Source organism: Atractosteus spatula, chromosome 17 (assembly GCF_055471065.1).
Source record: "Atractosteus spatula isolate fAtrSpa1 chromosome 17, fAtrSpa1.hap1, whole genome shotgun sequence".
In the NCBI taxonomy this organism is placed as follows: Eukaryota; Metazoa; Chordata; class Actinopteri; order Semionotiformes; family Lepisosteidae; genus Atractosteus; species Atractosteus spatula.
This window is the reverse complement of record NC_142722.1, coordinates 10,131,297-10,272,981: the sequence shown is the minus strand read 5'-3', so window position 1 is coordinate 10,272,981 and position 141,685 is coordinate 10,131,297. Positions and strand designations below refer to the sequence as shown.

Genomic DNA, 141,685 nt, shown 5'->3' with positions numbered 1-141,685 from the left:
GCAGATTCATCCCAAGAATATGTCACTCGAAGGTTGGGAAGCAGTGGTTTCAATGGCTTGATGAATCAATGATAAGTTAAACTGGAAAAATATAAGGAGATAGAAAGACATTAAAAATTATTTAAAAAGAACAGGATGCAGCTACAGGAAGAGGGCTTAATGAGCTGCAAGCACATGTCAACAAACATATCAAATGGCTGAGAGACAAAAAAGAATATTGCAAGTCTTTTTGCAAAAACTGAGCCTGATGACACAAAGTCTAAAGAGAAGTGGATTTAAAATCAAGAATGAAGAACAGGAGGCACTACTTCACAAAAAGATTTATGGGAGACTAGAACAAGCTGTCTAGCCCTGTTCCCAAAGGTGACATCATTGCTTCCTTCAAGCAATAAGGATGAGACCCTCAGATCAATTAATTAAAAATCAGACAGGTTAGACTGAGTGGCTTCCTCTTGTCGGCAAACATTATGCTCTTAATGAGGCTATGTATGATTACTTTATGAATACATTTTTGAATTGTACCTCCACAATACAGTACAGCAGTTGTCCCTTCTTTTTCAAAGTAATGGACATCAGGTAATTTTTCCTCTGCTATGCTCAGCTTTCCCTACACTTTGGCACAGTGAAGTGTTTTCTGTCTCTATTTATAGCTGCTGTCCAGCGCCTGCCTGCCACCACCCCACTTTGCAGCTCCTTTCACTCTGTGCCTCTAGCCACTGAATCATCTGGAGGTCAGATCCAGCTCTTATTTCTGCTGTGCAGGCCAGCAGGCGCTCGGCCAATGACAGCTGAGCTGCACCACACTCTTCTGCGCTCTTCATTGTTCTGTGACCAAGGCTGACGTTTTTGTTTTGGTTTTCAGTCAGTTTATTAGTTCTTTCTTGTTTTAGATGTTTTTCTGAGCTATTAGACTATAAAAAAAACGAATGCCCCTCCGTGCCTGAAGCTGTCACATGTGAAAGGTCAGGACGGAGTCAAAACAGACGAGGACAAGAATCACGTGGGTCGTTGGACAGGAGGAATCTTCCAAGAATGGAAGCCAGCAGGAGCCCCCCAGAATGACGAGACCGCTTGGCCCTTTCAGTCCACTACGCTGACTTCTGGAGACTGTGGGGGAGAGCTGTGAATGACTGCAGTGAGTGACCTGCTCAGCTGTCACAGGGGTCACAGCAAGGCGAGTATGAGCTCATCCCACTCTCCTGTGCTCCCATTCTCCCAGGGCTGGGAAGAGATGTCACCCCTTCCAGCCCAGCTGTTCCAGAGCTCAGATCTTTTCTTGAAGAAAGGACACAGAGAGTCTTCTATCTTTCTTGTGACACTCTCTTGGACGCACATCAGACTTTATACTACAATAAAGACTTCTGCTCTGTTCACTCCATGGGGATACCTAGATGTTAATATTAAAAACTGATGCCTTGGCACAGAGCATTTCCACAGTTTTTGGAAGCCTTTTTGAAAATGAGAACAATCATTTTTTGTTGTACCCGCCCATTTTGGGCATCACCAGTCACAGATGCAAACCCTATCAGTGCACACGCTGAGAGTGAGGAAGTTCAGGCGATCGTCACTGACCTTCGTTCCCTTGTTGTTTAACTTGTCGCAGGCACACAGCCCAGAGCCAGAGGCACCGGGGGTTGCAGGGGTCAGTGAATCATGGAAACGCAGGGGACCCTGGACCACTATCTCGGATGTGCTCCTCCGTTAGGGCTTTCCCACTTGTAGACAGCTAGTGACACGACCCAGGCTCAGACCTGTGACTCCTGGATCAGAGACCTCCCCCTGTGTTCGAACCACACGCCTTTAACCATTAAGCTGATCAGGAGCTTTTTCAGACGGTGTTTTCTTAGAGCTGGGGTCTGGCAGCTGAAAGGATGATTTTGGATTGCCACAAGACTCATGCACCCATGAGTTATGGTCCTGATTTCTAGTCCCCTTATGGGCCCGATTGAGCTACAAGAGAAAAAACGAAGAGCCCCCTTAAGAAATTCAAACAATTTAACTAAACAATTTAAAAAACTAAATACCATCACTACAACCCCTTTCAGACTAAGGTCAGGCAAAAGCGAACAAACAACCAGGCTTTTTGAAAAAACTAGTTTGCCTTTAGCCACTTCGTCACACCAAACCTAAAGTCACTTGACAAGAGATAAAGACAAGGCTGAATACATCACATGCGGAGGCCTGTGGGAATTTTGTCAGGTCTATGTGTCTTGGCTAGGCCCTCTGCATCTTGTGCCTGCTGTCAGCAAAGGTAACTGATTGCTATTCCGATCAGATTGTCTTGTGCTGTCACTCCAGCCGTCAAGAGACTGTGACCTGTCAGCCTGGCCCGCATGGAAAGTTACAAAGCAGCCCTTGGCCAGAGTCCTCCCAGCTTCTGCAATGAATAGGCTTTGTGTTCAGGCAACAAAACACGATACCATAGAAATGAAGTGGCAGCACAAAATATGAAATATCACATCATCTGCAATGGAGTTGTTACACTGTTTCCTACTGGCTGTGCTGCAGAGACACAGAGCAGCTGAGATGGAATTGTCAGGGAGGGTCATTCAGAGGTGGACTTTAAGAGCTGAAGATGTAAGGCAGCCTTATAATGTTGCTATGCTTGTGCAGTATAATCACAATTATAGGACAAGCAGTTAGCACACGTACACTCTAACACAGTGTTGCACAACATCTTTCCTTTTTGATGAAATTCACATCAGAGCCTTTACTCCATTTTCATTTTAAAAAATCAGTTTCGGACACATAACTGGTAGATGGAGACGAATCTTGTGAAAACCCACGTTAAGCAATGTTATTATTGTTAAAATCCTAGTCTTAGTGCCATTAAATACTTAATCATTTTGCCATGTTCGTTTTTTTATTATCCCTCTTGTCATCAATTTCTGAAGTGCTCACTGAGGAATAAGGCATATGAACAGATGATAGACAATCTAATACAGGAGTTGATGTGGAATCTCAACTAAACACTAAGACCCCAAACTGGTTAATGTCTCAAATATACTTCTGGGCTGTAGATATATTCTATAACAGGTCGGTCCTAAAGCTACTGGAAGCCGTAGTGAAACACAAGGGTTTTTAGCATTTTTAGGTATATATGATTAGAGCCTTAAATTAATATTATGGAGAGTTTATCCCTGAACAATAAACATGCAGTTTTTGGTCACATACTGTATGATAACACATATTTTAAGTGTAATTATGTGGGTACATTTAAAACTATACCTCAAAATGAAAATGAAATACAACAAACCAACAACACTCCAAGTTGTTTTCTCATATTTACATGATTGTGTACGCTGTGCCAAGAAAAGAGGTTATAAAGTTTGGCAAGGGACATCATCCCTTACAGAAATGTGTCCCAAACATCTTGTCATGCTAAAAACCTAAACACAAACTAAGGCCTGTGGAAATGTATACGTTCATTTACAATGTTCCTTGAGAAAACGCTCCCTTTAGAATCAATTCTGAGGGGGGTTGTTTTCTGTAACCACTGCCTGGAGATTTCTTGTTATGTGTGAGGTATCAGGAGAAGCAATTAAGACATGTAATGATGGCATTAGCTTAAGAAAAAACTGTCCGCTTTAAGGATAATTAGCTGCATTTTTTGAAAATTCAACATAGCATAAATTAAAGTACAGTTATTTGGCTGGATATGAAAAAATCACTTCAAATGTTTTGCAGATCTTTTGTTTTTCATTTATGAATCACCTTGGGATTTTAAAAAACAAATCAATCTTTTTCAAACAGTGCAACTGTGAATTTTGGACTTCACACATTTTTCATTGAACTTGGACTGACCCTACATCCTGTTTCCTTGAGCCACAAGTAGAGGAACGCAGGAGTGCAGAAAACAACATTTAATCTTTTCCATGTTAAAATGTCAGCCTTCATCCATGGATTTCAGTTACAAAACTGATCTGATGTGTTTGTGAAGCTCCCCAAAACTGGTGTGTCCTAAACTACTAAACTACATTTAATAATTTGCTCAAATGTCTTTTAGCTTATTTAAGGTTCATCATACCAGTTAGGGGATATATTCCTGCTAAAATATTCTTTGAAAATAAATAAGTTATTTAATGCCAGAAAACTACTAATGCCTTGACAAATTACCACTGAACTAATTAAACATTCCTAATACGTAGGGTGTAGTCTGAGCATAGGGACAGTCTTAAGGTTGTAGCACAAAGAAAAGACTTATCTGTTTGTGGAGAGTAATATAAATATTACTTCACCTCAGTAAAGTAAATACCAGATCCTCTTGCCTTTGCAAGCCGGGAGTTCTCATTAGTAAAGGTGATTGTGCAAAAATATGCCCCAGGCAGTGTAAAGCCAGCCTCTTCAAACCACAGGTGTGTTTGTTAAGCACACCAGAGGTAGAGTCACTGTGGCCCAGAGCTTATCTGTATTGGATGACACAGGGAAGCCCTTCTGGGACTGGAGATGCACCTGAAGTCTTTACAGGCAGATCACTGACTAGCTTTTCAGAAGGAAACAAGTTCAGGGTTGTTAGAAACACTGTATTGAAAGCATGGCCTCAGACAATAATGAAAAAGAGCTTCAGACAAACGCAGAAAAGCAACTGAAAGAGGAAACGGAGGAGCAGGCTGGAGCAGAAACTGGAGGAGACCAGCTCAGCGGCCCTGAGGAGCCAGAGCAACTTTCCTCCTCCAAGGCAGAGTCTGGTTACGAGGCAGACAAACCAGCAACACCTTGCGCCGAAGAGGAGAGCAACGAGGACTGCGATCCCGCTCAGGGGATGAAGCAGGTGAGAATGCAATCGCTTTTAGCTCAGGTACGGAAGCAGATACGAGCTCAGGTTGGTGTGGACTTCCACAGGAGAGGGATTTTAGATGTCATTCAGAGGGTCGCCCGGGGAGAGCTGGACAAAGGCGGGGACGGGGGGCCAGAGGAGACAAACCAGGCTGTGAGCGGAGCAATGGAGGAAGACGACTGCAGCACCAGTCAACAGGACTGTGAGGAGGGAGCAGAAGTAGCTGCTTTGAGAGAGGAACTGCAGGCCAGCGCAGAGTTGCTGAGGAAGGAATTTAAATTGGAAATAGCTCAGTTGCGCACAGAGATGCAGGCCTACTGCGACAATGCCATGAAAACCCTGGAGTCCAAACTCCTAGTCACACCCAGAAGTACAGACCCCTGGAAGACCATGCTGCAGAAGATTAACCATCCAGGAGAGCACCTCCAGCCCAGCGGGAGAAGTCTGGAGAACAAGCACAAGTCCCTTTCTGTGCCGTCACTGGTTCCTGGCCGGAACCGAGTTCTCAACCGCACCATGACTACCATCACCCCTCAAACAGCCCTCATGGCTACCCTGGGTCCCCGGTCCAAATCAGACACTTTGGGGTCAACCAAAGAGAAGTACAGCAGCCTTCTCCTGCTTGAATCCCCGGACTTTCACGTTCTGGCTTCTCATAGCACAAAATTCTCCAAGGCCACGGGCCTGCCCCCTGCATGTCCACCTAATATTGGAAACACAGTGAAGCTGATTAGAAGTAAGGCCCGGCTGGGGAGCTCCGTCACTAAATACCCTTGATTGCAATCTGACTTTGAAAGCTGACAGAGGGGATGCTGGATCAGATAGGAGGTACAGCATCAGGAGTTAAGTGACTCAATCTGCTGTCAGTCTCTGTGACCATCAGCAAACCTGGTTTACATTTTGTTCGTTGTTTCCTTTGTCCCAAGCTGAGCCAAGAGTTTAGAAATATGAGCATATTGTACATTGTAGTTTTCTTCTCTTTTAAATTGTGTTACAAATGTAATTATTTCCCAAAACAATAAATTGCTGACACTTGAAATTTCTGTCAGGTATTTATTATTTTTCCACATAATATATGTTCTATAGAGCCTTCAAAATTACTGCCTTGAAAACATACGAATTTTTGGCGTACTCTGTTGTAAACTGGTAATGACTGATTGTTGATAAGTGCGAGATGTTTTTTTTCCTGTAATTATTGTGCTTTCAGTGGTTGATTTAAAAGCCCCATAAAACATTTAACTTGAGCCTTAAATTCTTTCCTCTCCCTGATTGCTTGGGGTTCAGTAAGGTTCAGTTATTTAGAGTTAGTAAAGGGAAACAGTGCTAAGGGACTGTGAGTTCCATTGCTGCTGATTGACTTGCTGGGAAAATGGACAGAGCTTACTTTTTTATCTCTTTAATAGAACATTAGAGTCTGAAAAGATAAAGTTGAGCACTGATCTCTCATGAGATTGGTTACAAAGCCCAGGGGGTGACCTCAGATTCTTTCAGCAGAACAGCTGAGTGCATACTGGTATACTGTAGTGGATAGGATTGGCCTTGAATTCACAAAATACAAGTGTTTGCTCTACTCATGTAAAACATAAATCTCTCTCCTAAAAGTCATTCTAAGAAACTGCCTATGGATATGTTGGCAGCACTCCATGTTAATAATGCAACCAACCCTGCCAAAAGGAAATTTGGATTTGATCTTACAAGTAAGACCGGAGAAGAAAGTTATTAAGTTTGATCCAGGCAGTGAACTCAACAAGTTCGAATTTGCTAGAATCAAACACCTCATGGAAGCTGCTTTTGGTAGAACAGCGCACATTACACAGTACATTACGCATTACACAGTAGTTTTAGACATTCATAGGAATGCAAAGATGTGCAAAGGAGAAAAAAAAAAAAACCTGTTGAACTGACCTGTTTTCTCGAGAACAGGATTGTGGTGGTAGCCACAATAAATGAGGGGAAGGGGGAATAATTTGTTGATCTGAAACTTCTAAGAGACAGATGCAGACAGTGGACACACAATGTGGAAGTGCGGCCAATTTAGCCAGACAGACACTTCCACTTCCTTTCCAAGGTAAACATAATGCCCAGAAAAGGCAAAGCCCAGAATTCATTTCTTGCAAAGAAGCTGAAAACAAGAAACAAACTGTACTGTATATTTTTGCTTTTAGGTACAGCTCAACACATCCACAAAGAAAGTGGCATTTAAAAGCACAAGACGTTTGCTTCTGGAGTCAGTTTCAAAACGCAGCCTTTTAGCCAGAGTATTTCCTGAGGGGATTAAGATGAGCCAAACAGAAAACAGTTGTGACTACTGCTCGTCATGCTGATTCAGTGCAATCCAGAGTCTCTACTTTTCTGGGTTTTTTTCTAAAAGGCCTTGTAGCATTTTCCCACAAAGGGGCTTTGAACTCCAGATGGAAAAGGCAAAAGATGGGGCGCACACAGAAATTGTGCAGGTCAGAGGTCAGACAGAAGGCCAGCCAGAACAAACTGCATCACCAGACAATGAGCTAAATACAGTGCATTTTGGTCAAAGGGAAAGAAAGGGGACTTGCATAATACATTTTTTTTTACCATGTCCTTTTATTTGTATTGCATTATCTGCGTCAGAAAGGATGTTTAACACAGAAAACAACATTCCTCAGAATTCTTGTCAGCTGTGCTTTATTGCAAGAGTATTGATGGTAGTTGAACGATATGTGGTTTCAATATTTAAATGGTAAATATAAATAGTTGATGATATTACAGTTTTCTCTTAATAAGACTGTTTACGATCTTGAGGATTAACACCAGTAGCAAATGATGATGATTAGTTTACTATTATCATGTTTCATACAACAGTTCAAGAAAATCAGAATGTCTGATATACGTAAAGCATACAATTGAGTGTGGGTAATTCCTAAAAACTAAAAAACAAAAAGCTTTCATTAAAAAAGAAAGACAAAAAAGAATACCATACTTACTTCAGGAAAGATATGCAGGTGCCACTTTATATTAATGTCACTCAGTAGTACCCCCAAACTTTATATATTCCACAATACATCAAATACAGAATAAAAACATCTTGAAAAGGTTCTCTCAATTTACTAGAGATGGTTTTCCCTGCATGATTGTGCAGTGGTTAGCACTTCTACCTTGTATCACTGGAACCCTGGGTTCAGTTCCTGGAGTTCTATTTGAATGGTCTCCTTCCTTATTTCAAAGACAAACTGGCAGGTTAATTGACTTCTAGGAAAACTGGTGTGTGTGCGTGTCTGAGTCTGTGTGTGCCCAAGCAATGGACTGCTGATGGACTGCTGCTTGCTGGGATATTCTCCGGTTTACCCATGAAATGGAAAAATGTTTTCTACCAAAGAAAACAAAATTTTATTAGCTTAAAAGACTAACATTAACTACCAGCAAACGTTTAAGCAGTATATGAGAACAGCTTCCTTTTTTATCCCAGTTTGTAATAAAAATGCTGTTTATTACTCAGGCCTAACAGTACAACACATTCTGTATGTAATTACAGCCTTCTGAGTTGTATCTCTCCTCTCACACAATGACAATCTCACGTTGGTTACACAAATTAATTTTGTAATCTAAATCTAAACCATTGGAAATCTTGCTAATCTCTAAATGAAAAGAAAAAACGATCACAATAATTCCTTTCACTGGCTTGCTCCATTTCACTGATGTTCATTAAAAAGGTAATTTGAACTTGAGTGGCAAAGATTTCATTTTTTGCTGCTTACCAGGATGTTGCATTCATTTCTAGAGAATCACAGTACTCCAGCAGACAAAAAACATCCTCCCAAAATAGTATCAAGTATGCATTTCTTAGAACTTTCCAATTAATGGACAAAAAATAAAATCATAGATCACAGATCATCTCAAATATTCATTTTTCATTTTGAAGGTTTTCCCTTTTTAGTCATATTTCAAGCAAAAATAACATTTTATATGGACTTGGGGGAGACATATGACATATGAAAGGGGATAGGTTTTTGATCAGACCAAGATCAAGCATGAGTTTGGTGAATGTTTTAAAGTGAAAAGGAGGAGAAAAAACAAGTAAAAGAAATTAAATACAGAGATCTATTTCACACAGACGAACAGATCTCTCCTGTGGCTGAATGAGGCACTACTGCAGCACAAGACTAACACCAGCAGAAATGCCACAAACGTCAGGATATTCAAATACAATTCCCAGCTAGGATCCAATGTAATTATCCATTTTCTACATGTAAGTACATCCTCGCGAAAGAAGACAACAATTAAAAGCACTGTTTTAAACAAAACATTTTTGTTTGCTCACTTTAAGGGATTTCAATTAAAAAAACAAAGAATTACGGTATTTTACTATCCACACTTGTAAGAGCGGGCAGTACTAGGAACTAGGAACACAAAGACAATCTTACGACCGAGGAACATGATTAAATGTTCCTCGGTCATAATATTACTTAACTTTAGTAATATGATAAAAGTTAAGACTGCTGAGCAAAGATAATCAAACAATGGAAGTGAAATCAAACTTTTAATTTCAGATTTGCACATATTGGAAACATCGCATCCATTAAAAATAGTTTAAAAAAACTAAATTCAATACAACATTACATTTAATCATTACATATTAATTCATTGAGAATTAGACTTGGCAAACATATTGAAATATTTTTTTTTTTAATAAAAACCCCCAAATGGTCTGTATGTAGTGTTTCTACACAACTTTTTTTAAGATTCAAAAACAGATTCTCTATTTGTAGATGTGTAAACTTTGCACACTTTCTTTGTCCTCCCCAACTGTAGAACTCATCTATTGTCAACAGGAACTCATTTTTAAAAAACGTTTTAAAAGAACGTTACACATTTAAGTCAGCCTCATAGCCAGGAATGGAAGGACTGATAAGACAAAGCTCAACAGTGGAATGTTGCCACAACTGAGAACAGTAGCATCCCTGGAAGCATAAACAGTGCGACTGTTTAATTCTTGAACAGAACGAAAATTGTTTATCAGCTTCTCAGTGGATGAATCCCCATCTGCCGTAGAAAGAATGGTGTCGGCGAACAATTTGTACTAAAAGAGCGCAAAAAACAAAAGTGAGGTGAGAACATATCCAAACACATCTGGCTTGAAGTGAAAGTCCGATTTGCAAGTATCTGAAACATACACATTCATCCACACCATCAAAGTCGTTCAATGTAGCAAAATAATAAAGTTATTATTACCCGTATTTATTATTATAGTTATTGGAAAGAGGAGGAATTCAGGGCATTCTGACAAGAAACCTTCATGGCACAGATGCTTATGAATGCCGCAATATATTAAAGGTGTAGTTTATATACTTTCACTTCTATTTACATGGAAACTACTCACAGAATGCATCTCTATATACATTTTTATCACTAATGATGACTAATAGTAAGGATTAAGTCATCTGCTTATTGCTAATTATTTTTAATTGTGCTCCATATGAATTAGAAATTCACTGTGCTGTTAAAAATCAAGTATAAAGTATGAATGTTTGTAGAATTAAACTTGCCTGTTCCAGGCCAATCTTGATGGGTGATTCAAACACTGTCCAGATGACAGCCTCATTACAGCCAGGAGTTGTCAGGGAACCATCATATCTATAGTATCTGGTCAGATTTTGTTTTGGAGGGAGAAGGTTACCCAGCGGAAATGTAGCAGGCAAATCCTTTGAAGAACCTACCAAAAAAATTAGAATAAAAGTTGGGATAAACCAATACACTGAATGTGGACCATGCTATATGCTATAAACCATACATTTTATAAGTAATAATAATAATTGCTTACACTTATATAGCGCTTTTCTGGACACTCCACTCAAAGCGCTCTACAGGTAATGGGGACTCCCCTCAGCCTCACCTGGATGATGCGACGGCAGCCATAGTGCGCCAGAACGCTCCCCACACATCAGCTCTCAGTGGGGAGGAACTCATTAAGTCTAAGTCTCAGTATGTAGACATCATTTATTTTCTCCAGTACACCCTTACCTCTTTTTACAAATCTTATTTTTATGAAAATTCTATACTACTGTATTTTATGAGGCATGTGAATTGTTACGCACACTTCGAATAATGAAAGCTAACTTCGAAACTAGGAAGAAGCAATACTAAGAAAAATGTCAAAACCTCCACCAAATATAAAGAGTGAAGAGGAGGGTGTCATACGACCCATTTCATATTGAGTATGCGCATCACATTCCCCTAACTAGCATGGGTAAGAGCCAGCACAGCGCCTGTGGAGAAGCAGGAGAGACATGTGTGATACAGTTCACCGCGTCGTGCTTCCTGCGTTGTTCGCTGTGCATTCTTACTTTTCGTGGAACAAAAACTGTGATTTAGACTTGATCATGGACCCTAAAGGTGTTAAGAAGCTGGAAAAATTGTGAGTGTGTGTGTAATTACACGAAAAGCAAATGAACGGGTTACTATACAGTACTGTACTAAAGTATGATTAATGATGTCTAACTAGGTAAGCAGTGTTTTTATTACTAAAAACACAAACCACAGAATGAATGTTAAGAATTAGTTTCTTTGGTCATTTCTGTGTGAAAAAAGTAAAAGTAGTGGTGGAGTTTCTGGGGTCCGTATTGGATTGTAATTGTTCCCCATGAGATATACTGTAATGGAAAATGATTTTCTTTTTACAAATGTTCACTATACGAAAGGGTTTCTGGGAATAAATTACCTGAATTTGGTGAATTATATTCCAGACAATTTTCAAATCGACATTAATGAAAATGTTGTCACAAAGGCTGTATACTGAAACAGGGTAAAGACAGGCACTAACCTTTGTAGATAACATCTGGTAGTGCATCGGTGATAGTACTGAGGTTACCGTTATCAGTGTCAGTCACCTGCAAATAAAAAAAATTCAGAAATAAATGTATTGTTTAAGGTTTAACACGTTTTCTATCTAATCCATTTTCTTCTTCAGGACATCAATTCTAGAAGATAGGATTTATCATTGAAATTTGTTAATAACAGGTACTGCAGGTCATTTTTCCAACCATCAAATCTGTATAACCTTATAACAAAGTAAAGACAAGTTATCTAAAATATAGGTTTATTCCATGCTGAAAAAAAGAAGAAAGAGAACACAACGTTTCGGCCGTGGAGCCTTCTTCAGCTGTCTTCAGGTGCCTTCTTCACGGCCGAAACGTTATGTTCTCTTTCTTCTTTTTTTCAGCATGGAATAAACCTATTACTTGTTCCTTTTCAGCCTATGCATGCTGACGCAGCTACCCACCTTATCTAAAATATGTTTAGTACATGAAAAAAGTTGATATTCTGCCAAAACCAATAGTTTTAATGCCTTTTGCTTCAGAACACAATTTGCTTATGGTTTTCTGAAAGTGACTAACCTTCTGTAACCAAAGTTATTGTGTACATTGTGTATCTTTAACCCATAATACTAACCGGAAATTCAGTACGAAAGTTTTGCCACAGAATGAGATGAAATGCAACTGAAACATAGAATATCTATTAATTTAAAAAGTGGCAGAAATATATTAAAAGGCTGTGAACTTACATCCAAAAAGACTCCCAAAACAGCTACACCTTTTCGATCACTTAAGGCACTAGCTATGTCCTCGTACTCTGACTTAATGTGCACGACGTGCAACTGCAAAAGAAAACAAAAACATATTTAAGGTTCTTCTTTTCCTACGCTGCACATTATATTTTTGTAGTAGGAAAGCAAAAATGACCAAGTGGCATTACATTAGCATTACAAAAGATTATAAAATTGTCTGACCTCTAAATAACCTTGCCTTATCATTCCCCTAAATAGATACAGAGGATTCAATGCCCAGTAGCTGAAGTGCTGGAGTTATAAGGAAGTGACTGATACAGTAGCAAGATTATAGGTACTTAATTGTACATTGTATATTTAAAAGTACCTAGAACAGTAACTTAAAGTTGGTATTCTTAATGTTCAAAGACAAAGTAATCAAGTCAGATAATTTAATAAATGAAAAAAACAGAAGTGTTAGGAAGTGTTTTGAAAGGAAAAATCAATAATGGTTCACCTTAAACATCATAAAACAGCTTAACAAATCCAATGACAAATTGAGTCTAATGAATACTACTGTATGTGCTGATGCTGGCTTGATGCAGCGGTCGCCCCAGAATTACATAAAATGAGGTTGTCAAGAGCAAGCCTGAATTAAACAGTTTACAAATTTCTTATGACATTGCTTTTTAAATATTACGCTCCAGGCAATGAACTTCTGTGATTTTGATTACCACAAAATCAGAAAAAGTATACGGTACCTCCATATAATATTGCTTCTTATCGAGAGTGTGTTCTGACCCCTTTGAAGCAGGACTGCCCCAGTGGAAATGGAACTGTAACGGTTTGTATGTCGTAGGCAAACCTCCTCCGCTCATCTGCATCTCACCTCCTACGGTTACTACAACTTCAAAATTGTAAATGGCAAGTTTAACAGCACGCAGTGGCAACAATACAGAGAGCAGAAGACATCACAGTTAAACGAAACATTTTTTTTTAAAAGCATTGAAACTGCAAATTACTTTTCACTACTCACCCTGCAACATAGAGCTGCCAATTGTTTTAGGGAGTCAGCTCATAAAAATGACTCCTGTAGCGCAGGAGACTTTTGTACACTGTTGTGTATGCCTCCGTCATGCCCACGAGTCAGGGCCACTCATCTTTGGACAAGCTGTAAGCTCCATAGTGCCTTACAGGAGGGTTACTGCCAACTGGAGGAGCAGTGTGTCTTTCACTGATGTCACTGCAAGCTGGCAGGCACCCAGCAATTCAGAGAGCCAAGAGTCAAGACGACCCTTGATAACTAACCATCATCCTACCTCACCGGCGCTGTGCCACTTGGGCACTACAGCCTGGGGAATCCTAGTCATAATCGAACAGTGATGTAATGCAAGACTGATTGGCATGTCTGTTTTTTAATCTGGAAAGGCTCCTAATATACACTAAATAGCATAAAATTCTAATCTCCTAAAATTTGGGATCATTAATACATAAAAGGAACCTAAGGGAGAGGGTCCTGAGGGGCTCAACAAATATCAACTAATAAAGGCTCTTTAACTGAGCAGGCAAAACGAAGTTGAATAGGGCCCATGTCATTAGAATTGTTGGCACCACAGTGCATATCTTGGTGGTTAAATGCACATCTTCTGTGCTAGCTCAAAATTAAAACTATTCCAAATTAAGAGAAAACAGTAGCTGAAAACCTTAATATTTCCACATGAGCTGTTCCTTCCTATTTATCCATCTACATCGTTTACAAAATGAACCATCTTCGATATTTCAAATGACTTACTCGCATGGCCATTGTTTGAGATTGTCCATGTTGCTTCTGGAGCTGTGTCATAGCCCTGGAAATCAATCTGATTCAAAGAGCTGTTTCTCATTAATCCCTTACGGTTCACATTGATTGGGGACTGCTCTTTCCCCCCACATGTAGAATCCAAATCTGGCCAATGACTCGGACCTGAATTCAAAAGAAGAGGACATGTTGGCTCAGATGAATGACTGCACTTCTAGTTACTGCAAGCGTATCACTGAAAGAGCTCTGCTAATTACACCACTCTAATTAGAACATTTATGCCTTTTCTATATCCTGTTTTCTGACCATTAACCAGTTCTTAATCTAAACCCAAGCATGACCTTAAATCCCTGCTGCCAGCAGTATTTGGCTTTTGAGACTCAATCTTTTATGAGGAGCTTTATCCAGAGTCTTCTGAAAGTATGCTATGAGTGTCCATTACTCTTTTGCTTGTCCAAAGAACTCTAACATGCTAGTTAAGCAAAACTTTTACTATTTCTACATCCATGTTAACTATCCCCTCAATAAATTTACACCTACTGAAAGCAAGCCGTACTGGTCTAGCGCTTTACTGGAATACCAAGAGACTTGTTTATACATATATTTCTAATACCTGCAGAACTTCTGCCTTTTTAATGCTTAAACTGTGTAATACATAATGCTGACCTTCCTATAATTGTAACTAAATCATTTATTTAAGAAAATAATACATGGGGAACAGGAAGGAGCAGGGGAGAGGGATGTGGTGTGAAAATACTGAAAATTAAGACTGAGAATAATCTGAATTGAACTAACTTACCACAGGCAGAACTAACATCATAGCAGAATTCCCCTGAACAGAAGCAAGAAAGGAAACACTGTCAATAGAAGAATAAATTTAATTTCTTTTTTCTTTTTTACAATACCAAAAATCATTTGAGGAGTAAACACGATTCTACATTTGTGGTTTTGCTAGAATTTAACAAATTGCCTGTAGGTGTATTTGTATACAGCTGTATTGTATGTTGCAGAATGATAATAAAGCAATGCAGACAAACCTTTCAGACTTTCATTTGGCTTGCTTCTCAATGTTTTTTTTTGTCAAACAAAACTTAACAGGAGCTGTACAAATTTATCTTCACAAGTCTAAAGAGAGATAGCAGAATCCTGACTAAAATGGGACTCCTTTTCCCTGACACCTTAAAAATGGTAAGGTGTTCGTCAGAAATCATAAAGCAGGCAGTTCATTTACATGTAGACACAGTAGACTGATAAACCAGCTCTTGTGTAGGTGTTCAAGCGGCAGACTAAATTTAGACCATGAATTACACTTTAAGCTCGCATTTAGACACTTCTCTTGCCTAGGTGTTTAACAAAATAACACAATGAAATCAATTTACTAAGAAAAGAAGGGGGAAAGGGGGCTAGTTCACAAGTTCTAGAATTCCATTCCCTAAAAATAGATTAAAAATGAACTGAAAAGCAAGATACCGGGTTTGAGTTTTATTCAAATGCATGCAAATTTGAACAGGTTGCTAAACTAAGCTTTGCCCGTGCACTAACACGGAGGCAGGTGAAAAGAGTTTCACCACCTGTCTCTTACCTTCACTTGCAATTCCCGTCGCCAGACACACCACCAGGAGAACCAGAGAGCTCCGCAATGCCATTGCGCCCTGTGGAGATGGGCAGCGTGTCCTTCTCTAGAACAAACAGTCCAGGCAGGACCCTCTCCCAGAATCTTTCCGAAACTGACCCCTCCTCTGCAAAACGCGCAGCACCGACCGGATGAGATTTATACACTTTTGAGCTCCCTTTCAGACATCGGAGGTCTCCCCTGTCCCCGTCTTTTTTTCCCTCCCAAACAACCAGTAAGTCAACGCAAAAGCTGACGATGCTTCCCACTAAATATTCATTACAATCGGTTTATTTAGCCCGGCTACTCAAATTAAGCCGCCCCCCAGATGTATTAAATAATCCCACGCAATAGATCTCACATGTTGGACCGGTTGGTAAACTACAGTTAAATTTTAGTTTGAGTATATGCGGCAAGTATTCAGCCACTTCAGTGTGAAGTGCCAGCCTGCCTGACTGGGAGAAATACTTACAGTACAGTACTCTTTTCTTTTTTTTATGTCCTCCAATTTCGCATTCGGGATTGACAGGCTACTTAATGGTGCGATCCAGTCTGAGGCAAATATAATCGCAATAACGACAATACAAAAAGTTGAATGCAGATGACTTGTGACAAACTGACCGTGTGTTCCATCTTTTGTAAAGTATTTATATTTGGGTAGGTGAAATTAAAATATAGGACCAGAGATCTAAATCATGCAATTTCACCATCAACCGTGGCTGATTAATTTCCTTGTAAAGCACATTTTTTTATTATACCAGCCCGCCCCATAGTTTCCCACGAACCAAGGTCAGCTTTATTGATCTGATCAGCATAATCCACAAAAGAATAAAACGCATCCAATGTGTATGAATAATATAAAAGGCACATATCTCTGGTGAAAAAAAAAACCGCGATTCAGAGAACTCATTCAGCCTCATCCTGACCCAGTTCCTGAATAAATACAAATGTCAACGCCAAAGGGCAAAACTTGATGTCCGCGTTACACTTGAGAAATTTGCGAGTGGAAGATTTACGTATTTCTGTAGTGTGGGCAGAGAAATTTATTTAATCCGGTCCCCAGTCTTGATATTTCTCCTTGGAGCTAATTGTTCGTATTTTTCTTAGTCCCCCCTAATGATGTACTGTATTCTCAATCAACTATACCGATTTACAGATAATAATTTAAAATAATGGTAAGCAAATAAAGCACTAATAATAATAATTTTAAACTGCACCAAAAAAGCCGCGAAACATGAAATCCATGGATCGTATATGGACATTTTAAAACTTTGAAAAAAATAACATCATAGCTTCGACACATTTTTAAATAAGTGTTTATAGTTTGCTAAAGGTTTTTACATGCGAGCAATGTTAAATTAGCGGTTACCCACCTTCGTTTCGCCGGGCTGGAGCGACAGATCGTTAAGACTTCAACTGCGACGGTTTTTTAAATTTGTCTGCGCCGTGATTGGTCAGAGTGTAGAACAGACGCTTGTGATTGGTTGGTATCCTTTCACATCCGCCGTTACCAAACGGCCGTTAATTTCTGGTGAGCGTGGAAGGCGAGAGATCGATGCTGTTCCGTTTAAAAAGGAAGAAACGCGAGACCGTTTACTTTTAAACGTTACGTTTCGACAGGCGAAACTATAACGAATGCCTTGTACTGCATTTTATAAAATTTTCATAGGCCATCATACTTGGCCCATACCAGAATCAAGTGGGACCATTATGAATACCAAATCGCTCAAGGCCTTTACTTGCTTTTAACGGGAGAGACATTTTGGTAATGCAGCCACAAAAAAAACATGTATATAAATACTATGTAACCAATAGTTCCCAAAATGTACATATTAATATGCTAGCTTTCAAAATAAATATACATCTGACAAAATTCAAGTACACACTGGAGGTCTCGGTAATTGATTCTATTTCTATAACCAGTATACTCGCACTTAAGCTGAAAGAAGACCTTTTAAATAAAAACACTTTCTTTTGAATACAAGTGAAGAAAATCATGTTTCCCCAAGACAGAAGTATGTGTTAATACAGTGTATGTGTTTCCTTAATTCTAACTCTAAAGTGTGTAATCAAACCCTAAAACATTACAAGTAATTTTTTTGCAGTTGGATTCAACTCTGATTCTTTGAATATTTAACAGTCCAGCAAGAAAAAAATAACCCTGGGTATGATTTACATAATCAAGATAGCTGAGCTCTGCCTTTTACTGTGTTATTTACTTATATATAGTAGTTATGATATACTGATATTACCTTTTCCCCAGTTTTCCCAAACTGGTAGAAGTTTAGCTAGTGTTTCTATTCAATTCTGCATTAAATACAAATGTTAAAAGTACATTTGATTTGTACAAACGTGCAGTTTCTTCATGGATTATAAAAGGAAAGTAACAAAGTGTATTATACTGTGCTATCATAACCTGATCTGTATCATCTCTAGCTATTGTTGTGTGAACAAAAAATAGTGAAAGTAAAGAATTTGATAAACAATTTGTACAGTTATTGTTTCTGAAAATATGTTGTTACCTGTGCCAAGTAATCACTGAACACCTATTCAATTACAATGCACTTGCAGTGTCATGGGCATGCCAGTCTTTTCAAAGCTAGATAGAGACACACATGTACATTCAAGTTCAATTATTTAGTGAGGAGAACCCATCTAGTATTGTTCATTTAGCGGCCTTTTGATCTTGTCTTTGTTTTTCTTGGTGACGACTGTGCTTGATTGTATACAATGCATGCAACACACGCCTTAGCACTAGGCAGATTTGAAACAAACTCTTTAGCTTTGTTGAAGAAACAGAATTTCAAAGTAATGGTATGCCCTTGGTTTGTATACAGAAATAAACTACAACAGGTAAGCAGTTACTGAAATCACATTCCAGGCAGTTCATTATGCATTAGCTTGCTTTGAATTTAGAGAGCACAGTATGTCATAAAATCTACATGGAGACTTGTTTAATGATAATCAAACAATATTGTTGTTTTTCTTTTGAAGGTATACAACACATATAGTACCTTTGGTGTAGAATCAATCAGGTTTTAGGTTTAAGTCAATTAGGTTTTAAGTATTTTAAATGTCCCCCTGATTATTTTAACTAAGACACTATAAAGGGTATTTATTCTATCGAGCTTTCTTTCTAACCACAGTATTGGGAAAAGGAAACATTTTGCCTCTCACTGACGTCTTTTCACGTTTCGGTTTACAAAAAAAAGTCTTTATCTGCGTATCATCATTGCGGAAAGTGGAGAATTTTCAGGAAGTTAAAATGTCACGAAGATGTCAGTGTCAAATTGTACCTGGTGAAAATCTTTGCCAGTAATTTGCTTTCTCTCTCTGGGAAGTGTCTTTTATTTCAGAATGTCTCATCAATAACAAAGGTTCTGAGAAGGGCAGATACTAAAGGGACAATACTACATATTATTATTTTTTAACACTGCCAGGTATCAAATTAAAACCCAAAAAATCCATCCACTTTCAATGATTGTTGAGTCTAATACAGGATCACCCACAGTGAGCCATAGCCTAACCTGTCACACAATGAGACAATGATACACCCTGGGCTGGTTACCAGTTGTGGGACGCCAATTAACGCAGACAGCACATTTCTGGGCTCCTGGCGCACCCAGACAAACCCCATGTCACCACGAGGAGGACATGCAGCCTGTGGGCGTCTGCACCACCACAACACACGTCAGGCGCAACAGACTGTCCCGGTAAACTACGGATGTTGGTCACCAAAAGGAACATACAAGGGTATTAATGTTTTTCTGGATGGCAGACAGGGCAAAAAATTACCTTGAAAACAGAGGCTTAGATCAACACAACTCTAATCAAACAAAAATGTTAAACAAAATGCAATCTGATAGGAAGTAAGATTGCTAAGTGATCGATTCTGGGCTGCAAATCTCAAATCATAAATATTACATGTTCAAGGTAGAGAGCAACAGATTTACCGAGCATGACATTGGGCTCTCCTCTTATTCCTCGAGTTCAACAGGCTAAACTAAGCTAGAGACTGCAAAGGAACAAGTAATAGGTTTATTCCATGCTGAAAAAAAGAAGAAAGAAAACACAACGTTTCGGCCGTGGAGCCTTCTTCAGGTGTTGCCTGATACAGATCAGGTTATGATGACACAGTATAATACACTTTGTTACTTTCCTTTTATAATCCATGAAGAAATTGCACATTTGTACAAATCAAATGTACTTTTAACATTTGTATTTAATGCAGAATTGAATAGAAACACTAGCTAAACTCTACCAGTTTGGGAAAACTGGGGAAAAGGTAATATCAGTATATCATAACTACTATATATAAGTAAATAACACAGTATGTGGATACTGCAAATTTAAAAGGCAGACGCTCAGCTATCTTGATTATGTAAATGATATGCAACATTATTTTTTTCTTGCTGGACTGTTAAATATTCAAAGAATCAGAGTGAGACCAGAAGGAGGCTCCACGGCCGAAACGTTGTGTTTTCTTTCTTCTTTTTTTTTCAGCATGGAATAAACCTACGCATGCTGACGCAGCTCCCCACCTGAACTACTAAACTAGAGACTGTCAATCCTGACATCCCACTTTAAGTGTAGCTCAGGATTACAATTAATCACTCTGATCGAATGTTTTAACCACTATTTATTTTAGGTCTGTCTTAGCGAGGCATTATTTCAATTTTTGCACAACTGTATGTCAGGCAGACGTTGTTTTGCCAGTCCATCTGTTACATGGAAAAGGGCTGGATCATAAGGACTCAGTGAACTGACAACTGGTTACCAAGTCTGGTTGCCAGTTGTGCTATGATTCCTCAGTTTGAAAGAGTTAATACCACCCCCTGGAGGTGGATTTTGTCAATTACAAGAGCTTTCCATGGTGCTGATCTTTTGAATTGTGCCAAAAAAGTATTTTTGTTGTTATATTTTATTAATCGTTTTGTACAAGAGACAATTGGAGATATATATACTGTATACTACTTTTAGGTATCCGATCTGTTGATAAATGAAGTAATTTGTTTAATTGAGAAAACTCGAGTCCTTGAGGGCCAAAGGGTCTCTAAATTTTCTTATTTTAAAAAACAAATCACCCGATGATTGAACAGTGATCTATAAAACGTGCTGGAGGGGGGTGGCAACTCCCCAGAGCACTCAGTCAGATAGTGTCAATAACTGCAGTCACCAAATCTGTGTAAAACTGCATAATCTTAAATCGACTAGTTTAAATCAAGAGTTAAACAAGATTGCCTGTCTACACTAAATGTCTTATGAGCTCTGTAAAGACGGGCCAACAACAGAAGATCCAAAATGTTAAAAATAGAGCCCCGTTGACGCAGAATTAAAATGTATACGCAGGTATTGATTCATGGACTTTCTCCGACTTCCTAAGCCTCTGTGAGCCCACACAGGCCTTTGCAGTCGCGATTTCCGCTCGATATCCAATTACACTTCAGTCCCGAGACAGGGGACTTTCCTCCTTGCTCTGAAAGTGCTCGAGTTACTTGGAGCCCATGCAGGGACCAGCCAAGTGGACAAACCGTCGTGTTTGGGGCTCGCTGGAGCAGAGCGCTTTCTGGTGAGACACAGGGCTTCCCTCATGATGAAGGCGGGGGTGGGGGGGGACACACAAATCCTGCCCACTTAAGAGCTGCACACCCCCCTGACATTTGGGGTGTGACGCAAACAGAGTGGGAAAACCCTTTTTTTAATCTAGCAGCAGGAATAGGAGCTGGCAGCGCAGGAACAGTGAACAAGGAGCGCTCGGCACCAGGACGCCTGTTCTGTTCTCCGATTTAAGAATTCCTAAGCAAAAGTAAAGTCAGTCAACTTACTATGTATTTTTTAAAGTATGTAAGTAAACTATGTATTTATTTTCATTTAAAGGCTTAAGCGATGATAAAATTCATGACATCCCTCACCATATTTTAATCTCCAAGGTCAGCCCTACCCAAAGCTGTGAGCTGTGTTCAGCCTCTTACCTGTATTTCACTTGACATTTTCTCAGAAACACATCATGCAGGGATCTGTATCCCACTCCGTAAACCTGTCAGACACAGGACACTGCTTTCATTGTAATGCTTGATAAAGCACCTCACTCCCTAAGACGTTTTCGACACTGCTGTGTGTCCTCCGCACTGTTTACTTTTCTCATGTTTTTTTAAGATAAAAAAACGAGATATCTTATGATATAAGATATGACTTATATCAACATGCAATGATTGCATTTCACAATATGTGCTGTTACCTATACATCACCTGGCAACACTGCAGCTAAAATTAACCAGCAATACAGAAGAAATGGGTTCATGGAGAAATGTGGGTGTGCAGTGTTTTTCCACTTTCATTTTTTAGCATTTTGCCGGTACTGGGCAATCAGGATTTCACTGGAGGTACCTTTTCCTTGATTGACTGAACAAAATCAGATACTGCATTTCCTTCACCTTTTCATAGCTTATAGTTCAAGTATTGCTCTTGAAAAGTAAAAAAAAAAAAAAGCCAAGCTAAAATGTCAGCTGCAAAGTCATCTTCTCAGAAAAGAGAACAAAACATCGACATTTCGAGCCTGTGGAGTGAAGACAAGTTTCTACTCTTCTTAGATAACGAGGGCTTGCCGTGAAACAGGCATGATGCAGTGCCTCTAGCTGTCAGAAGATGGACCTAAAACCTAACGCCAACACTGGCATTTGAGCTGGATACGTACCGACAGCCAGTGGCAAAATACCACTGCTACAAAGCCGATCGAGGGAAAATCCAGCCCACTTTTAAAAGCATAATCTGAATCGAAATGACGTTCGCACAGTGCTTACATTTTGCGGAAGAATTTCCAGGAGAGCTGAAAGGCAGGCTTTCTTTCGAAACCTTCCTCATTGTTTCGGTGCCCTGACAGGGGCAGCTCCCCCACCACTGAACAAAGACCGGCATTGACGCTGGTAAGAGAGGGTAAGTCAGGGCAGGACTGCCTTAGCATTCACACCTCTATTAGCATCGCCGTGCACAGATCTGACTCACAAAAGCCGAGGCGCCTGAGCCAAGAGGATGCTAGATAAAGAAACCCTACCAGTCTGTTTCAGTCTCCCTGGAAGAATCTGACCATGTGAACAGAGAGATTCCGCTAACAGCCGGACACAGTCCCATCCCATTGTCTCTTGAAGCTCGTTATTAATGAGCAGCAAAAATGGCACTATCACACCTATATAATTACATTTCATTCTTTATCTTACAGGCTTAGTTTTCTTAATTTCTGTAATAAATGTCTAAACCTAAAGCACAAACTGGTCAAAGCTTCTCTCAGGAGTTTATTTCTCCACATTAACAGGAACCAAAGCTTGCCAGGTACTGTACATCTTCATTATTACCTCTGCACCATTAAAAACACTAGTCGGATACAATACTGCTATCAGTGCCAAGACACTACATAAACAAGAAGTGTGTGGAGATATCCAATCACGTTTAACATAGTACAGATACAGTATATAACATTAGGTTAGAAACCAAGCTTTTGAAACCATATTCAACAACAATGTACATTTTTCACAGAAAGACATTGTAAACACAGAAAAGAGGTTTGCTAGCACAATAGTAGCACTGTTCCAAAACTAAAATGCAGCAAATTAAGAATAAATTATATTTATTTGTCGGAAGAGGCTTGGGAAAATGTGTTTATGGCTTTGGAAGTGTGATGACCGTTCAGTAATGGAAAAAAACAAACGGTCTTCTCGGTTGACTTGTTAACAAGAGGGAGCTGTTCTGGTATTTGATTGGAAAGAGGTTTGAGCAGCGATGCAGTAAAGCTCGGGAGTCTTCAGGTGCCTCAGCTTTCAGCTCAAGTCAAAAGCATTCTCCCCTCCCCAAGCACAAGACTTAACCTCCTTCTCTTTCCTTCTCAATTGTCTTCAAAACAAAGGAACAAACCCAAAGCTTTATAAAATATTAAACTTTAAAATATTTGTTTTCAAAAATAATATGTAAAATGATGTACCATACACATACAAAGTGGATATTCAAGCTTTGTCACCACGAGCATGGTTACTGACTAGGGAATGTCCATCTAGCCTGTTTAACTCTTATTTCTCACTCTGATGACTTGTCCAGTTAAGCAAATAATGAGTTCAATTAGGAGATTAAGGGCTCGGGTGGAAAGAAGACCAGAGACATTCTAGCTCTCCAGGATTGGATATGACATCTACAGTACATATACATGTTCAGATGCATTTTATATTTCACATAAGCTTCTGCTTTCAATGTGAAAAACTGCTGGACTTGTAACTAAGACTTGGGGTAGGGCCAAAAGATCAGCCCCAATGACTTTTCTGGCATGGTTTGATAATGCTCCCCAATTTGTTCTCCTCAGATTCAGGTTCTCAAACACACAGGTCAGGGCAGACGTTACAGCACATTAAATAAAAGACTGATTAAACCTTGGTCAACAGCAAATTATCAACCTTAAGATGCTTAAGCTCGCTTAAGAAAAATAAGCGCTTTTGCCCTTTTTTAAAAAAAAACACATTCGATGTTTGCCTCAGAATTGTACTTGCAGTCGAGAACAGTCCCGAAATGCTCCTATTGACCAACCATGGCCGCCGATTCAACCATGATGCAGGTTTGAGTGAGGGTCTGAGGGTTTCTTCCTGGATACAATTGCCAAGCCTTTGGGTTTAGAGACATCAAACAGCTTTGCTCACGCCAAGACAAGCAAACATCTGGCTCGTCTACAACCGGCCCATGGTCCCCTCATCTGTGTGTGGGAAACTAAGAGCCACCTGCAAATTTAATTATGCTTCTTGAGTGGCGATAACTTTTACAATAATCTGTATTCGGAACAAAGAGTAGGAGAGACGGCACACATCCTTGGGGGGAATCAGTAGAAGAAAACAGCTTGTTAGACAAAGCATTACTGACTCTTACCCTCTGACTTGTGTCTGTAATAAGGAAATCAGTCAACCAGCTGGCAAGATTAAGATCAATGTCAAAGTTAGACAATAGCATAGTTGCCAGTAAATGCAGTTGAATACAATTAAATGCTGAAGAAAACTCCACAAATAGCAACCCAGCATGAGTTTCATTTTCCTCAAGATGCTGGAGGACAAAGTTAAGAAGGCATGTTGCAGCATCTTCCACATCCCTACCTGCCCTATAAGAAAACTGAAGTGGGTCAAACTGATCCTTTTCACAATCTATACAAACGTTTTCTTAACCACCAAGGTCAGGAAAGTTGACTTTGGCCACTGGGACGACAACTGATTCTTTCCAGAACCTTTTGCTGCTTTAATGACAATTGGAAAAGAAAGGGGAAAAAAATGTTACAGTTGTCTAACACACATTTGCACTACTCTACCCCCAACAGAATCGGGACCTGGACTTTTCTCCCCTTAACACAACCTAATGATTTATAAGCCCTAACATCATGCAAGTCAAACGTCAAACCAAACATAAAATTGATTCAAAATTCATTAGCATCTGTTTTCCCACTTTTCCCAAAGCTAATGCTCCTGCCCCCTTTCTTATGCAGTCTCATCATTGACTTGATACCCTCACATGGAGAGTGTGAATTACCTTTACTCATCTCAAGCTCAACGTTACGTTTATACCTTAGTTTAGCCAACTTAATCTGTTTCTGCAAGCAGAAATTTAAAACTGACCTCCAAAATGTGCTGGGGCTGTTGTCCACACAGTTCTCCTGCTCCGAGGTCTCTACAGCAGATCCTTGAACCCGATGTAACACGCACGTTAGTCACACAGAGATTCTCTGGGCCAGAACCTTTCCAGAATTCAAGAATTCTCTTGTGTCAACAAAGAGCAATGATGCCAATGAATCTAAATACTGAAAGCAGGTGTGGCACCCCTAGGTGCATCCAGGGTTTCAAAAGAGGTTGTTTAAAGATTCCAATAACCTGTTGCAAACATAAAGAGGTCATGCAGGACATCTGACTCAAGACAGAAGGCCTTTTTTATTGCATGTGCTACATGTGGGAGTCTGAAAACATTTCATTGTGAAACAAAGCAAAACCTTACAACTTAAAAAAAAAAGCAGTTTGCATAACTTCTGTGTAGCACTGTCTTACTACATTTCTTCCCTTCAAACATTCTAAGCAATGCAAACAAGTCTTGTACAATAGGTTTAGTTACTGAACTAGATTCATGAACCAACTGTAATGGTTACGTTAATATTGTCAGAAAGTTGTAATCCGTTTTCTGACAGCTACCTTTAAAAAAAAAACTGAATCAGACCCAGACCCAGAACAGTTTTTCTCCTTCATGGAACAATTTATTTGGCATTTGGATGAAATGTAACAGCTACTTCAGGAAAAAAAAACAACTTTATTCTTAAGTGCTGCTTCAAAAAGTAATAAAAAAAATCTAAAATAAATTCACAGGGAGAGAATCTAAAGTATCAAATTGTATTGTCTACAAAGAACTTCATTTAATATCAAAATCTGGTTTCTTTATATACCAACACTACTTATTTTTTTCCACAAATTAACTACTTACAAATTTGTTTTGTAAGTCAACTGTTGTGGGGAGAAAAACAATAATCCAGTAATTCATTTAATCGTTAAGAAAGTGGGACTGTACAAAGAAAGCTAGTTACGGTAGTCACTCGATGAGCAGTCAGTCAGTTACGCCGAAGTAGACGCGATTACATAACGTCTTGATGAAAGGAAGGGAGATGTCCCGCGAAGTCAGTGTCTGCAGGCCTACTGAAATTGAACATGCATTACCAACTTAGGTCCTCAAATAGGTTAGAGCTGCACTTAGATCACAAACAGATTAAAAAAAAGACTTTTCACAACAATACTGTATGACAAAAAAAATATTAATAAGAACATGGAGATTAACACTCTAAAGTAGATTGTCTATGCTGCAAAACAAAAATGTAGGCTCAACTACAAGGACTGGATGCTTCACTGACGATGTAAGAATTACAATTCAAACTTCCTTGCATTTTGAAGAAAACGTCAACAAGTTACTACATCCCCTTGTCTCAAAATAAGAACCCGCTTTGTGGAATGAAGGAACTACTAATATTGCAGTTTTTTTTTTAATGGCTGATCTACAGCATTCAGTTCACAATAGCATGTTATCTTATAAATCCCACAAGGACTGGGTAGAGAAGGTTGTCTTTCATCATCCCAGCAAATGTATATGCCTTTATTTAAAATCTTTGAACTCCATGGCTGAATCAAGCTTGAATTATCTGCATGTTTATTCAAAAGAGTCTGCTGACTTAAGCCATTAGGTTAAGCTTCTTATTGACTTGACACTCAGGAGGCTGAACTCATTCATGTGGAATTTACAAGCCACGCAGACTGGGCCCCATCATCTGAGATTACCTTTATACTCTAAACTTTTGTACAAAGAAAACAGGAAAAAAAACACTGCAATGGTAGAACTATTCTTCAACCAACCAAAATATAATCCCACCAGTCCACAAAAAAAGAAAAATGTACAATAACTCTGAAATGTTACAAAATATAAAAGTTATGATGTGTTTGGTACTTCAATAAAGTTTAGAATGTTCTATATATATTTTTTATCGACCAGAAATGCACAGAACCCGCTTCACAAAACAGTGATGTGCAAAACATTGAATTTCTAATGCCTGCCGTGGAAAAAAACAGACCTCAGGAATTGGTTTCAGGAAACCTGAACATCAACTTTTCACAAAGCCACCTTCTTGACAAGAACACCCGAAACCTACGAACCACATCTCCTATTGAAAAGACCCATAGGAACTATATTTCCAAAAACATACTGTGCATAAAAAAAAGGAGGGTGAAAGACTAAAATAATGGACTTTCAAAATTAATTTAGAAAAAGTGAGTACTGTACATTTCTAACTGAAAAAGTTGGAAATTTTATTTGGGGTATAATGTAAAAGTAAATCTGGAACTGTATTAAACTGTACAGTACTTCTGACATCTCAATGCATAGGTTCTCAAGACTTACAAACATGAATTTATAGTCTATCTCACTATAAAATAACCTAAAAATTGCCAATAGTGCTCAATTCTCAAAATAAGACATCTGAACATTGCATTTTCTTATGCGACTCATTTAGAGTTTTGCTAGTGTTTTTTAATTTATTAAAAACATTTAATCAAAATACAGAGAATATTTCATTTACCCATTCCTCTTTTTTGCAGGACACGTCTCTTGCCCATCCAACAGTCACACGACTGCCTGCACGATGCCAAATGACTATGCAGGATTTTCATGAATAGATGTCGCAATTTTCATGTATTCTTCCCGTTTTATACAGTATATTTGGAAGACAGAAATTCTAAAAATTTGCACATCAGTGTCATTTACCACTCCTGTTTGCAAGGAGTGGAGTCCGGAGACCCATATTTACAATGAGAAAACTATATTCTCATTTTGTAACAAACTTTACACGTTTCAGACATTTCGAAAGAAGAGTTTTAACTTTCTAAAATGTCCATTCTAGCAGACGGTACACATCACGTATGCAAAAATCACCCGTTCTCCGCTGCACAGTCCTTCAGTTCCAATTTCCATTGATCCAAAGAATCTTTATTTAAAAAAAAAAGCTGCCTGACTTTTTTCCAATTTGATCATGAACCCCTTTCGTGGCATCCTCCATGGAAACGGCAGGATTGCGCAATCTGAATTTAAAAGATAACATAAAAGTGATACTAACCTGTGGCATAATAGCAAGAGCATGGAAATGAAACTAAAAGCCTCTGTAGACAACTGCCTAGAGTAACAACTTGTATCTGTACAGCAGTGTGCAAACAGCTCCCCTAAACATTTTGTTTGACCGTAAAAGAATGACCTTGCTCCCTGTCTTAGACAACGGTGCTTAGTGAAGAGTTGCTGGTGCAGTACGTAACTGCAGTCTCTGTTGTGATGGTTTCATCATTAGGCGAGTCTGGGGGTACCAGCAGTGTGCTGCTGTCAATGGAATCGTCATGTTCTTCTGAAGACTGCTCTAATGCAGAGACCTCCTCTGTCACTTCCTGCTGGAGACTGCCGGCTTCTAAAGGCGGGTGGCTGGTTTCATTGGTTGGGGAATTATTTTGTCCTTCAAAGGGGGGGAGGGGGAAAAAAACAAAACCTTTTTTAGCTACATTTTCAAAATTACTTAATCCCTTTTATTGCAAGAGGCTTTTTATTTAAACAAGAAACATCTGATACTTGCAAAAATAAGCTCCTGCACCTTAATGAAGCCATCTTAACGGTTATCCCATTTTTAAGAAGCACGGCCAATCAGGAAAAAGGAAACAGCACTCTGGCCAGGAGGCATCACAACAAGCCCTAGACTGAATCTTATTTGAAACTGTGTGATGTTTTATTAAATGCTTGACTGTTAAGTCTGCGGTTCGAAGCGTACCCAGATCAACGTAGAGAATAGTGTCTGGATTGATGGATGCTTCGTAGGGGGGCGGGGGGTCATCGGGGTGCTGTATGTCGGGGTATTTGAAGGCGGCGTACGGGGGTGGGGGCTCGTGGAAATGAAAGGCCCCTTCCTCGCCATCGTCTGACAGGTGCAGCGGAGTCAGGCCTGTCCCGAAGGCATCGGGGCCGTAGTCGAAGCCAGGAACCCTGCGGCCCAGGTTGAAGTGGTGCACTGTGGATACCAGGGAAAGGTCCTTCTTAAAGGTTAAACAATTAAAGGGGAGCGGCACTGTTATTTTTATATTTCAGGGTTAGATTTGGCATTAATGGGTGCATTTCACACAATGAAAGTCAAATGGACACAGTAAAACTGTGGAAAAAATGTAAAACTTCCAATGTACATCACAAAATAGACCATATTTCTAGTTACGCGCCGCGCCATAGTGCCATCATTGGCTGCAGTTCAGAACGAGGCAACAAAACTCCCGGTGACGTGAAGCTGCTCTTTTACCTTGTAAGCAAGCAGGCAAGTGAACACATCTCTTTTATTCCAACAGAAATATTGTTCTCGACTTCGAGGCAGTTTTGCCAACAAATACAACTTGTTAACTCTGCATGCAAGATCACGCTGGAAGACTTCTGCAGTGAAATGTCTGCTGCACCACCTGTACTTGTTTGCCGGTACAGTACATTATTCATTACAGTGACTAGAGAGCAGGAAGGGCCGCTTCACGTCGCAATTCGAAGATGATTTTGGGCTTAATTCGGAATTTTGTAAAATTTTGCTATACTGTCAATTAATTTGTGACCGAGATTTAAAACTGGGACAACAGTTCCCCTTCAAGGTGAAACTCAGAAATGAATCTGTTAATCACAAATGTTATCCAAGCAGAAAGCCACTGATTTTCTCAGATTACAGTGGGAAACTGCATCAGCTGCTTCATGTTAATTCCATGATGAAAAGAGGAAAGTTTCAGCTTCCTTTTTCTACACTGGGTGGACTTAACCTTTACCAGTTACCAGTTTCACAGACTGGTTTCTTACGTTTACACTCTGCAGCAGGAAGTGGTACAGTGCTCGAAACAAAGGGCAAAAAGACGGTGTGGGGGATTCACTGAAACCTCTGTTACACGCTGCCGAGGCTCGGCGGGAGGGTGCTTACAGTTTCCTCCGATGAGCGTCTCGATGCGCTCCCTGCGCCTCTGCCGAAGCCGGTGCACCATGAAGAGCAGCAGAGAGAGGATGAGGAAGGAGGAGATGCAGCTCACAATCAGCCGCATCCCACTGGCCATGGAGTCGAACAGGCTGTTCCCATCTGCAGGGTGCAGTTAAACAGAAAGGGCCGATGCCTCACTTTCCCTCTGTGACCATGCTGCGTTGCTCGAGCCAAATGTGCCACCTCTACACTAACATTTCCCCTTCTAGAAAGGACTGAAGGTTTTCTATTAACCGAAATGGATTTCCAATTAAAAATCACACATTACAATGAACAAATAAGACTGTTGTTCCCTTAGACACTCAAATTAAATGTAGGAGAAAGCCACTGTTCAAAGGTAAAAAAAATAAACAAGGTAATCCTAGAAATATTTTTAAAGGCCATTAAGAACTCAAGTTTGCTTTACTCTGAAGTGTTAAAAACAGGACTGCAGTTCCAAAAAACGTGTGCACAATCTGAGGACAACCAGATCACTCATGAGACTTGATTAACAAGTTTTGGACTGGAGAATTCCTGTAGGTACGCAATGGAAAACTGCCATCCCACCAAGCACAGGACGTGCGATTTTGCAATTGTTGGATGTTTGGAAGTTATGATTTAATTCAGGTGTTCATATTTAAGATGTCAGAACTGGGTGCACAGCACCACCTACTGGAGCAAATAGCTCCCATCCCTGTGAAGAATCAATTTCTGCAAACAGTTTTTTTCGTTGAGGAGAGGGAGAACCAGTGAGAACAAACCAGCGAGTTATAGCAGTCTCCTTTGTGGTTCCAGTAGGTGCCGTAAAACGTCCTCTGCAGACGTGGATGCGAAGCTTACCTGGGTCAAGGCAGGTGAACTTGCAGCACTCCTTGGGGTCCTTTCGGAAGTGAGTGCAGCCCTGAGGTCGCTCACAGAGCGCCGCCACACACATCTCCGGCTCGCCGTCGTGACACGTGCAGCTCAAGCAGGGGTCATCGCCCTTGGGAGTGAAGTAGTATCCTTCATTTACCACGTTGTCCTTGATGTCTACACACGTCTGTCCTAGAACACAAACCGGGGCAGAGGGGTGTGTATCGCAACGACGGCAACAACAACCTTCATCGATCATCGGGAAGACGGGAAACAAACTGGGTTTGTCGGCATTCGTACGGCACTCTTCATTTTAAAAGACCCCAAAGTGTGTTAAATATAGGAGGGTCATCCTCCACTGAAGAGCAGTGCCCACCTGGGCAGCCGCACGACATAGAATAAGGTCAAGAAATCAGGAGCTACTTCCACTGAATTAAGAGGGAAATGCAGGTAGGCCAGTTCGTGGAAGCTCCAAGTGTAATTTAGCCAAGGTCAACACCCCTAGTATTACAAATTATGTTGGGGATATTCAATGACCAGGTTTAGACCTAGCGGTCAGGAACTCAATGTTCCTTGTCACCACAATGGGGGCATTGGGTAGGAAACTGAGATAAAACAAAATGCCACCAATTTAATAGGAAGAGATCCACCACCACCACTTACAGCAGCAACCTGGTTTTCATTGGAAATCTACAATCCAAGTTCTGATCAAGCCCAGTACCAGGCTAAGCTTGCTTAGCTTCTGAGATCTGATGAGAACAGGCTATAAGACGGTAACACCACCATCAGAAAAAAACTGAATTTCAGATACACACAATTAGATCATGGAACTGAGCAAAGAAAAGGTCATTAGCAGTAAAAGTGGTAAACACCTAAATGACTAGAAAAAACAACATGCATGCATGCAAATTCAGAAAAGCAACTGCAGTAACAGTGACTAGATCTGAAAACAATCCTAAGAACTAAACTAATACCTTTCAACCTACTTCTTTTACAGAGAAACGGAAATTTCTTGTAGCAGTTTTCGGCACGCCAGCTGTGTAGGCCTCGTTCATTCATCGTCTTGATTTGGAAACGCTGGAGCTGAGCGCAAAACACATTCTCCTGATTCGGCATCGCCTCCCCAGAGTTAGTCAGTCCTTCAGGGGGTAAAAACACCTGCATGGAGCCTGCTTGACACAACAGAAATGGAAAGATACTATAGTGCCTTTTGGAGTAATCTGGAAAAAATCTCAGAAATGAATGATTCACCATTACGTTCTAGTCTTTTACAGCATCACATTAATAAGTCTCACCGTGAAGTGTTACTGACCTTTATAAGCCACTTCCCAGTGGCCTTCAAGAGAATGATTGCGATTAGTGATAACATACTGGTAACCAACCCAGAACCTGCGGAAAAAAACAAACAAATGGTTTAAAAAAGGCCTCGTTTTGTTTAGCATTTCTAGGCGACTTAAAAGAAAAAGGTAATATTATCACTCTGTTAGAACAAGAGCTTTCTCTTGAAGACACCTGGGGATTTCTCCTTCCATTACATCAATCCAGCAAAATGCATCTGACAGACTCTTCAGTGGGGGGGCTGCATGTCTGCTAGTTCAGACGTTCGGGAATCGTCTCCCAAACTAGAAACAAGCCACGTAACGAGACCCCTCCCTGCTGTGCTCTTACTTGCACTGGTCCTTGTGCTCACACACTTTCTCGTCGAAATCCACCTCTATCCTCAGAATGAACTGCAGCTCCTCGTTGGTGCCAAAGGTGGCCAAGGACCCGTTGACTCTCTGGCAGGTCTCCACCGCCTGCCAGTAGTTCTCGCTGTTCAGGTAAACCTTGTAGCAGCTGGCCGTTTTCTCATAGTGATGCCAGCCATTGGGGCACTTCTCTGGAGAAAACAGGAAGTAAATCACATTTAAATTATGATCAAGCACATAAAGTACTGACCAGATTTCTCTATGTAAGCAGTCTGAGTGTTGACAAGTTTGAATCCGCAGTTCTAAGACCGTTATCTTGCTGCTTATCAATACAACAGGTTTGATGGATCTTTTTAGAATCTATACACTGGCTTTGCTCAATGTCATTATGAAACCATCTGTGTATTCACCTTTCTCCACTTTCTCTAGAAATCTTTAACATTATTCCCTGGCTTGGAAGCAGCATGCTTCATTTATTACAGTGTTTGAGAATTGGAATTGAAGAGACAGACTGAAGACCGTATCTCTGATTCAGCGATCAAAAACCCTGAAACAGTTCCAACAGGCATGGGTGTTTCAGAGTATTTGCACTGCATAGAGCTCCCTCTAGTGGTCTGTTTGGCAAAAGAAAGGACCGTTTCCCAGACAATACAGGCTGAAAAAGGATAAAAAAAGATCAGCACATCTTACTGTTGAAGCGCACAGGTTGAGCCACACTGATGATGCCTTCTTCGTTGTCGTACCCATTGCTATAGGAGAACCTCTCATCCTTTTTCACAGCTGTGCAGATATCAGAATAAATCAAAATTGTCAGATAAACCTGTTTATATATTAAAGCTGAGATCTGAATTTCATGTACTGTGCAGATTTTTTTTTTTACATACAGCCTGCTTCCTAGAAATCAGCGGGCAGAATAACATTAGTACTCAGCTATAACACTGTAGTTGTCCTAGAGCTACCTTAGGAAAACAAAGTTATGTATTGATTAATGACATTAGTATGAAAGCAGAAAGATTTGTCAGGCAAGTTCTAGAAAAGTCACTCAAATTAATCCTTAACAACAATCTAAAACATTCTGATAATCTAGGGTATCAAGAGATATTCTTTTTTGTAGCAGGATCAGTATTACAAAACCCTACACAAGTCTACCAAAATTTCAATTTGCTTTTGTTATCTAGTAAAAACAGACAAGCTATCTTGTCTTTACCCTTTTACTGTAATTACAGACTTGCTTGGCTATGACAGATGCTAGGGTATTTCAGGTGAAAAAATTCATGTGGCTGTTTAACCTTTTTTTGCACCAAATTTACATTTCTAAGTGGCAGGAATCTGTAAGAGGCGGTACTGTATATGCTGTCTCGTGGCTGGTATTTCTACGTACTGCTAGCACATAAAGGGTTATACAAAGTCGGTGCAAGAAAACACACCTAAGTGTGGTATGTTTTAATCAAAGAGGTCAGAGCACCAATTACAAGCACAGACAAGAACTTTTACGATTACATCAAGATGAGGGGGGGATTCAAATGACGAACAGAGAAAAAGGATGAAATAGTGCATGTCTGCCTCCAAGCCTACACTTTTTATATGAACACAGCTGAATCCTAGTGCATCAGTTGGGCGTTTACACAGACTGACTCAATTCCCTGTCAAGTGTCTAAACCACGTCTGTACACGTCAAATCAGATGTGCTTAGAAATCTGTCTACATCAAGCCTGGCCTTATTGCGACACAGCAGAATCAATTTCAGGATAAATCAAGGCAGAATAACTTGAACATGTTGAAAAGTGAAAATAAAACCAGAGATCTTCTACTATTTAAAGTAGCGTGACGATTAAAATTAACGTTTGGTTGTTTTTTTTATGAAGAGGATTTTCTCTTTAACTACATGTTTAGCCGATTTAAGTGCAGTTACCATAAATAACACAGAACGGAAAAGGAGTTTGCCCAAAGGGCTTCATAGGACAGGTTACTAAATTGTTGGCTGTAGTAAACATCTGATTTGCTCCAATAGAGAACTGTTGTGCTGTTGCTGTGCCTACTTAAATTCAAAGCCCCAACGACAAGATCTAAAAACCTCATCCATCATTTCTGGAATTCAAGGCTGGCTCACAAGTGCTGTTGCCAAAAATACACAAACGAAGCACAGAGAGAACTGATCAGACGGGTTTCAAGGAGAAATGGCACTTGAGGAAGAGTTATTACAACCAAGAAAAAAAAATACAAGACTTTATTTACAAAAAATAAAACTGCTTTTTGAACATATTGCTATTGGCTTTTACAAGCAAACAGACCAGCACAATGAACAACCCTATAGATATATTCACAAAACCAAAAGAGCTCACACCCTGCCATTTATAACTTGTGTTTGATAACCCTTGAAATATTAAAACAGATTTTATGATTAAAAATGTTACGCCAAGACACCAGACATCTCTTTGCCTTTGTGCCTTTTTTGCCTTTGTGCAAAACTAGCTTCTCTTTTACTAAATTTACAGTTTTAAGAACAGTTCTTTTCAGAGCATGTCAGTACAACAGGAGTTGATATTAAGGTATTTTGAATATAAAGGAAATATTGCATTTTATTAAGTCAAATATAAAGAGTAAAACCGTGGCTACATTATTCATTAGACATAGACTGGTGTAGATAACCGATAGTCCAGAAAGCGACATGTTGATCACGGTTCTGCATTACAGAGCTCTGATATGACCACCCTCCCTCTAGATAAAACTACCAGACTTAAATTACTTTTTTCTCTTGAATCTCAGAAATGAACATTACGGGCCAAGAGATGTGACCATGACATGCTGGGAAAACGAGCATTCACACGTCTCCGAGAGATATGCGGAAATGGTATTCAGACAAAACTCTCCTGTCCAGCATGCCTATCCCATAATCTATAAAAACATGGCAGAAATCTATAAGAACAAACTGCAGAAATCAGCAAGTTGTGACAGAAGCCTTTAAATTACCATGCTTTTTTTTTTTGTTGTTGAAGCACAACGTTCATGAAGAAGCTACACAATAACCATTTTGTAAGAGAACAAAAAAACAATTTACAGGATTACATATTAAAGACCAAACAGTATGCTAGCACAATAAACCCAGCTCACAGGTTAAAATTAAAATATGAATTTCTATTTTGAAAACCTAACTTTTGCATTTATAATCTGGATTTTTTTGCTCTGGAAACAGTATCAAATAATACTAGTCCATTCCTTAGCTACAGATTATCACACAAATTATGATTTACAGCATTGGCTCAACTGGTAAACTGAGACGTGGAAAGTACATGTTTTGTAAACCTTTTCAATAATTCCTGCTGTGCACCTGGGGATCATTCCATCTCTTTTAGGATTTAAGAAACAGCAACAATGGGATTTTCCAAAAGCAACATTGGCTAAGCTTTCATTGCAAGATCTACAATTGCGACAAGAAATGGTAAGCCTGATCTCTGCAAGTCACCCAAGTTCAACAGAACGAATACAAACAGCAATAAATTAAAAAAAAGATTTCTGAACTTCAAACATGAGCCTTTTTTTCACTGAAAACACTTCAAAGAAATGTTATCAACCACATATTGTAACGGAAATTGTGCCAAGTTTAAAAAATCTGGTTCCCAGATTATTAACTTTCTTGATCACTTTCACATCACCATACCTGTCAAATTCTTTTTTTTTTAAAGTCTGCTTTATTGAGATAATGGACAACTGTTGTAATGTGTAAATGTGCCATGCAACGCATCACCTAACTCACTCAGTTCTCGAGGTATAACAAATCTAACGCAGTCAGGGCTTTAGCAATAATGTTTTGAAAAACAAGGCCGATGCGGCCCCCGACGATGACTTACTGGGGCAGTCCATCTCATCGCTCTTGTCTTCGCAGGCTGTCCAGCCGTCACACTGCCAGGCCAGGGGGATACACTGCATCTTCCCGCTGCGACAGGCGAACTGGCCAGGGCTGCACCGCAGCTCTGAAACACACACACACACACCGGCGTGACCATCGCGAGCACGCCGCAACCCCAGCCAGAACGCGTCCCGCGCCGCGCGGAGAAACCAAGCACGTCTCGGGGGGCAAACGCAGCAGGCCGATGACTGATCATGCGGAACGCAAAAAGAAAATGGATTTGGGGATTTTTTTTCTGAAGGTGCAAATGTTTCGTTTGGTGCCTGTTGAGCTTGTTTCACCTTCCCGTGATGCACTAGACTACAGACCCATGACAATACTCCCACTCAGCTCTACAAGGCCCACGGACAATCTGCCTCTCTGGGACACAGAGCAAAAGTGCCATCTTCAGTGACGAGTACTTGCACAATGCTTTACAATTTATCCATTCTTTTATCAATCGTCAAGCCAGTTGATAGAAACAGCCACTGCCTGAATGCACTTAATGACCAAGGTAAAACCCAAATGTCCAACTTCCATGACTCAGGTGCAGTATGCATCAGACTCAAGCAATACAAATGGGTAAAAGAAAAACTGAAATTATTTTTGCAAAATGAGCGCGAGTCGAAATATTTTGTGCGTCTCAGAGACCTCAGATCTCAAGTCAATACAATCTGTTTAGCCATATAAAAAATACAAAGAGGATCCTTTAAAATCTGCTTTATGCTGGCATCCATGTACAGTGTGCAACAATATAGACTAGCAGGCTATTAATATACAATTAAAAGTATTTTCTAATGTTGCAAATAAACAGCAGCTCTTTAGTCCCCAATATAAAACACTGATGCATAAAATGTTTTATCATCATAAATAAGCAGTTCCATTAGGGAGTCATCAGTATAGGTCTGGCATGATATGCATTACCAATGAGCAAAACACAAATGCTTTTTACAAGGCTAATGCATGCACATTTAGAACGATATCTAAATGAACACTGACTTGAGAAGCAATGCTTGTTTCTAAAACAGGTATGCCATGCAGGTGCCCTTACAAAAAAAAAGCGTCATTTTTGGTGTGAAAAAAATGATTTTAAGTATTATTTCTAGGGAGCATACCAAAAGTATTATCAACTTAAGCTCTAATACCAAAAGTCAACACTCATAAAAACCAAAACCTAGACTGCTGGAAGCCCTGCAATGAGGTATACAATCTGAGAGTGAAGAATAACATTGAGCATTAACCCAAGGTTACAAATATTTTTCACAGATCAGAAGAAGTCCTTTCACTGAGAAAAAAAACAAATACAGTCAACATGTTTCCTACAGCACACAGCCTGAGGCAACTTCGTACATTTAGAGCCATAAGAAACACTCCTAGTAAATGTTGAATTTATGTCACCGGCGATGTCAGTTGTTCTGGAATGTTGCATTTTTTTCTCTAAGATCAATCTACTCTAATTCAAAACAGTTTATGAACACTTATGAAACTGTACAACCATAAACAGTTGATTGATGTGTGCACCTTTCAATGCTTGAGGAAAAAAAAACTGTAATAGATCATGTAATAGCCTTTCATAGGACTTGCTGCAAGCTTGATTAACCTTGAGAGAAGCAACATGTGCACTCTGCTCCACTTATCAGCCTGCACTCCCAAACCTCTCTGCTCATGGCTGTTTAGTACAATTCATTAAGATGAAATAAATGAATAAGTATGTAATGAGGAATGTGAAAATGATTAAATAAACAACTGATACACCAAAAGCAAAAGCTTCTTGCCAATGCAGCTGATTCATAAATTATGCATGATTCAAATCTACAACCAAACAGATCTGGTTAGTCAATTTCTAAAACAGACGTGCAAGAAATTAGAGACAACAAATAAACGCACTTCATTATTTCACTTTGAACAGAAAACACTATAGAAAAGGACCGTGAATAATATGTTCTTTTGCCAATGGAGGCAAACAAAAGGATCTTCTTTCAACTGATCAATTTCTCCAGCAGAAGGCTGGTACGCATTGTGTCATGTGGAGATCAGCAAAGATTCACTTCTATCACAGTGGTAACTTTCTATCATTTTCGAAATAACCAAAACAAACATATTATTGAAACATTTCCTCTGACCACAGAGAAATTCAACATGTAACACTTTCCACTGAGATATGTTTAAACAAAATCAGCAGTGGTAACTATGCAAATTTTATAAGACTGATTGATTTGTTATTATTTCTCTGTGTCCTGAAACTTGCTATGCTAGAATCAGGCATTTATACATTCAGCTTGTTCTGCTGTTATTGTTCATATTTCTTTTAAGGATGAACAGATGAATAAGGAAAAGGAATTCTACAACCAAATGTATATGAAAATATTCAAGATGCGTTTATGAATACCTATAAAGGCAATTCTGCACAAGATGCAGCCAGGAAAATTTTGCTTACCTGACAGTAATCGTGCCAGAGCCAGGCGCGGACCTGAAAAAATGCAAAATGCAACAAATGACAAAACACCAACTACAAAACAAAAAGCACAGAACATTAAATACTACCAATTATGGCTAACAGTATGGAAACTATAATACCGAAATGTATACAGGAGAAATGCTTGTCCTTACCCTATAAAAAATGCAATAATTTTAAAGAAACCCTTCCCTTATGCCATTATATTTTAAGCCTAAAATGACCGATTATGTATTCAGCTCAGTTAATGACTTTTGGATTACCAAAATAAAACAGTCTAAACACTACAAAAAGCATCTAAAACCAATATGAAGCATAAAAAGATTAACCAAAAATGTAATGAAACTATTAAGGTATTTAATGACCATTATAAAATGCAAAACCTGGTTGACTACTGTTAAGAGCTTTTTAGCAAAAGAAGAAAATTAGGCTTATTATTCAGGGAAAGAAATAGTTACATATTTCTACATACAAAGGTGGTCAACTGAAGTGATCACATTTTAAATGTCAAAGGATTTATTTACTCAAATGCCCTGCCAAATCCACTAAAATCACCTTATTAACATCGAGGTTCACTGCATAAAACCCAGCTGTTCATTTGCGCACACAAATGGTGTGGCCAACTGCAAAGATCATCAAAAGGCATTTGGTATATGCTAAATATGCTGGATTCGATGTATACTTGGAACTGCTGTCATGGCTCTGAGGTTTAAGAAGCAGCCATCTCCATATTCTCAGAGTGAAGTGCGGAAAGGTGTAATTTTGGGTCAACAGGGCATAAGACCATTGCTACTGCTGAAGTACTGAGTCTGGAGAGCATGCAATATTAATTTAATTCCACCAGTCCCCCCTCATGTCTTCTTGTGCAATTCTGGAGCAATCGCTTGGCTCAGGTGCTAAGCTGTCTCAAAATGCAAGGCAAACACAGAATCAGTGGGGTGGCACAAAACAACCTCGTCTTAAAGGAAATAAGAAAGGAGACTGAAACCTGCAGACAGCGAAGACTGTACTCAGAGTAGTCACTCTCAGCACATACACCTCATTAGCTTTCTTACGGACAGACCGGAAAACCAAATGCCAGCACTATGCACACCATATAAAGTTGTACAGAACGACCCTCCTGATTCAGCTGACAGTGGCCACCCAGCGACCCCATTAACAATTCCCTCCGGCAAGAGGAACACCAGCAAGGGATTTACAGCACTGGCTGGGCGCGGAGCATCTTCCTCCCGAAGAGCTCAGTTCGGGAGCTGGGAGAGCCCGCCATGAGGTACAAGCGGCCAACGTCAGCAGAAAAACGCTGCACGTACACATGATGAATGAATATATGATCACTGTTCAAGCAGCACTCGTGGAAACAGATCTCCATTGTCTAACGTGTGTATTTGCACAGAGAATGCGTAAAACAGCTTTAACATTACATAACCCTCTGCACTGACAGCAGCACTAGGAAATGGCAGAGCAGTATCTGAATGACTTGATCCTCTGAAGCCCGCTGCAATGCTGCCTATTGAACACTTTTAATAACGACGGATAGCCTGCACATGAATGCACATAACTACAACATAACTCTTAACAGTTTCTGCTGGTTACGCGGAGAAACCAGAGATAACCGAGAAAAAGTCAAAAGTAAGCATTACACTGCTTTTTAGCGTCATCACTGAAGAATGATGCTCCTTATTCCTCTTTATCCTACAGATACGACAGCTTTTTTTTTTCCTTTAGGCTGCTTTCCATAAGGTTTTCTTCCAGCACTCAAACATTTTAACAAACACATGGACGGTAGGCCTGACTATTATGCTACAAATGTGGTGGAAAAGACATTTCTCCTGTAGCACTGAATACAAGCCAAGGTAAAGAACTACGCTAGGGGTCTCACACACTGAAAGGAAGACCTGCTGGGCAGCTGATGAAGGTCTGCTCTGCTGTGCAGCTAAGTGGCGGAAAGGTCAAGTGTCTGAGGCAGAGGCATGATGCCTGAAGCTTGAATGTTTATCTAGGAAACAAGCCCAGCAGCGTTACTGCAAACTTGACTTCGTATACGCGAGACCTACAAAATGTACTGTAAGTGCCAACTGCTCTTGAACGACACGTCACGGAATTAACTCAACCACTTACTGCCAGAGCCAGCTTGGGACAGGGGAATCAGCTCAATTACATAAGCAACAAGTGACATAATCAATGTCAACATTTACAGAGCAGCACTGCATGCACTGCAAGTATTTGAAACAGCTTTAGATACTTCACAGCAAAATTAAATGGCGGGCCTAAAGATAAATATTTCCGATGCCAATTATGTCAATCCACCGAGACACTTCAGCCACTTTCCCTTGTTGGTGGCCTTACAAACTCCTCACATCCACAGGGCCATCTGCTTCATAAGGAAAATGAAGGGTGAGCGCAGAAGGTTCGGGATACAATGCTTCAAACATACCTTTGATTCAAGCAAACGCGTCTCTGGCACTGTACACCAGTAATAAGCATGGGAGCAACCACTCATGAGCTGGTCCCTTGCATTGCACATGAAGTGGGGGAAGAATCCTGACAGCTACCACTCCTTCTGCTAACAACCCCCCACCCCCACCCCAGACCCTGGCAATGGTGGAGATTAATTTTCTCCAAACAACTATTGACAGTAATCACCAAGACCTGCTAGAGCCCGGAGCCTGTCCACAGTGGAACACCTGTCACCTCGCCAGACATCTTTAATTCCGGCACTGCAAGAGAAGCAGCTTCCCACACACACACAGGGCAGTTCTGGGGGCAAAACGCACGCCTCCAAGCTTTTAAACCTCAAGAAACACATTCCGATTCTTTCTGTGCATTTAAAGTGCAGCTCCTTCAACTTGACTCTTTTTGCATGCATTGCTATTCGACGTTCAAAAAAAAAATAATTCAGGAGAGGCGTGTATTTCTCCGAGCGTGTGTTTAGGTGTTAGAATGAAAACAGCAGGTGGGACCACCGGCCAGCCTCGGATCCTGACGCGTGTCCGAAATCCGCTGGCCGGCGGTCCCCTCCTCCCCGCAGGAAGAAATCCCCTCGCCCGCAAAGCCACTTAAAAGAAACAGATAAATCCCTGGATTGCTGGTTTTGGATAAATATTTGCCTCCGTCACACGCAACAGCTCATTTAAATAAAACCGTTCGCCATCCAGACACGCAAGACGCACTAGACTGAGTTTACATCAAGTCATGGGGCGTTAATTATGATGAAGCACATTCTCCTGCCTCCTGACACTGTTGGCTTAAGTCCGTCCAGAGATCTTCTGACAAGGCTAAACTGACGTGCTTTAAAAAGGCTTACAGGCTCCGTCTAAGTATACAATCAGCGAATTCAAATGTAAAAACCACAACTACAGCAGTTGCAGGAGACTGAAGAGACCGCAGTACACCTCAGATACAGAATTACACATGTGTGAGTTTAGTTTCTACGTGAATTCTGTAAAGGTGATCAACAGTCATTTTTCACAGATGTGCGCGTTCAAAATGTCGATGAGGGCTATTAGTTTTCGGCATGGCTCGGCTTGCATGTTCATCATCCTCCTATCGTTCATATGAACGGCTGGACTCGGAGGGACCGACGCCAAAATTATGCCCAGTCCGCGCGTAAACCTGAGTTGTAAAATGCAATGGGATTTTTTTTTTTTAGTTAGACGCGTTTGTGCAATGAAAATACCTACACATCTCGTCCAACGGATCGTGCACTTATAACTCATCTACCCTTGCAGACGCAGATACACACAAAACTTTTTTCCCCCCCCCCACAGACTTTGGAGTACAAGTCCAGTTGCATCATTAGACACCACAACGCAGTCATAAAAATGGATTCGCTTCACATCCGAGTTAAAGGGAAAGTACCCCCCTACTGCTTCCAACACCCCACCCCCGGACACGGTTATCGCAAACCCCCGCTCCCCAAGGAGGGGTACAGACATAATAGCGATACATAATCTCATCCGCAGACAGACGAGGCCCGGATAAGGCCCGCTGCTTCACCGTCTTCAGCTCCGGTCAGTCCCCGCAGAAACCAACCCCGCTTCCCGCTTCACAGCCTTGCACTGTGCCGACCCGACCCGGCACCAGCGACTTCACGGCCCCCGCCGCCCTCTCCGACCCGACAGAAACGGCATTGCTTTCAGTCGCCCCCCCTGCCTCCACCAAGCCGGTCAGCCAGCCCCCCCCCCATCTTACCTGTTCGCGGTGGGTCTGTCAGAGTGAGGGCGAAGAGAAGAGAGAAGAGGAGGAGGGCGCAACTGCTGTTGTCAGCCTTGAACAACATTTATCCTCCATTCATCATAGACCCACACGCAGAAATGAAACACAAGCCGACGTGAATTTCTGAACCCCCCCAGCCTTTTTTTTACTTTTTTTCCCCTTCTAACTTCCCCCCCCCACCACCACCACCACACACACACACATCACCGCCCCCCCGTGAAGGTTTCGAATCGCTTTCAAAGAAGACGTCAAGGGGTTTGAAGGCTCGCATACATAAACACACACACACAAAAAACAAAACTCGCGTTTTGCAGCGATATCTTTTTCACACAAAACAGCAATCCTGGGTCCCTTATTCCCCCCACACTCCTCACGCACTCCAATCCGTGTTCCCGATTCGGAAAAAAATTACAAGATGGCTTCCTCGTCCCTTCACAACAATTCCAAACACGCCACTCAGCCTATCAGCTTCGAGTCGAGGGGAGGGGTGTTAGTGAGGGCTATTCTTTCTGATCCCCTCGGTACTGATAATGCAGTCCAGGGGGTCTAAATTCAGGGTGAGAAGGACGGGAGAACCGTGTGTAACATCAGCACTTGTTGGCCAGCAGTTCGGTTTCTTTTAATATTTCATAATCATTACGGGTGGCGTCATTCATAACAACAAATCAGCAGTTGATTTGATTCTTGAATGTTGTTTTTGTTATTATTATTAGTAGTAGTATTTATTATTATTATTATTATTATTATTATTATTATTATTATTATTGAAAGTTTTTCTGAAGTGCTTCCTCTGTGTGACAGGAGAGGTTGAATAACTGCGTATGTGTGTGAGGTCAACGTCAATACAATTCAGCCATCATTTCCAAATGTGAAACTGGGGAATAGCGAAAATAAACATTAAAGAGAGATTCGACCGATACAGAACGAGAGACCCAGAAAGAGGAACACAATGTCTGGGCTTGATTACTCGATAGCTTGCTATTTGTGCAAGATTTGTGTGATTATTCAGAAGTTGTTGGACTTGGTTTCAACATTACAGCCAGATATGACGCGACCTTCATGTCGGTTATTTCAGCTAGTGAATAAACAAACTAATACATTTTTTAAAAAGTGGTGATTAATCTTACGGGAGTGTAACAGCGCAGTGAAGTATTTAGAATTAGTGAAATTCAAACCTCCTTGAAATAATAGTTTAACTATATTGTTAAAACCAAGGCTTATTCCAAAGAATTATAATCGCTTAGTGAAAGCAATACTCCAGATAGCTAAATAATTCATTGCCTGAAGCACTCATCCAATTGAGTAATGAGATTCACCTTGGCCTACAGACATTTTCGTCAGTGCAAACGTATCACTACTTTATTTTCCCCTGACAGAATTCATTTTAACAGAATTAAAGCTTTGCTTTACAGTCTCTTAACAGGGTGCTATTCCATTCTAAGAATTGATGTCGTACTTTTCTTTTTAGTCACGGCGAGTCCGATATAAGAAACGACTTGTTTAGTTATGTGACCCCTGATGAAAGCTGGACACCTTTGTCCATCACATTTGAAAAGAAAAAACACCCGTTTTATCCCAGGGCCTGATCGACGGGCAATTTCCGTTTTTCTCCTTTCCCATTAAGTTAATCTCTGCACTGCTGAACAAAAAGATTGAAAATCGATGAAGACAACTCTAAACGTGCGATTGATAGGTACTTACACTCCTTTTTAAAACACAAAAAAAGCAACGGGATGGTTTGGGGGTTGATAATGTGCCGAAGTGAAGAAACAATGACATTGTCGCTCCTGTCATCAAAACGAAATAATTGCCGTGTCACGTCATCTTAATGCCCTAAAGAAATCAGTACGATGGATAAAAACGTTGAAGTTAAAGTTACACGCGGTGCTGCAATGTGCACTCGCGATTCAAAACTGGGAATGATGAGAATTTGCAACAAAACACGGACGGGCGTTTGAGGCGTTACTTTGCCATGGACGACGCGCTGGTGCTGAAGAAACGAGGCTACACGCTGGGCATCAGTTTAGGAGAAGGGTCCTATGCCAAGGTCAAATCCGCCTACTCCGACCGCCTCAAGACCAACGTCGCGGTCAAGATCATCAACAGGAGAAAAGCGCCCGCGGACTTCTTGGAAAAGTTCCTGCCCCGGGAAATGGAGATCCTGGCCGTGCTCAACCACCGAAACGTCGTGAAGACCTTCGAGATATTCGAGACCTCCGATGGGAAGGTCTACATGATCATGGAGCTTGGCGTTCAGGGGGACCTCCTGGAGTTCATCAAGTTCAGAGGTGCCCTGCCGGAGGACTTCTGCCGAAAACTCTTCCGCCAGTTAGCGCTGGCGATCAAATACATCCACGACCTGGACATAGTGCACAGGGACCTGAAATGCGAGAATCTGCTCCTGGACAAAGACTTTAACATCAAGGTGTCGGATTTCGGCTTCTGCCGGAGGTGTCACCACGAGGATGCCAACATCGTTTTCAGTAAAACCTTCTGCGGGTCGGCTGCTTACGCGGCTCCGGAGGTGTTGCAAGGCATCCCGTACAACCCCAAAGTGTACGACATCTGGAGCATGGGGGTAGTGCTGTACATCATGCTCTGCGGGTCCATGCCGTACGATGATTCAAACATTAAGAAGATGCTTAAAATTCAGAAGGAGCACCGAGTGGACTTCCCCAGGACTAAAACCCTGGCGCCGGAGTGCAAAGACCTCATCTATCGCATGCTGAACCCCGAGGTCTCCAGGCGCATCGAAATAGACGAGATCCTGGACCACGCTTGGCTGAGGGGGCCGAGGCCTAAAACGCAGGAGGCGGCTCGGAAACAAGCCGACGGCCCTTCCACTTCGAGGGGCTACTCGAGAAACGGAGCCAGGGGAGAAAGCAGGGCGGAAAACCCGAGCCTCGGCAAAAAGGACGCGGAGCCCGAGGCGCCGGAGGACGCGGGCGCGGAGTGCGAGGCAGACGCGCCAGAGCAGAGGGCTTGCAAAGCCCCGAGAGACGCGACTGACCCCGAGCCACCGCCATGCCACCGGAGGAAGTCCTCCGCCCACGCAAAGCAAACTGCCCACATGAACAACGAGGAGCACCATCGATAAAGCGATTAAAACAAAGCAGATGATTATGTTCTCAAGTACGTTGAATATGTACAGATCATTGCTTCTCCTGCACAACAGAAGCCTGTACTAAGCAGTTTAAAATGAGTTCCCATCACATTATTCTGAGACAAGTGATTCCCTTATTATGCTGTACTTTGTATAATTGCGGGATATAATGACGAATGCTTGAAGAAATTCACGCAGGTTTTCTTCCCTGGAAGGATCAAACATGATTTTAGAAAAAAAAAAATCGTTTACTGTTATTATCTCAGGCTTGGGTCTCAAGTATTTTATTTGAGAGCACTCAATTATCATTTTATCCTGAACCTTGTGGATCCTGAATCTTCCTTCTACCTCACATCTGGGAGTCAGACAAGCTCCACGCTACTGTCCGGTGAATTGGGGTCTCCAGGAGTGTTACCCTAGTCTGTCCGCCAGTGCTTTTAATATTTATTGGGAGGGGGGAGGAGGTAGTAAACCATATTACCAAAAAAAAACATCTCAGAAAACTCACATGCGTGAAGTGTTTAAAAAGAAGCTCTTCAAGATAACTATATGACATATAGTCTTAGCATGACAGTTCTTTTTCCAAGTGCAGGTTAGCGTACCGACTTCAACTGGGAAAACTAACATTTAGATTGGGCACTAAATTCTTTTGACCATCTGAAGAAAAATGTTAATTCACCATGGATGTTTTAAGCCCTTTAAAGCCAAGATTTTATTTCGGCCTGGCCATTTGAATGAGACATGTGAAAGTTGAGACACAGTACATCAAACACAACAGTCTTGAGAATCTTTGAACACTACTACTTTTCATATATTACAAGACAATTCTAAAATACAATACTAAATTCTTAAACGTTCAGAAAAAAGAATGAGTGAATATAAAAATATTTCTTTTTCACTGTACAAATGTTTTAATGCCTGATTAAAACAATTTTCTACTTTTGTAGAACATAAAGGAGAATGACAAACAACCCACCATTAGTTCACATTCTCTTCCGATTGCAGTTCCGAATTTTTAATTGCAGCATGAACACAGTGCACTTAGAATTCTAAAACCGCCCAAACTCCAACCTGTAACAGGATTCTGTTTGAGGGAAAAAAAACTGTCCAGTAATTCCAGTCATCCTCTCTTGAAATCCATTATTTTAGCCCTGCCCTTTCATAGACGGGCAGCGTGTGCTGTTTCCTACAGTTCCATTTAGCGTGCTTTTAAGAAGTCAAAAGAAATCGGACGCTTTTCTTCTTTTCGGGAGCTGCAGGAGGTCGTCAGTAATGGAGGCAGGGTCCTGAGATGCGGGGGTCCGTGCATTACTTGGTGTTGGGGTGCCCTTTGGTGTTGGCAGGCCTCCCACTGGCGTTTTGCAGCCTGTGGTGTGTGCAGGTGAAGGGGTGTAGCTGGCCCTCAGGGCTTTATCGGTGTACTTGCTGGCTGTCCTGTTCACAAGTCTCTGCAAAGCTGGTGACAAGGCTGGACTTAAGCCTTTCGGCGTAAGGCTGCAAAAAAACAACAGAAATTATTATAATCAGAGAGAATCATATGTCCTATTTATGTATGATTTTAATCACACCCTTTCTTCATCCTTTCAACCTTTCACCTGTTGAATATTACAGCAGCAGTCTCTTACCCCAGATTCTAGAGACTGCTCACATTCCAATTAAGATCTAAATTACATAAACAAATTAGTGGCTTGTCTAGATTAACATAATCTTTCATCAGTGGCTACAGAGTATCTCTAAGTCAGTTAGCTGTAACACTCCAGGATCAGAGCTGGGAATATCTAATGTAAGTATTCCTATTATAGCAACTGACAGAGAACAGAAAAGACTTTCAGAAACCAACCATCAAACTTATTGGTTTTCTTTTCTTATCGTACATCTCATTTGAGTGCCTCACCTCGCCAGGTTTTCTGTGACCTTCCGTAATGCTTCTTGCTTCTTTGCTCTGTTCTTAGCTGCAGCTTCATTTGCCATTTTCAAACCCAACCTCTCTCGTCGTCCTGGTTCAGGAATCTACAAGGCACACAAGCTTCAATCAGAGAGGTCGACTAATTTTCCATGCATGCTACTAGGATGACGCATGTAATGACAGAGACTTGTGCACAACAGACACAATTAAACACACATTAAAGTCAGGAACACCTTTTTTTTCCTGCATGGGTACAATACAAGCAGGATTTATACTTTGAGATTATTTGTATTAATACTCACACACAACACATTTTACCAAAAAAAAAGATGAATAAAATCATTTGTTCACTAAGCAGCTTGAGTCCCAATGCAGCTAAAATACCTGACCTTAAAAGATGGACCATGGTTCCTCTCCACATATGGAGTGTCTGAGCCATCCAGTCGGAATGGAGTGCTTTCTATTTCACCCCAGGTCATGAAAGGAGAATCAGTCACCCCTGCAAGAGAAACAACATAGTAAGCTGAAGGCTTACATTTTTAGACAAGCTTTGCAAAAGACGTACTAACAGGAAACAGCAGTAAATGTTCACGCTGCATCTTCAAAGGAGGGTTTATTTATATACTGCCTATATTTAGATACACTTCTCTGTTTTTTCTTTCCATTATAATCCTTGCTTCAGATGCTGACAATCTCATCTTTGAAACAAATTACATTTCTTAACAAATGTACAATTGGAAAAAGAAAACATCAAACAGTGTTCCACAATGTCTTACCAGGTGCTGGAGATGGAGTTGCCTCAAATCCATAACCATTCACTTTAGGGGATTCCTGTGGGATTAATTCTTTTCCATCTGGACCAACTTTTCCCTGCTTAAACTTGGACACAGAAAATTCTTTTTTAGAAATGCAATAACATCTGTGAAAGATTTTAGGTATGTGTGAAATAAGATTTGCTTAATGTGATGTAATCATTTCATTTAATTGTATAAATCTTCCTATGTAACTGCAAACAAAGAATGCAGCCGGAGAAGTTAAAAACAACTGTTAAAAAGGCTTTGGTAATGCACGTTTTTTGTAGATAACTCAAAAGTTTTCTATACATGTATTTATTCATTCAAATGCATAATATAGAAATATATACAAGCACAAAACAATACTTCTTATAATACAATACTGACAGCCTCAGGGCTGCCTAGGCCTTTAGTTCACCACAGTACCGTTCAGTAGGGTGCCTTACCACAACTCACCAGTACTTAACACAGCACCTTTACAGTCAGTCTACCTACCTGCGCATTGAGAGCTGCTGCTTGCTGCAGCTGCGATTTGCTCAGGGCTTTGCTAAAGGGGTCTCCAAGGAAACGTGTGTTTTTATGAACCACTTCCCTTGGCTTCTTGAAGAGAACCTCTTCATCTTTAACACCTATGTAAAAGAAACAGGGTTTCATGTATCACAAATACCAATACCTCCAAACCCAGCAAGATGTGGGGAAACTCCTTTCAACAGGATGGTGACAGCGTGTAGGGCTGTCTAGGCAATAGTTTACTGCAGAACTGGGAAGTAGGGTGCCGCACCACAATTTGCAACTACTTATACTCCAACATTACAAAGAAGTATTAAATTCTGCAGTCCAAGTATTCCTTAAACTCCACCCATTCTACTAACCTTCAGGGTAATACATTAAAGCATTCTTTGCTTTATATTCCCACGTTTCAACTCCCGCTTTTCCAGCTTCGACAGCTTGTTTTTCAGATGACGGCAACGCCAGATTCTCCTGCAGTCGCTGCATAACAAAACGGTACATCGTGCTCTGACTCATCTTCATTTTTAAGTACATGATTTGAAAAAAATCAGAATGTCAAAGATTGCATTACAGTGTGTGCTACATCTGTAAAAATAAGATCATATGAACAAAGATATTTCAAGAGTGTAATCTGCAAATACATACGTAATAAGTCACTACTATGTACTTTGTCATACATTTTGGAAATCTGTAAAATGAGAGAAACAAACCGATGCATGTACTGAGTAAGACAACATATTGCAGTAACATATAATTTGACAAAGTCTAGGTGTTATGAATAAAACTGTACTATGTACATGCATTAGTTTACCTGTTTATATTCCACCTCTGCTTCATAAAGCCATGCATGCCTGAGTTTCTCCTTATCCTCTGCAAGCTCCATGATCTGTTCAAAAGAGGCATTATCCTCACTCGTGTTTTTCGCAAGAAAAGAATCTAAAGTGGGCAGCTCTTTATCTTCTTGCTTGTCTGTTTCTTTCTCGCCTGAAAAAAAAATTGCAAAGTGAAAAATGTCTGGATTTAAAACTGTTGCGCAACCTACTGCTTACATGGCTACTTGTTTACAGAAAACAATTCATTATGTAACCTACGTTCCAGGGAATTTTCCATCTTTGAAGTCCGTGGCTGAACACAATTCACAAATGACCTTGCTCCCATTTTCAATCTGCCATGCACTTACATCGACAAATGCTCAGACCTCAGACTGAAAAAAAAACAGTCTTTCGACTCTTGTTCTACTCAGTCTGAAAACTATTGTTTAGCCTTTGCTTCTTTAAGGGAGAAAGTCTGGAATCGCGTAGTATTTACCTTCTTCCGTAGCTCTTGTCCCAAACCTGGATTTGTTCTGTAAAGACGAGGGGGATCCCAGCCGGCCATCTGGTGTCTCAAACGTTGCTGGAGTGATGTCTAATGCAGAGGAGGCATCAAAAGTTAACTGAACTACATAATCTGTTACAACCCAAGAAAAGCTGCACATTCAATCTGGCAGTTTAGTTTCTAACCGAAACTGAAATTTTGTCCCGGGTTTAGGCCTCAGCCATGTGGCCTCTTTATGTACAAAAGTATTAGCTGTTATCCATTGTAAATTAGGTCATGCAATTGTTCTTAAATGTTTACACACTGATTTTGCTGATTGAATTCAGACGGTACATTATGCACGTTACACTTCAAAATGAAATATATGCACAAGCTTCTGCGTGGCCTAAAAATAACTTTTATTTTCTTTGTATCATAGGTTCTGCATTGTCATTAGGCGTCTGCTTTCAATACAATCAGGTACAACTCTTTCGTTAAACCAAGCTAGGAAATGTCATGCTTGTATACTTTCACAAAATGCTGTAAAACAAAGCTTGTTCCAACATGTATCACACAAGAAAGTCATTTATGGCTCTTGGATCTAAGAATAAGCGCTGAAGAGAGAAAGAAAGTATAGCAGGGATTACATGTATAGTAATGAAGGAGTTTATTCATAGGCAATCGCTTTTTTAGGTATTTTCTGCAATATGACTACTGACAAAGTGACAACACCACTTTGCGTTTTTGTGAGGTTATTCTGAAACAAAGATGTAAATTATAATATGTTTTTTTTTATCATTATCGAAAACAACAATATGTCCACACAGATTATGACAAATTGAACGTGACATAAAATCAAGACGTGACAATTTCAGTTCGCGACAGTGGCTCTCATACCAAGAACTAAACTAAACTAGAAGGTTGTGGAGAGTTTTCTACACCTTCTCTGCATTCCGAGACTGCAGTCTGACACCGATCAACAACTTACAAGGCACGGAATGTCGTGGGGTTGATTTGGTCAAAGACGAACCGAATTTTATCGCGATTTCTCTCATCTTTTCGAGATCCCCGCTCTCTTCTGCCTCTAAATACTCCTTCTGAGCCCGCAGTTTCTCCACATCTGGGAAGAAGTCCCTCTGAATGATCTTCTCCAAGCTCTGTTGCGAACAATAAAAATACGCGTGCTGAAATGTCAAGCTACAGTCGTTCCTAAAACAAACCCGCATCCTCGTTGTTAATCACTAACAAAATGAAAACCCTTTAGCGTTTCACTGATCCTTCTAAATAGATCGATGAAAAAATAACCTCATTAAATAAATAAGTTTAAAACCTAAGACACTCGACAAAGCTCCCAGTACGTACCTCAATGTAATTTTCTTCATCGAGAACGTTCCTTTTCAACTTCTTTTCTTCTGTGGGTTGTCCACTGATAGCGAGGGTAGTCTCGGACCTCGCAGGGACAAGCGGCCCGGCGACCAGGCCTTTCTCGTGGAGAGCTGCCATCACTCGAGCGCGGTGCTCCTACAAACACCCAGGCCTGTCCGTGTTCTGATTTTAGCTTTCACCCTGTGTCTTTTAACCCGATTAACCCGACAGTCTAGTTACTGGCGACAGAGTTTGTTTTCCTTGGACAGCAACGCCCAGCAACAACAGTTTTAAAAGAGAAAGGGGCTCATTCTGTTCTTTTCAACAAAATATATACCACGAAACCTCATCGCCACTTTTGTTTTGACCTTACAAATGACGTAATCGGAAGTAATGGATACGTATCTTTGGGATTTGCCTGGCTTTCTGGGTATTGTAGTTTGTGTGTTTACGTGGCTGGTCGTCTGGCAGTTGTAGTTTCTGTTTGAGATTTTTTGGTGATCTGATTTTCAGAAGTACGCACACGAGTCAAGAGCGCTTTTTAATATTTGAAATAACAACGTTTTTCTATGTTGTAAAACCGATGTTAGTTATATTAAAGTATCCACTTTTTATTAATTATGAGTTTAGCATAGTCTTTGTAATTAGAAATCGAGTAGATTACAGCAATTAAACCAGATATATCGGGCTCAATGTTATTGCGATATTAAATACAAAAATATTACAATATAAAATGTTTTATATTGTGAATCTTACCAGTTCTTAGAAACACTGCCATTAAGTGAAACATTTGTGTAAGCTATATATTAAAATAATGTACTTTGACATCTCAGAGTAACTATGATATAGAATGTTTTATTATATACTTTATGGGAATAGTGCTGAGTTAAACGGATAAAAAGCATATGGAGATTTAAGTATTATGTCATCAATACATTATAGTATATGAAACAGTCACAAACACATACTGGTTTTTATTTTTTTAATGCTATATTTTTAATTCATTATCATAAATTAATGGGAATGTAAAGCATACACAGGAGGAAACAAAGACAATTTTACATAAACTCAATAAAATTGCATGATATAGGATTATTTTACATTTGATCTGAAGACATCTACTGTATGTCTATTTATAATTAATAGGTGGTGCTTTTGAAATGCGACAGAGGGGAGCATAATATTTTTGGCTTGTGTTATTAAAACTATCAAAGTGTTTGCATCTGTGTAAGGCTTAAAACCTCCGTCAGCTATTGAGATTCAGATATCAGACTCAACACATTGGGAAACACAGTATTCCATCCCAAAAAAACTTAAACAGGTGCAGGTGGGTGTAGGAGCCGATCCTGCACTATAAATAATCATTGCAGGATTCTAGTGTGCGGACAACTTGATGTTCAGTCTGTGTTTTCGATGATTTTCCAATGGTCTGTGTCGCCTGAAGCCAAAGTCATGCGTTTTTGTCTTCTCCACTTGGCCCTGCGGTTCTTAAACCACACCTGAAATTTGTAAAAAAGAGGTCATGACACTGATATCACACTGCAATTATGCAACTGTTGAACTTCTCAGTTCTTTTAAAACTAGTACCCTAAATTTACACACAAAAATGCTAAGCTTATTCTATTGTATCATCCACCAATTCAATTCAGGGTCACGGGGAGTCAGTGTCTTTCCCAGCAAGCAACGAGCACAAGGTGGGGTTCAAGGTGGATTCCAGTCCATCACAGGGCACACACACACACACACCAGAGCCAGTTTTCCCAGAAGCCAACTAACTTACAGTATTTGGACTGTGGGAGATAACCAGAATATCTGAAGGAAACCCACACGAACATGGGGAGAACATGCAAACTCCACGCAGATAGAACCCTGGGTCCAGAATTGAACCCAGAGCCCCACTTCTGTAAGACAGCAGTGCCAGCCACTGGTTTCTAATGAACCAGTTCAGACAAACTGCTTTCCTCTAGTGGACAGACTATACTGAATTGTCCTTTCTTGTGTTCACTGTGGATTTTTGACCACTGCATTAAAGCAGAGAGGAAGAGAAGCATACAATTCTTTTATTTTAGACAGGTCTCTCATGCACCATGGTTTTTGGAAATAACGTTAAGGAGATGCTGGTCATACAACTAATACAATATAGACCAATGTAAACAGTTTCAGAAAATGAGGCTTAGATAGATAGATAGATAGATAGATAGATAGATAGATAGATAGATAGATAGATAGATAGATAGATACTTTATTGATCCCGTGAGGGAAATTGCAGGGACTGAGATGTCTTAGAACTCCTGATTCCCTGAAATCTTGAACGCCATCCCCAGGGGAAGCAGAAGGAGGTTCCCCGTCCCACGCCCTCAGAGCCCTAAAGAGTACCCACCTCCACCCTTTCCTCTCGCAGGTGGGTGCGTGCGGCCAGCTGCTCTCTGGTGGTGACGTCAGGGTACTGGTTCTGCCGGAACAGCTCCTCCAGCGCCTGCAGCTGCTCCTCCGTGAAGATGGTCCGGTGGCGGCGAGTCCGCCTCTGGATCTGGCTGAAGAAGAATTCCTCGAGCCGGGTGGGGGAGCGAGTGTCGCTGGCCGGGGGACAGTCGGGGAACAGCTTTCTGGCCCACAGCACCTGGCAAGCTGCAGCGCACAGCTCTGGTGAAGCATGGGGAGTGGAAGGCTGGCAGAAGCCTGAGCAGAGTGTCAGCAGGCGGAGCAGATTTTAAAGCCACTGGGCTCAGTTTCCTGTGAGTAGCATGTTCATTACCTGCTAGAGCACTCATTAGTTATTGGAATTACTGAGGAATGATTAAGCAAATTCTGTTCAGATGCTGTTGAAGAACTGTGCAATTACCCAAATAAAGAAGGCTAAACAATTTTGAAATTACTTTGACTTGAGCTTACAGAACTGTGATGACAGAGTAACCTGAATGTAATACATTGAAACTCCGCAAATTAAATATATTTTCATTGTTACAGAACAGAAAGAAAAGAGGTCATCACCTGAAGAAACCTTCTGTACTGTCTTATTTTAGGAAAAGAAAACACTGAGTTCTAATATTTATCCTTCTTTAACCTCCCCTTTTCTAGGAAACATGTTGCTTTTAATTGACAAGCTCGTTTTGAAATCAGTATTTTTGCATTGCTAATTATTTGCAATTATTTGCAATTATTACTAATTGCTATAACATTGCTAACAGATTATTTGCCTCAAGAAGCAAATCCTATTTCATTGCTCATTTAATTTATTTTTACCCAAGTTTTCTAGATGTACAACAATCAACAAACTAGTCAGTCTATCTGGTTTGACCTCAGATGCCTCAATGCACTGTTTTGCACAAGCATCAGTTTTGGAAAGAGACTTACTAGTGGCAGGTGGATATTCTGGAGCTGGTGTTTCACCACATTGGATGCAGCAGCAGCAGCAGTAGCAGGAATGGTCCTGAGGTTCTGCAGGAGAGACAGGTATGACCTTCAACACCACTTCCTCCTTGGACTGTTCTGCAGACATGCAGATGACAGACAGGGGAACACCAGTGTCCCCCCGGACTCCATCATTGTCTGGGAGCTTGGCTAGAATGTCTTCAATGGAGAACGAAAACTTCCTCTTTGCAGTCTTCCCAGGTTCCATGCCAGCTCAGGAGACAGTGACTTCATAAAGGGGTCACCTCTGCTGCTCTGCACCCCTAAAGTGAAACAGAGTTGTGGACTTCAGGTCACATTTAGTCCTGCTCTTTAAAGGGGAAATGTAATTTGAAAAAAAAACAAAACCCCGTCCCTTCTCCTTTCTGCGATGGTCTTTTCACTCTCGAAAGGCGTCCCGACTGCCTTTATAAGTGCAGTTGACTTGAAAAAAGGGAGGAAAAAAAAATCATAATCCTCCTGCAGGAAAAAAAAAAAATAAAGCAGTTGAAAATAAATTCCAGCTAATCTGGCCAGTTTTGTTAAGGGGTTAGCGAGGATGTGAGATTTCGCTAATCCTACTCCATTGCTTTCCAAAAGGAAATCTGATTTCTCCCTCTTAAATTAGGATAGAGAACTACTAAGATCCTTATTGTGGTGGTGTTAGAAAGAGAGAGAAATAGACTGAAAAATGGGAATTAGTAGGAACAGCTGAGAAGATTAACCCTTTCATTTTACAGGTGTAGACTGTATGAAACCTTTTTTTTATCTAAATGTAGCAGTGGTATTGAGGGAGTAGGGATTCTCTTTTTAAACTGACATTAGATTCACATTCTATTCCAGTCCTAAGAAACGGGCTGTTTTTTTTTTTTGTCTGTGTAACATATTCTTTAGAAAGGCACTTATCATTTCATATATTGCAAGGTGTTATTTAGACAAAGTGAAGTAAGTCTTCCGTGACCCAGTGAGGGCATGCATTAAATTGTCCCTGTGTGTGAAATAAAGGGAAAGTGGCATAAGCATAAATGGCAGGATTTCCCCACAGAGCTTTTGCAATGCTCAGTATCACTGCTCAGCGCGCAAGTTGCATCTGCTGTGTGCCGTTTGGCAGGCCTTTCTGGCAGAAACATTTCTGGTAGAAATTGACCTTTGCATGCTCACCTTTTAATCTCGTTTTCTAGATTTGCAATGGATGTGGTAGGTTCTCATAGTGGAGGTAAATTAACATTAAAACTGAGAGGTAGCGGAATACAAGTTGACAATGTCACTTAGTCTACGAAGGATACCCTGGGGGTAATTTCAATCAGGATTCAGGGGGAAAAATGGTCTGTCCATATCAATAAACATTCGTATTTGAAAACAAAATGGTTTAGGAGCAATTTGAGCAATTTTGTTTTGAAATGTAGCACTGTTCAAGACAGAACAGCACGCAGAAGAAAAGGTTTTCAATATGATGCTGCTGTTAAAAGGTGTGTAAATGTAAGATACTGTAACCAGATTGCCTTTTTAGTGAAAACTACAAGTGCACCTGATACACATATTCAAGGGCACATGTGGAAACTGTGCGAAAGTGCATCTAAAACTGAAACAGAAGACACTTTTTGTGCCCTAAGGAGTGTGGAAGTATAAAAGAAGCTACCCAGCCATGTTGATCCCAGTATCTTTCAGGAAATTGCCGGATGTGATCCTAGGATGAAATAACTAGTAACTTCCAAAGGACCTCCTCTCATTAGTAGCCTTACTTATATATTTCCACTCCAGATTCACACAGCATGCTTTTAAATTGCAACTGTTGCTGACAACATCTGTAGCATAACCTTAATAACAATGTAATTAGAATCGAAATTGCACAGTCTGCATCCCCACAATTATCAACTGTTATCACACTCCGGAAATATTTTTTTCAGCCTGCAGCTAGATCTTGTGAAACTCATCTTTTTTTAATACTGTTCATTTGCAAAGCAGTTGTCCCACTACAGCACAAGAAGCGTCTAGTGCTTAAAGGGATTAAAAGCCCCCTTTGTATTGGCCAGAGGATTAATCACACTGTTTTAATTCACTGCCCTTTAAACTTCAGATCCCGGCTTCAAGAAACTATTAGAATTTATATCTGAGGCTCACATGCTCTGCATCCACAATGACTACACTTTTCACTGATAACTGTGCTGGACTTTGCAGCTGTGTGCCTGAACAGAATTAAAATGCACACACACACACCTGTTGGCGCAAAGATCATTTGTTTGAGAAGTGTGGAGGCTTTTCAGATCTGAAATGTCTTCATCAGGCATCTTTTACTTATTATTTTCTTTTTGATTGCTGTACAAATTAAAGGATTCTCTTAACTGAACGAATGCCTCAACATGTATCTTTTTCAGAATCCAAGAACAGCTATATATAAGAGAACTTTTCAAGCTTATGTTGTGAGGTATTATCCTTACAGATGGAACATACTTATTCAGTGGGATTTCTGACAAAAAAACTATAATGGTACTAACAGGCAAACTTTCATGGATTGTAGTTTTTTTCAGTTGGAAATCCTTTATTTCATATAAAGCAATACACCTCTTTTTATCAAAGAATTATTGGATTTGGAAAATCTATCCCTAAGCTCTGGAGATAAGGGGGTTCAAAACCTGATAACAATAAACATCTTTTCATTCCATTCACCAGAGTCTAATAGCCAGCGGATTGCTGATGTAATAGTCACTCAAACTAGGTTGATGCTATCTGCACACTTTGCGATTTATAAAGGCAAACGTCTTATCATTTCTGTATTGGTTCAAATAGTGGTAAAACCATTACAGGGGATTAATATCAACTAATCTCCTTTGGCTCTGCTTCCAACAAAAGCATATTTGTGGTCTAAAGAAATACAATCCTTCCGCGAGAATAAGAGGTAGAGAAAAAAAAACCAACTGTTCTTTTTATTGTTCTTTGGAAAATCAGTGTATCATCTCTGATTCAGACATTTTCTATTTTTCTACAGTAACACTTGGAGCATTCGTTCTAAAATGCCATATTCTAATATAAAATGATATATATATATTTAATTTATATTTGGACTTTTTTGCACAAATATTTTAGTGCCAAATGAAACTATAAACTATTTTCAAATGCCAAGGTAGAGACTTTTTGTGTTTTTCATTTTGCAAAACATACTCTTCTTGTGAATATGTTTTTACTTAAATCTTGCAGTTCACACAGAACCATTAAATTGATTGCTCTTAAAATCCGTTAAAACTGTAATGCTTAAATAAAAGATCAAACTAAAACACAAATATAGACAACACAATGTATGTAGTGTTATATTTGTAACAATAAATATTTATATTTTTGCTTATGTATATAGTGCCAAGATATCTCAATAATAATACATGTTATTTTTATACCTCAGAACGTGTGGAATGATGAGGACGGTGATTTTCAAAAAGCCTCGTTAAATTTAGGGATTTGTCAAGTATCCATAAGACAGCCACGCAGACAGGAGGCGCAAGAATAATTTCATAAGACTATTCTTACTCGTTTGGTTTATTGTTTGCTCTTGATTATTCTACTGTAGTCCTGCTCATGTGTATTTTAATTTCGCGTGTGCGTGGTTTGTGCACACATTTTTTAATATTTACAGTTCAGCAGCGTTTACAAAACATGTTTCAGGATGCATCGTCGCAGAAACAATCTGAAGCATGCCTTTTATTCTTTAAGAACACAGACGCGAGAATACCTGTAGATGTCAGGAATAAACTTATTACCTTCCTTGAAAAACTCATAGAATGTGCGAGGTAAGTTGTTTTGATTTTATCGTAAAAAATATATATTTTTCAGCAAAACGTGTGTCCTGTTTTTCGAGCATGCCAAACAAAACAGGACACACTTTCTTTTTCACGTGGACATAACTATTGCCTGGAAAGCTGTTTATTATAACCCGTGAGATTAAAGCTGTCCCTTTCTCTTCTGATGAGAAAATATAATATATATAATATATTATAATAGCAGATGTCCTTTTATGTATAAATGTGCAATAATGCTTATACACAGAATCGTAGAACGCCATGAGACCAATATATAGGCTTTTTTCACAATGCTGCCCCAAAAGTGCAGGAGCTGCGTATCCTGAGAGATTGCACACTGACAGCCATTCAGTGGCGAGTAGCGTCACTCTGAAGAGCCGATTGGATGACATAGGTTTGACTGACTTGTTTCTGGAAGCAAAGAAACACCTTAAGAGAAACAGTTTATGGAAAAGGAAATTTGTACAGTATGTGTGTATATGAGAATCTCTTGAGTGGTGCTTGCTGTAACTACGCAGGAGTTCTGTAAAACGCTCAAGAGAGAGGAACCTGGAGGAGGCTCTGCTGAAGCTGAAGAGGCTTACTCGTCAGGACTTGTCGTCTCTGGAGAACGAGCACCTCGGTCTTCTGGTGCAGCTGGTTCTTGCCTTTCAGCTGGAATCACTCGACAACTCCACTGCCTTCCGCAAGCTGGACCAGGTATGCAGGACCCATGACTCTGTACTGTTTTTCTTATATGGGTGGTTTACCGGTTTACCAAATGTTGTCTCTTTGTTAAGTTTGAGCTGTTTTTATTTCGATAGTTTGCTCCTATTCCTGTCAGTGCAGAACCAGCTAATTACAAGACTAGTGCCTTAGAACCAGACATGACTAAAAGAAAAGACTAGGGTGAGAGACTCTGAAGACAAACTGGAGGTCTTCAGTAATAAACTATATTCTTCTCTCTTTCAGTTCTTCGTGTTTTATGGATTTGCAGTTTTATTCTGTTAATCCTGTTTTTCAGACGCACAAGTTAAATGGTTGGCTGTTTTTGTTTTGCAGATGATGGTGAAACTCTCAGAGGCCAATCAGCTGCTTGTTTTTGAGGCGATACAGACGTATTTAAGCAGCACAGTGGACTTCACTCAGGTCAGGCTAATGTAAAACTTACTGATTGTGTAATTTGTCCATAATATCTTTTTACTTTGCTGAATGCTATGGCTATATAATTTGAATCGATGTCAGAATGTGTAATAGAAGTATAAAAGTTGATGGTTTTTGATCGCTAGTTCTCCTTTTGTCTTTTTCTTCATTTCAGATTTTATCTGTCAATGACTTCCACACAGGTCAGTCTCAGATACTTTTGCTTTGTTTAGGTGTTCTGTTTATATATTAAAAGGGACATTTTTCATGTGACTTTCACAGCATTTAGTGCATTTGCAGTTTTAAACCTAGCACAGTATTAAACAGGAAAATTGTATTTATTATACCATTAGCATTGTTCCTACTATTCCTGCTAACATTGCAATGTTGTTGACGTCCATGTAGAACATCTTGTCACGGGCAGGTCAGGTTCACCATTCCTCATTTGTCCTCTGAAAGTGATCCACAGCGGAGGACACCCGCTAATGTTTCGGCTTGTGTTTCGGGCAGTGTGCATGTTTCTGGAGGACAGCTCCGTGGGCCGTGAAGTCTGGAGGAAATCCTGTCTTCCTCTCCTGTCGAAACTAGCCGAGACCTTTCCAGCGATCCTGGAGCTGGAGGCGTCAAGAAACGGAGAGCACTGCTACCTCGCAGTGAAGGTTGTGACAGCATGGAGCACAGAATGTGCCCATTATTTTCCTTTATTTTGCCGTTTGGCTGGAAACTGGGCTGAAGATTGTTTGCCAGTTGGTGTGCATTGCATAGGCTGTATCGTGACCTGCGCTCGTTTCATTAGTGGGAAATTAACCATTGCACCACTCCCAGGTCTGCTTACAGATGTTCCAGCTGTTGCCAGAAGAGATGGCTCCACTGATCTGGAAGGAGAACCCGTGGAATCCAGTTGCAGAAAGAATTCTTAAACACCTGTTAAACATCGTCTTGGGAGAGGTATTTTTCTTTTCATCTTTTTTTTGAAGGCATCAACTCTTTAGAAAATAACAATATTGCTAATACTGCAGGTCTCAAAACGCGCGAAAGCAAATTACAAACTGAACTTCTGTTTGACTGCCCTTCTTTTGCAACTGGCCTTATTTTAGAAGACCTTATGATCATGTTGTCCCTTAACATGTCAAAGCAGCAGTAGTTGTAAACATCACCATTCATACTAACTTGTGGCTTCTTTGTATTGTTGGACTCCTGTTCCCCTGTTTTTACCATTGATTGATATTCAAGTGGGACCGTATTGTGCTCCTTCTCAGTCCTCAAACAGAGACACCCGGCTGCTGGCTGGTACTGCCATTGCCATGGCGATGAACACTGCGCCGCAGGGCCAGGATGGAGGAGCAGCAGTGCTGAGCCTCTTGCAGCTCGCCAGCACAGGTGAGTGCTGGAGCTGGAGAAAATGTGTCTGTGCAGGCCTTGGTGTCCTGATGAGTCATTAGCGAGTAGCGCAGAACCTCGTTATCCCATCTCTATATGCCCGTGAAGACCTGGATTTGAAAGTGTGTAAATGGTGGGAGGTGGTGAATTGAAGTGTTCTGACGGTGTCTGTCCATCAGAATCAGTGCAGGAGATTTTTTAAAAAAGATCAATCCTTGATTGATCCTTTAATTAAGTTATGATTGTTCTATTGCTTTTATGTTTGTCTACAGGCCTTAAACTGGTGCTAAATGTTTAACTCTTCAGTTCAGTGACTAGGCCTTGAGTGGAAGGTGTGTTGTGTCTGTGTGTAAATCTGCTGTCCCCTCTTGTTGTTCCAGATTCCCAGATGCTGCGTGTGGGCAGTCTGACTGTGGGCTGTCGGGCTCGGAGCCGAGACGGTGTGGACAGGCTGGCAGTGACAAGAGGCCTATTGACTTGCTGCAGGAAGGACATTTTGTTGAGCCCATTGGAAAACAAAGGGGTACAACTGTTAATGTGCACTGGGTTTAATTCTCCTTCATGTTTACAGTGAACCTTCATTACCGTAAAATGGGCAAGTCTGATGGGCTTGCTACTGTGAGATTTTTCTGATCTGGCTGATTCCAGATTACCGTAGTTTGGAAATTAGATCTTCAACTGATCATTAAGTTTTTAATATAAACATTTGTTAATTTTTGTAGCATCTCATAGATAAAAGTTACACACTGTTTTAGACTTCTCGGTAACCCTGTCAGCCTGCTCTTGCCTCTAATGAAAGTAAGGCAACAGTTCAAAAACCTGTATGTTTAGTAAGGTATAATGAACAAAGAATAGTTCAAAACTGGCTGCACTGTACCTTTGTCCGATCTTACTGCATTGTTTCATGCTAGTGCCAAAGAAGTACTGTCTTAGTTCTGTTTTTATGTATAATTATTTATCTCTGAATGCATCTTGATTTCTGTGTTCAGACCTGCCTGTTGTTGGATGGGGTGTTTCCTGTCATCTCTGGTTTGTGTGAGGAGAATCTGGACTGTCATTATTACATCTTCCAAGGTAGAGGAGGCTACAGCAAAGACTCTGAATCTGCTCTGTGAAGGTGCTAGAGATTTAGACTGTTTTCTGCACTAGTCAAGTTTCTGGGAATAAGACATGTTAAAAAATGCAATACTATAAAAGGAACACAAAGCATTTTACAAGGGGTTGTTAAGTTGAAAGTGTTGTAATAATCTTTGTAATTTGTAAATGAATGCCAGTAATGGCTAAGATGCCTTTAACATTGGCATGAAATGCTGGAGCCTGACTTGAGCTTTTCTGTGGGTGTGTCTGCAGTTTTTGCCATGTGGCTGAGGAGTTTGAAGGAGAGCCTGCAGGATGTGTGGGTGGTGAGAGGAGCTCCTCTATTATCTGAGAACTCATGTCTGCAACAAAAACTAAGCACGGTCATCTGGAACAATGCAGAAAGCCCAGTGAGTCTTTTCATCTGTTTCAGTCCAGAAAACAAAGAAACTGAGATGTTGAAATGTTGAACAATACCTGTTCAAGGCCGATTTTTTGAAGTGGAGAACATTTTTGGTTTCTCATTTTTTCTATTCATGATACATTTACCCTTTGCAATTAAATTTTCCAGGAGTTGAGTTGATAAAATTGAAGAAGCATTTATGATTTAATTCTTCAATGACAATCCACTGGACTCTGATATGTAGATTAATGTTTATAATATAAAATTAATATTTTCCTTCTGTTTTCACCAGCATTACTTGTACTTAAGGAAAGTCTACAACAGTGTTTAACTTTGTGTGTTGGTCCTCAGTACAATGCAGGCTATGCATGGGGTCTCCTTTTTCTTAACCTCCTGTCTCTCCAGGTAGAAGGCATCTCTGAATTTGTGCATAGCTCATTCCGTCAGCTGCTGGAGATTTATGAGCTGGAGTGTGAACACTTTACTGAAGAAGGAAAGCCTCTTTACACCTCGTTACTACACCGAATCACCTCCTTGCCTTGGGAGGCCAAAGCAAAATACTTCCCTCTCTGTGCTCTGCTCCCTTATGTTGGTACGAACAGGGTACGTACAGTCATTTCTTAGTTCTCAAAAGGAGTACTATGCCGTCAAAAACAAAGATAATTTGTACACTCATTGAAGTGCTTTCTGTGCAATTGCATAAACCTAACAGAATTTGACTGATTATTGAAAGTGAGGGCAGCATTCTAATAGTTATTGCAATGCAGATGGTCTAAATAAGTGTCATCAGTCAATATCTAGTCCTGTCTGTTACACGCCTGTTTCAATCCTGGACTGTAGTGTACGTCTGTCTTTTTTCAGGTACTGGAATATTTCGCTGATCTCCCTCGTCAGCTTTTAAAGTGCCTCTCCACCAATCACTTGTCTCCTTGCGCCTCCGAGGTCTATAAGTCGCTGATCCGACATCAGAGGCAGGAGCTGTGCGTGGCGAATAACCACCCGTCCCCCTCAGAAAAGGATTTGGCCGAGCACTGGGCCGAGCGCTGGTACCCCACACTTCTGGAGGCTTTGACCTCGGACCTGACCCTCCTGCAGAACACTGCCTCCAGTTACCTCCTGCCCTGGACTCTGCGTGTTTTCCCAGCCGCCTTCGAGATCCTGCAGGGCCGGATTAGCCTGACGCGCTCGGGGCACCTCCGCGCCTGGGCCAGCCTGCTGAGCGTCCAGAGGACAGTGACGGGCTCTTCACCCCTGAGCAGGGATCTGCTGTCCACTCTCCGCCTGGCCCTCGGCTCTCTGGACGACAGCGTCCGCCTGGCCGCCCTCAGCCTCCTCTGCTGCGGCCCCAAAACCAGCCAGCCCCCGACGGAGCTGGAGCTGTCGGAGATGAGGGACTTCATCCCCCTGAACCTGAACAGCGACTCCTCCCCTTTCCGGCAGCACTTCCAGGCTGGGGTGAAGAGGCTCCTGGTCCGAATCCGGGACAGCGGCCTGGCCTGCCTCAGAGGCCGACAGGGAAAGGAGGAGCGGGAGGCCAGAGACGGTGGAGACGAGGGGCAGCAGGACTTGGTCCTTGCTCGGGGTGTAGGTGAGAAAAGCACGGGGACAGACTTGGACTTGTGGGTCCATATCTTAAACAATAAAGTGACTTCACCTCTGCAGTGTTACAGTTTATAGAAATGCACTATACTTTTGTTGTTTTTATGACTATTCAGTATCGTTATGCAAATGCAGTGTTTTAACGTCTTTATGTTTGAAAAGTCACTATTTTTTTATAACGTTTTGGTCAGTTCTTCTCAGAACTGGTCATATTCACTAATTCTGGTGTGTGTCACATTTTGGGTGTGAAATTCCTTGTGCCACATTAATTATATCCCACCACTTTTCATTGCTGTCAAGTTGCTTAGTTGTTAGGGGGCTTTAGTTTATTGCTAGAGAGTCCTGCTGCTTAAGATGAAGGTGTTTTTTTTTCCTTAAGTAGAGGTCTATCAGTCCGATACCGAAGTTAACTCCGCTTTCTTGGCAGATAGGCTTTTCTCTGAAGGAGGAGGGGCAGTTCTTTCAGAGCAAATCCCCTAAAAGATGCACAGATAATCTCTCTCCCTTCAGCTTGTGCTGAGGCTTGCTCTCAGAATGGGAGACTCTTGGGTCTATTGCCTGTCTCCTGTTGCGCCTGTGCTGGGAATTCAAACTACTCTGTTGGGATTCCATAGGAATTCTGGTTGGAATGTGTTTGTAACAGGTTGCCTGCTGGGCCTTTTTTAGCGGTGAAGTATCCGCGAGCAAATGTTAAGTGGATTTGCTTGCCAAGTGTTCAGCCACTGCTCAATTTGTCTTGCCAACTGTGACAAAGTTTTTCGAAGAGGGAGTGCCATTGTTCCCTGGGGGGAAATATCCAGCTCTCTCCTTTCATCGGCACACAGGAACGGTCACAATTAAGTGAACTCTTTCTGACCCTGGCAGGGCAAAATTTTAGCTCCACGATGGGAGTTTTTATTCTGTAAGAAAAAAAACAGATATCTGTTTGCTACAATACACATATGCATACAAGAAGTATGAAATTCTTCTTAATTAAGTTTAAACGTAAAAAAAGCCCAGTAGTTTTTTTTTTTCTCATTAATCAGCTTACATTTTATTTTTCCATTATCTGGACCTCTTGCACTAGATGGGATAAAAACTTGCATTTAAAATAAGCAGCTTCATCCTTTCTTGTTCATTTGCTTACTTAATATCCTAAGATGACAAAAAATGTTAAATGGTAGTTCAGGGTGATCTATTGAAACTGACTCTTTTGTTTGTTAAAAATGAAATAGAAACACAATTAATATTTTGCACACTTAAAATACCTCGCTAGAACATGTTTCTGTCGGTGGTGTAATTGCTATCTGATGACGTGTTTTCTAATCACTAAGAATATGCAAAGAGTAATTGTAGAAGTGCTGACAGCCGGGGCATCTTTCTTCTAGATTTTGTGGACTGGCTGACACAGTTGTGCTTCTGCTATCTGGCTCCTGGGTTTAATTACCAGAGGAAAAAGACAGTTCTGCTTCTGCTGTCTGCTGTGCTGGAAACCTGCACTGACAGCTGGAGCCCAGACAAGAAGAAAGGTCAGCCTCCAGGTCAGTGGCAGTGTTGAGGGACTGTGGGTAGTGCCTTCAGGCCCTTCTGCATTTCATTCTTCCCATTCTTCCCAAGTTCTTAATTTCAATTGTTTAGCTCGACCAAATCTGGCAATTTAGACGTTTCTGAGCATTTTTAATTACATTAAAACCAAAAAAGCTAAAGTAACCATTCACCTGCAGGCCAGGGTCTGTACTTGTTGTGTAGCGTGCAGACGTTCAGGTATCCTGTTCACGTGTCCCAGAGTTTTAGCTGTTGCCCGTGTCGCGTTCTGAACGTTTTTTTTTTGCGTATCGTCATATTATGGTATTTTAATTCTTCCTTGCGTGTGCTGCCCTTGCTCTGGCAGTCGACATGTCATCACTGCTGCGCTGGACGAGGCAGAGAGGGCAGTGGGACTTCTTCTGCAGGACAAACCTGCTGGTTCTTCTTCGCTGCCTGGAGGACGGCACCAATGAGGTAGAGTGCTCAGGGCAGCCTGAAAGAGTGGAGCTCACAGCTCACGGGAGTCTTTTTTTTTTTGCTTGGTGTTCCTGAAACCCACATACTGTATGTGTCAGTATACGATAAGAGTACAGTACGGAATAAGAAAATAAGAATAATCGCAGACGATGGGAGACTGTTTGGCCCAGCTTGCTTGTTTTGTAGTTAGTAGTTAATTGATCCAAGGATCTCATCCAGCTTTTTCTTGGAAGAAGCCAAGGAATTGGCTTCAAGAGCATGGCTGGGCAGCTTATTCCAGACTCTCCTACAGCCCTCTGGGTAAAGAAGTGCCTCCTGGTCTCCATTTTAAATGCACTTCCACATAACACGCCTCTAAAATCATTTTCCGGCTTGGCTGAGCTGGAGAGGGGCCAGTCAGTCAGAAACGAAGGGAGGATATAGGCAGACCAGATGTCGCAGGGTCCTGTTTTTCTCTCTAGATCCGCGAGCTGACCGCCGAGCTGCTCCTGAGGTTCTTCCCCCCTCTTCTCCCGCGGGACCTCAGCCCTCCCCTGTTCGAGCGTGCCCAGAAGCTCATGCGCAGCCCCCGTGTCCAGGACGCCCAAGCGGGGGCTCTCGCGATGAAGATAGTCCTCCTGAAGTAAGTGGAGAGGAGTTGACAACGATGAGCAGTGGCGCGATGCACGTTAATCGGCTCTTTACACAGAAAGTGGGGTTAGAACTGTGGGCATGAAGCACTTCAGGAGGGGCAAGGGACGGTAAAAACCAAACCTTTTTTGCTTTAAAGGTAAAAGTTTCATTTAATTTAAAACTTGAGGAGTCTGAGGCCTTTAGATTTAGAATTCCAAATCTCTAAAGGACTGTTTGATTTTTGAAATCTGCAACAGAGGCTGACACCATCTGAGCAAACCTCCAGCCGGATGGAATAGCAAGGGCAGTAAGTGAAAAACACAAGTGATTTTGTAAGGTTATTTTGATGTTTGAAACGTCTTCCTCTTCACATGCTGGCTTTATCGGTTTTGCCATTCCCGCTGCAGCCATAGTATTTGATTTCTTCTGAAGGTCAGATGAGCTCTCATCGGTCTTGAAGACCGGCTGCAAGGGGAAGAATGAGAGGGCTCCCACGCTGGAGGTAAAGGTGCTGTCTATGGTCTTGTACCTGCTGCAGGAGCTGGAACAGCAGCACCTTACAGCCAAAAGAGACATGCTGCATGCTGCCAGAACAAATCCGATTCATGGTAAGTTCCAGTTGCATAATTTAGGCAAATTAAGGTCCGATAATAAGGCCTGGTTTCGCCGATGGGAAGCTAACTTTTCCAAGCTGAATACCAGCTGCCTCTGTAAAACTCCCAAGCTTGTTTTGGAGTTAGAATACAAGCCTTTTGTGTAAGGTTTTGAGTTTCAAGAGAGGGTAGCCAAGCCACTTGAATGAAGACTGCTGAGGACGGCTGCATTCGTGTCTGATTTGTGTCTGTCAGTACCACCATCGTGCTGCAGCTCCTGCTTGTCTTTCCAAGGGGTTCTCATCGCGCTGCAGAGGTGCCTGCTGGAGCCCCCTGATGCTTTCGCATCAGTGCGGAAAGCTGAAGTAAGCCCCGGGGGACCAGACCTGATCCCGAGGCTGCTGGAGACGGTGGAGAAGATAAGCCTGTTCCTGTTGGGGGTGCTGTACGGAGACCCAGCTGGAACTGCCGAGGAGCAAGGTAATGCCCCTGGAGCCGAGAGCGAAGGGAGAAGCTTCAAGCCCTGTGTCAGGGGACCTGTGCTGTATGATCAGGCTGCAGCGAGGCACAGACAAACACTTCAAGGGTGGTGAAGCACTTTTGCACCTCGAAAGGCTGCGCCTGGAGTGGAGCACACTGCAGCTGGGCTCCTGGAGGAGGCATGGGAATGGAGGCAGGCGCCAGTCAGCGATGAAGAGCAGACATAGCTACACCAGATATTGAGTGAAACAGCTGAGAAAGTGACAGAAAAAAGATATTAAGTGTTCCTCTAATTAGGGGGTTTATTGCTACTATTAAACATCACCAAATATTTATCTCCCTAAAAACACTTTTTGGGCGGAGTCCAGGCATTTCCTTTATTTTTAAAATGGTTTAAACTCTATATTGTTACGCGCTGTCCTGTCATCGAATGTTTGGGGCGACCACCGAATCATTTGTGAGGAAAAAGCCGGAAACATGCAACGGCTCTCACTGCCCCCCTGTCTTCCAGATGCCCCCCCCTCGTTCTGCGACATGGGGAAAGCCATCCGCTTGGTCATCGCCCGGGGCGGGGAGGAGGAGGAGGGCTGCGTCCTGCTGTCAGAGGAGCACAGCCTCGTTCTCACGTGCTGCTGGGTCTCCCTGAAGGTGAGGGATGACTGCCAAGCGTTCCTCTCCGAAGCACCATGAGGACCAGACACAAGACACTCCACCACCGTGCGCTTGACTGTCTTTATGAACACATTGCTTTACCCTGGCTCTCCAGGTTTTTGCCTGTCTGTTCCTTAAAAAGGCTTATCTCTATCTGAAACTCTTTTCTGATAATGCACATTAATAACGGCTGCCAACTCCTAGTCTTGGGAACTTAAGTTATGTGGAGAATTAAAATCCTCCATTTGCTTTTTAAAGGAAATTGGCATTTTTCTTGGCCGGTTTGTGGAGAAAGGCTTCTCAACAGCACCCACTGCTGCTTCAGGGTCCTTTTTCACCATGGAGGATCTGAAGAGGATAGCCAAAGTGTTCAAGGATATTCTTCTCAAATGTCGACACTGGGTAGGAATCAAACCCAAGATGGATGTTCTTCTTTATTAAGTTGCCTGGCAATTAGTTACCCCGAGGTAGGCATTAATGTTGTGCCGTCATGAGCTCTCCATTTGACTGGAGAGAAACTAATTCCTGTTTTTCTACTTCTTTTGTCCAGGGAGCGGTGGAGGGATGCTGTGTTGGTTTTACCAGATTTTGTGCCGTTCTTTTAAATCATCCAGATCCAGTTTGTCAGGAAATCCCTGCACAGATGCTGGAGCAGGTAGCTTTTAAGTGCAAAGATTTTAAGATTTTCAGTTGCGGCTCAGCTCTCCAGCATGGACTGAGTAATTCAGACTTATGTCTAAATAAAAACGGATTAGGGGATAATTCTGGGCTTTGCTAAAAAAGAACTTGAGGCAGCACTTTCTTTGTCCTGGATCGAACAGTATTTCTGGATCTCGGATCTGTACTTGTCCTCCCCAGTTGGCTGTGTGTTCCCCAGTCCTCCCCATTGCTGTGTGTCTGTGTGTGTCCTGGATACTGCCATGAAGCATCTGCGCAGGCCTGCTCAGGAAGCAGCAGGGGGGCAGACAGAAGTGATCAAGAAACCTTAGACAAACCCAAACTTGATAGGCGAGGTGTTGATTTGACAGGTGTCCATGACCAGGTTGGGAATGCTCCCAAACTGGAATTAGAAATTCCATTTTCCAACTTTGTTTTGGCATGTTTGGGAAATCATGATGTTCTCCTCTTCGTCCCCAGGGGCTGTCAGTGCTGCAGTCCCCCCGCAGTAGTTCAGTCACCCGGAGGGCAGCAGGCCTGCCCATGCTTATCGTCAGTATCGTGGCAGCAGAGAACGCCAGCAAAGCCCGGCCTCTCCTGGCACTCAGCATGACGAGTCTGCTGGAGACAGCGAGCGCCCCTCTGCCGCAGGACTGGGACCAGACCCTGGACTTGCCGCAGGTACAGAAACTGGCTTGCTGGCATAACACTCCCATTGCACTGTGGGAACTCTACTGTTGCCAGGAGACATGGTTAAAGTTTTGTCAGTGTTCTGTGTAAAGCCTGTGCACCCCTTGAAATCCTGTTGTATATATCCTTGTTTTCCTGGCTTTCCTCCCCACTGATAGCTGGTGTGTGAGGAGTGTACTGGTGCACTATGGCTGCTGTTACATCACCAGGTGGTGCTGCATATTGGTGGTGATAGTGGGATTCCCTATTACCTGTAAAGTGCTTTGAGTGGAGTGTCCAGAAAAGCGCTATACATGTGTAAGGAATTATGAAAACATTCTTTTCCCAGGTGTGTGCTGTCCATGCCCTGCAGGCTCTGGTGCGAAGCTCGGGGCTGGGAGTTGCTGTGCTTCAGTTTGCTCCAGCCATGACCATCCTGTCGCTGAATACTCTGAGCTCCCCCTGCTGGGCAATGAGGAATGCTGCCATCCAGCTTTTCAGTAAGAACCTTTCTTGTCCGGAACCTTCTGTGTGCTTGTCACCCTGCAGAAGAGCTTTTTTTTTTATTTTTAGACCGGCATAGCACAGCTGCATTCTTCATGACAGGGCTGTGAGGCCATATTCCACATCCATACGTTAACAGCACAGGAAGACACAGCGCTCCCTCACACTTAGAATACCACACCCTCCTCAGCTTCAAAAAGCATCCTTCTGATCTCTTCCAATGCAGTATTTTTTATCTTTTAAACCACTTAATTGATCGATTATAAAGTATAAATTTGACAGTCTAAAAAGTAAACAGGAGTAACATGCATTGAAAACCTCGTTGACACTTGCAGTAAGCCTTAATCTAATTGTTTTGCATTTGCATCTGTATGTGCACAACAAAATTCAGTGTTTCATTGCACTCCTGAAAATGAGTTTCTTAATGCTTTTGTCTTGTATTGTAGTGTAGTCAATTATTATGGGAAACCTATGGATTATTTTGAAATGCAGAATCATAGAGTCCGTGAGACCTTTTCTCCTCTGGGTGTCCCCATTCAGCAGATTAAAGGAGTGAAGATGAGGTTGGGTTCAGGAGCCGCAGGCTTGATGTTTTTTTTCTCATGCCACTTGGTTCCAGGCGCTCTGTGTTCCCGGATGCTGGGACAGAGATCGAGGGGGGAGGACGGGTGCCCCCAGCACGGGATGTCCCCCCCAGCCTTTTTCACACGCTACCCCGCGCTCCAGCCCTTCCTCCTGGGAGAGCTCGTGAGGGCCGCCGGGCCCCAGGGGGCGAGAGGGGAGGCGAGACTGCACCTCCACCCCTCGCTGCACTCCGTCCTCACCCTGCTGGCGAAGCTGCAGCCCGGAGCCCACAACGAGACACGGTACCGGGTCTGGGACCCACACATACTCACTGCGCTGTGCTCGTGAAGTCGGGAATCTTTCAGTGTGGCTTACTTACACAGGTCATTATAGAACTTCGTGATCATGTGCCTTAAATCTTTCTGGAAGTTAGGTCAGCTTGCTAGAATCCAACACTTTTAATGCTCTGTATGGACATAATAGTGATTTACTGTGTGAAAATTCAGTATTTATGATATGCACTGTGGTCATTCAAAGTTATTGCTTTGTATATTTTGATTTTATACCTCACAAAGGTACGGATATAATAATAATAATAATAATAATAGTAATTGCTGACACTTATATAGCGCTTTTCTGGACACTCCACTCAAAGCCCTTTACAGGTAATGGGGAATCCCACTACCACCACCAATGTGCAACATCCACCTGGATGATGCGACGGCAGCCATAGTGCGCCAGAACGCTCCCCACACACCAGCTCTCAGTGGGGAGGAGAGCAGAGTGATGAAGCCAATTCATAGAGGGGGATTATTAGGAGGCCATGATTGGTAAGGGCCAATGGGAAATTTGGCCAGGATATGTACTTGCAGGTGAATTTGTGATATTTTGGTCAAATTTGTTAACTTTTGGTAAAGGTGGCGAGTAAGTTCGGCTCTTAAACTGTCTTCACTGTGCCCTGCGTTTCCCCTAGCTCTCTCGCCCCGTTCCTGCCTCCTCTGCTCCAGCTAGCCAGCAGTCCCATCTACGCCGTGAGAGTTACGGCTTCCAAAGCATTGGCGGCCATGACGCCCCCTTCTGAGTACATGAGCACTTTGCTGCAGCTGGCTGGACAGTTACCGCAGCCCCACGCCCCCCGCTGTCACAACGGCCTGCACGGACAGCTGCTGCAGATCGGGGCGCTGCTGGCCAGGGCTCTCAGAGCTGACGGGTAAGAGACCTCCCAAAAGGATGGGCACACCTGCTCCCTGCTGGCGGTCACCTACAGAAATGTTAGTGTCCAAAGCTAACATTGGGACAAGATAACATTAGGCTTTGGGTAATTAATTTTGTCATTACTGACATTGTTAAAGGCATGGTATCTGAAATGAATGTATTTTGTTCAGCTTGAGCCAGCATTAGGGTGTCCCTCCTTCCTAATGGCATGAAAAAGCCAGGCTCAGGGACTTGCTCCTTGCAGAGCGCAGACGGATGCCATGCGTGGCCTGGCACAGCAGCTGGAATCCGGGCTGTGGTTGGTGACGTCAGCCCAGGAGTGCCCCCTGATCCGCTCTGCCTACCTGAGTGTCACAGCGCAGCTGGCAGGATCCTTCACGCAGAGCTTTGTGGAGCGGCTTCAGTCCAGCCTAGTGACAGAGCTCCAGAGCCCCAGGAACAGGCTACAGGTAGGCATCAGGTAGACCTGGTGAGAGTGACTGTTTTGGCTTGCCGGAGCGGTGGAACTGTGGCTAAGGATCTGCGCCCGTGGCTGGAAGGTTGCCGGTTCAAATCCCGCAGCTGGCAGAGGAATCCTACTCCTTTGGGACCCTGCCTTAACCCCAGCTGCTCCAAGGGCGCCATATAAATGGCTGACCCTGCGCTCTGACCCCAAACTTCTCTTTCCCTGTCTGTGTGCCTGTGTGTCTCATGGAGAGCAGGCTGGGGTATGCGAAAAGACAAATTCCTACTGCAAGAAATTGTACATGGCTAATAAAGTGATCTTATCTTACTGCTACCAGTACAGGTGTATATACCCCCTCTCTTGTTTTGTTGCTCTGTGTCTCTTTACAAATACAACGACCTGGCCTAGTCATAGCTGTGTGGTTTTCGCAGACTGCAGCCGGAAGCATTTCTCAGCTGTGTCTGTGGTCTGCACAGGTGGGCTCTGCAGTATTTTGCCAGAACGCCGTGAACGTCCTCTGCGACGAGGCAGTGAGAGCCAGAGACCACCAGAGGGCAGCGCAGGCCTGGAAGCTGCTTTCGGTGGAAGACCCTGACGTGGGCTTATCTTTGGTCAGCTGGGCCAGAGATGGGCAAAGCTGGAAGGACACTGATATCCAGCCTGTGTTGGCAGAAGCACTGAGGGTGAGATAATTATCACTCTGAACGTGGGAGACGGAATGAATATACCTTTGAAGTTTCAGGGTGACCCTTTCTTTCCTTCTGAATTGATTGAGGCAGCAGTGTAATGAAAATATATGTAATGTCATTTGAGGTGACAGGTTGTTATGTTTATAGAGCGTCTGCTAATGGGTTCACTCTGCATGGGAAAACAACGAGTTTAAACACAATGTAAGGAAATTTGAGGAAACCAAGATAAGTTTTCAAAAATTATGTCCACTTCCGAGAGCCAAGCATTTGACTAAGAACAAAACGTCAATGTATTTATGTGCTTTTGTTTTCCCCAAAAATCATTTGTCTACACTTAAGCAGGCAGTAGCTGTTAAAATACTCTGAAGCATATAAATTCTTTTAACAATCAAGCAAAATATTAAACGTTTTTTCCTTTTGTAAAATGACTGTTGAGGCATGAGCCAGTCCCTGTGGAATCAGGCCAGTATAATGGTCTAATAAAATCTGCACACAAGGTCTCATTTTCCTTATTTTATTGCATGATAGATAGATAAGATTTTTTTGATCCCAAAGGGAAATTGATGATGTTCCACTGTACTATTACAAGAGAATTGTCCAAAGCATTTCCTCTAAACTGGTCATTAAAAATCCCAGGGCGTTTCTCGAAAAGAGTAGGGGTGTAACCCCTGCGTCCTGGCCAAATTTCCTTTTGGCCTTTACCAATCATGGCCTCCTAATAATCCCCATCTATAAATTGGCTTCATCACTCTGTTCTCCTCCCCACTGATAGCTGGTGTGTGGTGAGCGTTCTGGTGCACTATGGCTGCCGCCGCATCATCCAGGTGAGGCTGCACATTGGTGGTGGTGGGGGAGAGTCCCCATTACCTGTAAAGTGATTTGAGCGGAGTGTCCAGAAAAGCGCTATATAAGTGTCAGCAATTATTATTATTATCTTGATCGTTATGGCTCCACTCATATCAATGGGTCATACAATGTGTGCTTTGTGAACTAGCTGTTGGCTATGCTGGTCATGAATATTTGATTCATCAGATCTTGTGCACATGAATTACACAAGGATTAAAAGGGGCTGGGTGTGTCCAGACGCTGTCAGGTGCAGTCCCTGTGGATCACCTGCCTGTCGTCGCTCTGTGTGCAGGAGACCCTCCAGGCCACGCTGATGAAGGGGAGTGCGGAGTACAAGAAGACCTTCCTGGAGGCCTTCGTCGCAGTGATGTCCTCCTGCGCTGAGAGCCCGTCTCCTGAGGCTCTCCCTCGGCGGCAGACGGCCTCTCTGGCCAGCGCCGCGCTGCTGCTGGCCCTTCTGGAGAGCCAGGACGGCGGCCCTGAGCTTCGCTCACAGGCGCTCTGCGCCGCCAGCCTGCTGCTCTCTCAGAGGTGGGTCTCCTCCCCAGGCAGCAGATCGCTCACTGCCCTGTTGCAGGAGTTCTGGAGAGGCTGGGGAGTGCTCTTCATTAACATCTCAAAAAACCTCCTAGGCCTGTGATCTGCACTGCACAAGAGCTCTGTCTGTGTGATGACTTTTGCTTTGAATTTGCCACGTTTTGATCACGACGCCTTTGATATGCTTAGTAACTAACGCAAAGTTTGAGAGTGTTAATGGTTTGCTTTGTTCCACGTTTGGAGAGCTGGCTCTGCTTTCAGTCTCAAACATGGCGAGCTCTGTCTCCCTTCCAGCTGTGAGGACTCCCTGACAGAACGCTGGTGTCGGCTGCTGGAAACACACCGGACCCCCGAAACGCCCGAGACGCTGAGGCTGGCCTGCGCCCGTGCCCTGCAGCTGGCTGGGATGCCCCTAGTGAGCAGGACCCTGAGAGGTGTCGCCCCAAACCCCGCTCTCAGCGTGAGGTACTGTGGCTCCTAGGGTTTCACAGCTGTGCTGCGGGCTGCACTCTCCAGTCCTCTTCCGTTGAAACACAGCCACTCCTTCCCCTGGCACTTACTGAGCTCTCCTGCCTCCGACACACACACCTGTGCACCTGCACTAATATCCGGATTTTATTTCATATCTTCATTTACAGGCTGCAACAAGAGGAGGTGGTTTAAAAACTATAGGTATTTAGGCGGCAGCCATCTCATAAGTGTGATCACAGGCTGTCAGTTTCTGCTTGAAGTGCGAAAGCTGAAGAGTATGTCCTGATTATATGGTTTCCGTTGGTACATTAGTAAGCCGTTACAACCTATGTTGAGCTGTACATGTGCATTTCAGCTGGGGAATTAATTTAATTCAGCGAGTTGATATTGTTGTAGTTGTAATCCATTGCCTAATCTGGTGATTTGATGTACTAGTAAGATATATATATATGTGCAAGTAACACCTGTAAATATAAGGATGTATTGATTTGAATAGCCATTAGTTGGGTAGATTATCAGGCACATATCCTTAAAGAATAAGTAGCCTCAATTAAGACTGTTTCATGAAGTCCATTTGATAAAAGACCCTTTTTCTTATGTATTTCCAACAGTGTTGTTCTGTATTGTTGGTGCTAAAAGTAGGCGTGCTCCACCTACACATAATTCTACATCCTATTAGCATTGCCATGGTTACTGGGCTTACATAAGCAGCTATTTGTTCAGATATTGGAGATTATTTTCTATGTACAGATCACTGGGGGGTAACCAGCAATAATAAGAAATAACTGGACAGTGTGAAGAAGCAAGTTCAGTAACTGCTGTGTATAACTGCAAGTTACTTCACACCCACCAATAGGTTTGAATGCTAACTGAGATGAGTGCGCTTTTTTTTTTTTTGTAGGTTGATAAATACTGCCATTCACCTCCTGCAGGATGAGAACCAGCAAATAAGGACAGAGGCCGCAAAGTTTGCCTCCGTGTTGCACAGCTTCTGGAAGGGAGGGAGAGAGGGACAGGGCCCTTGCTTTCAGATGCAAGTTAACCAGGGGCTGCTGGGCCTGCTGGAGCTCCTCCTGGAGGAATTCTGGGATAGCCCAGGCACTCTAGGGGCTCTGCTGTCACACCTCCCCGACGGCAACCTGAAGGAAGCACTGAGGGGTGTCCAGGACGCAGACGCAGAGTGAGTGCTCCTCTGCTAGAGCTGCTGATCTGCAGGGGTTTCTGGCGGGTACTGGGCGTCACGGGGTAGCATCTAAATTAAACTGATTTCCAATGTTTTCCTGGAAAGGCTCTTCTGCTTTCTTCTAGAAACCACTTGGCATAAACACAACCAGGCTCAGTTTGAGGAAGATAAGTATGTGGGAGCTAATGGATCATTGTAGCATTTCCTCATAAAGCAATACTTGTGCTTTTGTGTGGACACATCTGAGAAATATTGGCATTGGAAAGGAGTGTACACTTCAAATGAAAACAAGCTGTTGTTTTGAGTGAATGCATGATGGTTACAAACTAGGGAGCTAAATTATAAAATAAGAGGTATCAGTCAAATCAAATAAAAAACTGTAAAAATGAACAGTCATACCCTGTTATCGTTAGCGAATAGAGTGTCATCTGGCACATTGTGGCTAAGACAGGGTGGTAACAGAGTAATAAGCAGCCAGCAAATTCAAAAATTAATATTTCTTACAGTATACTACAAATACACATCAAACAACCTTTAGTGCTCTAAAGTTTTTCAGTTCTGCAAGTACCAGGGTCTTGCTTGTCAGACACAAAACACAAACCTCTCTCTGTAACTGAGGCACAAGAAAAGAGGGAAGGAACTGGTCTTATCCAATAAAAGGTCCCACTTGGGACTAAATTTCTCTCCAAAACGGATGGTAAACAGATGGAAACCTGCTTCCCTATGCAGAATAACAATGAGACATTTCTTTTAGCCTGGTGGATAGGAAATCAGTATTTCCAACACATAAAACAACAGCCCTGTACTCAGGGTCTAGAGTTCAGTCTTTTTTAGTGTTCAGAGTGCCTGGACAGATTCTGTTGGTCTGTTGAAGGATTTGCTCTCTCACCTGCTTTTCTTCCTCGTTTGTCATTTTCTCCTCTGCTACTCTCCGTCTTTCCTGTGGTTGCTCTGAGAGAGCTGACCTAACGATTTAACTGAGAACTATCTGATCCCTGTTAAAAATTAGTAGAATTGTTCAGCCACCTGGATCCTTGGCTATGGTGTTGGATGATAAGATAAGGGGAGAGCTCATTGTTTAATGGGGTGAGTGAAGCCCAGATGTGGTCTTTAAACATCTGGATAACACCCATGCCATTAGGATATCTTTTCGCTTCATTGGACAGTAATTCTTTTGACATGACAGTGACATTTCAGGTTTACCTGAAATCAGTGTTATGTATGCTGCACTGTTGCCTGCTCTCTGAAGCTCAGCAGAGTTAATCCGTTACGTGTTGCAGGTGCACCAGTTTGTATGAACAAGACGATGCCAACGTGTTTGAGGAGCCCTCCGTGATGTCAGAACTCCTCCTCCCCTACCTCATCCAGCTTGCTGACAAGACAGACAAACCCTCCCATCTCAAAAACCACCTGACCGTCTGGGCAACAGAAAACACAGCAGGCATCTTGAACAACATCCACTTCTGCAAGCAGCTGTTTGGAAGAGGTACTGAAGCTAGTGTTATACAAGCTTGGTTTCCTCATAAAAAAAGTGAAATGTTCCGATACAGAACACAGTACACAGAATTCTCCAAACGTGTTATTTTATTTATAGGCAGTCCCCATTCTAAGTTGCCCTGCGCTGATGTCTTTGATGAATTGTGGAACCTGATGTAAAAATGCCCTGCCTTCACTTTGTTTTTCAAGGCACCAAAAGCCAGCAACACAGGTGGTTCATTGATTATTCTGTTGTGGAAATGAAAAAGTAATATTATGATGAGCAAAATCAAACAAAAACATTCTTCCTGAAGACACTGCGGTTACGTTTGACTTAGATTATGAATCGTTTAATATGAACCCTCCATCAATACACTGCTCTTCTGGGGAAGAATTCCCCTTTATGTGTGATTTTGCTGCTTGTTGCTACTTTCTGGTTCCTAACTCTGGTGTGTAACAGGGAATGCCTGTATATTATCATGACCACTTTGGACCTTTTGATACCAGTACTAAACCGGATTTATGAAAAACTGGTGGAAGGCCTGATTTGCTCTTGTTATAAGAGCCAGTGTTCAATAACAGCCATTAGCTATTATTAGCCAATATAGCTAATAATAGCCAGCAGCTATATCACACTGCAACTCACAACTGGCAACCCTACTGAAGCTCCAAAGGTGTGAGCCTGTCAGTACCTGGATGGGAGACCTCCTGGGAAAGCTCAGGTTGCTGCTGGAAGAAGTGTGAGTGGAACCAATAGAGGGTGCTCACCCTGCGGTCTGTGTGGGTCCCAATGTCCCAGTATAGTGAAGGGAACACTCCCCACCGATAGCTGGTGTGTGGTGAGCGCACTGGTGCACTTTGGCTGCCGTCGCAAAATCCAGGCTACACATTGGAGGTAATGGGAGTTCCCATAACCTGTAAAGCGCTTTGAGTAGAGTGTCCAGGAAAGCACTATGTAGGTGTAAGTATTATTATGATTATTATTATTACTAATAATAACATTCAGGTTATTGTGTTTCAGGAGATGAGGCAGTGGCGCTTGGTCATCTGGGTTGGCAGTGTGGGCCCTGTTTCCATGGCCACCTAGCCGGCCTGTTTGCAAGGGCGGGTTTTCTGCTGCATCTGCTGGAGGCCTCAGAAGATCACCAGCCTCTGGCCCCCGAGCTCCACTGTCCACCCCAGGCACTGTGGGCTGACCTGCAGGAAACACGGAGGCTTCTCTCTCAACATGGTGTCCTTGTGTCAGTGGGTATTGATTGGGTGGGAACCCATTGACATCCCCCCAGCAGTAAAACTCTGTGGCATATCAAAGACCATGGGGTCTCGTATCAGCTGATCCAGTGATGTCAGCTTTTATGTTTACATGAATTGTAGAAATCATGTTGTAGATTTTATAAAGTTCTGGCATTTCAAGGGAAAATCCATTCCCCACATAATCTTCTGGCACATGCAGTGTATTGTATTTTACACCTCTCATCACGTGTAACACGTTTCACTAGGAATGTGTAGTGAATATGCATAAGGTGCATGTATATTAGTAACTGTGGCCATTATTAGGTTTTTAATTTTTAATTTTATGCAGTTGTTTAGAAAACCTGAGGTTAGATTTTAAACCACTGTACTGCATTAGTACAGAAAGCTAGGCCTTTAATAAGTGAACACTCTGTCAGTCAGGTATTACATGAAACCCGAGTTAAGAAATGCAATGAGAAATAATGTCTCCTTCTCAATTCCAGCAAATCACACAGACCAGTACATCGGCCAGCTTGCCAAGATGTGAATTATGTAATTCCACAGCTAATCCATTATTTAATATACTACAACGTTTATGTTTCAGCAACATCCTGTGAATGTATATTTTTGAGTTATTTCTTGTTTTAACATTAAGTGTTGTGTGAATATAGCCACCAAGGCACTCGAAGAATTTAGCACATCAAAAAAGAGCACATCAGCTCAAGAAAATGTGGAAAGAGACTTCAGTTCATGCCGTGCATGGAACGTTGCTTGATGGTTTTTTGCCTTTTTGCATCTACTCTTGCCTTCTGCCCTCTGTAAGGCTTTCTGAAAAATCATGGAGGGCTTTTTCACAAAATGAAATGTGGGATGTACTGTATAAAATGACTGGAAATACAACTTTGATACCATTTTCCCTTTAATGTGGAAAATGTCTCTGTTTACAATAGTGAATATATGGATATTCTACTTTCAGGGGCAGAGTGGGTGGACTGATGAATTTGGTTGTTGGACAGTGTATATTAAATTGGACACAGAGGATTCACGAAAGCTAAAAGCAGCCTCTTTCATCTCCTATTGTCAGATGTCGGCGCAGAAAAGGATTTTTTCAGGCTGTAGCAGCTGATGCTGCCAGCCTGCTGCTCTTTATTAAAACAGAGCAGCTCTGCCCCTGACCGGTTAGAACCGCTTTTGGGATCTAAATCTGTCTCATCAAAGGAGCTATATTTCCCTGCAGTAACACCCTAACGACCAGTAGGGGAAGCGTTCCCCCCCTTGGATCTCATTTTACTCTTGAATAATTAAAAAGCTTTTCCCCATCTACTTTCCTGGGCATTCGTGTGCATTAATATTTTCTCCAGAGGTTTCTGTTTTGTGGCGCAGAACTGGAACGGTGATGTAATGCCTTCAGAGCCCTGATGCAGGGTAACTCTTCAGTGCTATCGCAGTGGGTTTCATGTATTCCATTAGAGGGCTCGTCTCTTTTCCAAATGTCCATTCTGTTAATGTATCTGTAACACTCTGAATTGATTTGACAGCAGTGCTTTCAGCTACATCAGGTATAGAGCCTGTAAGAGCTGCATTAGAGAAGCAGACCTGTATGCTGAAGACCATTCTTGTTCCCTGGGCCTTTAACTTTTGGAAAATTAACACTGAACAACAAAACTTTTGTGGCCACCCGGTTTATGAACGTACTTTGCATGATCTAAAAATATATAAAAGTTTTTTCCCATCATTTTAAACTTTGTCATTTTAAATCAGGCCATCTGGAATTGTGATTTCTTCAGGAAAAGTGATCTCATTTTATTTGAACATAAAACCTTTTGGCAGTTTTAAGGGATTGGTTTTAAATGTAAACCAAGAACTTAGTTTTTTTTCCCCCCAAACCAGGTTGTAATCTGCTGTGTACATTCTTTCCTTTTGTTGTGCCTTTTAAAAAAATGGTCGGTTTTGCTGATATAAACAAAAAACCTGAATTTTCTTACCTACCTCTAACTGCACTTTCAACCAGATATGGCTAAAATCAAAGCAAGCAAACGGTAATGTGAAGAGATACATAAATGTCAGGAACAGAGAGGCCTTGCTGCAGAATGTTTAAGGCCCATGATATAGTGTATCTTCATTGTTTACAGGATTTTAATCTGTTTTTATTGAATCATATCTCCATTCATTTGGAGTCTGGAGCATAGTTTATTTAGCTTGAGCATGTTAACACAGGAGTAAAGGGGCAGAGGGCTCATCTGGATCTTACGAAAAGGACTTGGTGTGTTCTGAGCTTCTGCTCTGTTGACGAGTCTCAAGGAAAGGCCTGATTAATGTGCAGTTTTGCCTGGCTGCCAGAGACCATTCTGTTTCACCTGTCTGTAAGAAGGAGAGTAGTTAGGAATGTGTTTTTCAGGAAACCTACGGGAAGGGACATTTTTAATCCATGGAAATTTGTTACAGCAGATGCCTTAACTTCTGTGACAACAGCATCTACCCTGTGTTAAAAATGTATTTTCATTAGGTTTCAGTCTCAGTAATTAAAGTCAAAGTTTGAAACCTAATGAAACTACTCAAATATGGTCTGACAGCATTATTTGTCAATTTCGTGTTGATTTTCACCAGAAAGGAAGGCTATGTGACATATGGTGAACACACTTTCAGAGAAATCTTCTAGGCATAGTTTCCCACACCTGCCCAACCTCCGAGGCCTCTCTCCTCTAAAGAGAACAGTGTGTACCCAAGTCACAAGGAAACTGTATTAGATGGGGGGGGGGAAACATTCAGTTCAGACATGCCTGCCAGTGTTAGTTGCTTTAATGATTTTGTGTGAGTTGCCATAGGTAATACTGGGTAAAACTGGCAAAATCATAACACTACAATGGAATCTTACGGTAAAAATAATCATAGGTTGTAATAATCAACTTTTTGTTTTTGAACTTGCCTCAAGGAGAACTCGAAGCAGGAAACACAAGTCTTTTTACATGATTTTGTCTCTACCTCTGTGTCTCTGAACTTAAACATTTAATGTTTTTTACTTTGTTCTGTGGTTTGATCTTACTTCTAACTCCTGACTGAGACCCTGTCTTCTGACACATTTTGCTGTGTTTAACACTGCAACCATCAGATTTGCTCTGTTGTCTTTCAAAAAAATATTAATACTGCAGCACCAAAAATAGAATAGTTGTCTTGTTGACTTGCATTAGCCTGCCCAAGCATACCTGTACTGTAAAATGTAGAAATAGGAACAAAGCTACCTCCAGTCTTGTAATTGTTGACACTAGTTTCCTTCCATCTTGTGTTTAAAATCTTTGCTGACATTACCTTCTGTGAAATATACATTTTGTGTTCTGAATATCTCTGGGCCACCATTAAATTCTAGGCCCAGTACTCTTTAATAAGAGAGGTATATGTGTTTGAACAGAGTTGGCCAATTTAAGATTGCTTAATGTTTACAAGATCACATATCGCATTTGACTCCAGTTTCCAACTTCCTACTGCCTGCGTTCTCTGAGCTCTGAGATTGAAACTGTATCATTTCCTGTTTTGACTTGCTAGTCTGTCTAGTAAACTCTACGATGCTTGAAAATGGAAATTCTAACAGTTGGCCATATCCTGGAGGAAACACTAGAATATCTCTGTCCTCCTTTGTTGTTCTAAAGGTGACATTTGATTGATTGTTATATAAACCTAATTTGCCCTGCTCCTGCTTGCTTGAAGCAAACAGTACATGGTTATAAATCCCGCAGTCCTGTCTGGAATAGCAATCAGTGCAACACGGGAACTAGGAAAGAAAAAACAATTTATTCATGTTTTTTTATCTTAGAAAGTAGATTTTATTGCTTTTTTAATGCAGGTTTAAAAACAGTGGGGTTTCTTCCCATAATAATCTATTTTACCAATCTCATAAAACACTGTAGACTGAAGCAGACCTTTAATCAGTATTCCCTTATTGAGTTTTGTGGGACTGCAAACTCGCTTGCAGATCCAGTTTGGCCATTTTTACTACCTAGATTTACTAATATAACAGGAAGCTGAAGTACTGTTTCTCCATAAATCATGAATGCTTTTAGCATGCTTGTTTTGTACATTAAGCATGTTCACCTTCTCCATTATGCTTTTCTAAGCAGGAATTGTTGAGGCTTACCAGTGGATATTGACCACTGAAGGAGATTGTCAAGCTGTTTTTGGCTCAGGAGCATGCTGGGACTATGGGAATCTTTATTCTTTTATTTCAGAAGACTTCAATGGCACTGGTTTGGAGCAGGGAGTGTTGCTGACTGGCACCTGTGGGGTCCAGGGTTCAGTTCCGAACTGGGTCTGCTGTCTATGTGGAATCGGCGTGTTCTTCCTGTGTTTGTGTGGGTTTCCTCTTTCTACATACTGGCAGGTTAATTGGCTTCTTGGGAAATTAGCACTGGTATGTGTGTTCGAGTCTTTCTGTCCTGTGATGTACTGGTCTCCCATCAAGGGTGTACCCCTGTCTTGTGCCCATTGCTTGCCAGGATAGGCTCCGGCTCCAAATTTAATTTTGATACCCATAATTCACTAAAGAGGGTGACATTTTCAACTTTCCACCCAGAGTAATAAATTCTTCCATTTTTATAAATTCTATTTACTATGTTAAGTGATGAAAACCTTACATTTTTTCCTTTGCTTAACTGCAGTTTTTCAATAAGTAGTTCTGTATTTTGATTAAATTTTACATTGGCAGAAGCCTTTGGACGTTGTGTAGTAAATAATGCCAATTTCTCTAATCTATCTAATTCCTATTTTAGGATAATCAGAGCTGTTTCCTTAGGCAAGGCAAAAAAAAGTCCTTGTGCTTGGGCTGCTTTACTGGAAAACAGGCTTTCACAAAATCCTTCACATGGAATCTATGTACAGTTTCAGTTTTACTGCACAGTTTCACTTTTTCTGTGTGCATATCCTTGTGTCCTCGTGATCTTTTCCTTGTTATAATCTCAGAGACATTTATATAAAATAAAAGCAGATCTAAAGCCTGAGAACTGTGTTCACTGCAGAAGGGAAGTATGAAGAAAAATAAACAGCTTGATAAATTGTAGCCTTTGAACAACCAAAACCAACCTTTTCTTTTCTCATGTAGCCTTCAAAATGATAAAATTGTAAGAGCTCACAGAGAAACTTTTGCTAAGTCATACTTCAACTCTTTTTAGTTCTTTCATTTGTTGTTGTGCAGTTTATCTGACCATATCCTGCCAGCAACTGATAATGCCTCTCCAACTGTGAACAGCCAAAACTGTCTCTGTCTCTGAAGAAAACAAGGCAGACCAAAACATGATACAGAGGACGAGGAAGAAAACATGCCTGGATATGAAAAACATAATGGCTTGAGGGGTCGGTTCAGTTAACTGGATTAAGATGCTCTCACAAGCGCGCTTCAGACAGTTGCTTTCATTCCTGTGGCGCAATGTTACAGTAACTAAACCTGTTCTCTTGTTTTTCTCAGCCGGTGAATGCAACAAGGCCAGAGCTTTTAGCAAAAGCAGGAGCCTGACAGCCATTTGCCAAGCAGCCACGAAGGCCCAAAAAGAACGCGTGATGGAGTCATATAATGGACTGACTGGCCGACAGTGGGCTGTCACTCCTCGCTCCGTAGAAAAAAGCACAACGGTGAAGGAAGTTGTCTTTTGAAGGCCCAGCTGTTAACAGTCTGAGGACAGCAATGAGCAGCGACCCTTTCTTTGAGCAGAGTGGAACAAAGCCTGCTCTGCATTACCAGTCAGTAAGCCATCAGCCGTTGTCATTACGGGTCACTGACAGACAACAGCCACTACAGAGGACCGTGGAACAGAGCACGAGACCCTTGCTGTCTTGGTTTTTGCCTTATTGGAAAAAAAAGTCATAGTCACAGCTGTGACAGTTCTGTGTGCGGTTTGTGCTCCTGTATATAACGAAACTCGTCTCGATTTAAAACAAAATGTCTGAGCTACCCAGCCATGTTGGAGAAGCTAATGCCGTGCTTTTCAGGAAATGGATCGATGAGATCCAGCTACTGTTAGCCACAAGACACCAAATGGACTAGAATGGCTGAAAAGCCACCTTTCATTTGTAACCTTTCTTATGCTCTTAGGCGTTGGAGCAAGGCTCGGAAATGGCAGATTGAAGGCTCCAATAGGACTGCCACAGCAGGGGAGAGCTAAAGAGGAAAAAAAATTCTGGGCAGGTTTCTGAAAACAATAGGTATTTTTATGTGGTATCCCCCATGGGTAAGAGCACAAAGTTGAAGAGTGAGGTGGCTGTACTGCATATCTCTCTTTTAAAGGGCAACTGCAACAATACAGCTCAGTATGCCTTGAAATGTAGACAGTCGCTGGAAGCACTTCATGTTCAACGGTTACTCTGTGCCTGGGCAAACAAATATACAAAAGAGGGGCCTGAAATGGCTAAAAGGTCAGAGCACTGGGGCACAAAAGACTTTCCAAGCTGTGTCTCTGAGTGGTGAAGCAATGCAGCCTTTGTCTGCCGAAGGAAAGCATGGGAAAGGCCTCAGCCTGCTGGAGTACACAGAGCTCATAGCAAGGAGGATGTGCTTGGGGGATGGGTAGCTAAATGCAGAAATACAGAAGTGTGGGTTCTGGTTAGTGTCTCAGCTTCTCTGGTGCTTACTTGAAGACGGCGGAAGACTATGGGACAGTGGGGTGCATCCGTGCGGAATTGATTCCATGACGCAGCTATCTTGGCAAGTGAGGTCTTGGAAAAACTGCATAAGCAAATTTGCTCAAAGAAATGGAAATTAAGCCTAGAAATTGTTTATGAAACTGTATTGCAATCTAAGAAAAATCAAGTGTGGCTTGGGAGGGAACTCTACACAAGAACTGGCCTTTGGTTAAGGTTATCCTCATAAGGGAAGGCAGATATGAAAGTATTTGTTATGGCTTTACATTAGTGGTGTTGAGAATAATCTTCCTTACTGTAGCACTACTGAATGTTACAGAACTGCAAGCAATACGTTAGCTACTCATTTCTATGCTAATATCTTTGTGGGTTGTTGTTTTCAAATGATTAGGTGTCTTTACCGTTCCACGGGTGAACCGGTTTATCCAGTGTGGTGCTCCTGTGTGTGCCCCTTTAACCCAGTTGGCATACGCCTTGTTTTTCATTTCTCTGGAGGTTAAAAACAGCAGGCAGCAACACACTGCCCAGCCACAGATAGGACGATACATTCTGAAAGCCCTTTTACTAGAAATTGCTTTCCCAATCTTAATTACGTTGGGCATCTGGTCATTTAACATTTTCATCCCATATGGTGCGTGGAAGGGCTGTACCTCAGACCCATACAGGGATCAGTGTCACGTACCATGACCTGTACTCTCTGTATTATCTTTCTTGTCTCTGCGCAGAGTCCCTGTTTGTCACTTTTGTTTGGTACATTGTGCTTCCATGATATTTGTTTTGCTCTCAGTGTTGTAGCAACAGGCAGATCAATGATTCCCTGTTATGTTTAAGATGGATCCCTCACACTTTCACATACCATCTAGGAGGAACTGAAACCTCAGGACTCCAGAGTTTCTTGGAATTAAAACAATATGGGAACTGTGGCACAATATTGACCCAGCTGCGGTTCAGGTCTGTGACCATCAGGCCATCATTTGACTAACAATGGTACATAGCTGTGTTATAATTTTTGTATTTTGGACCAATAATGTGACAAAGGAGCTTTTAGATGTCTGTCAATCATAGTCTCATTGAACAAAATAGTGCTGTTAACCAGCGATGGGCTAATCTCAGCAAGCCTTCTGACTCATGGCTGACCAACCTCAGCAAGCCTTCTGACCAGCTGACTGTGGCCAGGTAGATCTCCTTGTACGCTAAAAGCAGAGAATGTGTAATAACAGACTATTGTGGATGTGCAGCATGAGATACACTGCTCAACCAGCAGGATATAGTACAGCAGGTGAAACAGGCTGACATTCCAGTGAGAGACCTGCTATCCAGCACTGCCAGCGAAAGCTAAACACACATGAGGTTTATTATTCACTCAATCTTTAGGCTAGTGCAAACAGGGCTGCAGATAAAGCACACCTCTGCTAATCTTGTAATTCACACCCCATTGTGCAGTCAATGTGGCTATGGTTAACTCCCACAGGCCTGTGCGTCCTATTACCTTTTTATCTCTGTCAGCATATTGACGCAATGACCTGATGCTCGACGCCTACACTTCACCATTCCACCAGTGGGAGACCTGCCTCTGGCTGCTCTCTCCCTTGGGCAGTATTTCAGAGAGCCGCAGTCTGTGCGGTCAAGTGCGCTGATGATAACCGCTGTCAGAACAGTTCTGACCTAGAGAACCGAAAGGCCGAGACCGTGATTAATTGCGACAATCAAAGCCTGAAGGAATAAAAAAAAAATTCTCTACCGTTACACAAGATAAGCCTACGTGTTTACTGTAGTTCGAATTAAAGATCTTATTTAAATTTTTCACTGTAATCTCCAAACTTACAAACACTGTAGCACAACGCAGTACTTAACTACAATCATTAAAAATGACCTGCAATAATTTGTCTAAAACAAATGTTGATGACCCACAGTGCAGAAGAAAGCCAGTTCTATATTCGTGTAGGAATATCTCAGTGGACTTTACGAGCGTTTCTATTAACAACTACTGTAGTTGCGTGAACGTTGTTCGTGGCCAAAGCTGAAATATTAAAAAAAAATCACCGCACATACAGTATAGTGGAATTTATATCTAAAGGGTTGTGGCAAATACTTACAAGTCCCCAAACCCCCTCCTTTTTTAGGACTTTGGGCTAGCTAAGAGGAAAACACTAACGTGGCAGTGGATGGTACAGGGCTAGGCTAGGGAGTTTCATATATACTGTACATGGGTTCCTTTGTGCACATTGATTTAAGGAAAGTAGAGAGACGAGTGGAGTTGTAGGTGCTTAGGACCTTGAAGTTTGAAGCCCCGGCTCTGCAGCTGCAGTGAGGGAGTTCCTTAACCCAGAGAGAGGCTGTTTACCAAGAAAAGCGCACATCGAAACAAGGGCTTGACTGCGTGCATAAAGAGAAGCAGCAGTGTGCTAGGACAATTTAGCACAGGCTCTTCACACACACACAAAAAAATCGTGCACGTTTTTTTAGAAGCTTTCTACTGCTTGTTTTATTCGTTTGCAGGTACATTTTGCTCTTATTGGCACGCAAAATGTTGTTCATCGCCCCGTTTCTTTTGCTAAACATCGCGTTTGCGGACGGCGCATCAGTTATCCGAGGTAGGTAGAGAACAGAAAAAGTGCTCTACGTTTCTTCAGTGATTTGTCCTAAACTTTTTGGTTGGTAATCGCATTGCATCTCAAAGCGATCGTTTCGATGATGCGACGGCGTTGCAATGCGTAATTTTAAAAGCCCTCGTTGATTTCCGTTTTTGTAAATGATACCGTCCCTTTAAATTTTGTTTAGATGTATTTCTTCCTTTCAACACAAAACAAAATGCTTCCATATTTAGTTTCGTGTTTTTCAACAAAGAAAACTTTTAGGAATGTTATTATTAAAAAAAACTAAAACGGCATAAAAATAATGTTCTACAGTTACTGATGCGAAATTTACACGTTTCTTGTTTTGCATTAATAATAAATGATGGTGTTATTAACACCAGTTTGTCAGGGTCTTAGTGATGGATATTGTACCATCTCGTTTTTGTTCCAACTGAACTCTTGATTAATTAAGCCTACTGAATCTTTAATTGAACTAATTGACTAATTTAATTCAGATTAGTTCCAGCTGTTGAATGCTAAGAGAGGGGTGGAAGTCCACAACAGCCCTGTGCCAGAAACTTTCAGATTCCTCCAGTTTGTTTACTGTTTTAAAGTGTAACTTTGAAAATGGTCTGTACAGCCCAACAGTTAACTAATAACAATTTAGCTGGTTCGAAAGCTACAGGAGAGCAGCTATTTTAAACCAGGTTGGAATAGTTCTGATGGCAACATTTCTTGGAATAAGGGGTGGATTTCTGAAAGCGAGGCATTAGTGTAGAAAATGATTAAAAATGAAATGTGGTTAATTAAGGGCCCAATAAGCTTAATTAATAATCAATAGGAGCTCATTTTCAACAAAAAGTAGAAGGCGCAGGAGTTCTTCAAAACAAGACTGGGATATACCATTTATAAAAAAAGAGTGATATTAATGACTTTATGTACATTAACAAGGGGATATCTTACTAAACCTTTTACTCTGAGGTATTGTCTTCACATTGTGTCCCTCTCTTTATAGAATGTATCCGATCTAATGGTACTGAGTACCGGGGAGAGAAGCAGACAACAGCCTCTGGATATCAATGTTTAAACTGGACACTTGTAACCAGAGACTACAACATAACTGCCCATCCCGACACAGAAACAGGTAAGACCGCCCAAACCCATCAAGGTAGCGTAAATGTGCAGAAAATCCAATCTTCGCTTTGCCTAATCCTTGCAAATTGTGTAAGCCTCTACAAAAAAGGTTTCAGTGTGACCACTTGGAAAGGTTATATGTGCTTGAACAGTAAATGTGTGGTATGATGGCCAAAAGCTCAGCATTGAGATTAATTTCATCTGTTTTTTATACATTCTCCTCTGTTGAATGTGTAATCGGTACCAAAACTGAAGTCTGACAGAGTGCGGTGGTCTTGCATCAAGCAAGAACGGCCTTTCTGCCCTGGTGTTTTGCTGAAGGTCATTGCGAAGACGTACTCTTTTGCCCTGTGCCTCTCACATGCAGGCCTTCGATCTTCTGATCACAATCCTGTCGTTATTGGCACTGTAGAAGAGTCAGTCAGTAGTTATTGCACAAAGCCCCTCTTCACAGTGAGCCCTGTCTCAATATGCTGTCCAGAAAGCAGCCACTGGCAGACCATGTCCTAATTAACTACCAAACAGGAGCATCAACAAAGACACACAAGGGAAGCTTTTCAGAGAGAAAGCAATGCTCGCCAGAGTTGTGGCTGTTTGGGAAGAAAAGATCGCTGTTTACAAAAGAGGAAAACAAAACAATATAATTAGGACGTAGGCTTATATAAGTACAGAAAGCCTTTTTGTTGTTCAGAGCTCTGGTGATTAAAAGGTGTTTTGTTGATCAGTGTTAAAAGTGGTGCAGTTTGCCTTCTTCTTGCCAATATTTCAGAAAGGTTTCATAACATCTATTTTCTGTGATTCTTGCAGTTCATTTGCTGTTATCAGTCGTCAGCGGTGCACAAACATTTTAGAGCCCTCTCTAATTTGGGAACGGCAGCAGCTGATAAAAGGGAAGGTGATTTTGTTGGCGTGGTGGCTTGGTGAACCAGCAGCTGCAAAACAAAGCTCGAACAAAGCGAAAGTACTTACACTTGCGTGTTTTTGTGTTCCTCAGGCGTGGGGAACCACAGCTACTGCCGTAACCCTGATGGCTCTGCCTTGCCTTGGTGTTATGTGATGAGTAACAGCAGTGAAGTCCAGCGACAGTTCTGTGCCTTTGAAATCTGTAAAGGTATCCTTTTTTTTTTAAATCAGCTCCGTTAAACGGCTATAGTCTTACACAACTGTGAACATACAGTAACGTCCTGAAATACTGCGGCAATGTCAGTGATTATTAAAAATCCCAGGGGATTTTCCCGAAAAGAGTAGGGGTGTTACCCCGGTGTCCTGGGCAAATTTCCCCCTGGCCTTTACCAGTCATGGCCACCTTATAATGCCCATCTATGAATTGGCTTCATCACTCTGTTTCCTTCCCCACTGAGAGCTGGTGTGTGGTGAGCGTACTGGTGCACTTTGGCTGCCATCTGCCATCGCAGAGGGGATCCCCATTACGTGTAAAGTGCTTTGAGTAGAGTGTCCAGATCATTGCTGTATAAGTGTAAGGAATTAATACAGAGGTATGCTGTTATCATATATGTTCCAATAATTCAGAACACTACCGTGCAGTGTTTGCAACAAGGTGGACTCAAATCAGATTATTATGAATGCTCTGGTTCCTTTGCTAACCTCTGATATAACGCCACATGTCATGGAAACACTGCTACATTTCTCACTGTATCACACAGCACCTGCGTGGCTTTAACACGAGGATAAAAAGCAGATTGAAAGGCCTCTTACTGGACTTGGAAGGTGTTTGTTGCCTTAGTTACTGCTGGGTGTCGCCAAATTAAAGGCGTCTGTCTACCCTCACAGCTGGTCATGCTAGCAAGGCTGCAGCCACCTGCTCTACTGGTGCATGCTGGGGAGCTTGGCGTCTCCGTCTGTGAGGCCGATGCAATCGAAGATGAGACTTGTCTGGAAAATGGGGGCACGCTAATTTATTTAACCCAGAAGACCACAGAGTCTGCTTTCACAAAAGGGAGATGAGGCAAAGAAAAAAACTGAGCTTGGTCATTGACATCCAGTGTATTTATCATAGCAGAAGGTTCCAGGAATCTATTCCTGTGTCTGATGCCTGTGTTTGGAGAAGGAGGCAAGTTATCGGACGGAAAAGGAAATGGGGGAACGCAAGCTAAACAACAGCAAGCAAAATAATTTGTTAAAATCATTCTCATAATACAGGGTAGGTTCCATCTGATAAGTTGGAACATTGTGGGAGCCAGACTCTTTGCAAACCCTCAAAAACATGCTTGCAACTTTATTTGATGTCATTAACCTCACATGAATCCTCAGTCTGTGCAGACAAGAGTTCACCAGGTTTGGAAACGATTCTTTCTTCAGCCAGTTGGTCTGGAAACAGGAGCTCTAGTTTCGTATTTGACAGGGCTCCGGTTGGTGCAGTTTGAGGGAGGCCTTTGTAAAGCAGTCTTTGTCTTTTGGAAGAGTTAGGCAGATAACCCCCATTAGACAATAACAAAAGCCTTTGCTTCTGCGCACCCAGAGAGCTCCCAAGAAACAAAACATGAATAACTAGCACTGCAGCTGCCACGGAGGACTTGAAACCACACCCTTTCTGCAGCCCTATTGGCTGACGTTTCCCACAGAGACAGTGTCCCATTGGCTGGCATCGAGCGATGATCTCATTTTATCAGTCTGAGACAGGCAGGGTAAACAACTTTTTTCTGAGAGGTAGCTAAACAGACCCTTCTGTTAGCAGTAGAGCAGATGTTGAGGTATTTAATAACCACTAAGTTGACTTCCTGCCCCTGACAGTTCAGCGCTGCAGTCATTTCAGTCTCATTTGCATGCAATTGCTTTTCCACTCAAAACTTGTAGTTTACAACTACAGACGAAACAGTATGGTTACGATTTCTATTCCAAAAACGTCAGGTTGACAGAAAAGCAGCACCCAACATTAAAGTGTTTCAGCTTTTAATTGAAAAGATCTGTGTGTATTAGTGACCTGAAGAACTGGAAGGAGAATATAGGAAACCTGAGAACTTGCATGTAGAGAATATGGTGCCACAGAGGTTGTACAGAGACAGCAGGATAAGCTGAGGTTTGTGCTTGGGTGTCTTGCAGTTCAGGCCACTCCAGCAGCAGTGACAGAGGGGTTCCGAGCCTCCTCCTCCAGTGAGCAGCGGATCTTTGAGTCGGCCGAGTCGCTCTCGTCCCAGAGCGAGGGTGCGGCCGTACAGCCGGTCATCGGGATAAGCCAGCGCTCTGGGCCCAAGCAGAAGAAAGACCTGGGCACTCTGGGTAAGCATCCGGAAAAACGTCGGCCTTCTCGCAAGGCTTCGAAACGCACCTAGATCTGGTGTCTCCGGGCCTACAGACATCCTCCCTGTCGAGAGGAGGTTTCTCTCGAGGAGATGCACGCATGGAAATAACATGCGAATGTTGTTCACAAATCCACATCTGGGGGATTAAAGCAAGATGACAAGTACGTTGCAAAAAGTAGCACAGGCCTGGGCGTAATTTGCTGAGCATTTAATGCTGTACCTGAAATATTGGAAACAAAATTATTTTATTTAAAGTTCCTAGCTTTACCAAAATGTGGTCTTGAATTAAACTGTTAAGGGTGCACATGTATTGTACATGCATGTTTTGGTGTTCCCTAGTGTACTCTTGTGGAGTAAACTCCACTTGACAGTGGCATTTAGGTTCACTGGATAGTCTAAGATGAATCACAAGGTGGATTGGTGGTATGTTCACGAGCTGTTACAGGCAGAAGCATATTGACTAGAACCTAAGAATGCAAAAATGCTATTATAGCCACTAAAGACAGAGTATTCCTGTGTTAGAATCTGTTTTTTTTTTACTGTACTATGTGGTAGTTGTGTTGAAATAAATGCAGTGATTACAGATTAATAAGCTTCAAGATGTTTCTACAGCTTGATAGTAAACGTGCACAAAGGATTATCGATCTGAATAATTTACTATTTAAAAACAGTAAATTTGTCAGTCATTGCCTGTTTTAGTAGGGTGGTACTTTACTGTGTTTGATGTGTTTCGAGAGCTGGTCTTGACAGTGGATTTTGTTCCAGGCTATGTGATGGGAATTCTCATGATGGCAGTCATCATCATTCTGGGCGTCGGAATAACCCTGGGATATTTGTACAAGAGGTTAGTTAGCCTCGTCTGATACGGAATTTTATTCTACTCTCTGTCTTTGTCAACTCCTTTTATAACCATGAACATACAAATCAGAACCTAGCAGTACTTATCGGGGAGAAAAAAAATTGAATGCAAGTTTTTTTAAGGGGCTTTTAATGGGTTGTCCATTTTCTCCTGGTGGTTTTTTCAATAGCAGTAAATTGGACTTGAGCTACCCTGTTCAGTACAGAAATGTTCACCTTGCCGGTTTGAATCTCCTTGAGTCGTGAATGAAGTTGGTAATGGAAGATCAGGAGGAATGATGGCGGCCAAATTCCCCTCCACCTCAGCTGCTCTTCTTTCACAATGAGCCCCTCTCTTCCACACATTCGGATTCTTTTGCACCTCTCCTCCAGCCCATTGCCTCCAGCTGCCTCTTGGTGGATATCAGTTTGCATGGGGGTCCAGACTGCCTTGTCCTCTGGCCAGGCGCCTGGCCCTCAGCATTTTCCTCACACATTTTCTGATTGGGCGTCGTCGTCTCCTGTGAATTGGGTTCCTAGTCAGATTTTGAAATCAGCCCACTGATGAGATAGATCCAATGGTATGCTTGTGAGACTGGGAATCTGCTGTCAATTGTGTAATGCTGCTGATATGGGACTGTATTTAGTTCAAAATTAAAATGCAGTTGCATTGGGTACACTATTACCCTGGGGAACAGCTTTAAAGCCTACAAAAACTGGGACTTTAGGATCCTGGCACAATATACAGTTGTGTATGGAAACAGGCCTGTTTGACTGAGTAATGATGAATATGCAGAAGATATCACTATCGCTGGGCACCAGATGTCCCTAGAAAAAAAATGGGTATCTTAAGTTTGGATAGAAAACCTGTTTAATGGCTATGTTTGAAGTATCGGCGTTTCTAAATAATGACATGATTAAGTGGCTTATGTCTTTGAGACAATGGTATCAGTCACCAGTGTGTGACGCTTTTATGGGTAAGCTGCTTTGCTGCAAGAAGCTGGCTGTTCAGCTCTTAATCTCCAGTCCTGTTTTGTGGCATCAGCAGAGATTCTATAAATGACAGAGCAGCTCCAAGCAGGACTTAAGAGCAACAGTGCTCCTTTAGCAAAAGGTTCTGCAGTGCTTGTTGTCAGCACAGCTCTGGGAGCTGAAGTGTTCCAGGAATGGGCATATCAGGTTGATTTTCTTGGACTGCTGGCAGGCTGCAGAGCACACTGCGGAGATCTCATGTTGTAGCATTACATAACGTATCCAAACCTGGCAGGGCAGTGCTTTGGAAATGGCATGTTCCTCTTTCAGAGCCAGACATTGCTGATGATGTTTCACATACAGTAGATTTTCTCTGGGCAGGGCAAGCATTTGTGCTAAGAGCTGAATTCCAAGTGTCGGCTAGTAACAGCATAAACATGGCTAGACACTGGATACTGTATGTGTATGTTAACAAAATGGATTTGTATTTGCACAAGTAGAAAATTTGTTTTAAATAGTTACACTCACTAAAGTTCAGTTTTGAGTACAGCATTGTATTATGAGTTTGAAATGTTTGTGGAGAGGAAACGTTTTTCTGTCATGATGTAGTAGTACTTCGACATCAGGTTGATCCGGTTCTGTCAATGTTTTAATAATTAATTGCCTTTATATAGCGCCTTTCCTCTCAACTGATCCCAAAGCATGTTACATACAGGAGGTTCACTTCAAAAACCACTAAAGTGCAGCACCTGTCTGAGTGATGTGTGGTAGCCAGTATGAACCAGTAGCCCCACTACACTGCCAATCAAGTGGAAAAGCAAGAAAATTTCACCAGCTGAATTAAAGGGGAACTTTTAAGTAGGCTGGATTGTACAATTCCAAAATATAATTAATCGAAGGTACCACGTGTAACAACATTCCCACTCAAAATGTGCCATGAGATCTTTAATGACCAATGGCTCACTTGAAGGACATCTCCTTTTACGGCAGTGTCCCAGGTCATCTTACTGGGACATGGATAAAGAAATTCTGGTGGAGAGGGAGAAGTTTCACTTACTAGTCTACCAACTGTTAGTATAAACTGTTTTTTTTTCTCAGACATCTTCTATCTCAGGCCTGGCCTTGACTAGCTTTTGAGATGTGATGAAATTACAAGATGAAAATGCTGCTATCCCGAGAGAATCCATGGAAAAAAATGTCCAAAAAATTAAATTAATGTACTGCAGTTATATTTCAACAAATCCTTCAAGGTGACTGCAAATCTAAACGAAATTGCTGTCTTAATAGGAAAAATGAAAGCTTTACTGTTCTGTTTGTGGCTTTAGAAGGGCAAATCGGAGGAATAAAGGATATGAGGTAAACATTGAGAACTATTTCTATGTTTCCAGGGGACGGGACTTGAAGAAACAACATGATCAACGGGTGTACGAGAGAGAGATGCAGAGGATAACCCTCCCACTATCTGCCTTCTCCAACCCTACCTGCGAGATTGTAGACGAGAACACCATCGTCATCAGCACACACCAGACCCCGGTGGAAGATGTTGTGGAGGGAAGCGACCCCCTCATGGGCCAGGCCGGCACTCCGGGGGCTTGAGTCGGTAGCTCCACCCTGGCATGGGAGCTTGGAACACGGGTCACCTGAGAAAGGCAGCCCCTGGCTTCGTTTTTTTCATTGTCTTAAGGCCCTGAATTCAGAGGGCTAAGACTGAAAGCCATACTAAGACATGTTCCGATGTAAATGATTTGGAAGTTGAACAGTTTTCTACTCTTTTTAAAAACAAAGAGAGACAAAAAGCATAAGGAGCAGACTGGCTTCTCAACATGAAATCACGGATGGAGCTTACAGGAGTGGGGCTGTAGTAAAGAGTGTGCATGAAATTCTTAATGTAAGACATTTTGTAAAAGACGGTGATGGTCTTCGATTATTTTCAGCTGCAGAATAAGTATAATTCTTGTTTTAGCAAATGTTGTCTTAATCAAGAAAGACAATGGATCAAAGTGTTGTTTTATACAGTTTAATGACAACGATTGCTTTTTGTTCTGTTCAAAATGGTATTACTTTGTAAAAGACAGGTTCAAGCTGAATTGTTTTTCTTGTGTAAGTGCTCCAAGTGATGTTAACACGTTACATTTGAATTATTTCTCCCCCAAAGGAGCAATGGGGCAGATCTCTGTCCTGTCCCAAAATACGCAACAGAGGCTGTAGCAGCACTCGCACAGTGCTGAGCTCTAGGAGATAAATGGGGACCGATTGTTCATTTGCAGAATAAGCTGTTTGACAGTCCCACTGAAAAGTCTTTTGTATTTTTGAACTTTGGATAAAATAAAAATGGAAATGACATGCATGCACAAGAGAAGAAAAACTGGCTTTCTGGGGGTGGAATTCTGACAAAGTGGGATTTTTAAAATTCAAAATGGAACAAAAAAAAAAGATTTAAAAATCAGCCTGCAGACACTCTTAAAGCTACAGCAAGTGCAGCCAGGAAATGACTATTTTATATTCTCATTGCGCATAGTTCCAAGTTTTTGGATACCTGAATGTATTTGTTTTAATGGAGCAACCATCTTTTTATTTGTATCTTGACAAAGTGCCCTTCTTCACCTTTCCACTTATGCTAGTCATTTCAGTGAGGAAGCAGTGGTTGTTGGTTCACAGAAGAATGGACTGGTCCGTTACGATGTGTGGTGTAGCTGACATTTTGTGAAAAGTTTGAGAAATTAACAAGGCAACAAAAGTTGCGGCTCAGAATCATGGCCATCTGCCTTGGGGGCTGTATAGAGTAACTGGGGGGCAGAGTAAAAGAGGTCAGGGAGGCCATACTCACCACAAAATGGAACAAGCCAGGCTGTGCCTTTTGTAATTTAGTTAAAGCTCAGTTCCACTGGAGCATGACATGACATTAGAAGGACAAGATTATATGGGGGAGCTCAGGGCAAACAGTTTGGGGGAAGATAAAAAAAATCATGTCAAGTGAGATCTGTAGCTTAAACTGAAGTGACCTACATCTCCCACCCTAGCTCTGTGAAACAGCTGTATGCAATCAGCATGGTGTACTATTACTAGATATTTTATAACTGAAGTTAGATTAATAAAAATTAAATGCAATTTCCAAATGTGATACCTTGATTTTTTTCCCCATTGTTTACAAGCCCACTGTTCTTCAGGAAGTGTATTTTCTTTGCGTTTTGTCTAATATATTCATCATCCAAAGATTTTCTTTTTGCACATTATTGTAGGACATGTATGGTAAGAGAGACGATACCACAGACTGTTTTCTGTGGAGATTATTTTTTACCAGGAAAAGGGCCGTTTTTTTCTCTGTGAACCTTACAATCGCAGGCTTCTCGCACTATCTACAACCTTCCCCTCATTCTGTCCTGGAAAAACTGAACCTTTACTGTACTGCTAGTCCAGTAAATACTGTCACTTATTTGTTTAATGTTTAAAATATACCTCAGTACTTGCATTTGTATATTTGGCAGTGTTTTACTGCTAAGAAACAAAAAATAAATGTGCAGAAATTAAAAACTGCCTTCAGACTTGTTTTCTCAAGGAATCTTCCATTCATCTCAGCCCTGGTTCCTGATCAGATATTTTAAGAAATCTCTGAAAATGTTTGGTCCTGGCCTACATGAAACAAAGCAACCATCTCCCCTAAATAGGAATGTGACTTAATTGAAATTGAGTTTTAATTTAGTGCTCAATGCAATACCTAGATCCAATCTGGTCCTGGTGACCCAACGCACCTGTTGGTTTTCATTCCATCCCTTTAATTAGATTAATTAAGACTTCAATTAAGAGGCTACTTAATTAGAAACAAAATGCAAATATTCCAGTCACAAGTTTGGAATTTTATTTCACTTAGAGAATAGAACGGTTTAAGCTTCACGTTCAAGAGCTGAGAACAAATTAATCTCGTTAGTACGAGGTCAGTGAAGGGTTTTGATTGTGTAACAGCGGCTTGGCTGAAATGAAAACCAACAGGATTGGGAACAACTGCTCTAGCTGGAAAAGTGGAAATGCTAGGCTTTCACTCAACGTGAGAGAGCTCGAACATCATCAGGGTGGGTTGGTATGAGAAAAAGAAGGACGACGAACCTGAGCGAAGAGTTCCTGAAGCTGTTAGCTTGGCATTCTGATGATGACCTAAATGCGATTTGTTTGTGGCAGGGCTCTTGGCTTTAGTTTCTTTAAAAGGATGAAATGTGGACTGTTCAGGAGACGAATGGTCTCTTCCAGAGGTAGACACTGAGGTTTCACTGGGTCAGCTTTAACAGAGGTGATCTTTTATTCTGAGCTTTACTGTGATGCTCTCCTCTCACCATTCCTGACCTTGTATAGCGATACAAAGGAACAAGTAATAGGTTTATTCCATGCTGAAAAGAGAAGAAAGACAACGCAATGTTTCGGCTGTGGAGCCTTCTTCAGGCCACCTGAAACATTGTGTTGTCTTTCTTCTGTTCCTTTGCAGCCTACGCAGCTCCCCACCTGAACTACTTCATTGTACAGAGACGACTTCTCGCTTAACAAACACAAGCTGGGCGGTGTACAGTGCTGTGCAAGTGTGATACAACAGTCAGTATCACCCTCTTTTTCCTGGGAGTTTACTACTGCACTTCCATGCTCACCGCCTTTCGGGGAAAAAAAAACAAACACCTGCTTCCAGTTGTGCCAGAAAGATCTGCAGCAGGTACATCTCCACAGGGAGCTCCCAAGCTCCGGCCCTGATGTCACAACACACGCCTGGTTCCCTTCTGTGGTTTTTTAACTTTCGTTGCACACTGGCATCTCGGGTCACTTGCATCCTGTTCTTGAGTGGGGGGCTTCCAAAACTTGTCAAAGCATTTTCTTTTTGGCAAAAAAAAAGTACACATTTCAGTTTGTCGACGGCAGCAGCGAAGGTGCAGTATTAATACATGCATGTATAAGGTTCAAGTATGGAGCTGTGCCAGTCTGTAAGACGCATCATGACATCACATTATTTCCAGATTAGGAGTAATTGATCTAAGGCAGGTACAGTACCACAATCTCCTGTCAACACCTTTACTTTGGAACATTTCAGTTATACGAAAAATAGAGTTCAAGAATGGACGTTGGAGGGGTTAATTAAAAACAGAATTAACACCAAATCATTTTTTTCTCCAGGCTTAGTCTCAGACACAGTTATAACAGTGGCTTGTTTCATGCTTCTCAGAAGTATAGTACACTAAATTATAACAAAAACAACTTTTAGTAGACTTGAACCCCATTTTATACTGGGTGATCCACAACATGGTAAGTAGTCTACTTATGGCAATTTTTCTCAAATCAAATTAGACAGCTTGGTTAGAGGTTTCAAAAACAGTCATCTGCCTTTTTTGCATCATTACCAGTATGTTACCTCCTTGGACCCTAACAAGGCTCTGATCCAAAACGAACCAGGTGATGTGGATTTCCTATGATCGGTACAGAACAATTGCAGAACACAAAAACTGTTATTTAAGTCTTGTTAAGACAATCCTTGATTTGCCAAAATTATTTTCAAAGGTTTTTATAAAAAAAACAGTTCACATTTGAATTTTCAGCTGAGCAACATACACACTGTAGTTCATCTCTGCAACATGAGCTCCCCCTTGTGGTAAGGAGCTGAGTCACACTAAGGCATTTCTGAAGAAGCTAGAAGTTCTGCTCCAGCAAGACATTGCTTGTTTCAAAGAGGACAGAAAATGCCACATTCGCACAGCACAAGGCTGTCAGGATACCTGGTCAGAGGTGACCCCTTCATCAAGTCAGAATCTACTTGATCAGTTACAAGACTGAATCTACAGTTCACTTGCACCCTAGTTAGTCCTTCAAATAATACATCCCCCAGTGAGGTCACAGATTCAGATGTGTTTCAGAACACTTTCATTGTTTATTCCATCACAAAACCTCCTTTAGCAAGGACAACACTACCATCCTACATATTGTAGTGGTTACACTTTCTTTACAAGTCAGTACCTTAGAAAAATTACAAATCAAAATCAGATTTCACAACCACTTACACATTATTTCACATTCTGCAGTCTAATGGTTTTTATTTCTTGATAGCATGTTACAAAAAAGATCAGTAACATGCTCCCTTGCCAAAAAAAAGAATATATAAACACTCATATATATATATATTTCTATTTTACAGTCCTCTTAAAAAAAATAAATCCAGTTTTTGTACAAATCATTTTTAGGAATGAACTGTGGCTGTGATTTTAAGTTACGTATGAGAGTGTCTCATTAAAACAAAACAATCACTATACATTCAAGAAAGTATTTCAACCGTGAAACTGCCTCGTGAACATATTTTTGCTAATCTTCGTTCCAAGTAGCGTCCGAAAGGGGGATATCGTACCTTTTTCGATTCAGCAGATTGCTGCTTCCAAGCAAGACGGGGACTGGATGAAATTTATGGTCCATCTTAGTGCTCCCAAATATTGGTAGCACTGACTGAATTCTATGCAATACAATCCGAAAAAGCTGAGCAGATTCAAAATAAGGAAATCTTACAAAAGTGATAAGTTAAGAGTGCCATTCAGGTAGTCTTATAATATTATGTAATATACTACTTTAGCAATTTATGTAATTTTTTTATAGTTTGCTGTAGTTGTCTGACTTGAAAGTCTTATCCATTGCTGCTGAGCTCTGTTCTAATAGGTCATCTTTCTGAATGGTCAATGGAAACTCAGTTAAAGTTTCATATTGTGTACATGACTGCAGCATTCAACAGCAGTTAGATTTTACCAGACTGATGAACGGTGATGGAGGAATCACACTATGCTAAGCTAAGACGGCGCATGTCCGGCATGTAGTAAACAGACTGAAATCTTCACAAAGAAAAAAAAAATCAAGCTTTCAAACATCAAAGCATTGAAAGTCAGGTCAAATATCCCACAGATGGAATTAAAGAGAAAATAATTTGTTTTCTCTGGCATCGGAATCCCGAACGAGGAATGTAGTGTAGCGTTTGTCCCGTTGAAGTTTTGTCTAATAGATGCAGCTATTTGAGACACTGCATGTACATTAAATCATACATCACGCGGACAGCTTGCTGCTCTTGAAATGTTCGTTGGCCTCTGCGTTTTCAGCAGTCCAGTATCGCTCCACGGCTACACATTTTGTGAAAACGCTACATTTGAAGAAATCTATTATACTCGGGATTTCATTGGACTTACGGACACTCGGTATGGAGTCTGGGCCGAGCGTTTTTCCCGCAGGCCTCTCACAGGGAGGGCGGCGCGCCCGGACGTACGGAACCCGAGAGGCGCGGGCGTCAGCTAGGACCCGTTCTCGCCCATGCTGGCGCTGCCCGGGGGCCGAACTGGGGGCCCGCCACCCGGCAGGTCCACGCCCACAGGGCTGTGCGCTCCACACAGGTGGTGGTGCAGCAGCTCCAGCTCGGCTGGCAGGGGGATGCCCAGCTCCAGGTTCAGGGCCAGCGCGTCGAAGCAGTCCACCAGCTTCTCGAAGGTCGGCCTGCGCGAGAGGGTGGGCAGAGCACAACGGTTCGGTCATGGAAAAGTAATCAGCAGCGCTTGGGTCCAAAACAAAACAGAGAGCGGTGAAAAATTGGATTTCACATGCGTCTCTCTGGAAAGCCAGAGAAGACCTCTGGTTTGTTTTCCTCTACATTTGTGGTTTATCGAGCAGTGAAGATGGCTGGTGTCAGTGGGCCAGGGTTTTAGGTTTTGCCCACATTAAGCACTTGGGGGTTTGCTGTCAAGGCATGTGCCCAAGCCCTTAACCCACACTCTCACAGTGTACAGAGCTCCTCCACACTTCTGTTACAGTTCCCACAATCATGCTAAGATGATCCTCCTAAAATCAGTGGCAATAAATGTCAGCAAAAGAACAACAGTGTCATCTGAATAATCAGTCCTTGATCTTACTGAAAATTAAGAAGAGGCTAAACGTTAAGACGGCAGCCATAACAAACATCGCCTATAAAGGGAATAAGTGACTGTTTTGCCTGTGAGAAAAGTATTTAGATTTTAAAGCTGCAGTTCCAAGCCATGCTGGCAAGAACCTAGAATCATCCAGGACTGTATTCTCTCCACACAGGGAAGAGTGCAACTCAGAAATAACTCCACCACGAAGAGAGAAACCCACCTGTTTTCAGGCACGAGATCACAGCAAGCTACAGCCAGCGGGAAGAAGGCCGAGGGGCAATCTTCAGGAAGAAACTTCTCCAGGAACTTCCTCACATTGAGTCCAAAATCCAAAGTTCTAGGCAGGCATTCTGGGTCAGCATACACCTGTCCAATAATCTTAAAACAGGATATTTGCGCATGTCATTATCTCTATACATTTAGAAACTTTCGTGCTCTGTAGTTAAGAGTTTCTTGAATTAATCTGTCATGGTTGCACTGAGCCGCCAGCCACTCTGTGGATGCTAATAGCCCCTCAGCGATGAAAATATCCTCTAAAACAAATCGTAGTGTTGAAACCAATGGGAACTGCTGGTCACATTTGGGGTCACAAAGGCATCTGACAAAAATTACTGAAACACTTCAGCATGTTGTACATCAGTTTCATCCGCAAAGCACCTGTGGGGCTAGGGTGAGACATTTTTCTGAAAGCTGTGGGACACAATTTAAACTATCCCAAGGGAGGAATAATCTGTGTACATATAGCACATTCAGACTTATGGGAATGTGCAAGATATACAAGAAATCCCTGGTAGAACGCACAAGATTTGTTAGTTTAATACAAGCTGAAAAGACACCCTTGACAAATACCACACAGGTTTTAATATTTATTGAAAGTAATAAAACTCTTGTATTTATTAAAGAAATGGATTAATTTCTGACACAGTTTCAAACCGTGATCCAGTGCCTATCACACTGCTGCAAACATTAAACCTATAGTCAAAATAAGATGTAGAAATCTGGGTCATACCTCACAGAGCACAATCCCAAAAGAGAAAATATCCACCCTCTCGTCATATCGTTTACCTGGAAAGCAGTGTCAAGAGAAAAAAACAAAAATTCCAAAGTTAAGTTCCAAGAAGGCAAAGAAAGAAGGAAAACACTGGGCCGTTCCAAGACCCAGGAAGAGCGCGGCCATCAATCAAACGTGACGAAGCGAGAAACGAAAGCCCTGCCGCTCACCGTTCAGCATCTCCGGCGCCATCCAGTACGGGTTTCCCACCACGGTGTAGCGCTTCTTGCGATCGATCCGCCTGAACGTCCGCTTCTTCGCCGACAGCTTCTCCGGAGGAGCCCGGCTCTTCTCCTCCACGATCAGACGGGAAAGGCCGAAGTCCGCCACCACAACGGTGTTGTCCTGAGCGGGAGGACAAAAAAGAGATTTTTAACTCGGACGACGCCTGCTGAGACGGCGGATTGGCGCGCTGAAAAACAAGCCTAGACATCGAGAAAAAGTACCACACAAAAAACAGTAGAAGCAATTTAATTTGCCATATCTCCCTGCAACTCACAACTGACAGCCCACTGAAGCTCAGAAGTAACTGGATGGGCGACCTCCTGGGAAAGCTAAGATTACTACTGGAAGTGGTGATAGTGGGGCCAATAGGGGGCGCTCACCCTACAGTCTGTGTGGGTCCTTATGCCCCAGTATAGTGACGGGGACACTATACTGTAAAAAAAGGGCAAATTCCCATTGGCCTTTACTTATTATGGCCTCCTAATAATCCCCATCTCTGAACTGGCTTCATCACTCTACTCTCCTCCCCCCTGAGAGCTGGTGTGTGGTGAGCGTTCTGGCGCACTATGGCTGCCGTCACATCATCTAGGTGGGGCTGCACACTGGTGGTGGTGGAGGGGAATCCCCATTACCTGTAAAGCGCTTTGAGTGGAATGTCCAGAAAAGTGCTATATGAGTGAAAGGAGGAATAATAATTTCATTTCTGTTCACCAAATACATTTGCGGGATTCCTGTGTGCTTGTCTATGCTATGGTGCAATGGGCACTCAGCGAGGGAATCCTGTTTTAAACCACTTCTCATCCCATTTACATATTCTTATGGCTGTTCTCTTTCGGTATCGGGATCTTTTTGGCATCTTGCATTCTAACCGTTCAATACCTTACTTCCTCATGCCTCAAAAACAAAACTTTTCCCAAATGTGTGGGAAATTCCATAAAGGATTTCCTCGTCCTTCACCCAGAAATCCCCAACACAAGACACGGCAGGAAGCCCCTGAGGGACCTACCAGCTTCACCAGGCAGTTGTGCGAGTTCAGGTCTCTGTGGATAATGCTCATCGAGTGCAGATAAGCCTGTAACAAACAATGACAACAAGTGAACACAAAAGGGCTTCCCGATCACAAAACAAATCTCCCGGTCCAGTTATTGCCAGGTGAAATTTAATAACCGTGACACTGCAGGACGGTCACTGTCTGCGTGGAATTTATATGTCCTCCCCAGGGGTATCTTGCTAGGGGTATCTTCCGGGTGCTCCGGTTCCTCACTAATTTGTTTTTCCGTTTGGAAATGCAAACATTTGGCCTTTGCACTGAAAGTCCATCATGTAGCTCCTGCAGAAGCACTTCAACATGAAGACCGTGCCCGTCTTGTGCTGAAAGCAGCCAGTGTAGCCAACAGATGAAGAAACACAGAGTACAACATGGCTATCAAGATGAAGTGTGTTTCCTTGGAGACCAGCAGAGCTTTCCAGGCCACGCTGCAGTGTTTACACTCCACTGGCTCTTTGGTGTGTGAATAAGATGAGATACTTGAGAGTGAAGTTAAAAAAAAAAACACAGGAAATTTCTAGTACTTGACAAATATTCCAAAACAGACTAGCAAATTAAAACTGGGCACTGAGGCTTAGAAGTCTTAATTTAATGTAAAACTTGGTGATTCATATTATGTTGAGTGCAGCAACGCAATTATTTCTTTGTAAATTTTGTAGGCATTATTAAAGTAGTGAATTTCTAAAAACAAAATGCTCTGCAGATTCACATTAAAACATGCAACCTACTGCAATATTAGTAGCTCCACTGTCAATCCCTTACAGAATAACAAAAAAACATTACTTTCCTGTCAGGTTATGCGTTTAAAAAGGATGTCCAAAGTGCAACACAAAAAAAGCTTAAAAAAGCCACAATACTAACCATCCCAGAAGCGATGCCTTTGGCGAAACTAACTCTCTGCTCCCATGGGAACGGATCCTGTCATTTTAAAGGGGGGAAAAAACAAACTTGAGAATTGAAAGGGGTTTCTTTCATCTTCCAAATCTTTCCTAAGATAAACTCCACCTCTGGAGGAAATGGGTGTTACTTCAGCCCCAGTAAAAACAAATTCCAGACACTGGCACAGCTATCAACTACTGTCATTTCACAACAGCCTACACAAGGGTGGCCCAGCTCCTGTCCTGGAGGACAATGAGCCTACGGCCTCTCTGTTCAGCTTGGCTAAGAACAAATTGACTTATTACTGGGTTAACTGGACCAATTTACAAACTCCTCCCAGCTCTTGAGCTGCTGCTGCCTTAACGAGACCTACAAGATCGGTTATTAAAGCTCCAGGAGCAGAGATAACCCAGCCTGTCTTGAATGTCCAGTTAAGGGCAATGTTTTCTTTACATTTACATTTCACAGATTTCACAAACACATGTGGGGTAAGAGGAGAATAGACACAGCTATACAATGTGCAAATGATTGCTGATTGAGATAACGTAGGACTGTATGAGTGCTCTACATTTGCATGACACTGCATTGGTATCTACAAAACATTAGCAATCTGACAGATTGGGGGAGGATCCTTCTAAACTGTGTATTGTATTGGAACAGGTTTTACTGCATTGTCTTGTTAGGTCTCCTCTCCCATTGAGACAATCCCTAGCCCTTAATCTCCTATTTATGCAGAATGTTTTGGAGGTGACCTACTAAGCAGAAACTATCCTTACTGCAAAACTATATATCCTGGAAAGTGAAAAGGGGTACCATTCTGGTGAGAGGGAGCATGACAACAAATTATCTTCTGTACATACCATGTCTCTGATGAAATCCTTGAGCGTCCCTCCCTCTATAAACTCCGTTATTAAATTCAATCTTTTGTCCTTATATAGCACTCCAATAAACTTTAAGACGTTAGGGTGTTCCAAACTCCGCATTACTTTCACCTGAGGGAAGAGACAAAGGAGAATTTGTCTAAGCTTGTTTGTCCATGTTTGTTAGAACATCGGCTGTCCACACACGCCAAGATCCAATCTATTCAGTCAAATGAAGAAAAACTTTTACAAAAAAAAACTCATACTCCTAAAGATTTGTACACTTACTATTAAAATAACACAAGGTCTAAAAATCCTATTATAGATACTGGCTACTTTTTACTTGTGGACCACATTTAAAAAAGTCCTGCTTGGGCTTGGCAGGGTCAGAAGAACTCACCTCCTTCAGGAAGGTTTTCTGCGTTTCCTCATCACAACGAATTAACTCCTTCATTACCATCACCTCTCCGGTTGCCTTATGTGTAACCTGAAAGGAGACACCAGCCAGGTTAACCCACCAGGACTAGCCGGAAAAGAGGGAATGCCATGTGGAAATGGCGAACGCTGCAGCTGTAGCGGACCTTGATGGCCTGTCCGAAGAAGCCCTTTCCCAGCACTTCGCCGTGGATGAGGTCGCAGGGCCGGAATATTCGGTGGGAGCAGCTGGTGGAGGAACGCAGGGATTCGGAGCGGCTGATGTCCCGAAACAGACCAGGGTACTCTTTGGGAGATGCGGGACCAGGGGATTTACAAATACTGTTACTGCGCCTAGAACAAGTGGGACAACAGCTGTAAATGGAATACCGAGTGAAGCACGAAATAGCCATCATTGAATGAAAAGCATGACTACGTTGGTCTATAAAAGATCCCTGAAAGAAATGACTTGGACACCTGTAATTGTGGAGATCAAGATCTCTAAGATAGAGGCTGGTAAGCTGAGGCACGTGTGCCGTTATTGTCTTGCAGAGGGATCTTTAATAGCATGTGCAGTAAAAAGTCTAATAAGCCACAAAGGAATTAAGTAACAAACGATCAGAACGATGTTATAACACGAAGTCTAAAAAAAGCATGCACAACATGCTACCCAATTAAAGCTTTTGGTGGCCATGCCACAGTAAATTTTTGCTGAAAATTTATGAACTTGAGCCATCATTGACATTAAAAAATATCAAGAGCACACAAATCAGTTAAAACAAGCGTATGAGCTACCTCTTGGCATGTACCCTCTAAAAGTTTGCCAACCCCTGCTATATGAGATTCAGTTACTCGAAACGATGCGTTATTTTAGAAGGAAGCCCACGTGTATTTTTAACTGTACTTGATACTCGGGGACAAGTTACGTGATTGTGAACATTAACGGGATGTTAACTAGGGCCTCCCGAAAAACCTCAACAGGCAAAGGAAGATGCTCGTCAGAGGTTTGAGCGCGGGTCACCTGTACCCAAAATGCCCCAAGGAAAGTGTGAGAACACTAATGGGATAAAACACAAAATTGTCAATTCTGAAACTGTCAGTGTTGGCAAAAACAACTGCCAGTCAAGGAAAGAAGTAAAACTGAACCTGTACTTGACGTGGAAGTATTTTATGGCTCCAGAATGCCCTTTGTCTGGGTAAAACCTTACACCTTGGGAAGATCAATGACAATGCTCAGGGGAATCCCAAGAATTTTGAGGCCAGTTCTTTGTTTTTGTTTTCAAGGCTAACATGATTAAACCAATCTGGAATGTGCCATTGTCAATAAATTACACACCTTGACATCTCTCACAAAACCTTTTTTAATTCACCAGGAGATTCTCTCCACATGACCCATCTGAGGCTGCCGTGTTGCGACTGACCTCACAAACCACATAGTTCTATTTTTCCCCAGCGAGTTTTATTTCTTTCCAAATCCAAGTTTCATTTAACTGGAATTTTATACCCCTCACAGTCACAAGCAGTCCACCCTGTCCTTTCCTGTACCTCAGGGACCTCCTTTTCAGTGTGCTGTCCTCCAGGGTCTCCCTGCTCTCCAGCACCGGATCCGCGGGGGAGGGCAGCCGCAGTCGGGAAGCACCGGGAACTCTCAGACGGCTACGAGGAGAGCCCAGCCGGAGCCGGTCGAGCCGCTGCCTGACCGGATCATACTCGATCACGAGCTGGAGGGTCTGGTTCGTCCTCTGAATTAGGTCTTCCACCTACACACACACCACAGAAACCACAAGAAGAGCAACTTGAAAAGACTGCAGGTCAGGCCAAGAAGATCCACAGTGCTGCAGACCTTCCAGTGACCTTTAACTCTTTAACTGCAGACATCCAGCTGCTGAGCTACTTCAATTGAAGAAGAGTTGCAAGCCAGAACTGATTTTGATTTTGAGGAACGACTGTTCGAGAGTCATTTTCAACATGCAGGTTGGTAAGGCCTTCACAACTCCAGACTTAGCTGATCACTTAGCTGATCACTTGGGCATTCTCCTTCCAGGTCTTTAACAAATAAGGTGTTAAAAGAGATTAAGAAAACCTGCTCAGGTGTAGATTTTATAGGCCAGCACTGATGCAGGTAAAACCGCATCTTAAAAAGTAATACCTCAAAAGAAACTCATCGCTCTCTCTGGTTGGACATCATTTTCTTTGCTATTATCTGAGTTCAAATGGAATGCAAAAAGAATGTCTTTGTAACCAAGATATTCACAAAACACAGGACACCACACCATTCTTTCACTTAAGAGCCTTAGGAATGTCTTGTTAATGGACAAAACAAGCATCACAGGGACCATTTCAAGGTATGAAATGTCCATTACAATGAAGCTTAGCAACCAAGGTACTTTCTGTGACTGTGAACACTTCAATTTTCTGGGAAATGCGCTTAAGCTCAGCGGGAAAACCAGTTTTCCTCTCACACTACCAAACTGTGGGAAGGTGATTAAAAAGGCTGTAGGGTTCCTAATACAGGCCGCTAAGCAGTAACAGCTAATTTATGGACGAACGTGATTGATTATAAATAAAACCGGAAAATAATTTGGCCAGCAGCCATATCACCCTGCAACTCACAACTGGCAACCCACTGAAGCTAAGCAGGTGTGAGCCTGGTCAGTACCTGGATGGGAGACCTCCTGGGAAAAACTAAGGTTGCTGCTGGAATTGGTGTTAGTGGGGCCAGCAGGGGGCGCTCACCCTGCGGTCCATGTGGGTCCTAATGCCCCAGTATAATGACGGGGACGCTATGCTGTAAACAGGTGCCGTCCTTCGGATGAGACGTAAAACTGAGGTCCTGACTCTCTGTGGTCATTAAAAATCCCAGGGCGTTTCTCGAAAAGAGTAGGGGTGTAACCCCGGTGTCCTGGCCAAACTTCCCATTGGCCCTTACCAATGGCCTCCTAATAATCCCCATCTATAAACTGGCTTCATTACTCTCTGCTCTCCTCCCCACTGATTGCTGATCTGTGGTGAGCGTTCTGGCGCACTATGGCTGCCGTCGCATCATCCAGGTGGATGCTGCACATTGGTGGTGGTGGAAGGGAGTCCCCATTACCTGTAAAGCGCTTTGAGTGGAGTGTCCAGAAAAGCGCTATATAAGTGTAAGCAATTATTAATTATTAATTACAACTGAGGTGCCAGCATAACAGCCAAGCTCCTAACAAAGCCTTTTCTGTCTCTTGGGTTCAGTGGTGAAAATTTAGGATGAGACATTGGACCAGACATGAGGGTTCAACACTGGCTATGATTATAACTAACCAAAGCTCTGGGTAACCTGTTGATCTGCAATCAATTACAATATGTTAGGAAACTCATTTCCTTGTGCTTTTCACATCTGCACCGCTAAATACTGATGTGCAAAAATTTTCCTTTTGAAAATGTTTTCTCTGGATTGTCCTGCAGAAATTTACCTCTTCTTCCATCAGCGCTCCCACTGGGACTCCATTGATCTCCAAAATCCTGTCACCGGCGTGGATGGCATTCCTAACTTCTGGACTAATGTGCATTCCGAGAACTCTGAAGCAGTTCGAAGAAACAGTAAAGAAATCAGAAAATCTACTGCATATGAGTCGGCATGCATCTCTTTAAACAGCTGAATTAACACTAGTATTACTGGCTGAAACATTCAATTACAGTCCCCTGGACTCATTGAGATTTATTTTTAAGACATGATGAAAACAATGTTTGTTTTTTTTGGTATTTTGCAATTGCTTTCAACAAAAGGTTCTACAGAGATGTGGAAGTTAATGCACACAGCTTATGATGTCATCATGTAAGCACACAGAATGATACTACTTTGCCACAGCCTAGTCTATGTGCAGTTGTTTTCCCATGTCCACTCCTCCGGGAAACTCACTCTTTGACTTGTACACTGGTGGTGCCACCTGAACAGTCTCCGATCACAGACACGGAGAATCCCCTCTTCCCGTTGGTGGCCGCTGGCACGGAGATCAGGGTGACGGTGTGAGGCAACGAATCGCAGGCCAAGACGGAGGAGTGTTTCTCGAGCATGGGTGTCAGAACAATCTGCTTGTGACACTTCCCACTGCGAAGGAGGACAGAGGGAGGAAACAGTCACGGGGTGCCCTGCCTCAGTGCGAAACAGGCCTTTATTATGCAAAAGACATGAAGTTCTGGCAAAACAGCTGCAGACGGGACCTGCTGATGTGTAAATGTCCACACACACCCCAGGAAATAAAATATTCACTGGTGGTGCCAGAGAACTAGTAAAGTCCCCAGTGCACAGAGCTACTTAACAGTCATATACAAAACTAAAATCCTGGACGGACACTGCCAAGGTCTCCCACACAATGCAGCTCTGACATCCTGTCTGCTCTGTATTGTATTTAACACAGTAGGTTCATGAATTATAGGTTTCATATACTGGCAGGTAGCTGAAAATGAACACATGGCAGGGTGTATTCAAACTTCAGTCGTCAGTATCAGCGCAGCCAGGCATTCTCAAGCACCAGACGCCAGGACTAAAATCCCTGCCTAGTTGGGTATTCCATTTTCCGAATATGACCACAGCACTTCCGCATTCATGAAGTGGATACTATCATGGCTTTAAACAAAGGCTGGTGGGAGGATGGGCCAGGCTACCAAACCATCTCAGCTGATCAGTTGAAGCTGCTCTCTCAAGGAGCAGCTGGAGGAGGTCCTCAGATCAATTAGCTGTTAACTACCCAACGGGTCACACAGGCTGAATGGCCTTGTCTCGTCTGTACCCTTCTTGCATGCTTCTGAAAAACGTAATGGCTGTGCTACTTTCAAAGGGCTATCGCTAGCCACCACCCGCGTTCCTCCTGGCACTGCCCCACAAGCACAATCGCCCCCACCCTGTCCGCAGACGTTTCCGAGCAGACCCCACCATTCCCCCCCCCCCCCCCCCCCCGAGTCCACTTACCAGTACAGTTTGGAGCGTTCTACAAGCGCGTACGTGTCTCGCTCCTCAATCACCACCTTGCAGCTCAAACAGACGAAGCACTCGGGATGGTATTTGTACTCTCCAGCCGCCTGAGCACACAGCGGAAAGAAAAAAAACAGGCGTCGAGGGGTCGGACAAAGCCGAGTACAGGGTTGCAGAGCAAGGTCCGTGACGAGACGAACAGCTGAAGGGTTTTTTTCTTCAATTCACACCCCAGTTCTACTGCGTAGCTGCCCTTCCCAGGGGACTGGGTGCGACAGGAGCAGCCACAGCCTGCGCAGGTAGGAGCACTGCACTTGTTTGGGTAATCAGGCCTCAGGAAAACACCCCCCTGCGTCCTGGGACCTGCCCTGCCTTTCATTTTCTCATACTGTCATCTCATTGCTCACCCGTCTGGAAATTATGGCACATGCACCTCCCTTCATCTCCTGAGGGATCCAGCACTTTTTTTGTGTGCTGAACGTGGGCAAAACCCTCAAGATAAAATTACTGTTTTCCACCCAAGAAGAACCAGATATCAAAGGCAGCGTGAAAGGAAAACAAAATTCTATCCCGATAACGTCTGCAGCCAAGGACTACAAAAGCAAATGTAAATGATCTCACCTCAGCAGGGTGCTTAAAAAATACGCATAGGTTACTGACAATATCTAGACAGACACTCCTTTAACATACCAGACAACAACAACAAAACCTTTCTTTAACATTCTCAAGCTGCAAAGCTGCCTGGTTTTTAGGCTAAGGATACCTTTTTGAAACATGCCTTAAAGAGATGCCAAGCTTGACTGGAAAAGCAGAAATAGGATTTGTGTACAGTATGAGATGTCTACAAACATATACTTTAGTACTCCTACTGAATCACTTATTATTTCATTATTACATAATGGAAATGACAATACTCCCCATTTCAACTGTTTTTCCATAATGCAAGAATCACTATTTCAGAGGTTTGTTAAAAGCAACAGCTTGTAATAGTGACTTTTTTTCCCTACATTTTTTTTATTCCATCAAACTTTAAATTGTACTGATCGAAATAAACTAGTCCTAAAAAATGTCTCAACTCAAATGCAATTTGTTTAATCTTAACTAAGTCCTCAGCAAATTGAACTTGCTTGATGAATGACTTTAATGAAAGAGACCAGATTTGTTCATGTCTGCCTCTGAGTCTTTGAAGTGGGTTTTCTCTGCTCTTCTAGATTACCTGTGAATCAGTGCTCTTGCGTATGAATTCTACTCGCACAGCAGATGTGCTCTGATGTAACACATACTTGTTCGGTACCACTGTAACATTTGCATTTTCCATCATTCCTGTGGAATGTATATCACACCTCAGGCTCCATAAGCCACTCTTGTTCACGTAACAAGAGAGCATGCAGACTGCACTCTGCATAATACTCTTCAACAACTGCACAGACAGTAAAAAAGTGAATTCTGCATATGTCTAGCAGAAAAGACATTTGGAGAATCTATTGTACCTACTCAAACAACAGTGATCAATACTGGACAGAATCACCCTAACCTTTCCATCTGAGTCGGGTTAGCTTCTCAAAGGACCTCCTGACTAAAAAAAGCTTTCTAACTCATTCCACATGGTCAATCTGGGGTTTCAAGTCTCTATCTTTTTATGGAATGAGAAACAGGCATTTGCACTAATTCACCACAATTACTATTTACCATTTCAAATTCTGCTGTCAAATAAGTGCTTATTAGCAACACAATAATAAACGTTAATGCGGTGCTGCAAATGTTCAAAGGCATGGGGTATTAGACGAATGTCTTTCTCATTAGGTGCTTATTTAGAAGATATCCAGAAGGGCCAGTTTCTGGAGCTCTGCACTGCAGAACAGCTGAGACTATCTGACAATAGAAGAGCAGCAATATTAGCCTCATCATGTCTGTATCATCAAGGTAAAGGAACTCATACATTGCACATTCGTGATACAACACCAGAAAATTGTCCAAAAGGATCTTTTCTAGCCTGCAAATGAATATAGTAAAGCCACTACAAACTGTTCACCTGAATGTTTATACAGCGTATGCAACAGCCTTTTCATGAGACAAACGAACAAAAGTCTTATAATTGTGCTTAATGACTGGACCATCAACAGCTTCAGGCAGCTAGTCCATACAACCTCCCTGAAATCCACTTAACTTAAAATGTCATGGATTACGATAGAAACCTGCCAAAAATATTTGGCAAAACTACACACATGAGCAGCCAAAAATAGAGAGGTTTATAACTCAGTTTTCTTATTGACATTGCAGTATTTTTACAAAAGCCTTTGAAAGATGTAAAAAAAAAGTCAACGAGCCAATGGCAGATTGACATATGAGTTATTTGGTGACCAAAAACTATTTTATTGGCCATTGATGTTGACAGCTCCTATATTAAAATGCAGCTTCATGTTACTGCATACTCTTGCAGTGACAGAAAGACCACAGCCTAACCCTGTGTTGCTGTGCTTTCCATATAATTAACTGCTTTATTATGAGGTCATATGTGATGCTGTAGAATAAATATCGATTTGACCGAGCAAACTAAAATGTGCCGGCTCCTAATATACCCTTAATAACAGACACTTGGGCCATTTTTCACTAAGAGCCTAAAATCCTGTCACAATGCGGAAATGATTTCCATACTCTGCAGACCTGGAAAAGGAAACTATCCAAACCTCTTGTTTCTCTTTAAATAAAAGCTGGGCCATGTGGCGAGAAGACTGGAAATTTGAGCACTGACTGCAGTACATTTCGACCATGGTCTTGGCTAGCGAAGCCAGGCCAGATAACCACACTGGTCTGATGTGCTCCTGAGCTGAAAAGCGCTTGACAATCACCCATGAGGCCCCTGATGACAGGCAGACGGTGTGCCACAGGTGAAGAAGAGTCCTCTGGTTAGAATGGCAAGGTAAAAGATATACTACATTCTACTTCCAATCATGGCTCACACTGGGGTTGCAGAGAGAATGGGGAAAAAAAAGATTAAGCTAAGTTATAAAATAAATCTTGTAAAAAGAATCTTACATTTACAAGTGCCGAGCATAGACAATGTAAGAGGAATGCTTTTTTTAAGTTGATATGCCTGATAAGCAACTAACAGAACAGATGCTTACAGATAGGAGCACTGTCTCCGCAAAAGGAAGGAGTTGCATGCTGAGCTCTCAGAGTGACCTGCTATGGACAATCGGCTTAATAGTGCCGATAACCGCATAATATATACATTATGAGAGGAGAATAAAAAAATCGACATAAGATAAGTGATTTCTCATGAATCCTAAAAACTCACAGTACACAATTCTGCACCTGCAAAATGATCCAATATTTGCACACCTCACATTCTGCACACTTTGGTGGAATGTCCCCGAGAACTCACCATGACTGGGCCAGTCATGAGCAGAGAGCAGCCATGACAGGACTCTCCGAAGTTCTCCCAGTAATGCTTGCGGCAGTACAGCTTGCCATCTTTCTCGTAGTACCAGTTAGTCAAGTGGTCGCAGCACTCTGAACACCTGAGGACAGAACCAGACAACAAATCAGAAGAAAAAGACCAGAAGCCGTTCTCTTCAAGAAATTCCAAACAAAACATGCCATGAAATTTTTTATAAAACAAAAATTGAAGCCGATTCTACATGTAGGCTGGTAATGATGTTGAACGCCTAATAATCATCCTCATCTTGGATTCAGAATATCGCACTTGACAACCTGTTACTGATTACTAGCACTAGCAGGTGTGGAGTTATGGCAAGAATACAAATTCAGAGAGGTGCAAGTCTTCAGTGGGTTTTAAATGGAACTGAAGCAGGCAATTGAAACCCCAGTCCTAATTTAACTTTGCAGGTTCACAGCAGCAGGAAGGTGACCATTTTATTAGCTCATGTTTGTCATCGTGTTTTGTTCCAGCTCAAAACAAGAGAGTTTTCTAAAAACGTGCAGACAAAGGTGGTGGTTTATTTCAAAGTCACAGCACGACTTCAAAAACAAAAATCAAAAGGCTGTTTTCCCAGAACGGAACATACTATATTTACACCTCCAGGCAGCCTAGAGATAATTCAGAGATACTGCGCACGAACCTCCTTAAATCTCAAGGAATGCCTCTCCTGGCCTGTATAAAACAGTGCTCTACCCGTTTTAATACAATGGAGCAGCAGTCTTCCTACATGTTGTAACTTGCTTGATCCCAGCAGTAAGCTTGGGAGATTTGCAAAGCACAGAACAATACCGCAAGGCTTGTGCATGCACAGGAGCAGAACGTTCTCAAAAACAGAGGCATTAATGAGAAAAGGACAGGCAGCACTCAGTTCCCAAACCTCAGTGCAGCTGGAGTAGATCGATTTATTATGCCGGCTTGTAACTAGATCAGTGACCTTCACTCCAGGTCGTAGAAGATTTTAAAAGGTGACCCATAATCCTCAAAGAGTACAGACCTAGAATCAGTGGAAACAGACCAACTGAGTTGGTCCTGTAGGCCCACACACCTACTGGTTTTCATTCCTGATTAACGTAATCACTTAATTGATGCCTTAATGGAACTAAAGCATTGTTTGATTGGAATACGTGCGATATTTGAATATTTGTTATTTTTCTACTTACAAGTTTGGAATTTGATGTTGTATTTCACACGGAACAGTTAACAGGCAAGCTCCAGCATGTTTAAGAGCTGAAACCAGCTCAAACAATTCAAACGAATCCTGTTATTATGTTAATTAAGGGTTCAATTGTGTAATTGAGAGCTGGGCAGGAACAAAAACCAGCTGTGTGGGCTTCCAAGACCAGCATTAATAACCCCTGATGTTACACAAACAAGATCCCTTCTGGTTTCAGGAGAGCAAACACCATCAGTGAATGAAACATCATAGGCACAACCACAGGCCCTGCACAGCCATAACACTTGAAAATACTTACAACGGAAACAAAGAATACTGGAGTTCATGTCTAGATGTCAAACTGCCTTTATATAAATGATTAAAGAAACAACACCAATACCAGAAATTAATCCATGCAGAGAGAATGAACGTGCTATTCTGGGAAATAAATGGAAATTTGCATTAAACATCAATGCAGGATGGCAAAAGAAAGAAGGCTAAAGAAGTTTCTTCATCTTTAGAAAACTCAGATTGCAAAGTGTCAAAGAAAGACTTAACTGCTGCCGCCAAGACATTACAAGGAACATAAACTATAAGTGAGTGCTTTATTCATTTGCAAAACTGCACGGACCGGACCCTCAATATTGTCAAATAAAGAGATACAGTATTGACTAATTATAGTGTTTATGACAGACTGGAGGAGTAAAATGAATAATTAGACTAAGTGCAAAGTTTAAAACATCTTTCTTAACTGTCTGCACTATGCTGTTGTAGAACTTGGTATGGTCTTGACACTACTGCTAATATGGAACACAGGCCTGCCTCATAACTACAGGGCACTGACTGAACTGTGCTCTGTTCTTTTCAGTTTCCCATAATGATCATAATCACTTTAATTTCCTGTCATTTAAACACTAGTGGTCTTCTGTTAGACATTATTTTGAAGATGGAAAATGCATTTGCAGTTACCATTCCTAAATCTTTGCATTGGCTTATTTTGAGTTATAACCACCAGACGGTATTAACAAAAGCTCGCTCTTTTCAGCAACTATCAGGAAGTAGAACCATTGTTCTCCTCTTATGCTGTGCTTGTGATACAGTGCTTATTAACATCCTTGACTTTTTAATGGGAAAAACAAAGCCAATCAAAACAACACAGGCTGCAATCCAGCTTTATACAGAACATGGAGTAATTACAGGTTCTCAGAGTCCACTCCCTTCATTTTAACGAGGGTTGGGAAATTGCATGGAACTTAATAGCTGCAACCTGCATGATTAAAGCGATTAAAACAAAATGCTGAAATCTCAGCAGGATGCCAAAGAGAAATAGATCACCTAAGAACTCGCTCCGAATGACACCATTTGGCTATTTAAACTGGGAAGGCAAAGCCAAATAACTTTCCGCCTGTCATACAAACAACCCTTGCTTTTCTAAGCTGATGGAAAATGTTTGACCATACTTTCATACTGCACAGTGCGGGCAGAGCTTTTTGTCCTTCACACCACAGTAGGTGCTAAACATTCAGAGAGCCAAAGAGACATCAGACACACTTCACTACAGATGCTGAAGAGGGTCATCATTTTGCTTGAGAGCCCTTTTTCTGCATACCGTGACTCTCGATTTTCGGTCATCAGCAATATGAGTCACCCCACTGGTTACTGGCAAGCATCAATGCTGTTGCAAAGCTTGGGGGATCACAGAGATATATCTGCATCGACAGAACAGCTGATCCTCCAGCTAATCAGCCAAAAAAAATATGCCAATTCCATTAGATTACACTTTAGAGAACATTCTGAATCGATGATTCACTGAAAGACTATCTGACTTTATTGCACCCACTTATCCCCGTAAAAATAATTTAAAAAAAACAATACCACAAATTCCTCCTGCCCAAGGTTGAAAAGTACATATGTATTTTTAAAAAAAAGTTACTGCAGTTCACAAACACATTTATACAGAATGATGCCAAGTTTCTAACCCAGTCATGTGAAAGCAATTGAAAGTTACTTCCGCTCATTTTAGATTGATAAGAAAGAGGTCTGCAGACTTGAGAGAAACCGGTGATAAGTCACATTAGAGTAGCTGCTGGGGACGTGCCAAATTAGTTCTAAACTAAATGAATTTGATTGTAACTGAATTATACTTGTAAAGAAATTACATCAACAACTAAAAGTGGTCTTCTTCCTTGGTTTTTAGGCAACACAGCTGCTCAAGTACTACAGAGACAACTGCTGAATGACAGGACAAAAACAGAGCTCATATATAATCAATGCTCGTTATCTCTGTGGCCGAGTAGGAAAAGTGAAATAGTAAATCTTCAATTAATGTATCACTCAGGTGTACATAGTTCAGAATTCACAACATGTTACAGGATATTTTGCAAGTTTTTTGGCTTTAGTCTAAGCAAAGTCAGTGTAGCGACTTTAGTACTTACTCTGGTCAGCAAACCAGCAGGTACCACTGCAAGAAATGTGCTTCTTTAATGTGTGGCAAAAATGTGAAGACAATCAGGAGTGTCCTTGTCAAATGGGGGGCCAGATTTTAACAGTGCATAAAATGAATTTAATCCTGTACAGATAAAACAGCACCCAACAAAGCACAGTGGGTGCTTCCAAGATACACCTGAGGGGGCCCCCGCAGTACAATTGGCTGCAGTGAGCCGTCCGAATTTCGTGAGCCCAGACTTAACATCTGTTCAGTTTCCGTTAACAGGTAATAAATTTCAGTCAGCTTTGAACTGCATGCGTGTTAGTTAGGAATGCCGTCATCTCAAGCAATAAAAGGAGCAGCAGAGTTTGTTTTACAAGCCGTACTTTCACTCAGCCTTTTGTATTGTAAAGACAAGTGAACGTATGACGGGAAGTGAGATGCAGGTGAGAAAACAGACGCATGATTTGCACTGACCCCTTAGAAGAGACTGGCACAAAACTGCGGCGACGTACCGTAACTCGCTTGTACATCGGAGGAGCAACCGAGAGGGCGCGTGATTTCCCATCCTCCCCTTACACAGCTCTACCTCTCCTCACGCTGTTGAGTGATGGTGCTGAGATTAAATTCCTGCCGTCCTCGGCGTGAGGAACAAACAGGATAAGAACTGCATTGTTGCTGCTTGGTAAAGAAGTCCATTAAAGCTTGAAGAACAGCGAGCAGCCACACTGCAGGAAAGTGCAGGCTGGTCCCGTCACACGGCTGTGAAGTCCGTAGACTATGCAGGACTTGCAGTAATACCCCCAACAACCAGCCAGGCTCTCTGCTGCTCCAAATTGCTAATTGCTGACAGCCTCGTTTGTAGGATAAAATTAAGATGACGACTACAGCTGAAACCCAGCCAGGGAGGAGCATTTCACATTAGAATAAAAAAAATCTACAATGCAAGTCTCTCTTATGTTTTGCTATTTTTTTACATGGATACTACTCTGAAAATACTAAAAGCATTAAGAGCTGATCAGAAGGTGAGGGCTACACAGTATTTTACATGCGAATGCATTTGCACAATATCTTGCTTAACTTATGAGCACATGATTTGTACAGTAAGTGAACTGCATTTTACAGAGCATCTGCAAAGCTGTAAGAAACAGAAAATGTATCTTGTATAAGTAATGGATATGTAAGGAATGTATGTGACCCCCTTTAGTCCTCCTACAAAATTTGATATATGCATTGCTTGAGAGAGCTCTATAACTATTCAACAATTACAAGAATATTTATAGTATTTTATTAAAATGATACGTAGTTCAAAGAGTGATGTTGTGGACCGGGCTTCCTGAGAAGGCACAAACAGGCCTATACTTGTCTATAAGGCTGTGGGCCCACAACACTGAATCTGTGTCTGGGAATGCAGCAGGGCTGTGGAGCGTACTTGTGAACTACACACTGGTAGGCATCAGCAAACTGGAAAAGCATCGCGTCACCATTCTAGAATTTAGCTTAGAAACAACAATGAAGTAGTCAAGGTAGATGACGAATGAAACAAAACAAAACCCCAAAAGACTAGAGCCCATAAAACATTTGTGGCTCTCTCTCCGCCTCACACAAATCTCAGATTGTTCAGAATTCTGACTGCAGAATCAGAGATTTAGTATTTCCATCTCTCTCCAAAACTGTTTTCTGCTAACAGCAGGATTTTATTTCCCCCTCCCTCCAGGAGCCTGATTTTGATGGAAATGCTGCTTATCCTATTCAGGAAAAACCTGTTTTTCATAAAGCACCTAATGGACAAACTCTGAGCTGTGCTGCATTTAGCTGGAAGTCACTACAGTAGCGAGGCTGAAAAGATTTTTTTAAAAGCTGACTGACATATAGATGTATACAGTGCTTGAAGGATAGTTTACATTGCACTGGAAGAAGCCTACAGCTGTACAGAGCCATCACAAATGTCACATAAGGACACTTGTGTTGGCAGGAAGACAGATTTTATCAAGACGAAATTTAGAGGTGTTAAACTCTGATCAAACATATGCATTTCAAAACGCAGATCGTGAATTAATGGCAGAGTATCAGACGCTATCGACAAAATACAACTATAAAATACAGTGAACCACGTGTTCTTGTGATTATACCTCCCGCAAAACACTATTTCTGACTCAACATGCTTTTGTCCAAAAGCTGAAAGAATTAGCTTCTCTTCCATGGATGTCTCATTGGCTGATCAACTTTCTCAATACTTGACACCCCACAAACAGCAGCTCCTCAACAGGCCAACAAGTGGTCACTGAGTTTCCTTTTAACTCCTACATGTGGACATTATTTTTTATTACGGTTGTTCTGTCAGAAGTCAAATTCCATTGGAAAAGCCTCGGGTCATCGGACACTGTCCTCAGTTCCGGCATGATGAGGGTCAAAAAGTCCTGCTGGCATGGTTACCAAAGTGAAAGCTACCCACACCAATGAAAAACTAAAAACACAACCTGTTGTTTTTTCTAAGGAAGCCCCATTACAGCATCTGCCATCTACTGTAAAACACCCGCCTCTCCATTTACAATAATGCTTTTTACAGGAACCCCAGGCAAACTGCAGGGGGAATCAGGCTGACCCTGCGGGCTTCCAGCGCTTCTGTGGTTTTGCTCGACAAATGATTAAACCTGTAGATCTCCGCAGCTGCTGGAGTACAAAGTGTAGCCCTCTCCCACACAGATTCCCGAGGCATAGCAAAATCCTCTTTGTGTGTGTGTGTGGGGTGTTTGTAGGGGGCCAGAAAGCCAAGCCAAACCCATAGTTATGTTTCTGCCAAAACAGAAAAAAACAGGCTTGGGGTGTACAAGAGGTCACCGTAATAAATGGGACGACTTGTTCTTAACTTTAAGCTCCGTACCCCACTCCCCCTTTTTTTTGAGAGTTTGAATGAAGTAATTCCATAAGTTTAACCAGAATCGGGTATTTGAAAACGAGCAGTAGGAACAGCTGTAAGAAAGACATTTACAATAAGATACTCCCTTTCTTAGGTATCTCCTTAAGCACACTCGAACCTGCTTACTCCTCTCATGTGCAATCTATTTTAATTTATGTATTTACATATGCAGTATATCTTTTATTTCGAATGTGCTGTATGAAAGAAGGTGGAGCTTTCATGGAAAGCACAGATACAAATCCCCTTTGCTCAGCAAAATTCATAATCGCTCCAAAAACAGTTCTACAGTGTCCACTGGACCTTTACACTGGCTGCTTCAATTATGCACACAGATTACTAGATAGATAAGTACACAATATATATATATAAGATACATGTGAAATCATATGGACTTAAATAAACATAAGTTCCAATGACAATTCATTGAAAACCAAGAGCAAGAAATGTTTTCCTTTAAAAACACAAGACATGCTTTGAGTTCCGTATATCTGATCTTTATAGGAACAGTGCCTTCCCTGGTTCCCTATTGCTGTGGGCAACCAATTCAAATATTAGTTCTCACTTTCCGCTCTATCAACCACTCTGCTCCTGCCCTATCTTCAGCCCCTTATCTCTGCCAACACCTCCTCCCTCTCTCTCCACTCCTCCTTCCTTCTCCACCCTTGTTCCTAGGTAATCCTGTGAACTATAAACTGAGAGCAGAACTGCCCAGGGCCTGACCTCCTTTCAGAGTCTGCTCGAGACTCACCTGTTCAAGCAGCACTCTGCTCTCCCTGAACACCACTGGACTGCACTCAAGTCTTGAACTGCCAAACTGGTACTGCAACCTGCTAATTACGATTACTCACTCCAAACAAAGCATATATACCTACAGGGTGTTTACATTATTACCCTGTATCCATACTACCTGCATACTGTTTTAACATCATTTCAAGTTTGCATGGAACTTGGATTGCTCATGCAGTGTGTGCCAGCCTCAATATGGTTTTATTAAATTACTTTACTGCAACTGCCCTATTGTCCCTGACATTTTAATTCTTCTATACGATGAAACAAAGTGGATTTTCCTCTAAGAAAACAAATTGTAAGTAAAGTTTTGGAAGGATTTATGCAAAGCAAAATGTATATTTTATTAAAAAAACACTTCCCCTATGTAATAGGATCTTAAGAACAGGATACCTGCTTACGTGACTCTTTACAGCTACAGTAACAACTATGTACAGTATTTTCTTAAGTATGCAATCCATGAGCTGTTCAAACAAAAATCAGTTATAACAAAAGGCTTCTCCCCACCCTTATTGGAATGCACACAAGAAGGCTCAGAATTAGTCAGCACAAAGAACTCGACGCTGAAAAACACACTCACAATAGTAACAGCCCTTTGTGTAACATCTGATCACAACAATTCTCGTTTTATAAAGTCACACTACTGAAATCTTTAATAAAAGGCAACAGTGTTACCACCTCGTAGCCTGATCTCATCAGATCTCAGAAGCTGAGCAAGGCTGGGTCCAGCCAGTACTGGGATGAGAGTGGGTGACTCTCTCTCCTCTGGATCCGAATTTCATCAGTCTCCCAGTAAGGAGATGTGAAGTAAAAGCAGCTCCTACGGCAGTGTCCCATTAGATGTCAAACTGACTGGGTCATTAATTAAGATCCCATGGCACTGATCACCTCGGGTGTCCTGGCTAAATTCCATTCTACAACAGCATAATCTGATCTGAGTAAATATCCCAATAATTCAGCTGGTGGGACACTTACTCCCTCCTCCATCTGATCTGCAATGCATGGGGGACTCTGGTGCCAGACACCGCCCAAGCAGATCCCCTCCTATAGTTAAAAGTGCTTTGGTATCCTGTGTGATGAAATGCCAGGACTTAACAACACTGAAATCACCGAAGTACGAACAGTTAAAAATCGTGCATCACAACTTGGCAACGCATGCCTGTCTACAATACTGACAGGTCCTAGAAGTTCATTCCTATTCAAATTCCTGGAGCTGTATGACTACCATTGACAGCTCACCTGCTTTACAGTCAACATAGGAAAGAGAGGGTAAGGCTACACTGAGAAGTCTCTAAAGACTCAAAAACTGAAACAGGCGTGTGAAGAAAGGTATCGGTTTAAATACATATTTTACCTATATAATAAGTACAAATACATTTCGATGTTCTGCGGGACTTTATATGCTGTCTAGCGCTAAAAAAAGCTCAGTGCATGCTTTAGCCTGGCTAAAGAAAATGACTAGGTTTGCCACAATAATAATAAAAATCTGTAAAAAAAATTGCGAAAGTCGTAGTTATCGAAAAAAAAAACATGATCTGATTTGCTACAGCTCATAATGTAACAAAAACCAAACGTCAAGGTGCATCTCTGAACCATTGGTCAAAGTGAAATCAAATGAAGACTGCAGTTGCACAGGACAAACAGTGAGTTTTAAGCCAGGCGCATTTTAACATCAGTCACAATTCCACACAGCAGCTTCTTGCACTTACTGAAAGCAGGAGTTGTGCCAAACGTCTTGGAGAACTTTGATGTAGAAAGTGTCCAGAATCCTGCTTCCACACCCCACACAACGGTAAGACTCGTCACCTGAAGACCAGACAGTGTCGTGAGCCGTGAGGAAAAAAAAAACATCGCATCTGGACGGCACAAACATCCACTCGCACTACAACAGCGACCACCGGAACGGCTGGTTTTCTTCAAGAACTCTTAACAAAAGCAATCGTCCTCCCTGACCTTTTAGCGGAGCATAAATCAACGATTTACTGCGCTACTTGCTTTTGGAACTTAAAAGGAGCTCCTTAAAAAAACACCCTGCATTTTAAAATAATTGTAACAGTTTTTTTTGCACATTTACAAAGTTAAAAGGTATTTATTTAGATAAAACAGTCTGAATAGAAAAGCAAAACAGCTTTAAAAGGAGCCATTAAAGTGTCATTATGTAACCCTACGGGATTGATCGGTGTCCAAACGATCATAGCCAAAGTATGGTTTGAGTTAGGGGGACTTTTTTTTTTTGTCCAAGTTATTTTTAGACAGAAAGCTATGAAATACCAGCTAATTTACACACGCACAGGGATCAAAACTGAGCGACTGCAGACTGAGCTGTGACTTTTCCCGCAGGCAGGGGAGAAGCAGTCGTCGCCTTTTAAAATGTGCGCACCAACACTTCCAGAATATTTCACACCTTTCTAAAAAGTGAACCACTAGCTGTTCATAACGTAGACACAGAAGTGTGCATTTAACTGTTAAACTTTTGACTGGAATCAATACAAGCCTTCAAGGGAAAAGGGTTCAGCTTTGTATTGTAAGAAATTCACACACGCATATATATATATACACACACACACACATTTCGCTTTCCCGAGCTTAGGTGCTCAACACATTTAGCATATCGCCTCACTCCGGCTGCTAGATTAAAAACATGAAAGAAACCCAAACTAAACACAATAATAGCGACCGGAGGAGCTCTCACCAAACCTGAAAGTTGCGTGTTCGCAGGCTGATATTCAGGTTACAACAGGTTCGCTAATACTGGAATTTTAAAATGCTTCCCCGCCTCACTTTAATTCCACTATAAACGGGGCAACAGTGAAGATTTTAAATATATATATATACTGCGAATTTAACTAGGATTTGCTGGCAAATGCCGCAAAGATAAGAATGCAAACTTTGTCGCATCATAAACCCTTTTGCTAAGTGAGTTCAAATGAGCTACTTACCTTGCCGATCCTCCATCTAAACCTTGCTCGTTGACTTTGCTTTTGCCTATATTCACATGGTTCCCTGGGGCTGGCCGTACGCTTATCATTAGAAAAAGGCACACAGGAGAGCGTTACGTAAGACTTTATTTAGCCGTAGTTGAGACACCGCGAATTTGGAGTTAAATCCCCCCTCTTTTTCTAAAGAGAGGGAAAAAAAAAGTTCTGCCCAGGACTTGCGAACTTTCTTGTTGGCAGAGGGAGTGACGTCATGCACTTGAAATTCCAGTACGGAGACCGGTAGGGATCAAACAGCAACACCTGGGGCAGGAGTTTAGCCAAAAAAAAAGCCCTCTCCAGTCACTCACTGGGCTGCAGTCAGACCCGTCTGCCAACAGGGACACGCAAGCAGCAGCCCATCGGAATAGCTGCTTTAATGCCGTCCGCATTAGTTCATCATCTGCGTGGGAAAACCTATCGAGGTACCTTTCGCCTGTGATGTGCATTTACGTTATCCCCCCCAAAAAAAACACTCCTTCGAATGTGAAAATATTTACGGACGCATTTTTAAAATGCCATAGTGGCGCATGTTGGTGTTTTATTCCGTACAGGCGAAAGTCAAACAGGTGAAGTAGATTAAAGGGCTTATCTTTGTGATTTATGTGCGTCTCGCTATCACATCTACCCACCCGAGACATCTGTTAAAAACAATACTTAATGTTAAAACTGTGCATCGAGGATGTTGCTGTTGTCCTTTGATATCATTTAATGCGCGTTGAATAGCTCTGGGCGCACAAATCTCTCTTAAGCCTTTTTAGTTTGTTTTGTTGTCCTCTTGATTGGAAAACTAAAAAGCTGAAAAGAAAAGTCAGACTTATACCCATATCTGCAATTAGATCAATCTTAACAGAGTAGAAGTGTCAAATAATACATTTTTAATTTTAACGTCGTTTGGAAATTATTTGGATGCCTTAACTGATACTAATGAGGCACACTTTTGCTTTCTTAGAGCAACACTGACATCTAGTTGATTTCATAATTTAATTATGCTGAGCATGAAAAGAAACCTGTCTTGTGTACCTGCAAAAAAACCTCACAAAGTTATCACAAAAATGGAAATCTTTTTTTTTTTGCAGCAGCAGCAACAGGTGCACTCAACATTTTATTACAAGACATTAGTTCATGAAACTCCCGTGTACGAACAGGGCTTTCCTGTGAAAGTTTAGGCTAGTGGCACGTGTGGCGTCTGCTGGACGCAATGCTCAGTCCTGGTTCACGCTTTGTATCGGCGGCAGATGCTGTCTTGTGGGATTCTGTGGCATTCCTCTCCTACAGCGTGGACAAACAAGTGCCTGTTCACGGGCCAGTCTACCCTAAATGCCACACATCATCCCAGCTCTTGGCAGTGGAGCTCGAGACCGGGGAGTAGGGCATCCACTGCCACATAACTGCCCCATTCTTACCTCGTAGAAAAAGCTGCTGTTACCAGAGCAGCATGAGAGTTAGGTGTTGTTGCGCCGGACGGTTGTCATGTTCTGGAAGAGCTCACAGAATGGGATGTCCCAAGACGAGATCCGTGCAGCACTGTGCACTCTGGTTACTGGCATTCACTAAAACTGCAGTTGTGTAGCGACTGGACACTCCTGCCCAGACCATCACACTGGGACCCCATTGATTATGGTGAGGTGTTATGACTCATGGTCTCCAAGATCATGGTCCATCTTTAACGAGTTTGGCTATAAAGTCTAACTAGGTTAGAGACTGCAGTCCAGTGTTCCTGTGAACACCTCAGACTTTGTTTGGCCTTTGGTATTCACAAGCCATAAAGGCATTGTTCTCTTGATAATTTCTTCATTTCTTCATTTTAGCTAGATCTGACATTCACCAGGTTAAATCACCTCATCGCTTGCACTAATGGGGTGATTTAGTGTTGATGCACCAAAGAAAATTGAGTGGTCAGTCACGAATGATCAATTAAAAAAATCAAAACAAAGACATTTAGTATCCAAAATCCATATATTTTATTTTTCTAATAACATACTATCATTGCACAATTTTTTGGAGAAGTTTCTTTGATGCTCAGTAAAAACCTTCAGATTCCCCATCATATTTAAGATGGTTATGCCAACATTTTGCAGGTAAACCCTTTCATCAGTAAATTCATTTATGTGTGATTTCTGTGGATTTGGTAAAAGTATTAAGTTCAATAAATTGAAAGGGCAAATTTCATTATTGAACTGTTTACTACAGCTTCTTCTTCATTTAAGAAAGGGGCAGATGAGTTATTCATTGCTAGCACAAAACAAAAAATATCGATCTCAAGCTGAATGTCTTTTGTATACATATGTATAAGACACTGAATGTTCTGGATCTAGGTTATCTTAAGAACTTGTTGCACGAGAGCAGATAAACTCTTAATCTGTGGTCTGCTGATTCAGTTCTTCTTGCTCAAGGGTCAACAGGGTCTTCCCGTGTGCAGTGCCCTGCCTACTCAAACCCATTAGAGAATTTGCAGCTCTGCATATTTAAAATGTGCTTTAAAACCTCTCTTTTCACTGTAGACAATGTGCAATTTAGTTTCACTCTTGGTTTTAGTCGATTCAGTTTGCTCTGATTTTCTCAGTTTCCTGCTGGTAAGGGTATTTAGTGAGCTCTGATAATACAGTGCTTTTAAGTTTCAACAAAAAAATTGCATTATAGATATGAGTAGAATAGGTTTTTGTCAGTGCTATCTCTTCTTACCTCTGTACTGACTAAACACTATGAACTGTTTTCAGAACATCTATGCAGGTAAATTCAATGATGCTGAAGTAAGCCAGAGATAATTCTATAATTCGTAAACAGCAGTTTCAAAAATTATGGTACAGACACTGTAATATGTACACGTTGAGCACAACTAAAATATGTGCTGCCCACAAGCACTACTTACAAAGCTATTTTGTTTTTAAAAACAGCGTGGTACCGTTTGGTACTGTTGAGACAAGGTGTTTTGGATGAATGTTTTGTTTTTCCACAACAGAAGTAAGGTTTTCACATAGGATTTTCAACACTGAAATAGGAAAACAAACAAAAGTACTAAAAATATCTGGTACATTTGTCAATGTCAATTCATTGACAAAATGTTTCAGTGTTAATCTTTACTTTGACAGTTTATAATTTGTAGTAATAACAGAAACTGTTAATAGATTAAGTCTTGTGAATTGATTCTTGAGGGTTTATTTAATCAAATAACCCAAAAGGGTACTTAAGCAAACTTTAAATCTAAAGTTATTTTTCTACTTCCCCTCTTCAATTTTAATTACAGGCAACACTGCAATTTCTACCCTTTTGCTTTACATATTTTAAACAAAGACATTGAAAGAACATTTTCAAAAATACCTTTATTTAGAATCTCAGATATGGCATACAGAAGAGATGTAAAAATTAAGACAGTCTAAATGGAATAATTAAACTGAACTGAATGCATCTGATTTCTTCTCAAATCAAGTCTATTTATGTGGCTGGCAACAAATGTAACACTACACAATGTTATGCATTAATCATCATTCGTTAATAAAATTTACCAGATCCATTTAAAAAAACATACCAATAACCATACAGTGTAACAGAACTGAAGACATTGCACTTCTTCATCTAAATCAGGTGAACTGTGCTCATATTTCAAAGAGTTGCAACAATTAGCTACAACGTTTGTGAACCGTAATATAGACTTTTGAGAGACAACCTTCAAACCTTTCCCTCAACATTAATTTCCAAACAGAACGGAGCTACAATTCCACACAGCTCTCTCATTTCCACATCTGCATTAATGCTTCATTTAAAACGAATGGTTAATTTATGCTTTACAACTTCTGAAACTGGTTTTATAAAAAGTTGCAGGGCTAAAGTTTTGAAATCATTCTCTCACACCCACCTTGACAGAGTCAGAATGAGTGTCAGCAAGAGAAATTAAGAAGTAGGCTTCAAGAAGGCAGACACTGAACAGCTGCTTACACCTCCTTACTCATTAATTTTCTGTTAAATGTGGAATAATTCTGGTGTGTTGCAAGACGGACAGATCTTTCCATTATATTGCTTAAGCTTGTTTCCTAACATACCAGACCAAATTTCTAACCTTTCTGAAGTTGTCAAACCCAACCAGTTGTTTTCTTTAATCCATTCTACAGAAACAAACCCTTGGCTGACAGCAAGGTTGCACTATTGGTGAAGACCGCTAAACTGAAACATTTTACAATACATGCACTTCTGTACAATGGAGAAACAAAGGTGCTATTATTGCATGGATACTAAAATGAAGAAAATACTGTTATTCTTTCCCAGTGGTTAGCTGCTCTGTATCTAGGTGGTATGAATCTGTTAATCATACAAGTTCTAGGTGTCAGAGCAACAAGGCTCAGTGCACTGAGCGTGTTACAAAAGTGATATTGCCTCCCCTTCTGAAATCTAGACAGTGGATAACTCTGCCACAGCAGATTGGCAGAGAGTGTGCATGCTGGGAAGAGCCCCACTTGTTACATTAGCACAGAGAGTGCCATTGCCGACGCGAGTATTTGGTATAAACGGATGAAAATTAAAACCGTTTTACAAACAAGACTTAGAAATTCAAACTTGTATATAAGAAAACAAAAGAGGGGAGGCATTACAATGTGCTTGGTGTATAACCAGGTATGCTGTGACTGATCTTAAAGTACACAAAAGCACTAGAGGTGGGTTTGCATCAGCGATCCTCCATTTTTTGTATTTCACCCGTTAGCCATGAGGCGTAACTCACTTTATTCGTCAAGAACAAATCTGTATCATAGCTATAACTTATTTTCATTTTTTCCCCCCCATCTTCCATTGATGGAAGTCATTCATGAAACCATTTTGCATTTGGAGAACAGGTCGGCACCTAATGCTAATTGGAATTTGGAAACCCTGCAGTTAATGCCAAAATACACAGTGATGGACAGAATAAACTCCTCTTTGAAGCAAAAGCCTTAGAGTTGCTCAAATGTAACTAAATGCATTCTGAGCTTAATCTGTCATTAAGACAGATTCTTGAAATCTTGGATTCATCCCAAAGGCCATTTCACACAGACTCTACAACTGTGAAAAGCAGGACAACACTGACCTCTATCTGCAGTAATGCATCCAAATCACTGTTGAAGTTAGTGGAGAGTGTCATATGTACACAATAGCATGGAACAGGTTGCCTAACAATTCTATAAAATATAAAACTGGGATGTTCAACACCCCGGTGGGTGTGCTTATAATTTGTTAATATTAGAGATTAAAGATTAAAATGCACTGGAATTTCATTATTTTGGATTCAACTCACATATTCTGATCTCTACTTGAGATACCTGGTAGCATACTCTACCAAACTCAAATACGTCACCTGTTTCATTTAATCATTTTTTTAACATCAAGCATCTTAAAACAATGAGATTATTCCACCTGCGAGTAGCTTCACACCACAAGCAAAGCAAGATCATTAGTGCTGGAAGCAAGTATTACCAATATTACATTCAGATCCTGTCTCCTGCTGAAAGAGCTGTCAGCACAAAGGACACAGACAACATAAACCTAAGTGCATAAATCACTTCAAAGTGTGTTCATAACCTCAGAAGTGCTCTAGAACCATATTTCCAAATTCCATATGGGAACAATTATTGGAAATGGAAATTAAAAAAAATGACTGGCTCAAAATTGAAGACGCTGTAATTGAGAACCACGTTTATATACTGTATTTCATTCTTGTACGTCTTGTGCCATTACTGCTTTATTACTTATGTTAGCCTAAGGTTCAAAGATTACAAAGGGACAGATAAACCTTTACAAATGCTATAACTGCATTAAATGTACAACATTTACCTTTTGTAGTGCAGGATCTCATTTAAAACGCCCTCCCCATTTTTTTTTAAAGGATCACAGAATTTTTTTTTTCCTTCACAGTTTTTCCTTGTTTTGCTTCCGGAAAGTGAAAAGACGTCCACATTACGTGCAAAGTCCTTGTCCGTAGATCTCCAGGCCCTCCTACGCAATGAGCAGCCAGAACATGATCACCAGGGCCACGAACAGGAAGAGGCGGGACAGGAACTGCTCGTCCATATACTGTGGCGTCCCAGGGACAGCTTGACACGGAGAAACAGAAATAAGGCTACAAGGCAGAGTAGCGAGGTACCGATTCCATATAGAATCAGTTATACAAAGATAAACAGGACAATACAAAAACATGCAAAAAGCAACTGTTGTTCTGCTGTCTGGTTTACTGAAAAACAAAAACATCTTAAAGAAACAACAAAGCACTCTGTTGCTGGTATATTCATATATTAGTCAAATGGAAACACTGCTCTGCTTATATGCTCTATTCCATTTAATGTTTACTACAGTATTAATCAGCAAAAGGATTAAATTTCAGAGGCATTATCGTTTTCTTGTCCCATATGTATCTTTAGCACTTATTAAAATTATTCACTACTCTCAAGAGCTCAGCATGTGGCAACAGTGAACGGGTACAGAGTTAATTGATTACCTGGTGGTGGTCTCCCGTCGTTGATGTTAAAAGCTGTTGCGAAAATACCGAACGGAAAGGCTCCGATCCCAAAAGACATTTGAAATCCTCCATCTCCGAACCCAAAACCCTGGAAACCCTAGGAAACGACCAGGAGTAACATTCAGAAAAAAGAATATTGTAAAATAATTTCCATGTCTCCAAGACAAACAGACTCACTATTAAATTACAGAGATGGCACAGATGAATATAAATTGAAGCTGTAATCTAAACCCCAGTGAAGACTAATACACAATACGCCTTCTATTCATTAGAAATGAGGGCTCTCATGGTTTAAGAGTAAAACATGATTCACAGCACAATGAAAATCTTTGAATTAGGTCTTCTAACCATTACAGAAAAGGGGATTTCTGACGAACCACATGTTCCTGATCAGGGTTGGCACCTTTTAACCATTTTAAAATAAAGAACAGAAACTGTCTAAGATATGATTTCTTAAGATATTCCCCCAGGCTTAAATTAAGCAACTCATTTTCTCATTTTTCCTCAATAAGACCAGTAAAGCAAACAATGCACATTAATACCTGAGGTTAAACTCTTTTTGCTCTTCAACTGTTACATAGATAAAGAGCAATTTTTTTCTCCCTGTATTGAAAGAAATATAAAATATTCAAGACAAAAAGATTGTTAGGATATAAAGTTAAAGGGGTAGAATTAAAATAATTCATGTTAATTCAAGGTAAATCATGTTAGAATTCTACAATGTACTAGTAAGAGCTCACTTAGAACGCTGTGCACCATTTGGGATGTCAAACTACAGAAACAGATATTGCTCAGTATAGGGAGAAGTAACTGTATGTGTTCCTGGGCTTAGCAGAATGTCCTACACTGACAGAATAAAGTTCTGCATGACTCTCCTCTTTAACACAGAAAACTACATGAGGACCCAATTCAAAATCCTCAAAGGCACATCACTGGACTTCTTAGAATCACAACAATCCAGCATGGGCAGATGTAGTTTTTTTTTTTACACAAAGGGTTACTGAGAGATTGAAACAAGCTCCCCAGCCACACTGTTAAAGCCAACATCCTGGGTTCTTTGAAGAAATGACTGGATCCACATGAGATCCACAGTCGCTACTACCAACCAAACAAGTGAAAAGCTAGTCCTCCTCTCCTAACCCTCCTTTCGTTTTTATGGTCATAACGGGAAATTTCAAATCCAGATACAGAAGAAAGCAAAATCTTTTATTATGGGATGAAGAAGACTGATGGCCCACAGGGAAAGAATATACGTATGATGCAACACGAGAAAGAATGTTGGAAGCTCTCTCCTGCGACACTAAACAAGGCCTTTCCACTGGGGCCATAAGATATGTTTCATAAGTCCCTCTTGGATAGCTCTTTTCTTAATGAATAATGTGTGGCGTGACTTTCTTGCAGGCACTCTGATCCATGCAATTGTTTCATCAGATGAAGCATGTGCAATAAAGAGGACTTGATTACAAATAAGCACACTATTACCAAGCTAAAAAAAACGGAAATTACTTTATACTTTGCTGATTTACACACATACTAATAGACAACTGGAGCCGGATATCAAGACTAATCTTTTTAGGATCTCTTTTGTACAGGCTTTGTCTATCGTCTTTGTAATTTTAATTGGATCCACTGTGAAATGTGCTTTTTATGAATTGGGAAGTGCTTCGAGATTGTTGCTTTTCAAGATGAGATAAAAAGTGCATTATAATCAGCGAGACGCTTGGTGGAAGATGCTTTTAGAGAGGACACCTCCACACAACCAGATTGAGCTCCTGAAGGGGAGACAAGGGTGGTACCCCACTTACTCCTCGATTTTCTGGTTCAGGTCTCTGTCCTTGGGGTCTTGGAGGGGTCCTCTCTCTATGTGGCAAAAGCAGAAACCCAAATAAGCAAGTGAGAAGTAAAACATCACAACAATATGGCCTTTTTTCTCATTAGAACAAGAAAACACTCTGAAAGGATGGAGACTAGCGTAAATAAACCTTGGGTTTTTGCATCTCGCCATTTTGCATACCTTGGGTCCTGCTGTCCTGTGCTTCCTCTGCCATACAGTGGGATCACTTTATCACGGCTAATTCCTGCTTTGCACACTGGGCACACCTGCCTGTTTGGCCTGGTCTCTAACCACTGCAGGAGAGAAATAAAAAGCAATTACATTGCTAACAAAAACTCACTGAAGTACCACTTTTGTTTCTGTTTTAATAGTAGCACTACCTGATCACACAGTTCCTTCATTTGAATGTCAAAATTCATTTAAAAAAGCCAAGCAGAATTATTTAATCTTTTAGAAGAAACTTATTTGCTTAAAACTGTAATCTTTTTAAATACTTGATTAAAAAAACACAGATGCTGACTTGCGAGGGCTAATAATATGTACAAAAATTAGCCTTCAAAATTCATCTGAGCCGAAGACATTCAAGTCTTTAAGCTAAGGGTAGCAGATCTATAAATTCTCACTTACAGAGATATAGTCACACTGATTTTTGCAACTTTAAATTAATGCATATAACTGAGTATCACTAACACCCAGAAAACATGTAAACTATTAGAGCAAGCAACAGGAAGAACATGAAGCACATACTTCCTTCAGATGAGCATGCAGATGAGATGAGATGAGTAACAGACATGCAGTTACTAAGATACAGTTCATTGTAAATGTTGCATTTTTGCAAATGTCGATTGATAATCCTAAAGCAAAAGTCTGACACTCCAAACACTTTGCTGAAAACCAAACCTCACTGGGGCTTTATGTAACAAAAGCTGATGAAACTGAATGAAAACTACAGGCATTTCTCACCTGATGCAAGCAGGGCCAGCTGAGAGCATTCCCATGGGAGCACAGAGTAACAGTAAAGAGGAAAAAAAAACAGCGAGTTAATTTCCTACCAATTTCCAACCAAAACAATAAATTACATGGAAGCTATATACAAGTGTCACTGTTTCCCTGCTGATACCCATTAGTAGCAAAATAAACATGCTTAAAACACAACAGCCAGATGGTTGATGGGAATTTCTGGAGGTGGTCTTTCTGACCATCATGCCTTGAAAGCTGTCTTCTAGACATTATCAGCAAAGAAAGCCCACAACTAACTAATCTGCTGTCATGACAATTTCTAACGTACAGCTCACCCTGTGCACAACAGAATAGCCCATGCCAATAATTCTAAATGTGCATTCACAAATTGACACAGGACCACACCTGTCCCACCCCACATCGCATTGACCCCCTTGTCTGCGGCTCTCCCCCCCGCTTAGCACATGGAATTCTGGGAAACAGGTGCACAGATGCACGCACACGCACCAGAACAGGTGTCCACAGAGACTGATGACCGCGTCCTTGGCTGTGTCCAGGCAGATGTTGCACTCAAACGTGCTGTCCTGGTTACTGCCCTCTCCGGTGGTGCAGCCGGTGCTGGCACTGTCCGTGGAGCCCGACGCCGTAGGGCCTGCGCTGGCCATCTCCGGCTGTAGTCAAGGGAACGGCGGACAGGAAAAGCTAGCCCTCTGTTGCTGGCTCCTAGAGAAAGCAAACAAGCACAGGACAGCGTTTGAGATCTGTTACAAGTATACTGGGAGGCAGTGAAAACACAACAAATGCTGCTTCTTCCAACACTCATTTGTTGCACTTTTTTGCCTTTCAGTTTATTTACACACACACACAGGTTAATAAGAATTCCTTGTATCTATATAGCAATTTTCATTATAAAGTACATCAAAGCACTTATTAACATAGAGGAAGATGGCTAATATTCAGAACAATGAACTGCAAAAAACTGCACAAATATAAAATGCAGTGTCAGAAAACTGGTTAATACAGTAGCTGAACAACTTAACAGTGGACAAGAAAATGACTACAATACCAGGACGAATCCTAGCTACGTCAAATCATTTTACAAGGAAGGGCTTCTACACTCAGGAGAGAGACAGGCAGGTTATCTCAAAACACCATGTTCGCGTCCGAGTACTGACACCGTCACAAGTGCAAAACAAAATCCAAGACATAAAAAATCTATAAAAAAAGATCATACTATTAATTAACAGCAGCGAGGAAAACCAAGAGAGAGTTGTGATTTCACTGAAACCTTAACTGGAAGAAAAGTTAGTCAAATATTAATGCTTCATCTTTGAATTCCGGCCATGTTTGCATACATTGTATTTTTTAAAAAAAAAAACATACCGTAATTGTAGAGATTTTAGCTATTGAATTCTGAGTATTCTTATATCCGAATTATGTTTATTATATCGATCAAATCCACAATGTAGTTCAGCAAGTACACTCCAGACAACGACTGCAGGATGTAGTTATTTCTCGTGGAAACCGTGCAAAAATGCTGTCCTTTCAGAATCGGATGTCTCTTCGTGAAAAGGCGAGTTAGGTGACCGTGTACACCAAGAATAAAAGTCTCTCAACGTAACAAAGCATACCAAGTCCGCAAATCCCGAGTACTTACTGGACGATTATCCAGACTAGAGCCACCCGTCCAGATTTAGTAACAACCTGGTAACACCGTCACGAACAGGATCGCACCGACTGTGTCTGAAGGAAAACTCTGACCCCGCACCAGGACCACTGGGAAGGAGACAGGTTATCACTGACCCAGGTGCTGCAACAGACCCGCAATACCCCCCCGCCGCCTCAATGCAACAGTTAGATCCGTGTTTCAGGTGAACAGCTCAGCAAATCGTATCCCACAGCGCTCAAAAGCATGGTGTAAGCCCTTGTCGACAACCCGAGAGCTCGCTGGTCCCGGCTGCGACCCCAGCCGAAGCGACAGACGGCGACAGGCGCAGCCGGGCCAGCGCAGGGAGACGAGTCCCGGCGGGCCTCACGCAACCCCGGCGCAAAACTGACTCACGCAAATACGCACGACTGGCGACACAATAGTGCACTCTTACACGAAACCGGTGTAAAAGCCAACTCCCCGTCGTGGGCTCGTACTAGGACACGGGTCAGGGCCATTTGATTCTTGTATGTGTCAATGACTAGCGCTAGAGGTACTCGAGGAATGTCTTGGAAGACACCCCCCCGCCCCGTGTTTTCACTACTTGTCGTGGCTCAGATCCGCTCGGCCTCCGCGCCGATCGCCCCGAAAACAACAAAACCGTCACGGCACACCGCCTTACCTTTCCCCCTCTCATCAGGCGGCCCCCTCAGCGTCAGCGTCGTCGTCGTCGTCCGTGAATCTCCTCGGTTTCTCGAGTTTTCCTCTCGCTGCTGCTGCTGCTGCTGCTGCTGCTGGGTCTGTCCGTCTGGCTGGATCCGCTGCTGCCCCGATTCCGACAGCACCCGGAAGCACACGCGCAGGAACGCGACAGCGTGACCCGAGCGAGAGCCGCGAGCCGCGCCGGCACGGTCTTGATCTATTTATCGCGTCGCTGGCAAGGAGGGCCGCCGTAGAGAAAACCGACAGATTTAAACGAAACACATCTGAGGTGTAGCCGAACTATCAGGCGCCGCATTTCTGTTTCCACTCAGCATTCATTTCGCATCTTGGGCAAGCCTGTTTTTTTTTTTTTTAGCCCATTATTGCCCAAACCGTCCGTCATCATATATCACGCTTGTAAGACCCCTGTCTTTACCAAGCAAGTACAGGTACACCACGTATTGTGGGTCTGATGTTTTAACGAGAGGCGAAGACCCGTGTTGGTTAGGGTTTTATCTGAAAAAGGCGAGAGCAGTGGCCCCTGGCGGTGTCTCGGCGGTTTTACTGGCGAAGCCGATGCCAGGTAAAGCTGGGAGACGCAGTCACGTCGTGCTAACAAGAAGGAGCAAAAGCGAAAACCCCCGTTTTAGATCGACCTCACGGACGCGGAATATTCTCAATTTAAAATACATAACTTTTATAACAGGGAATGTGACGCGTCCGTTTTTATACGGTCGGAGAAAACAAGTGCCAAAAAGGTCATGTCAGAAGTGGGATTCGAACCCACGCCTCCATTCGGAGACCAGAATACCCGCCCAGGGAAGGAGTCGCTCCTTGAGTCTGGCGCCTTAGACCACTCGGCCATCCTGACACTGACGTTCTCTGTATCTAAACAGGACTATATGTATCTATCTGTCATGTCTTTTCATGTACATTTGCGATTAATCGCGCAATGCGTTACATTCACTGATGTTAATTAATCGATTTACATTTTGCAGGACAGCTGTTTGTCTGGTAAAGAATAAGAGACATTACAACGTAACACAGGAATGACTTAAACCCGTAAAAAATTGATGCATTACATTTTGTAATGTTAATTTTCGTTATTTTTCATTTTTAACAGCTTGGTTAATGTGTCAACGCATGGATGAAAGTTTATGATGTACTGGTAGAACCTTTATTTTTTTTTTAATCGTCCCAGAACTTTTCTTATGGAGTTAATTTTTCATTTAAAATTTAAAAAAAATTCCAAATATTCATATTTTCTCCAAAAATAACAACAACAACAACAACAAAAAAAAGAATTTAATTTGTTGTTATGGCACAACTTTTCACTAAATATTTAGAAATGACCACAAGAGAGTGCTCTTGTGATCCTTTCTTGTGACAGATCGGAGAACACAATCAGAACCACCACCACCATAATAATAATAATAATAATAATAATAATAATAATAATAATAATAATAATAATAATAAACCAGCGGAATGGATCAAAAAGAGGCCATGCATCTTTCACGATTTAAGGGAAAGGAAGATGAATAAACAAGCAAAAATAAACGCAGTAAATGATTACACGGTCTTGCACAAGGATTTCATGGCAACGTGCGTGCGTCCCCTGCTCACATTTTACGTCGACAGTTTTTGATGATCCAGGAATGGAAAATTAATTTTCACCTTACCGTGACGCAGTGTCCAATGCATTTGTCTTCCTGGAGCATGGCGCTTATGTAACGGATAAACAAAAGTTCTGCTCCTTTCCAGAGAAATCGCTAGTCCGACCCCAACACGTGCCAAGCCTCCGCACCTCCATTATTCATCAAGAGAGCTTGTTGAAGAATGTCCGGGATGCAGTATTCAGAAGGTTAGATCCGTTTTCAATACAGCACATAAATAACTTATGTCAGGCCACGGCGATCCTATTGTTCATTCACACCGTATACACCTTATCCACCTTACATCGTCGGGAGTCAAACATCACCTCCCCCTTCTCTCTCGACGCCAGGCATGACTAAAACAATGTATCCCTGCACTACAATGAGGTGTGAGAAATGTTATACAGCTGACCAGGCCTGACTGCTGTCAGGGTGGTTAATACATCTCATGGATCTTGCTGTCCCCTGTTTTCATCAGGTGCTCTGAACCCCCCACCCAAACCAAAACAACGGATTTTTAGGTTTGACTCTAAATTATTCTTTAAAAGGGGACTTCAGACTAAAGTTGGTTGCGATTTTGTCCCTCTACAGCAAGTACTATTAATATGAGACTATGAAGAAACAGAACCAAATGAGTTTAGTGGGCTTAATGGCCTGCTCTCATTTGTGGGCTTGCTAATGTTCTGATGGACACATGAATTCAGACATGACTGGTACCCGTTGTCTTCTGCCTCAGAAACCCTCTATCAAAGAATCTTTCTGTCTAAAACATGTTCACTTATTTATCATGCTTATGCCCTATGAAACCAAGGAGATCAGGAACAAAACCTATTTTTTTCTGGTTTGTCCTAAATTCGGGGTACTAAGTACCCACAAAAAGGATGAAAAGATCAAATTGTCCTGATATAGTTCAAGCAGCTGGCTGCGTCAGCATGCATAGGCTGCAAAGGAACAAGTAAAAGTTTATTACATTCTGAAAAGAGAAGAAAGGAAACACAACGTTTTGGCTGTGGAGCCTTCATCGATATAACAATGTTCCGTTATATTGTCCTGATATATGAATTTGATCCCCTATTTTCATTATATCTGCAGGGTCCTCTTCTTCATTTTGCAAAACGCAGGGGGTTCTTTTTAACTTTGGAAAATTATCTGGATTATCTGGAAAAACGTCTGGATTATTATTAATCGTTGTTTGCAGCACTTATGTTTTAACGGTTTCCTGATATTTTCGTGTTCTGCATTCCGCACAGCGTGCTCCATGACTCAGCAGGAGTCTGTCTGAAATTAAATGAGCAAGAACCTTCGTAAAGTTTTGGGGTCTCAATGATACGGGGAAATGTTTAAAATCACGTTCTGGAGTTTAGAGATTTCTGCAAACAAAATAATCAGATTTAAGTATAATTGTGACTTTATTTCATGAATGAATGGACTGGTCTGGCTGTGGTGTATTACCGATTCTGTCTGGTGCTCCATTTCCCAACCAAAAGAAAGAATGCAAAAGACCTAATCTTATCTGCCCACGCAGGGTTGGTTATGTTAAAAACCACATAATAAACCAGGTCAGGAACTGTATCTCCTGCCTTCCCTCATGTTTTACTTATTGTTTCTCAAAGGAAAATATATCTTATAAGAAGCACAAGAACGACTCAGCATTCCGTCTAAAAGGCTATGGCTTCCAGCTGTGTTGGAAGTAACACCAATAGATATTTGTGAAAAACCGTTCTGACATTTTTCCAGAAAAAAAAAGAGTTTCAAATGATGGTGGTTATTCTTTTGATTACAAACGAGGTGTACCTGTGTTCCGTTGAAGCCTTGGAGTCATTTATAACAATTGCATGTTTACCTGCATTATGAGCTACGACTGACTACCTGTCTGCATAGGAAGCTGCAAAATGTCAGATTGTGTTTGGAAAATCATCCATCCATTTATAGTAAAAATGTTATCCTTAGAGGGGTGTAGTGAGTTAATGCCTAACCTACCGTAGCTCATTATTCCCCTTTTCCATAGCGGAAAATGTGTCAATCTATGTCATATCTTTGCCGAATAGCAATGGTTAGTTGTTGGTTAGACTCCCATCCTGATCCTGCAT

The 141,685-nt window shown here is 41.7% G+C and overlaps 9 protein-coding genes and 1 non-coding gene across 11 annotated transcripts; 4 read left to right on the top strand and 6 right to left on the bottom strand.

Annotated features, from left to right (window-relative positions):
- The first annotated feature begins 4,534 nt into the window (after window positions 1-4,534).
- LOC148819065 (uncharacterized) lies at window positions 4,535-5,554 on the top strand. Its single transcript, XM_088935964.1, has one exon. It carries the CDS (start codon window positions 4,535-4,537, stop codon window positions 5,552-5,554), a length of 1,020 nt encoding a protein of 339 aa, XP_088792090.1.
- Window positions 5,555-9,271: 3,717 nt separating this feature from the next.
- Window positions 9,272-16,175, bottom strand: car15 (carbonic anhydrase 15). Its single transcript, XM_088935806.1, has 8 exons — window positions 15,674-16,175; window positions 14,891-14,923; window positions 14,086-14,256; window positions 13,055-13,200; window positions 12,312-12,404; window positions 11,571-11,637; window positions 10,297-10,463; window positions 9,272-9,830 (listed from the first exon to the last, which is right to left on the bottom strand). Exons 1-8 carry the CDS (start codon window positions 15,735-15,737, stop codon window positions 9,624-9,626), a joined length of 948 nt encoding a protein of 315 aa, XP_088791932.1. The 5' UTR covers window positions 15,738-16,175; the 3' UTR covers window positions 9,272-9,623.
- A 9,764-nt stretch (window positions 16,176-25,939) lies between these two features.
- dgcr2 (DiGeorge syndrome critical region gene 2) lies at window positions 25,940-43,776 on the bottom strand. Of its 2 annotated transcripts, none has more exons than XM_088936000.1 (11): window positions 43,321-43,776; window positions 39,112-39,144; window positions 36,637-36,759; window positions 33,479-33,568; window positions 32,769-32,979; window positions 32,413-32,489; window positions 32,075-32,269; window positions 31,089-31,292; window positions 30,216-30,368; window positions 29,049-29,285; window positions 25,940-28,739 (listed from the first exon to the last, which is right to left on the bottom strand). In XM_088936000.1, the coding sequence occupies exons 1-11, from the start codon at window positions 43,406-43,408 to the stop codon at window positions 28,504-28,506; spliced, it is 1,647 nt and encodes a 548-aa protein (XP_088792126.1). In that variant the 5' UTR covers window positions 43,409-43,776; the 3' UTR covers window positions 25,940-28,503. The 2 variants fall into 2 exon arrangements, with proteins under 2 accessions (XP_088792126.1, XP_088792128.1); XM_088936002.1 differs by having other exon boundaries at window positions 32,087-32,269.
- Window positions 43,777-45,316: 1,540 nt separating this feature from the next.
- Window positions 45,317-46,441, top strand: LOC148819062 (testis-specific serine/threonine-protein kinase 2-like). The gene has a single exon (XM_088936004.1). The coding sequence runs from the start codon at window positions 45,317-45,319 to the stop codon at window positions 46,439-46,441; it is 1,125 nt and encodes a 374-aa protein (XP_088792130.1).
- Window positions 46,442-47,132: 691 nt separating this feature from the next.
- ess2 (ess-2 spliceosome associated protein) lies at window positions 47,133-52,744 on the bottom strand. The gene is made up of 10 exons (XM_088936003.1): window positions 52,316-52,744; window positions 51,942-52,110; window positions 50,966-51,064; window positions 50,469-50,641; window positions 50,020-50,137; window positions 49,643-49,776; window positions 49,130-49,232; window positions 48,743-48,852; window positions 48,342-48,457; window positions 47,133-47,941 (listed from the first exon to the last, which is right to left on the bottom strand). Exons 1-10 carry the CDS (start codon window positions 52,454-52,456, stop codon window positions 47,665-47,667), a joined length of 1,440 nt encoding a protein of 479 aa, XP_088792129.1. The 5' UTR covers window positions 52,457-52,744; the 3' UTR covers window positions 47,133-47,664.
- A 6,564-nt stretch (window positions 52,745-59,308) lies between these two features.
- On the top strand, window positions 59,309-81,208 carry LOC148819060 (tRNA (32-2'-O)-methyltransferase regulator THADA). The gene is made up of 31 exons (XM_088935550.1): window positions 59,309-59,487; window positions 60,015-60,195; window positions 60,538-60,624; window positions 60,794-60,821; window positions 61,129-61,277; window positions 61,444-61,566; window positions 61,878-61,998; window positions 62,379-62,521; window positions 62,988-63,072; window positions 63,349-63,485; window positions 63,884-64,081; window positions 64,340-65,066; window positions 66,445-66,597; window positions 66,948-67,057; window positions 67,522-67,682; window positions 68,105-68,280; window positions 68,560-68,745; window positions 69,257-69,393; window positions 69,655-69,798; window positions 69,947-70,051; window positions 70,534-70,734; window positions 71,072-71,222; window positions 71,846-72,092; window positions 72,764-73,000; window positions 73,250-73,454; window positions 73,927-74,133; window positions 75,278-75,516; window positions 75,817-75,987; window positions 76,895-77,173; window positions 78,457-78,662; window positions 79,674-81,208. Exons 1-31 carry the CDS (start codon window positions 59,354-59,356, stop codon window positions 79,925-79,927), a joined length of 5,682 nt encoding a protein of 1,893 aa, XP_088791676.1. The 5' UTR covers window positions 59,309-59,353; the 3' UTR covers window positions 79,928-81,208.
- A 7,470-nt stretch (window positions 81,209-88,678) lies between these two features.
- pik3ip1 (phosphoinositide-3-kinase interacting protein 1) lies at window positions 88,679-98,816 on the top strand. The gene is made up of 6 exons (XM_088936173.1): window positions 88,679-89,100; window positions 90,098-90,226; window positions 91,211-91,327; window positions 93,277-93,453; window positions 94,242-94,320; window positions 96,674-98,816. The coding sequence occupies exons 1-6, from the start codon at window positions 89,034-89,036 to the stop codon at window positions 96,879-96,881; spliced, it is 777 nt and encodes a 258-aa protein (XP_088792299.1). The 5' UTR covers window positions 88,679-89,033; the 3' UTR covers window positions 96,882-98,816.
- Window positions 98,817-101,161: 2,345 nt separating this feature from the next.
- Window positions 101,162-126,467, bottom strand: limk2 (LIM domain kinase 2). Its single transcript, XM_088936172.1, has 16 exons — window positions 126,280-126,467; window positions 125,050-125,146; window positions 115,997-116,132; window positions 112,609-112,718; window positions 111,559-111,747; window positions 111,113-111,218; window positions 109,209-109,423; window positions 107,831-108,017; window positions 107,650-107,736; window positions 107,250-107,381; window positions 106,372-106,428; window positions 105,469-105,534; window positions 104,408-104,582; window positions 104,196-104,251; window positions 103,407-103,564; window positions 101,162-102,773 (listed from the first exon to the last, which is right to left on the bottom strand). The coding sequence occupies exons 1-16, from the start codon at window positions 126,293-126,295 to the stop codon at window positions 102,575-102,577; spliced, it is 1,986 nt and encodes a 661-aa protein (XP_088792298.1). The 5' UTR covers window positions 126,296-126,467; the 3' UTR covers window positions 101,162-102,574.
- Window positions 126,468-129,623: 3,156 nt separating this feature from the next.
- On the bottom strand, window positions 129,624-138,095 carry rnf185 (ring finger protein 185). The gene is made up of 7 exons (XM_088935549.1): window positions 137,921-138,095; window positions 136,098-136,313; window positions 135,594-135,612; window positions 134,811-134,923; window positions 134,602-134,656; window positions 132,776-132,893; window positions 129,624-132,374 (listed from the first exon to the last, which is right to left on the bottom strand). Exons 2-7 carry the CDS (start codon window positions 136,253-136,255, stop codon window positions 132,277-132,279), a joined length of 561 nt encoding a protein of 186 aa, XP_088791675.1. The 5' UTR covers window positions 136,256-136,313; window positions 137,921-138,095; the 3' UTR covers window positions 129,624-132,276.
- Window positions 138,096-138,702: 607 nt separating this feature from the next.
- On the bottom strand, window positions 138,703-138,811 carry trnal-caa (transfer RNA leucine (anticodon CAA)). The gene is made up of 2 exons: window positions 138,774-138,811; window positions 138,703-138,748 (listed from the first exon to the last, which is right to left on the bottom strand). It is a non-coding gene; the product is annotated as a tRNA-Leu (tRNA).
- Between the last annotated feature and the right edge of the window lie 2,874 nt (window positions 138,812-141,685).

What these genes read in the sequence shown, in the direction of transcription:
- ess2 (XM_088936003.1), bottom strand. Translation starts at nt 52,456, where the DNA reads ATGGCAGCTCTCCACGAGAAAGGCCTGGTCGCCGGGCCGCTTGTCCCT. An exon ending in CCCACGACATTCCGTGCCTT is followed by an intron (nt 51,065 to 51,941) that starts GTAAGTTGTTGA and finishes CCTCTGCATTAG; the next exon opens with ACATCACTCCAGCAACGTTT. An exon ending in GTCACAGAAAACCTGGCGAG is followed by an intron (nt 47,942 to 48,341) that starts GTGAGGCACTCA and finishes GTTTTTTTGCAG; the next exon opens with CCTTACGCCGAAAGGCTTAA.
- limk2 (XM_088936172.1), bottom strand. An exon ending in ACCAGTGTACAAGTCAAAGA is followed by an intron (nt 111,219 to 111,558) that starts GTGAGTTTCCCG and finishes GAACTGCTTCAG; the next exon opens with AGTTCTCGGAATGCACATTA. An exon ending in CTGAAAAGGAGGTCCCTGAG is followed by an intron (nt 108,018 to 109,208) that starts GTACAGGAAAGG and finishes CACTTGTTCTAG; the next exon opens with GCGCAGTAACAGTATTTGTA.
- car15 (XM_088935806.1), bottom strand. Translation starts at nt 15,737, where the DNA reads ATGGCATTGCGGAGCTCTCTGGTTCTCCTGGTGGTGTGTCTGGCGACG. An exon ending in TGATGTTAGTTCTGCCTGTG is followed by an intron (nt 14,257 to 14,890) that starts GTAAGTTAGTTC and finishes TTTTGAATTCAG; the next exon opens with GTCCGAGTCATTGGCCAGAT. An exon ending in TCAAGATTGGCCTGGAACAG is followed by an intron (nt 9,831 to 10,296) that starts GCAAGTTTAATT and finishes GCGCTCTTTTAG; the next exon opens with TACAAATTGTTCGCCGACAC.
- dgcr2 (XM_088936000.1), bottom strand. Translation starts at nt 43,408, where the DNA reads ATGTTGTTCAAGGCTGACAACAGCAGTTGCGCCCTCCTCCTCTTCTCT. An exon ending in GACAGACCCACCGCGAACAG is followed by an intron (nt 39,145 to 43,320) that starts GTAAGATGGGGG and finishes GCATTTTTTCAG; the next exon opens with GTCCGCGCCTGGCTCTGGCA. An exon ending in CTGGGAAGTGGCTTATAAAG is followed by an intron (nt 32,270 to 32,412) that starts GTCAGTAACACT and finishes TGTGTCAAGCAG; the next exon opens with GCTCCATGCAGGTGTTTTTA.
- LOC148819065 (XM_088935964.1), top strand. Translation starts at nt 4,535, where the DNA reads ATGGCCTCAGACAATAATGAAAAAGAGCTTCAGACAAACGCAGAAAAG.
- rnf185 (XM_088935549.1), bottom strand. Translation starts at nt 136,255, where the DNA reads ATGGCCAGCGCAGGCCCTACGGCGTCGGGCTCCACGGACAGTGCCAGC. An exon ending in ACAGGACAGCAGGACCCAAG is followed by an intron (nt 134,657 to 134,810) that starts GTATGCAAAATG and finishes TTTGCCACATAG; the next exon opens with AGAGAGGACCCCTCCAAGAC. An exon ending in CGACGGGAGACCACCACCAG is followed by an intron (nt 132,375 to 132,775) that starts GTAATCAATTAA and finishes CTCCGTGTCAAG; the next exon opens with CTGTCCCTGGGACGCCACAG.
- pik3ip1 (XM_088936173.1), top strand. Translation starts at nt 89,034, where the DNA reads ATGTTGTTCATCGCCCCGTTTCTTTTGCTAAACATCGCGTTTGCGGAC. An exon ending in GAAAGACCTGGGCACTCTGG is followed by an intron (nt 93,454 to 94,241) that starts GTAAGCATCCGG and finishes ATTTTGTTCCAG; the next exon opens with GCTATGTGATGGGAATTCTC. An exon ending in CTGGGATATTTGTACAAGAG is followed by an intron (nt 94,321 to 96,673) that starts GTTAGTTAGCCT and finishes CTATGTTTCCAG; the next exon opens with GGGACGGGACTTGAAGAAAC.
- LOC148819062 (XM_088936004.1), top strand. Translation starts at nt 45,317, where the DNA reads ATGGACGACGCGCTGGTGCTGAAGAAACGAGGCTACACGCTGGGCATC.
- LOC148819060 (XM_088935550.1), top strand. Translation starts at nt 59,354, where the DNA reads ATGTTTCAGGATGCATCGTCGCAGAAACAATCTGAAGCATGCCTTTTA. An exon ending in TGTCAATGACTTCCACACAG is followed by an intron (nt 60,822 to 61,128) that starts GTCAGTCTCAGA and finishes TGTTTCGGGCAG; the next exon opens with TGTGCATGTTTCTGGAGGAC. An exon ending in TGCTGCCATCCAGCTTTTCA is followed by an intron (nt 71,223 to 71,845) that starts GTAAGAACCTTT and finishes ACTTGGTTCCAG; the next exon opens with GCGCTCTGTGTTCCCGGATG.